The sequence below is a fragment of the Salvelinus fontinalis genome, chromosome 10 (genome assembly GCF_029448725.1).
Source record: "Salvelinus fontinalis isolate EN_2023a chromosome 10, ASM2944872v1, whole genome shotgun sequence".
Classification (NCBI taxonomy): domain Eukaryota; kingdom Metazoa; phylum Chordata; class Actinopteri; order Salmoniformes; family Salmonidae; genus Salvelinus; species Salvelinus fontinalis.
Window position 1 is genome coordinate 19,473,170 of NC_074674.1, and position 144,179 is coordinate 19,617,348.

At 43.3% G+C, this 144,179-nt stretch overlaps 2 protein-coding genes and 1 pseudogene across 3 annotated transcripts; 2 read left to right on the forward strand and 1 right to left on the reverse strand.

Annotated features, from left to right (window-relative positions):
• The first annotated feature begins 4,491 nt into the window (after window positions 1-4,491).
• Window positions 4,492-8,896, forward strand: LOC129863219 (GTPase IMAP family member 8-like; annotated as a pseudogene).
• Window positions 8,897-24,037: 15,141 nt separating this feature from the next.
• Window positions 24,038-74,271, forward strand: LOC129863764 (multiple C2 and transmembrane domain-containing protein 1-like). Of its 2 annotated transcripts, XM_055936005.1 has the most exons (21): window positions 24,038-24,804; window positions 53,267-53,387; window positions 53,576-53,718; window positions 53,918-53,997; window positions 54,429-54,555; window positions 58,441-58,479; window positions 60,494-60,658; window positions 60,725-60,855; window positions 62,723-62,909; window positions 63,216-63,309; window positions 63,392-63,494; window positions 63,866-63,968; window positions 64,085-64,186; window positions 64,291-64,365; window positions 64,437-64,556; window positions 64,645-64,755; window positions 67,701-67,754; window positions 67,896-68,005; window positions 68,198-68,307; window positions 68,494-68,591; window positions 69,567-74,271. In XM_055936005.1, exons 1-21 carry the CDS (start codon window positions 24,289-24,291, stop codon window positions 69,636-69,638), a joined length of 2,661 nt encoding a protein of 886 aa, XP_055791980.1. In that variant the 5' UTR covers window positions 24,038-24,288; the 3' UTR covers window positions 69,639-74,271. The 2 variants fall into 2 exon arrangements, with proteins under 2 accessions (XP_055791980.1, XP_055791981.1); XM_055936006.1 differs by lacking the exon at window positions 58,441-58,479.
• Window positions 74,272-81,900: 7,629 nt separating this feature from the next.
• LOC129863766 (toll-like receptor 8) lies at window positions 81,901-93,241 on the reverse strand. The gene is made up of 2 exons (XM_055936007.1): window positions 93,213-93,241; window positions 81,901-85,330 (listed from the first exon to the last, which is right to left on the reverse strand). Exons 1-2 carry the CDS (start codon window positions 93,227-93,229, stop codon window positions 82,237-82,239), a joined length of 3,111 nt encoding a protein of 1,036 aa, XP_055791982.1. The 5' UTR covers window positions 93,230-93,241; the 3' UTR covers window positions 81,901-82,236.
• Between the last annotated feature and the right edge of the window lie 50,938 nt (window positions 93,242-144,179).

Genomic DNA, 144,179 nt, shown 5'->3' on the forward strand with positions numbered 1-144,179 from the left:
AGTCGAGGGACTGGAGGGAAGCATAGGCTGAGATGAGCTCTGCCTTGTTGGTCGCAGATCGGCAGTTCCAGAGGCTACCGGAGACCTGGAACTCCACGTGGGTCGTGCGGGCTGGGACCACCAGGTTGGGGTGGCCGCGGCCACGCGGTGTGAAGCGTTTGTATGGTCTGTGCAGAGAGGAGAGAACAGGGATAGACAGACACATAGTTGACAGGCTACAGAAGAGGCTACGCTAATGCAAAGGAGATTAGAATGACAAGTGGACTACACGTCTCGAATGTTCAGAAAGTTAAGATTACGTTGCAAAAAAAATAAAATAAAAGATCTTATTGACTAAAATTATATAGTACTGCTGGCTTGTGAAGTAGGCTGGCTAGCAGTGGCTGCGTTGTTGAAAGTGAAGCTGGCTAGGTAACCTCGACAATTTCTCTAAATTTCTCTAAACTACACAATTATCTTGGATACAAGGACAGCAAAGACAACTATGTAGCTAGCTAACACTACGCTAATCAAGTCGTTCCGTTGTAATGTAAGTTTCTACAGTGCTGCTATTCGGTAGAAGTTGGTTAGCTAGCAGTGTTAGCTAGCAGTGTTGGCTAGGTAGGAGGACGGCAGCGTGGCAGGCGAAAATAGCTGGCTAGCTAACCGATAATGACTCCAAACTACACAATTATCTTAGATACAAAGATAGCAAAGACAACTATGTAGCTAGCTAACAATACACTAATCAAGTCGTTCCGTTGTAATGTAATCGTTTCTATAGTGCTGCTATTCGGTGGCTAGCTGGCTAGCTAGCAGGGTTGACTACGTTACGTTACGTTACGTTAGGACGAGAATACCTGGCTAGCGAACCTCAGCGAACCTCAATAACTACACAATTATCTTTGATACAAAGACGGCTATGTAGCTAGCTAAGTAGCTAGCTAAGATCAAACAAATCAAAGATAGCAAAGACAACTGTGTAGCCAGCCAACACTACACTAATCAAGTCGTTCCGTTGTAATGCACTCGTTTCTACAATGCTGCTATTCGGTGGCTAGTTGGCTAGCTAGCAGTGTTGGCTACGTTACGTTACGTTAGGACGAAAATAGCTGGCTAGCGAACCTCAATAACTACACAATTATGTTTGATACAAAGACGGCTATGTAGCTAGCTAAGATCAAACAAATCAAACCGTTGTACTGTAATGAAAATGAAAATGAAAATGAAATGGTAATACTACCTGTGGAGCGAAGCGGAATGCGACTACTCCCTCCAACCCGAAAGTACAGCAGGTACATCTTCTTGTGTTCTCTCATGCTGGTTCAGGTTTCCTAACTGGGAACATTGGAAAGGCTTTTTTCCTGTGTGTGTCTCTTATGTGTTTTCAGGCTCCCTAACTGAGTATAACTCTTTCCACACTGGGAGCAGTGATGTCGTCCTGCTGGTTTGGACGTCTCTGAGTCTGGTTCCCCTGAAGGACTCTTCCTGCTGTCAGAAGGAGAGTCTGGTCTCTCTCTGGTGGTAATCAGATCTCCTGACTCCTCTGTCAATATGACCGTTCTCTCTCCCTCTTTCTCCTTCTTCACTCCCAAAACTGCATCCTCCTCTTTCTCTTCCTCCTCCTCTTATTTCACAGTAACATCCTCCTCCTCTTTCACTCTGAACGTGTCTTCCTCTTCTTTCACTGTAACGTCTTTCTCTTCTTCTTTCACCGTAACAGCCTCACCCTCTACTTCTTGTTGTACTGTGACAGCCTCTTCTTCCTTCTCCTCTTTCACGACAATGTTCAGCCCCGGAGCTTCTTTCTCCGTCTCTTCTTTAACAGGGGAGGAATACATCAGTGAGCTCATGGTCGGGGATGTTAGCTAGCTAGCTAGTTAGCATGAGCGACTAGTTTAGTGCTAGGCTAACTTATAAAGCCAGCTAGTTGACTAACAATGTACCTATAACATTTAAATGGGGGCAATTAACTAGATGTCAGACGTATATTTAAAACACAGAGGCAAATATGCACAGAAAACAGCCTAAATGTTTCGGCTATGTTGGCTACCGAGGTGGCTGCCTCGTTTTTGTTGATCCGTTCCTTCAAGTAGGTTTGGGTTTTGCTAGGGCGTGGTGGACGAGGATGGCAGATGGGCATAAGCCTCGGCCTCTGATTCCAAAAGGTGCAAGTTCAAATCATTTTGATTTTTAAAATCAAGCCTATTCCAAACATTCCAAACATTACCCCACATCTCAACCATATGGAGTAAATGCCTAAACTTTCAACTTTAACATTAAACACATCTAAATTTGACATTTGGAACAACTTCGAAATGTGACGTTTCAGAAACATCGATGAACGAACTTCTAATTCTGAAGCGAGACTGAGAGCTGGTAGCGTATCACACAGTGGAGATCACACAGTGGAGATCACACAGTGGAGATCACACAGTGGAGATCACATAGTGGACGTGTCAAAAAATGTCAAAACAATTGTCACCATATATACTTCTTACACTCTCCCTCGCATCCCTCACTCTATCTCTCTCTATCTCTTCTCTGTCTCTGTCTTTCTCTCATTCCAGAGTGCATCAGTCATACAGCGGAGATCACTAAGCACACGGTTGACATTGAGGAAAACGGAATTCAACTGAAACTGACCATCGTAGACACACCAGGGTTTGTCGATGCGGTCAAGAACACTGAGTGGTGAGTGTGTGTTGTCGGGGTGTATGTATGTGTGTGTGTGTTGTAACTTGAGGCCTATCACATACATCGAGCAGCAGCATTGACATTTCGCTGTGTGTGTGTGTGTGTGTGTGTGTGTGTGTGTGTGTGTGTGTGTGTGTGTGTATCAGAGATAACCTTGCTGTTTCTCTCTACTCCAGTAAAATTAATACAGATAACCGTGTGGAGAGCCCGATCCCCATCCTGACCTTGTCACCCCCGACATGGAGACTGAGAAATTCATCAAGATGAAGGACGAGGAGGTAGTGAATTGTTAATTACAGTTAATTGATGACATTCAAATGATAATTAAATGTATGTGCTAATTATATAATAGCAGGGATGGGGAGTAACTGATTGCATGTAATCAGTTACATGTAATCTGATAAAAAAACAAAAATGAACTGTACGTTACCAGCTAATCAGATTGCAGTTGATGTCCAAGCCCCTTTTTGTGTATTCAAGGGAAGCTATTTGGTACTTAATAAGCCTGTTTATGATTATGGTCGATATGCATTTTGCACTCTACTTGATCACACAGAATGTTGCTCAGATGAATGTATTATGTTTCTAACATTGTAAGAATGTGTCTCTATGCCAGAAACATAGACCACAGTGCCATTTCCTGTCCGACAGAAGTTATGAAACCAACCAAAGTTTTAAGCGATACTAAATATTTCATTTCCCTTTACTCCATTGACAGACTGAGGCTTTGTAAAGCACCACGTCTGTCTACGAGGGCTCTCTTACGGAACAGGGGCAAAGTGTTACAGCCCGATCAATACTCCGACAGTCTTCTTTAGATTACATTAGATAAAGAATCATTAGATCAAAGTCAAATGAAAAACTTTATAGAACCAGAACCCATCCACTTGACAAGATTGCATTACACCCTTTAAGTGTGTGTGTGTGTGTGTGTGTGTGTGTGTGTGTGTGTGTGTGTGTGTGTGTGTGTGTGTGTGTGTGTGTGTGTGTGTGTGTGTGTGTGTGTGTGTGTGTAAGTGTGTGTGTGTGTGCCTGTGTGTGCGTGTGTGTGTGCGTGTGTGTGCCTGTGTGTGCGTGCGCACCTGTGTGTCAATGTGGTGATGTTACGCCTGTATGTTGGTCCATCCCATTGTTGTACGTAACATAGATGAGTAGATATGTCAGCATGATCAAGGTTGTGTCAACACAGACACAGTGATGTCTCACACTGGTGCTCGTCACTCAATAAAAACCCACCGTTGTGCCTTTGATGCTCAGTAATATTAATGTGTGTGTTTGGGTGTGTGGCTTAGCATCGGACAGTGTTTTACTCCTGATACACCCCTGTGCCGTGTGAAACCTCGACAAATAGTCTCATCGTAGGTTACTGTACACTGTGAAAATGCAGTCCGGTCAGTTTTGTTCTGTGCTGGTTAATCTACTACGTCATCATAACACATACTTTGGGACGTGCCACAGTTATTCCTACGCAGCCACACCTCCCCTGGATGAACTTTCTCATAGACACTCATCTAAGGTCAGCTTTATGTTTTCCCCCTCTAATGGGGTTAGGATTTGGTGACGGTAGACTGACCCTAGATCTGTGCCTAAGGGCAACTGCTTTGCCTGCCTGTGAGGATGAGACAAGGCCTGTCGTCCCCTATGACAGGTAAAAACATGATTCACGTATGGTTGATTATGAGCCAAAACAGTAAGGAGAAATGCAACCAGTCTAGTTATTCTAGGGTTGACATTCAGGGAGAAAATGTCCTTGTTTACTCTTATGTTATAGGTCCTGTTTATGGAAAATATTTTTTCCCCTGTTCTTTCAGGCTAACACAGACAAAGACACTGGGACCTACACAGATTTACTGAAACCAAATCTTTTGGGTTTTTATAACAAAATTCTGAGAAAAATGGAGGAAAAGTCTGAATCCAACTATGAAAGAGGTGAGTCCTTCAGTTACTTTCTCATTTAGTATACATGTACAACCAATTTAGTGCACCAGTACAGCACCTTCTCCTATTGAGATATATAAGTACAATAAGTTCTGCAATATATAAATTGTTTCTTTGTGTTCTTGAACGTAGCCCTGTCCTTCATTTTTGATCATTGATTTCACCTGTGTTAGTTGAACTCACCTGGTCTCATCAGCTCCTTATTTAGTTCAGTTCATTCTGTTTGTGCCTTTGTGAGGTATTGTTCATTTTGACTCTACTAAGCCTGTTCCTGGCTCGTTTGTAAGAACCAGCTATAGCCTTCAGTCCTAGTTTTGATTCACCTGCCTGTTTGCCTACCTGAGTATGACCATTGCCTGCCTTTGACCACGATACCTGCCTTCTGCTAAGGCAAAATAAACACCTGCCGCACTCTGCGTGTGAATCTACACCTCATTCTCCCTGAGTATTCATTACAGGGCAGTTACTGTTTTACAGTGTGTTAATCAGATTGAACTCCATGGAAGGCATTGGTTTTAAAGGAGAATACAATGTTTTGAAGTTTAGTTAGTTGCCATGTTTCCTAATGACATTAGAAAGTAATTGAAAACAACAACAAAAATAATTTTCTCCCTTGTATACCCTTCTCCTCTCTCATTCCCTCATTATTTTTCTCTCGCCCTCATCCTCCTTCGCCTTCTTTCTCCCCCTCTACCTCTCCATCACCCTCCCTCTCTTATCTTTCTCTATCCTTTTCCTCCTCCACTCACTTTCTATCTCTCAGAGCGGAGAGTACTGATTGTGGGGCCACAAATGTCTGTGAGGCACTCTGTTGGAAACACAATCCTAGGTAGAGAGGCTTTTCAATCTGGGGGAATCACTGCCCAGTGTGAGAAGAGAGGTGGGGGAGTGAGAGGGAAGAAGGTCACTCTGGTCAAAGCTCCTGGCTGGTGGAGGAAATATTGTTTAGGTGACACACCAGAGTTGGTTAAGAGAGAACTTATGAGCAGTACATCTCTGTGCCACCCTGGACCCCATGCTTTCATACTTGTGGTTGAGGCTGTCGGTTCACAGAAGCAAGCAGGAAATCAGTAGAGGGACATCTGGAGCTTCTCAGTGAGAGAGTCTGGGGTTACACTATTGCGCTGTTCACCCATGGGGACGGTCTGGGAGACACAACAACAATTGAGCAGCACATTGAGAATGAAGGGGAGGCACTCCAGTGGCTCATTGAGAAATGTAGGAGCAGGTACTACGTCTTTGACAGTAAGGGTAATGCCACTGACACTGAGGTCACAGAGCTGCTGGAGAAGATAGAGGAGATGGTGGCAGGGAACAATGGGAGCCACTTTGAAGTTGAGGGTGCAGTGTTGCAGAACATTGAGGAGAAGAGAAGGGGAGTGGTGAAGAGATCGGAAGAAAGACGTCTGAAAACACAGAAGGAAAGGAAGAAACTACATGCACTTCTGAAAGGTTGGTATATCTACTCAGGAGTGAATCACACATCTTAATAAATAAATGGTCAGGAGAGACAATATGAACCACATGATTAAATATGCTCTAAGCAACAATTCCACCTGCACATACCCATTTATTATACCTCCACAAAATTACACTGATCTCCACTATAATACCTTAATAATCATAATTCTACAGCTCCAATGATCATGTAACATCTCTATTAGGATGTCCGCGAGTAATAGTTTTGTGAAGGTTAAATGGTTGTATGTTCTATGTTTTTATGAACTTGAATTGATATTTTATGAATTTCTTTTATACAGAGGAGACCCACATCCTAACCAAACTGAGATTCCTAATGCTGGGGTGGGTCTTTGTTGGGAAAAGTGCTGTTGGAAACGTCATCTTGGACACTTCTAAGTTTGAGGCTGGAAGGAGAAGCGTAAAATCTACACAACAGTCGGGTAAGGTTGGGGGGAGGCAAGTCACTGTCGTGGACACACCCGGATGGTGGAAATTCTTTCTGGCCGAGTTCACTTCTCCCTCGGTGAAGTCAGAAATCCTAAAGGGTGTTTCTGTTTGTTGTCCGTTTCCCAATGCTGTCCTCCTGATGATACCTGTAGACACAGCGTTTGCTGAGGAACAGAGGAAGGTGACACAGGACAACATGAAGCTGCTAGGAGAGGGAGTCTGGAGACACACTATAGTGGTCTTTACCCGGGGGGCATGTCTGGGAGACACAACTATCGAGCAGCACATTGAGAGTGAAGGGAAGGCCCTGCATTGGCTTATAGAGAAATGTGGGAACAGGTATCATGTCTTTGACAGTAAGGGTAAAGACACAGACGCTCAGGTCACAGAGCTGCTGGAGAAGATCGAGGAGACGATGGCAGGGAAAAATGTATTTTGCCTGAGCACTGAGATCTATAAACCAGTGGAGACAGGGATCATTCCATGGGCAGATGATGAAGCCACTGAGAAGATTTCACAACTTCTCAATCAGGAATGGGATCGGAGAAACTGGGAGAATTTGGAAATAGCAAAGACATCAACCCCACCAGTTCTAAAGGCAAATAGGAGTATGTCTGATGGACCTAACTGTGAGTAATCACTTTTCTCTCTCTCTTTACCCCAGCATGCTTTGTTCGAAGTTCTTCATTGTTATTGTTTTTCCTGAACAGTCAGTGGAGACAAGCCACCCCTGGAGAGCTCTGGACTGGGAGAGGGAGAAATCACAATGGAAGATCCAAGGGAGGATCAAGGTGTTAGCAGTAAGCAAACAGTCTTCTCATACCAGAATATACATCCTTTCCTCAATTCCACCCTCCTCATACTGTCTCCATTCAATGTAACCTTGTGCATATGTACCATAGAGATAGATAGAGGACTCATCTTTGTATCTGTGCCATTATAATGTCTGTGACAGCATGGGCAGCTTCATTGAGGCTATATCCATTTTAAAGTAGTCCATTTTCTTCTTCACGATTGGCTGATCCCTACTGATGACCTGGTTGGGCTCGCTCCAATCGAGTCATCAGGGGGGGGATCAGCCAATGAAGTAGGAAGTCCCACCCAGTTGACTACCTTAAAATGGTGGAAACCCTCAATGGTGCTTGGCGTGCTGCCCATGCTAATACAGACTTTTGGCCACTAGAGGCCTCTATCTTTCTCTATGATCTGTTCTTATGTCTTTTTTTGCTTTCCATAGCAGGCGGTCAACAATTAGAAAGATTGCAGTCAATAGATCCGGAGGTGAGAGAACAGTGGAAGGAACTGCTGGAGAAGGAGTGGAGTTGGAGAGAGATAGCTAGTCAGTTGAATCTGCCATCTCATGGTGAGTGGCTGGTAACTTTGGATAATCTGCATCGGTTTTAAATTCACCGAAATGTTTCTGTCACAGAAATCTGTTCTCTAGCTACAGCCTCGCTATGGGTCTCTGATGCCTAAATAATAGCTTAGTAATGCCGATACAGAGTAGAAGTATTCAATCAACGATTTACTGACATTTTGATATAAATGCATTTTTATTGGGCAAAACAAATCTCAGACGCAATATTCGGACATGATCAGCAAGGATTTCCCTGTTGTTGAAGTTATATTGTGCCACAGATAACATCTCCGAGCCAGACGCTGAAGAGCTGAAGAGATCCCGTCACAAAGTCTTAGCGTGGCTGAAGAGCTCTGGATATGGCACAGCCTCTACCCCAAGTATGGACAGTATACACAGCAGTAAGACAGAGGACTTCGTGACAGATGTGGGCAACTAGTTCAGATGAAGAGAAACATCAGGTTACAATCGTATCTAGTTTAGGAGTGAATCTGACTGGTATCTGCAGACGTAAACCAGGCTACAGAGGTGTGAGAGATTGCTAGGCGTTGAGAGCTCTGGTTTAACTACGGGGTGGCAGTTAGCCTAGCGGTTTGAATGGTTCGAATCCCCAAGCCGAATAGGTGAAAAATATGTTGATGTTTCCTTGAGCAAGGCATTTAACCCTAGTTGCTCGGGATAAGAGTGTCTGATAAATGACGAAAATGTAACTAACACTGTGATGCTATATTGTTTTGCAATCACGATAGAACATCAGAATGTGTGCTGCCATTTTTTCACCACGTTGAAAGATGTTCCTTATCTCCACTTTGTAAACAAAACAAAAACAATAACTACGGTGGGGCAGACAGTGGCGCTGTTTCCCTTTAAAGCTTTAACTTAGTTTATGTTTTACCTTCTCTTACTTTTTGATTTGTAAATAGATTATTTACAGTAGATTATTTTCAAACTGAGTACATATATTACGGGAAACATTACGGGAAATTATTAAGTCTAAAATGTTTCTCTGTAATTGGTCAAAACATGTATTTAACTATTAAATAAAGAATTTGATTAAAACAATGGAGTCACGCAATATGTGAACAGTGTAGTCTACTGTAATTCACTCTGGATAGTGTCTACTAGCAAATCACTAAATGTAGGTCTAAATATGAAATGTACAGCCTCTGCAGTCCCGGAGCACCGCCGTCCCGGAGCACCGCCGTCCCGGAGTACCGCCGTCCCGGAGCACCGCCGTCCCAGAGCAGTCCTGGAACACCGCCGTCCCGGAGCACCGCCGTCCCAGAGCAGTCCCGGAACACCGCCGTCCCGGAGCACCGCCGTCCCGGAGCACCGCCGTCCCGGAGCAGTCCCGGAACACCGCCGTCCCGGAGCAGTCCCGGAGCACCGCCGTCCCGGAGCAGTCCCGGAACACCGCCGTCCCGGAGTACCGCCGTCCCGGAGCACCGCCGTCCCAGAGCAGTCCTGGAACACCGCCGTCCCGGAGCACCGCCGTCCCGGAGCACCGCCGTCCCGGAGCAGTCCCGGAACACCGCCACAACTAGTTATATTTTACAGCGAAGGCTGCAGCAGAAGCTAACTACTAATGTCGGCGCACACGCCCGTGTGCGATTGGCTGGGGAAGAATGCGTGTGGGAGTTTGGCTTGGAATCCTGCAGTCCTGGCTCACACACAACCCCTCTGCCCATAGATAACCACATATCTGGAGGACAGCCTATATGGGGAAACATCAGAGACCTCTAAAAGGTGGTCAGGGGCAACGATTGGATATTAACTGGGCCCATTCAACCAGCTTGGTGTAAAATAGGCGAACACCAGTCGAGTTTGGTGGTAGGCTGCACGTCTCACATTATGCAGTATTTATTTTATCATTTTTTATGGATAGGCCTATTGGTTCATAACCTAGCCTACCTGATGGTGGACAGTAAGGTATTGGCTTCCTGATGGCTGTTGAATGGGCTGGTTTTGGAACATCTGGGCAAAATGTAAACACCCCCGTTGCTGAGTATCATACACTACACTGGAGCCTAGGTTACTTTTGAGTAAAGCAATAGGCTATACTATAACTCACTCCAATGGTCTACAGAAAGTATCTAACCAACGTTGTGGAGTCGGACTTGAAAGGAGAAACCACTAATGCACAACTAGCTGATGGTCTCCAGAGCGTCTTGTCAGTCCTTCAGGCTGTGACTTGACATGTTTAGATTACACCGTTTAAAAAATAGAATGTGTGTGTGCCTGTTTGCGGACGTGTGGAGATGTGTGTGTGCACGCCGCACCTGTTTGTCAATGTGGTGATGTTACGCCTGTTTGTTGGGTCCATCCCATTGTTGTACGTAACAAAGATGAGTAGATATGTCAGCATGATCAAGGTTGTGTCCACACAGACACAGTGATGTCTCACACTGGTGCTCGTCACTCAATAAAAGCCCACTGTTGTACCTTTGATGCTCAGTAATATTAATGTGTGTGTTTGGGTGTGTGGCTTAGCATCGGACAGTGTTTTACTCCTGATACATGGTTGTGCCGTGTGCAACCACAACAAATAGTCTCGTCATAGGTTACTGTACACTGTATGCTCTTAGAGTAAAAATGGAGTCCCAGACATGTTTTCTTACCTTATCAGGACCACAATGTTCTGACAAGTCACCAGAATGTCCTGACAAGGTAGGAAAACATGAACAATTTGGGCTTTTTTTTTGTTCTCAATTTGTTTAAATGTTATTTTAGACTTAGGTTTAGGGGATAAGGTTTAAAGGGAGACTTCAACCCTAGACACTATTTAGGGTGTGTTTCCAGTCTCCCTACATAATTATGAGTGACAAGAGGTGTTTCAGACATAATTATGCACATGTTTGCGCCGGGAGAGTTCAACCAATGACTTCATTCATAATGATTTACTTTTTTGCAATTATTGTGGCCTTTGTGTTTCGTCGATTGCGCAATATTGCTACCAGCGAGTAGATATGGTTGTCCTTGTTCAATAGAGCCATTAGACTTGTCTCAACGATGTTCTTATCTGCCACGACATTGCATGATTTTTAGGTTGATACATTTTCCCTGGCTTTGTAAAGACTACAGCGTGACGGGAGCCATACTTCCTTGTCCAATTGTGTGCCCACCCTCAAAGGATGGCTTTTCAAAACGAGGGCGGTACTAGTTTGTACAGTTTCACAAGAGCTATGTTACCATGCACTGTCTATCCGAGATGGTTAAATAATTACATTATTCCTCTTTCCAGGAAACAGTTTTTGATGTTCTTTTACATACTAACATAGGGACATACTGCCCTATTCATTTGAGCCGGAGTACACGCAGACAGCGAGAACTAGAATTGCGAGACCAGCAAGCAATGATGGGGAGCCATGGTCAGACTCCGACTGGTGTTGCCTATGCGGGTGCTGTCCAGCCATGCCGACAGAACAGGAATGTCTGTGATGCTACTAATTAGGTCGCAGACAGCTTTTACTGGAGAGGGTTACTGCAGACCCCATGGATCGTGTGTCTGTGACAGACCATCAAAGTTTCAACGGACATATGGATAGAGGTGTGCTAGAGACATTCTTCAGAACCTCAAAGTTAAACTGGCGACAGCAGCCCAGACCAGCCGGACCAGAAGGGAACAATGACAAAGGAATAAGTTGTTTTGCTGTTGCTAGCTAGCAACATAAGCTCTCGTATAACTTTATGATCGATTCGGCCATAACGGGGCTTGCTAGTACCACTACAAGCAAAGCTAGCCAAGTTGGGCCAGCCGTCTTTGTTTGCTATACACAAAATGTAATGTAGTCTGATGCTATAGCTAGCAAGCCTAGCTAGCCTCAGTGCATCTTATTAGGAGCTAAACTGGAGAAGTGTTTTGATGATGATGATGAAGAGTAAAGGAATTACTTTATGACTTATTTTAGTCTTTGAGTAACTATACCTGCATGTTGTAGCTAGCTAACGTCTATGAGATGTGTACCTTTCTGCATCGTGCTGCTACAGAAGGAATACAAACAGCACACAACAAAATGAAAGTTTAATATCATTTTGGTCATTCTCTTAAAGACAATATCGCTTGGTGGCCTACAGACTCTTTCACAGTTTGTTTTACGTGGGGAGAAGCTAGGCACAGGACACCGAATCCCCTTGCTTGCGTATGTTGTTGGGGCCTTTCATGCAATTTATCCCTCACACGATGGACAGTATGTTGGATACAAAGAAGTTGATGACTCAAGAGGAGATGTGAAAGGTCCATCACAACAATCTCCCCTTGTATCAAAGTGACTCCGAACACCTCGCTGCACCCACCCAACACATATGAAAATATTCCCTTTGTCGAACTGCAGTATTTATTATTACTGTATATAGTGTATGACATAAATTGCCATAACTGTTCCTGCATACTGCTGTGTAAACTCACCTTGGTCTCCAGACCAAATAAACCTGAAAACAAGCTAAGTCTACTTATTTGTTTCATTGACAGACTAATCTCCTGTTTTATTGAAACATGTTTACCTGCCAACAAATGAAAGTTGAAATGATGCATCAACTCCCTGCATCATTTATTTTTAGCAGTAAGATTGTAGCTAGTTACATTTAATGTACTCGGCCTTAAATGGGATTTGAACTAATAACCCCTTGTTGGCTACAACCTGTAATGTCTTGTTACAGTGCAGCTACAGCACCAGATCTGTAAGCATAAAAGAGACATGGCCACAGATTTATTGTCAAGAATGCATTTCTGCACTTTGCTAAAACCTACCCAGAATCACGTAAATAATTGAACAATTATCACCACCAATGCTCAAGGACACTTGATGTAGAGTAAACAATAATTATTTGGGGATTTGAAACTGCAACCTCTTGGTTGAGAGCGGATCAATGTTTCTGCAGTGCCACCAGGTTCATACCTTCTGTTTGAAACATATATTAACACACTCAAAAAAGAAGGTATTGTTAGGGTACAGTGTTGATCCCCTGTGTACAAAAAGGTAAAAGGTACACTTCCCAGGTACACATATAAACTCACATGGTACAGTTCGGTACCTTGTAGGTATGAGAGATTGTTCTACCCAATACTTTGAATATAAGGTACGATCATCACTCCACTTTAAAATATAGGTGTGAACAATGTACTGGTTAGAGTGCATTAGCATATTTGGGGGCATGGTTAAATATATGTATATTTGTGCCAACCATCAGAGGAAGTGTTGGAGCAGTTTAAGTGTTTGATGGTTATGCCAATGTTAGTTGAGAAATTCCTTTAACACGGCTCTGCAAATGTTGTAAGTGATGAGCTGCACTGAAAAGAGGTTAATTTGCATTTCCAGTAACTTAATGGAAACTTGTTGCTGTGAGTTTGTCAATTTTCAACTCCAAACTACTTATCTGTAAGTTATTGTAAAAGTCAAAACTACATTGCCAGTAACTTACAAGACACTTGCTGTCACTAGCAATCCTTGCCGGTAGCCCACTTTGCATTCACTGACATTTCTGTTGACAATATGTGACCCGATTCAGGAAACTAGGCGTATGTCGCAAGTCACGACTTCACAGGAGATCCGTTTGAATGTAAAAAATGTTTTTTTTTGCAGAAATACCTTCTCGAACATGTGAACTTTCATGTGCCTTAATAACAAACGTGTATGCCATCTGTAAATACGAATAAAATTGTTAAATTACGAGCCTTGTTGGTTTGTTGGTTAAGCCACAGAAAGTGAGCAACCTTCCCACTAGCCATGATTGGCTGATATAATGTGTGGGCTGGATATGCCGAGAGAGGAGTTCGGATTGGTCTGCCATATTGAAGGCGCCTGTCTATTTGAGCTTGTCAGCTGTGTTGGTAATCATGTCGAACGCAGATTTAAAAAAAATATATTGTGTAGTGGAGCTGCATAAGTGTTGCTCTCCATTTTCTGGAGGATCGAGTTTGGAAATCAGTGGAATTAGAGTATGATAGCTAAAGAGATGGAGAAAACACCATTCTCCGGATTACATCTTCAAACTAAGGGCAACCGTGGTATGGCATTCCTGAAAGGAATTTTCATTTTCAGATATGACACATTTCTAATTTTGACAGAAAGTTAATTAATTTCAAGCTAAAGTGTACCGTTAGCTAGCTAGCTAAAGTTAGCTGGCTGGTTCCCTAGCGGACGTTATTATTCGTATCCCAGAGCAGTTTGCTTTTCTAGTTAGAGCCTAATGTTAGGCATTGTTGGCACTTTGTTTATTGTTGTTTAACTAGCTAACATTAGCTGGCTGGCTCGTTAGCTAACGTTACGTGGCGTGTGTAAAACACCCGTTGAATATGGCCGGTGTCAGTAAACGTCTGCAGAAAAGCGTATTGAAATTGTTGCCAGCAGAGCTGGTTAGGCTGTTTTTATGTTATCCTGAGGTAAACAAATAATTGGCCAGAGCTTCATGGGTGACCTCTGAGAGCGAAACGAGATGGGTAGGGCTAAAGCTTAAGAGGGTGTGAACGATGCTGAATGGGTGTAGACAAAGAAGAGCTCTTCACTAGATACCAAAACATTCAAATGCGATTTTCTCAAAAGTGAGTTTACAAGTTGATCAACTTTCAATGCAGACTTACTTTCCCATTGTTCCTCAAATGCAGTGTATGATATACCATTTTCTAGCTCTGAGTCTCTACTTTTATCCAATGTAAAAAAAACACCATTTCACATTTTGCTACATAAGACCGAATCCAGGTGGTGAGTCACATATGCACATCACTTGCAGCATACTGTAGCAGCGGCAGCCTATCAGAAGATTGCAGGAGTGGCTTATTTGTGGTGCGGCTTTCAGCAAGTTCTTTTTGGTAGTGATGGGGAAACAAAACTTCCTGAAGCATTGATCATTTCCAGCCAATTAGGTCGAAAATAGGTTCATTGCTCGAGGCTTTGATTAACACGCTAGTGGCACCTGCTGATCAGAAGAATTTAGAACAGACAAATTATTAGAGACGACACCGCACACACCGTGTCCTTTTTGTCTTCTACCAAACCAATACCAAACCAATGAGGTGGTTGTTCGACAAAATGAAGCTTCGGACGCCATTGATCACGTGCTTCTGATGCAAGCATCGGCACACTGCTTCGAAAGTAAACCGCTTAGCGATTTTGGCGCATGCCTCGGAGCTCCAGTATCAAACGTAACATCACTACTTTTTGGTCTCCCATGAGCGGGAATGTCATCTCAGTTAATATGCTCTGTTGAATTCTGTTCATAAACATTAACCTTGTATATTGTCAGTTAACAAGGCTGAAATAATGTAAGTGCATGTGATGACAAAGAGCCATGCAATGTTTAATTCATAGCTAGTCACCATGTTACTGTAATACTCATTTACCTATGTAGCAGACCGTCAGGTCAGTGAGTGTGACAGATTAGCTACAGTAAGTTACTGTGAATGTTTTAATAAACTACTTGCAACTAGTTGATAGTAAATTATTAATTGTATTATAATTCAGTCTTCTGTGATGTATATAAAGGTTAACAGTGGGATGCAAACTCAAAATTGAATACATTTCAACTCTATATCCAACATGGTACAGGCGTCTTCTTTTTTTAAGCCCATAACTATGTGTGTGAGGTGAAGACTTTTGCTTCAAAGTAGATTTGTTTAAGACTGCCAAGAGTCACTCTGTGTGACCCTGATTTAGCCCACTGCAATAAAAGGTTAACAGTGCCGCTCTTGAGTGTCACAAGTTCTTATAAAGATTGCAAAACTGACAGTGTCAAAAGAGGTGCTCAACCTTCATCAACATAACGATGAAACCACTTAAACTGGTACAACATTTCCACTGACGGTTGGCACAAATACAACATATTTTAGACAATTCCCCCAAATACACAGCACATTGCTCCCAACTAAATTTAAAAGTGCAGTAATGACTGTACCTAATCCTGTGTTCGTAACCAAGTGGGAAGTGGGAATTTACCACATACGACTGGGAAAAATCCACTTGAACGGCCCTCTAACTGGTAATTACTAGTAGAAAATGTGTCTATCATTCCTGAGCTCTGACTTCTCCCACATGGTGATCACCAGCATTGTTGGCAGTTACAGTGCCTTCACAAAGTATTCACATACGTTATATTTTTCCACATTTTGTTGTGTTACAGCCTGAATTTAGAATATATTAAATTGAGATTATTGGTCATTGACCTACACACAATATCCCAGAGTCTAAATATGTTTTTAGAAATGTTTACAAATTTAGAAAAAATGAAAAGCTGAAATGTCTTAATTCAATAAGTATTCAACCCCTTTGCTATTGGAAGCCTGAATAAGTTTATGAGTAAATTTGTTTTTAACAAGTCGCATAATAAGTTGCATGAACCCACTCTGTGTACAATAATAGTGTTTAACATGATTGTTTTACGACTACCTCATATACAATTATCTGTAAGGTCCCTTAGTCACGCAGTAAAATTCAAACACAGATTCAACCACAAAGACCAGGTTGGTTTTCCAATGCCTCGCAAAAAAGGGCACCTATTGGTAAATGTGTAAAAAAACTAATTGGCAGACATTGAATATCCCTTTGAGCATGGTGACGTTATTAATTACACTTTGGATGGTGTATCAATACACCCAGTCACTACAAAGAACTCAGTTGCCATAGAGGAAGGAAACAGCTCAGGGGTTTCACCATAAGGCCAATGGTGACTGTAAAACAGTTACAGAGTTTAATGGCTGTAAAAGGAGAAAATCTAGGATGGATCAACAACGTTGTAGTTACTCAACAATGCTAACCTGACAGAGTGAAAAGCAGGAAACCTGTACAGAATTTAAAAAAATCCAAAACATGCATCATGTTTTCAACAAGGCTAAAGTAAAGTATTAAAATAGTAATACTGCAAAAAAATGTGTCAAAGAAAAGAACCTTCTGTCCTGAATACAAAGTGATGTTTGGGGCAAATCTAATACAAAACAATACTGAGTACCACTCTCCATGTATTCAAGCATAGTGGTGGCTGCATCATGTTATGGGTATGTTTGTAATCGTTAAGGACTGGGGAGTTCTTCAGGATAAAAAAGAAACAGAACGGCGCTAAGCACAGGCAAAACCCTAGAGGGCAACCTGGTTCAGTCTGCTTTCCACCAGACACTGGGAGAGGAATTCCCCTTTCAGCAGGACAATAACCTAAAAGACAAAGCCAAATCTACACTGAAATTGCTTAGCAAGAAGACAGTGAATTTTTCTGAGTGGCCGGTCTGACAAAAATTCGCTTGAAAATCTATTGCAAGACTTGAAAATGGTTGTCTAGCAATGATCAACAACCAATTTGACAGAGCTTGAATTATTTTTTAAAGTATAGTGGTACCTGGTCTTCTCGAGGATATAACAATAGAAGTAGCCGATGCCAATTATCTACATGGATACTGAAAAGACTATACAAAAGAGGAATTGTAGCATGTATTTCAATAACTGTTCTATGGTTGTGTGTGTGTGTGTGTGTGTGTGTGTGTGTGTGTGTGTGTGTGTGTGTGTGTGTGTGTGTGTGTGTGTGTGTGTGTGTGTGTGTGTGTGTGTGTGTGTGTGTGTGTGTGTGTGTGTGTGTGTGTGTGTGTGCATATGAATGAGAGTGTGAACAATGGTGAATATGAATATGTGTAGAACAGAGGAAGAAAATTTGTGCGTAGAGGCATCGGGTATATGTTGAATGAGAATGGATGAGTAAGTCGATGTATGGATAGGTGTAAATGTGTCTGAGGAAAAAGGGAGGGTGCATGGGAAAAGATGTGAGACAAACTTCACTTGGGTGACTAAGGGTTGGCAAGGATAGGAGGTTGTGAGAACCTTAGCTTCGGTGGGAAAAGGGTGGTTAAGGATGGCAGGGTGTGACAAGCTTGGCTTGGGGGGGAGGTAAAGGGGGGAGGAAAACTGGGAGCGTGTCAATGATGTGCGTACAAGGAGCGGAGTCAGGTGCAGGAGAGCAGAGACTTGTGAAGAGGCGCACACTTTATTAAGGCAGGAGAAACCAGATGGACGCCACTGCGTCAAAACCTCCAGCCAAATGGCAAAAGTGATAAACACAGAATAAACGAACACCAGTCTAGCGTGTCAAAACTGACACGTAACACAAAACAATTTCACACAAAGACGCTACATAAATACATGTAGATTGATTGGGGAATGAAAACCAGGTGTGCAGGGAACAAGACAAAACAAATGGATAAATGAAAAATGGAGCGACGATGGCTAGAAAGCCGATGACGTCTAACGCCGAACGCTGTCCGAACAAGGAGAGGAGCCGACTTCGGCGGAAGTCGTGACAGAGCGGGAGGTGGAGCTGGACAAACTTTTTGCTTGGGAAAGAGGGAAGGAAGTAAGGATTTATCTATACAACAATGTAATTATATTTATTTTTGTGACTTGCAAACCAGCTGTAAAATAAATAATAGTTCTGGAAAAATTAGGAGGTCAAATCATTATTATTCCTTGTTTGTGATTATATTTAAGATCCAATGGTGGTTATTAGCGAGAGTGGAGATGGGCTTATTAAAGGGATCAGGATGGGGGAGCTTGGAGGGCATCAGACACTCCCTTGAAGTGAGTGTGGTGCCTCCACTCATCTCACTTTGGTCTCTCGGTGGACCCACTCTCCCCAGATTAGAGCCCCATCAGCCATTATACTTTATTTTAATTCACAAGGTATTACAAACTGACCACAGTATTTAAGTGGCAGTCTTTCTCCAATGTGTTTACAATGACATCATCCACAGATTTCTGGTACATTAGGAGAGGAGTTGGAGCTTAAAAGCCCTAAAAGGGAACAGCACCTCAAAGTACAAAGAAGTACTTGCTATATGTTTTATGTTCATATATGTTTACACATTTTAAATACTCTATGTAATGTATACAATACATTTGTATTCATACTCTGACTCCCATATCCATGAGATGTCCACAGCCTTCATTTGACATGACTGCTGTAATGTTTTATCTGGTTCTTCAATGACAGACGGAACAGACAAGGCAAACTTTGATTGTATACAAGTAGAGGCCAGCAACATCCAACTTATTACATGGAATGTGCACAGGTTCTTGAACATTTAAATAGATTGTCAGCAGATGGTTTTTTTTCTGCAAGAGTTACAAAAAAATATTTTTAATGAAAAATGCAATATTTAAAGAGAAGTGGGTTGTAGAGATCTATGCTGCCACCTAACAGTAGTAACGGCAGAGGTGTAGGCATCCTGATGAATAAGAATAAACACTTTTCCCTTGTATCTGAACATACGGACCAAATGTTTTATTGTACATTACACGGGGGAAAATTACACATTGATTTCAATGTGTATCCCCCAGGGGCAAACCTGGTGTTTTAGATATAATTCAAGCTATTTTAGATCAAACCCAGACAGGAACTATTATTTTAGCAGGTGACCCGAATCAATAATTCAGCAAGTTAGACAGACATCGCAATAAAAATGGGAAATTCAAGGAACCTTCAAAGAGGCTGAAAAAAGTACGCTTTACAAATATTTTACAGGACACCTGGAGATGATTATTTCCAACTACAAATGACTACTCCATTTTTTCTCAAAGTAAGAAAAGCTATTGAAGAATTGACTCCATTTTATTTCCAAAAATGCACTCAACAATATACTGTTCTGGGTTCTAAAATCCATGATGTAGTGATATCGGATCATTCTCCTGTATCATGCTTAATTACACCAACAGGAAATACACTTAGTGACAGAATATGGAGAATGAACAGAGATCATTTTCAACATCCGAAATGTATTAAAATATGTCAATGAAAAAATAAAGACCGTTAACATTGCAAATGTAGACATAGAGGACAGAGAAAAGCCAACCACCGAACATAAGTTGGGATGCTCTAAAGGCATACATTATGGGAAGGATAATCTCATACTCTGAAAGAGTTAGACATTTTAATTAAATAAAAATAGATCACTATCTTAGAAAAAGACCCCCATTTTTATTTGTATGTGCTCGAGAGAACAATACATACTTAGTTTTACCTGCATTCAATACTCATTTCAGGTCAACAATGTTTTATCTGTAAAATAATGAAGGCAGTCTGTAGTTGAGATAGAGCCTGGTCAACCGTGGGGGCAATAGCATATACAACAATATCATCGGCATTCAAGTTCAGGTCTTTTCTTGTTGTTGTCAATATTGTTAATGTAAACAGGAAAAAACTACAGGACAAGGAATTGTCCCCTGCGGGACACCTTTCGTTATGTCCATAAAACCTGATTTATTACCATCAGTAGATACATATTGAGTTCTATCTTTCAAGTGATTTCTAAGCCAGCTACGTACAGCCTGGTCTAAACCAATACCTATCACGCTAATTCAGAGACAATTATTGAGGAAAGACTGAATTAGCAGTGAGCGATCAACAGTATCAAAGGCCTTTGACAGGGATTTGAAAAGGGCAGCACAACGGTGTCTTTTATCCATACAGTTAACCACATCATTTATAACTAGAGACGCAGCGGAGATAGAGGCTGGGAGTAGGAAGAGCAGTCGCCTGACTGACCAGGGTCAATTAAACAACTGTTTCTCTCAAATAAAAAATCTGCCGAAATAATAAAATGCTGGTTAAAAGCGTCACTTCTCCCATTCTTCTCAGTAATGATGCCAGAGTCAGACAGAACTTGCTTAGAGGTATGGAATAAGAAGAATTTGTATGATTCAGTGCATTAATATTCATTAACTGTTTTACAAAATGAGGCTTTCTTAATCGAGATAGTACATCTGTTTCTCAGTTGTCTGAAAGACTTCCAATCGACTACCGAGTCAGTTTACCTTGCTTTGGCCTAGGCTTTGTGTCTCATCTGATTGAGCTCAGATGCTGTAGCTCAGAAGAAAATCAAGGATTAGATCCAGGGACAATCGGTGCCAACAAAATCATTTTTTTATGACCATGGCCTTATTTCTATTACAGCATATTGAATGACTGTCATTCATATTCCATTCACCCAGCTTAATGTAAAATTGAAATGTATTGGCTACTACATGATACAACATTTTTCACGATACCCATCATGAGGTTGCTACAACCTAGCCTACGAATGAAAGTGCACAACATATGTGTATAGGTCGAAGGAAATTTGAGTATTCAAGGTGACAGACAGTGACACATTCAATGGCATCTTGCACACTCTTGCCTGCATCTAGCTGATCTAGGTTGTAATCATTAGTCCAACAGATGCAAACAATAAGAAACGTTTTTCAACAGAATTGGCAGAATGAATACACCCCTGATCACACACAAATACAGAACTACAGTAGCAGCCACAGATAAACTGCATGATCACTTTGCTCGCTGTATATATAATTCCTTCTCGCATCTCCTCTCACCTTTTCCCTTCACTTGTGGACTTCAGTGCACAATACATCAGCTGCCTGTGACCAGGCGAAAAAACCTTTCCAAGCCAAACTTTCATACCATAACAGCTAAGCGCTACATCGTTTTCACCATATTAATGTCATAGTCCACATAGCTACTAGAACTAACGCGTTAGTAAATCTGCTACAATCGTGCAGTACAGTGTACCGCAAGCAATTTAGCAATTACACCAGTTGGCCCAGGTGGCAATAAATTAATAAAAGCTTACCTTGACTTTGAAGAGTTCCAGTGTAGGATAGCCATAGCCAGCTAGCTAACATAGCATCCCTCTCTTTGAACCGGGTGTTTAGCCTACTCAAACTAGCTAGCTGCATTTGCTACAGTAGCTAAGTAAGTGAAAGTAAAAAATATATATATATATATATACAGTTGAAGTCGGAAGTTTACATACACCTTAGCCAAATACATTTAAACTCAGTTTTTCACAATTCCTGACATTTAATCCTAGATACAGTGAGTTAGAAGTAAAAAAATTTTTTGGGGTCTGTAAACAATTGTTGGAAAAATTACTTGTGTCATGCACAAAGTAAATGTCCTAACCGACTAGCCAAAACTATAGTTTGTTAACATGCAATTTGTGGAGTGGCAGAAAAATAAGTTTTAATGACTCCAAGCTAAGTGTATGTAAACTTCCAACTTCAACTGTATATATACAGTATATACTACGAAATATAGCTTTATCTCGCTCTTTTGCTTTCTCCTTAATTAAACGAGGATTAGCATTTTGCAACCAGGAGCAAACATTTATTGGGAACAGAAATATTAATATAAGTGGATGCTATGAAATTCAATTTGACATACATACGGTATGGCCACTCCTCCCCCTTTCTGTAATCTCACATTTAAAATACATTAGATATAATTATATAGCCTGATATACCGGACCCCCTTTTGCCTTCAGAACAGCCTCACAAGGTGTCAAAAGCGTTCGACAGGGATGCTGGCCCATGTTGACTCCAATGCGTCTCACAGTGTAAAGTTGGCTGGAAGTGCTTTGGGTGGTGGACCATTTTTGATACACACGGGAAACTGTTTAGCGTAAAAAACAGCGCAATAGTTGTTGACACTCAACCCAGTGCACCTGGCACCTACTACCATACGCTGTTCAAAGGCACTTAAAAATGTTGTCTTGCCCATTCATACTCTGAATGGCACACATACACAATCCATGTCTTATTGTTTCAAGGCAAAACATTATTCCCTGTCTCATCCCCTTCATCTACACTGATTGAAGTGGATTTATAAAGTGATATCATTAAGGGATCATAGCTTTCATCTGGATTCACCTGGTCAGTCGATTTCATGAAAGAGCAGGTGTTCCTAATGTTTTGTACACTCAGTGTACATTATATGGAGGGACTTCAGATAAGGCCGATCTGTAAAAGGTGCTCAGGGGAAATGGTTGGATAAATCAGTGGCATAGCCAAGAATTCGTTGGTGGTGGGCCTGCAGAAACTTGGAAGGGGGAAAGAGACTAACTTCCAGATATTTTAGAGATTTTGTCGGGGGGCAAAGAGAAAAATTAGCAGTTTTATAGCTAATCTCATGCTATTTTTACACTTTTTGCCATGATGCTGAGAGAAAATGTTACTGTTTTAAAGCAAATTTCCTGCAATTCTACATATTTTGCATTGGGCAGAGAGATAAATGTGCTGTTTTATAGCTCATCGCATGCTATACTACTGTCACGCCCTGACATGTTTCACCTGTCCTTGTGCTTGTCTCCATCCCCCTCCAGGTGTCACTCATCTTCCCCATTATCCCCTGGGTACTTATACCTGTGTTCTCTGTTTGTCTGTTGCCAGTTCGTCTTGTTTGTTAAGTCAATCAACGTTTTGTCTCAGCTTCTGCTTTTCCCCAATCTCTCGTTTTCTCGCCCTCCTGGTTTTGACCCTTGCCTTTGACCCTTTTGACCCTTTGCCCCTACTCTGGATTACCGACCTCTGCCTGACCTGACCCTGAGTCTGCCTGCCGTCCTGTACCCTTTGCCCCACTACTCTGGATTATCGACCTCTGCCTGTCTTGACCTGTTGTTTGCCTGCCCCTGTGGCTGTGATAAACATTGTTACTTCAATACAGTCTGCATTTTGGTCTTACCTGAAACGTGATATCTGAGAGAAAATGCTGCATTTTTTAAGTTAATTAAAGCTCAAATATAGGTGTGTTGACTGTGATAAAGGCACTGTACTATGAACTCTCTTATTTGCTAAATGAGCAAATGAAATAGGCAGAGGCATGGTGCATTTAGCTACAGAAGCACAGTGGCATATGCCTCAATGCAGTCATGTTCATGGATTACTGGTGGTGTGGCTTTCAGTTAGTTCTTTTTGGCAAACCATCCAGTGAGAGTGAATGTCATGCCATGTCATCTGTTCTGTTATATTTAATCAAATCTGACTAACCCAGTGCACTGCTTAACTACTATTTATATCTGAGGGTTTTTGCATGTGTAGGTAAAAAGACAAATAATGTACCATTTGGAACATTGATAATTAAAGAGCATTTTATTTTTGGTGGGTGGGCCTGGGCCCAACCAGCCCCACCGATGCCTACACCCCTGGCTTAAATAGGTCTATTTAACCAGCTTGGTATAAAATAACAGCATGTCTAGTTTGATGGTAGGCTACTCACATTATGTAATATTAATTTGATCATTTATTATGCACATGCCTATTTGTTTGTAGTCTACCTGATGTACAGACAGGAATCTTTTGGCACCCTGCGGGCTGTTGAATAGGCTTGTTTTGAAACATCTGGTCAAAATGCAAACACCCCCTTTGCAGAGTAGCCTACCATTCACGGAAAATCAGCATACTTCCGCGTAAAGCAATTAGGCTACTATCGCTCACTCCATTGGTCTACCCTACAGAGAGCATCGAAGCAACGTTGCGGTGTCTTCAAAGGAGAAACTGCGTAATGCGCAATAGCTGCTGGTCTCCAGTGCGCCTTGTCAGTCCATCAGGCTGTGACACTTATCGTTTCGAAAGCAGCAGCGCACCACACAGAGAGAGAACGAGCAGGAGAGAATGGAGAAAAGTGAAGAGAACGACGATGAAGCCTCCTCGTCCCACCAAAACACAATGTGGAAACAATTTCAAGCGAGAGCCAAACCCATCCTTAGCCCCAAACTCAGCGCCAGAAACCCAGATGAGAAAAAGGAAAAGGGATCATTGTGGATGTTTCGGAAAAAGAAAAAACACGCTGTTTTGGATCGGGTGATCTCCTCCTCACAGCCCGACCTATTCTCCGAACCGGTGGGTTTGGACTTGCAGGAGTCGCCCCTCTGCGGCAAAGTGGACCCGAGCACCAGCCACAGCTCCAGACAGGCGGGCGAAGAGACGATGCAGCAGCCCGACACACAGGGAGTCGTTAGCGGCTCGGGAATCCCGAAGCCCACGCTAGTACAGCTGGTGCAGTCCCACCACAAGAGCTCTTCGCTGGGGTCCTCGTGCCTGGAGAGGCTGGTTGCGGACCCTTCAGCGAGTGGTAGTGACAGCGATGTAGGAGAAAAGGAGGCACAGCTGGATAAAGCTGACCTGCAGGTAAGGATCAATGAAACAAAGAGACCGCTGTAGCCTATCTCTATTAGCCCTACATGAGTAATTTCTTTGCAGCATGTACATGGAGCCTATATATAATGTGGGCTATAGTAGCAATATTAGAGCTACAGGCAATTCCGATGTGTACTGTACCACCCCGTTACAATATATTATAGCTCTAACACTCCCCTGGATAATCTTTTGTAGCCATTATTTAGGGTTCTAGGCTAACCATCATTTCCATTGAAGCTGCTAAAATGAACTACTATGCTGGTGTAAAACAGCACCCGCATCATCAAAGGAAGTTACCTTTAGCTAACAACCAAAGACAACAGTACCTTGGGATGCTCGACCAAACAAATATGCACAGTTTCATTTGTTTAACAGTTCATTTGGGTAAGTAAACATTCATTGCATAACAATACCTGCAGGACAGGTTGACCTGATGGTCGTATGGTTCACCTTTTAGTTTTGTGTGTGAGCGTGCATGCATGATGTGTGTTTTCCAGCTAAGACAACAGCTGTAGACTATACCTGTAGCCTGACCAGACCTGTTGACTACAGGTTACTGTTGTGTGTCTTTACACAATGACAAGACAGATCATATTTCATCAAATAAGAAAAACACAATCCCTGGGTTTTGGGAAGGGAGGTGGTAATAGAAGTGTATATACAGTTAGTTAAATATCTGCTTTCCTCTGAGAGACAACAAATTGGTGTCCAAGTGGGTCTGAGATAAGACAATGTAAGACCATAGTGTTTCTGAAAAGGAGAATGTGTGTGTGTTTGTTGTGTGGGGAAGGGAGTAGTAGAAATGCATGATCTAAGAGTATGGAGCCAGATAGCTGCCAAAAGGTTGAACGTGCTTATCGTTAGGATCGTAAGAACAGCCATGCGTGAAACATGAAACGTAAACGTGAAGTTCCATCTGTGAACGTACAAACACCATGTTACGATTATGGTTAAAACAGTTAGGCTTGAACTAGTCTCGTGTTGCAATTCTGACGTACAATAATACCTTTCAGATTTTTAGCCGTTTCATCTTACCAACAAAAACAACCTTGGCTATTTCGCTCAGGACAGGTTATAGCCAAGACTTAATCAATGTTTTGTTTTTTTCTCATTTATTGATATGGATATAGCCTCTGCGTGATGGGGTTGTGCAACGCAAATGGCTATAACAAGCCTACACACAGAGTGGACTTAGCAAATACAACAGTCAAAATGCCTAATATATGGCCTACAGTCCGTGCTCCCAAATACTGGAAGGAGTGTGATTCATTAGGTTACATGATCACCACAGTAGCCCCACGCGGCTATAAAATATATGGCCATTAAATAACACAACAGCATGGCATATTTAGATAGTGGAATAGTTTTGCTGCTCAGGCGGTTATTCTAGACAAGGCTCTTCTGTGTCTTTATAGTATCATTCGCTGTGCAGAATATCAGATCTCTACAACGACTGTTTAACATCACATGCCACCACAGGCGTTCCCAAACGTTTTTGGCCAGCGACCCATTTTTGACATCAAACATTTTTTGCAAACCCCACCAGGTAATCATGTAATTAACGGCCAATGTTAACTTTTTTAATTTGGGCTATGACATTCTATTACCAATCAGTCTGACAGTATTTTTGACAGTATTTCAATCTGAAGACAGTATGGTTTGTGGTTGAAATGACTGAAATGCATCAGAACGGTATTGGGAAGTTCAGAAGATCATGAGGCAATCATTTTGTATGATACTTCTGTGTAGAAAAGATCCATCATTGATGATGATCTTTTCCCCCAGTCTGATTTAGTGCCTGGTCTTGTCCACCCGTTGTCAACCCTGGCTTGTGGGCATAGTAGAGTGAAACAGTACATACAGTTGAAGTCAGAAGTTTACATACACCTTAGCCAAATACATCTAAACTCAGACATTTAATCCTAGTAAAATTCCCTGTCTTAGGTCAGTTAGGATCACCACTTTATTTTAAGAATGTGAAATGTCAGAATAATAGTAGAGAGAATGATTTATTTCAGCTTTTATTTCTTTCATCACATTCCCAGTAGGACAGAAGTGTACATACCCTCAGTTAGTATTTGGTAGCATTGTCTTTAAATTGTTTAAATGGGTCAAATGTTTTGGGAAGCCTTCCACAAGCTTCCCACAATAAGTTGGGTGAATTTCGGCCCATTTATCCTGACAGAGCTGGTGTAACTGAGTCAGGTTTGTAGGCCTCCTTTGCTCGCACACGCTTTTTCAGTTCTGCCCACACATTTTCTATGGGATTTAGGTCAGGGCTTTGTGATGGCTACTCCAATACCTTAACTTTGTTGTCCTTAAGCCATTTTGCCACAACTTTGGAAGTATGCTTGTGGTCATTGTCCATTTGGAAGACCCATTTCTGACCAACCTTTAACTTCCTGACTGATATCTTGAGATGTTGCTTCAATATATCCACATCATTTTCCTCCCTCATGATGCCATTTATTTTGAAGTGCACCAGTCCCTCCTGCAGCAAAGCACCCCCACAACATGATCCTGCCACCCTCGTGCTTCACGGTTGGGATGGTGTTCTTCGGCTTGCAAGCATCCCCCTTTTTCCTCCAAACACAATGATGGTCATGATTTTACAGAAATGTTTGGTGATCGACTAGGAATGCCTTGGAGATCGACCATTCGATCGCAAATGTGGATGAAATAGTGACCACTGCTGTAGTTGGAAACGTGAATCCAAAACATCATGTTACCTTGTCAACAAGTTAATAAGCTATTTATTGTATTTCTAAAGTGACATTGAATTGTGTTTGGTTGTCAACTCAAACACATATCAACATTTAAAGGAGATTTATTTTCTGTTTGGATGGTTCCATCTGTGCCATCGACTTAGTCTGGTTTTAATTCCAGTATCCAGTTTGTCTACAAATTAGTAATTGATATGTTGGATTCACGTCTCCATCTCAACCAAAAATCAAATTTAAGAGAATTGGACTAAATCAAATCAAACATTAAATGCACTTTAAGTAATGTCCTATTCTTTAACGTAGATTTTAGGTTGAGACAGAGGCGTAACATATAAAGGATTCATTTGTAGACAAACTGGAATTAAAGCCAGACTAAGTCAGTGGCACAGATGGAACTATCCAAGCAGATGATACATCTCCTTCAAATGTTGATATTTGGTTGCGTTGACTACCAAACACAATTCAATATCAGTACATTTTTAAATCCTCCAGAGCTTGAAGCCCTAGGCCTACGTGTTGTCTTATTTGGTTAATTCCTGGGTTGAATTGAAACGATAGCTGTTGATTTGCAAACGCTATATAGGCCTTAATAGCATCATTGATGATATATGAGTGGAATAACTTTGATAGCAACAGTGAATCTATTTCGTTTTTAAGTAGAGATCTCTCAACAATCATTCTCACGATAGCACAATGGTAGTCAGCGACAAATGTCATCGCTAAGCAGGGCTTGGTAAATAAAACCCTGGAACTGAAAGGGTAGTTGTAGATAGATCAATTCTCCAGTAGGAGGTGCTGCCCATCCTATTTTTTTTTTTCAGAAAGTGGATATAACATTGAAGATCTGACATTGTTCTATGTGCAAATTCAACATCTTTATACAAGGTTTGTCTTTGGTAACTAATCCTATGGTTGGAATTTCACCCTCAAAACAACAGTTTACGTTGATAACTTTTTTTCAAATCTAATGTATTTTCCTCATAGATTTCACATCACAAAACATTGACAAATTACCTTGAAACAATGTTGAGTCAACCAGTTTGTGCCCAGTGGCTTACTTCCATTTCCTTTGCTTTGTGCAGAACAACCAGCTTGATTGCCCAAGTATGATTGTGTTTTAGTATCCATTACAGAAATGCACGACTGTTTGCCAGAAAGTACTGCGATCGAAGGGAGAGACAGAGAGCAGCAGGAGGAGAGAGTTTATGGATAGAGGAACAGAGTGAGAAAGGGAGAGAGAGAGTTAGGAGAGAGAGAGAGACATTTTATGATGAGAGAGGGACAAAGAGAGTCTAATTTGACCAAATGTGTTTTTGCAGACTGAGCCATATCCATTACATCCAAACACTACAGGGTGGCGGAATTCCTGATCTAGATATATAATCCTAAGTTTTTATTCTATTCTAGAGAAGTTTTGCATCGTACCGGAGAGAGGGAGGAAAGGAGAGAGGAATTATGGAGAGAGAGAGATCATGTCGAGAAAGACAGAACGAGTAATAGAGAGAGGGGGAGTATTTATGGAGAAAAGGAGTGAGTAAGAGAGGTGTGTGTGTTTCGGAGTGAGGATGACAGAGAGCGTTATAAATTCCTGTACCACAGGGACATTTTCCAGCAGATTGCCTGTCTGAGCCTGCACTGGGGACAACCTTTCACAATACTTGGAAAAGGAAAAATAGGGAAATAGGGGTGGAGTCTTCAGCAGGTATCATCACGTTACAACAGGGAGCCTTTGGCTGCCAATAGTGCTCTGGTCAAAAGTAGTGCACTATGTAGGGATGATGGTTAAGATTAGGATTTAGAGAGGGAAAGCTGATCCTAGATCTATGGCTAAGGGGCACTTCTACCGAGAACCTTTTTTCTGTTTTAGAGAGAGACTTTTTGTTGTTGTAGAGAATTCTCTCCCCACACTTCCTGCAGTCTCTGCCCTGCATGCCAATACATGATAAATGCATGTGTTTGTGTGTTGGTTTGTATGTGTGTATGTGTGTGTATGCGTGCGTGTGTGCGTGCGTGTGTCGCCTAGTGATGCGTGGGTTGACCCATAACCCGCGGTCCCTGAGGTTATAGCCACGGAGCGGGTGGGTTTGGGGTCATTACATATTGTGTGGATGAAGGGTTGGTGGGTGGCAGGCGGGTTGAATAAAGAGAAAGTGGGAAAAGAGGATGATAGCAGTGCCGGCTATGTTATGTGTGATGATTGTGAGGTGCTATACAAATTCAACAGTCACTTGACGGGAACTTCAAATAGGCCTATGGCACGTCAAGGGGACTGTAGCCTACTGTTCAGATGAGTTAAATGGAAACTGAAATCTGGACACTGACTGTAGGTCTATAACCTCTCGCAGAGCCTTAATATTTACTCCTTTCAGAATTAAGCATTTTTTTGCAGTAAAATGACACACCAAATGTAGGGTACATTTTTATTTGGGAACAGGAGTGGAGAAATATGATTTCTTTCTTTCAGCGTCTTGAGAGAATGTGAATGAGCAGTTACTGTCTGTAGAGGTGCTATCTTTATCAGAATCATAAACGCTGATAGTTGAGGATGGGTTATTAGCAATTGCAGGTGAACAAGCAGCTGACCTGTGCTCCACACATATGTTTGTACATAAACTCAGCAAAAAAAGAAACGTCTTCTCACTGTCAACCACGTTTATTTTAAGCAAACTTAACGTGTCAATATTTGTATGAACATAAGATTCAACTGAGACATAAACTGAACAAGTTCCACAGACATGTGATTAACAGAAGTGGAATAATGTGTCCCTGAACAAAGGGAGGGTCAAAATCAAAAGTAACAGTCAGTATCTGGTGTGGCCACCAGCTGCATTAAGTACTGCAGTGCATCTCCTCCTCATGGACTGCACCAGATTTGCCAGTTCTTGCTGTGAGATGTTACCCCACTCTTCCACCAAGGCACCTGCAAGTTCCCGGACATTTCTGGGGGGAATGGCCCGAGCCCTCACCCTCCGATCCAACAGGTCCCAGACGTGCTCAATGGGATTGAGATCCAGGCTCTTCGCTGGCCATAGCAGAACACTGACATTCCTGTCTTGCAGGAAATCACGCACAGAACGAGCCGTATGGCTGGTGGCATTATCATGCTACAGGGTAATGTCCGGATGAGCTTGCCGGAAGGGTACCACATGAGGGAGGAGGATTTCTTCCCTGTAACGCACAGCGTTGAGATTGCCTGCAATGACAACAAGCTCAGTCCGATGATGCTGTGACTCACCGCCCCAGACCATGACGGACCCTCCACCTCCAAATCGATCCCACTCCAGAGTACAGGCCTCGGTGTAACGCTCATTCATTCGACGATAAACACGAATCCAACCATCACCCCTGGTGAGACAAAACCGCGACTCGTCAGAGAAGAGCCCTTTTTGCCAGTCCTGTCTGGACCAGCGACGGTGGGTTTGTGCCCATAGAATCATAAACGCTATTCTTGTTCTGAGAAATGAAGGCTATTCCATGCGAGAAATTGACAAGAAACTGAAGACCTCGTACAACGCTGTGTACTACTCCCATCACAGAACAGCTCAAACTGGCTCAAACCAAGTATATTAGTGTCTAGTTTTAGAAACAGATGCCTCACAAGTCCTCAACTGGCAGCTTCATTAAATAGTACGTTGTTGCCTGTGATGTCTGGTGAGGACCTGCCTGACAACAGGCCTACAGGCCCTCAGTCCAGTCTCTCTCAGCCTATTGCGGACAGTCTGAGCACTGATGGAGGGATTGTACGTTCCTGGTGTAACTCGGCCAGTTGTTGTTGCCATCCTGTACCTGTCCCACAGGTGTGATGTTCGGATGTACCGATCCTGTGCAGGTGTTGTTACACGTGATATGCCACTGCAAGGATGATCAGCTGTCCATCCTGTCTCCCTGTAACGCTGTCTTAGGCATCTCACAGTACGGACATTGCAATTTATTGCGCTGGCCACATCTGCAGTCCTCATGCCTTCTTGCAGCATGCCTAAGGCACATTCATGCAGATGAGCAGGGACCCTGGGCATCTTTCTTTTGGTGTTTTTCAGAGTCAGTAAAAAGGCCTCTTTAGTGTCCTAAGTTTTCATAACTGTGACCTTAATTGCCTACCGTCTGTAAGCTGTTAGTGTCTTAACGACCGTTCCACAGATGCATGTTCATTAATTGTTTATGGTTCATTGAACAAGCATGGGAAACAGTGTTTAAACCCTTTACAATGAAGATCTGTGAAGTTATTTGGATTATTCAAATTATCTTTGAAGGACAGGGTCCTGAAAAGGGGACGTTTAATTTTATGTGTGTGTGTGTGTTTGCATGCGTCTGCATAGTGTGTGTGTGTGTTTGCACGCATGTGTGTAAGAGGCCTGTCATGCCAAATAATGTCCCCCAGCCAAATAGTGTCCACCTCTGCGTCACAATGGAATTCGATAAACCTTAAGCGTCCATAGCTATATCAACGGTGTGATGACCTAATTATTAGAATTTTGGAGATCATTACAGCCTTAATTACGTTCTTGTCATCATCTCTATGCAAACAAGGCTGATTTCCGCTGCAATTTTGCTGTTTAAACAAGTTTTGTTTAGCTAATGGAATTAAAACATTACTTCAAACTACTTTTGGGTACCTTGTTAACATTACAACATGAGATCCATGTCTTAAACATTGCTGCGTTTCGTAAATGTAAAAGAAAACGTGTAATCTGCTTGACACATTAAAGTTACTTATATTACAGATCAGGAAGTCAGCTAATTTCCACTCCATTCATATGCAAATCCGTTTGATTCATACACTGGCTTGTCTGACTGTCATGTTTTTATTTGAACCTGCCCTTCTCTTGTGGTTGAATATATATGTATCTATTGTAGGTCCTAGGATACAACAATGAATAATGTTGTCACGTTCTGACCTTAGTTCCTTTTTTATGTCGTTATTTTAGTTTGGTCAGAGCGTGAGTTGGGGTGGGCATTCTATGTTGTTTGTCTATGTTTTGTTCTATGGTTATATTTCTATGTGTTTGGCCTAGTATGGTTCCCAATCAGAGGCAGGTGTCAGTCGTTGTCTCTGATTGGGAGCCATATTTAGGTAGCCTGGTTTCCTTTGTGTTTTGTGGGTGGTTGTTTCCTGTGTCTGTGTTTTCACCATACGGGATTGTTTCGTTTTCTTTTTGTATCATTCACGTTGTTATTTTTGTATTCTTAGTGTTCAGTTATTAAATTGAATATGGACACTTACCACGCTGCGCTTTGGTCCTCACCTCATTTCAACGACAAGCGTTACAAATGTGGAACAAATAAATAACATCAAAGGATACTTCACAACTTACAATAATGAACACCTTGCGAAACAAATGTGAAAACCAACCTGGCAATATTTCAGAATTGAATACATAAACGTTGATAGTTTTTGGAATAGTTGTGTCATTCATTTATTTACACAGATTTTTTGTGCACTCATAGACTAAAATACTGAATTCCGGTGTGTGGACTATAGAGGAGATGGTTGATGTGTGGGTGGGAGGTTCTGCCTGTCACTTGTTCTCAATAGCCAGCCAGTCTCGGAAGGGGGACTTGACGAGGGAGAATATCCAGGCACTGCTGCTCGCCTTGTTCTGAGTGTTTGCAGTGCTCGTGCTTTTAGTTCATCTGTGTATTTCACATATTATGTGCCCAGTATGATAGAGCAAAACACTTTCTTAGCAGATATTGACAACATGACAACAACAGTAGCTGTAGAGGATGTAACATCTGGGTGTTGGGCAGAACCCCTAGGTCCTGGAGAACAGGAGCAGAGGTAAAGGGAACAGGGTAGGAGACAGAGACGTAAACAAGCAAACACACAGGTTACACTTTACAGTGAAAAAATGTGATGGATTAGTGCAGTGTTAGAAATGGTAGATATGTACTTTTCAACATATTTGGAAGGTATAGCCTACCTCATGCTGGTCCCCCTTCAACTCAGAGCACAGAGAATCAGACTGATTCGAACTCACTGGTTCTGGTGGATGGGATACCTCCTGGGGGGCTCGGACAGTCAATGGTCCTAAAGTAATTTGGAGAAATTGAAGAGGTACATTTTTATAAGCATTACTACAATTTCTTGCTTTCTCAAATGTCAACCAAAGCTGAACATACTTTGTCTATAGGGCTTCACTGAAGTGTAGGGTGTCAGGGCTTTCAGTGGTCGACTGTCCAACTGCTCCAACTGTAGAAGATTGTTGGCTTCCACCGAGGTAACCTTAGGAAGACAAAGAGAAAAATATCAGCGTTAGGGAAACTTAAACTAGCTTCAGGTTATTTTATTCTCTGAGATTTTTTAGATTCACTTTAACAGATGGTGACCCCAGCTAGGAGCTGCGAGGTTTTCCCAGGTCTCGCCTTCCTTTCGTCCTTCTTCCAAACCAAGTACTTCTCCCAGATGTCATAGCACTTGGTCCCCTTCTTGATTCTGCTCCCGTAGCGCTCCTTCTGATTCTCCTGTTCAGTCTCACCTTGATTGATGACAGGAGTACATGCAATTATATTTCATGGAGGAGGGGGTAGGAAAGCGATATCTATTGACAATGTAAGATATTGAAATATGTCTGAGTATGTACCATGGAAAACCAAAAACAACTTGTAAAAAATAAAACAAACCATTGGTGACAGAATATAAGCTATAAAATCCGTACCTTGTTCCAGCGTTCATGACCTCAGTCACTCAAGATGACCTCAGGAGAACCGTGGGTGTTGAAGATGTCCACCATCGCCTTGGAGGTAGCCTCGCTTGTCTCGTCCTTGATGGGTATCATACAAAAAGAGAATCAATTTTTGGTTCCAAGCACCCTTTTTAATGGGTTACAGAAGGGAATTTAGAGTTAAGCATGTACTCTTCCTTTACTGACCTTAATGGGTATTGCCTCCATCCACTTGGTAAAGAGATCGGTTGCCGTCAGACACCAGCTGTTGCCACTCCTGGATTTCGTGACGGGTCCGATGAGGTCCACCCCTATCATGTAAAGTGTTAGATAGAATATTACATCATTCTTACCTGTATCTGTGTTGTACAGTATGCAGATGTTCATATTTGTAAGGATAATGACACACACACACACACACACACACACACACACACACACACACACACACACACACACACACACACACACACACACACACACACACACACACACACACACACACACACACATTCTACAATATTGAACTCTGCTGTGGTCAAATAAAGCAACCATTACAAAACAACTTATTAGTGCAAATTTGAATTGGGACACTTACTGATCACTTACCAGCATCACTACTCTGGCTGGTTCTGACTTAGAATATGTGGACAACTACAAAAACCTAGGTGTCTGGTTAGACTGTAAACTCTCCTTCCAGACTCACATTAAACATCATCAATCCAAAATTAAATCTAGAATCGGCTTCCTATTTCGCAACAAAGCATCCTTCACTCATGCTGCCAAACATACCCTCGTAAAACTGACCATCCTACCGATTCTCAACTTAAGAGATGTCATTTACAAAATAGCCTCCAACACTCTACTCAACAAATTGGATGCAGTCTATCACAGTGCCATCCGTTTTGTCACCAAAGCCCCATATACTACCCACTACTGCGACCTGTACACTCTCGTTGGCTGGCCCTTGCTTCATACTCGACGCCAAACTCACTGGCTACAGGTCATCTACAAGTCTCTGCTAGGTAAAGCCCCACCTTATCTCAGCTCACTGGTCACCATAGCAGCACCCACCTGTAGCACGCGCTCCAGCAGGTATATCTCACAGGTCACCCCCAAAGCCAATTATTCCTTTGACCACCTTTCCTTCCAGTTCTCTGCTGCCAATGACTGGAACGAAACTCATCCCCATACTGTATTTATTTATTTATCTTGCTCCTTTGCACCCCAGTATCTCTACTTGCACATTCATCTTCTGCACATTCTACCATTCCAGTGTTGAATTGCTATTTTGTAATTACTTTGCCACCATGGCCTATTTCTTGCCTTACCTCCCTTATCCGACCTCATTTGCACATGCTGTATATTGACTTTTCTACTGTATTATTGATTGTATGTTTGTTTATTCCATGTGTAACTCTGTGTTGTTGTATGTGTCGAACTGCTTTGCTTTATTTTGGCCAGGTCGCAGTTGCAAATAAGAACTTGTTCTCAACTAGCATACCTGGTTAAATATAGGTGAAATAAAATGTTTAAAAAAAATCATGTGCCTTGATGAATGTCACGATCGTCGTAACGTGGAAGAGAGGAGGACCAATGCGCAGCGTGGTTAGAATACATTCTAAGTTTAATGACACGAAGACAAAACGAAGAACACTTTACAAACTAAACAAAACAACAAACGTGAAGCTATATATACAATGTGCTGACATGCAACATAGACATAGACAATCACCCACGAACTACTTAATGAATATGGCTGCCTAAATATGGTTCCCAATCAGAGACAACGATAGACAGCTGTCTCTAATTGAGAACCAATCTAGGCAACCATAAACATACATACACCTAGACTAGACACTTCAACCAACTAAGCCACAGCACCCATAAACATACAAAAAACCTTAGACAATACAAAACACATACATCCCCCATGTCACACCCTGACCTAACTAAAATAATAAAGAAAACAAAGATAACTAAGGCCAGGACGTGACAATGAAACAACTTTGATGGGCTTCAACTCTGGCGCCACAGTCTTTGCCCTCTCAAACTTCTGGCTGGCTAGATAGGTTACTGAGCGGCAAAAAGTGACAAATTGGAAATTTGTGTGCTCTCTGATATGACATTCATTGAAATCATAATAATTTCAGATATAATAGAATGGGACTGATAAACAAAAGGTCATTTCACTTGCCCAGCTGTCCACCTCCTTGATAATTCCCATCAGAAGAAGCGTAGGTTGATTTTGGCAATCATGCGCTTCACTCTGAAATGGCCAGCATGCATTTCGGTCAACACGGCCTCCTTCTCCTCCTAAGTGAAAATCACCCTCCTGCCTGGCTGGCTATCCTTCCCTGTAGGTACATGTGATTGTCTGGAATTACCGTAACTGCTTACACCTATCGATTTGATTGATCTGGTTTAACTTATACTGTAGCTAGACACCTCAATATGACAGACATATGACTATATCAGTGGAGGCTGCTGAGGGGAGGACGGCTCATAATAATGGCTGGAATGGAATCAATTGAATGGTATCAACCACATGGAAACCACCTGTTTGATACCATTCCATTTACTCCATTCCAGACATTATTATGAGCCGTCCTCCCCTCAGCAGCCTCCACTGAACTATATGTATAGATAGCAACTAGCTAACTTTAGATGGAAAATGGTTGTTGAAAAATGGTTGTATGTAGCTAAATCCGTACAGTTATCTAATAGAAGTTAACGGCTTAACGTTACCCTGAATTGTGAATTTCTCTGAATGTTGTGCTTCTTTTCAAGATCAGTGGTGTTTTCATAGTACTTCGCCTGGTTGGAAAGATAAAAGAAAATATCCTCGAGGGATGCCACAGAAGTGCAAGCTACATACAAACAGAAAGCTACAATAACAGTTAGCGTTAGCGTTAGCTAAATAAAACTGTCTGGCAGCTACTGTAGCTGGCTAGCTGACTAGGCAGGCTGAGGTATATAAGTACAGTAGCTAGCAATGTCAATCTAAAAACAGCTTCAAATATTTATTCCTATTGAACAATATTTACTTATATAAAGACAAACACATGGTAAAGAAAGTGTTCTCTTTCCAGTCTTTTCGGTCCTCTGAAGCAGCAGGTAGTCAGCAGGTTGTCATCATCAAAAGCATCGTCCTTGGAGAGAAATTCGGAGGTCATAATTTTGCAGACTGATCGAGCATTTATGCTGTGAACTAGAACTGCCCGCATCCTCTTTCCTTCGCGACCCCTACGAGGTAAAATAGAGCCAAGCAACCAGCATAGCAACGAACGCTTTGGTTCATTACATAATCCAGTCAGAATGTTGCAAGTGCTAGCAACAGCCCTATCAACAGCCCTAGCAACAGCTCTAGGAACAGCCCTAGCTACAGCCCTAGCGACAGAAGCTAGAACTCACCGAATCCCATTGTGACGTAGAGGGGGACACTATTTGACATGACAGGCCCTTGAACCAAACTACTCCCTATTGACGTGCGGAGTAAGCAAGTGAGGCAGGTACACGGACCAAAACAACTCACATGGCTGTTCGGTGTTCTGCTTGTAATTATGAAAACCTGCTAACTTGTAGAAGAAATCATGGCACGCGATTTGTGACCAAAATCAAGCATCATGTATCTGCATTGTTGTTCTACTACACACATATTAAATAAATTATATCTCCTCTGTCAAAGTACAATGCATTTGGAAAATAATCAGACCCCTTTACTTTTCCCACATTGATACGTTACAGGTTTACTCTAAAATAGATTCAACTGCACATTTTCCTCATCAATCTACACACAATAGCCCATAATGATAAAGCGAAAACAAGTTTTATGTAATTTTAGCAAATTTATTTAATTTAAAAAAAAACTGAAATGCCTTATTTACATAAGTATTCAGACCCTTTGCTATGAGAGTCAGGATTGTGTCAAGGCACATATTTGGGGAAGGGTAACACAAAATGTTGGCAGCATTGAACGTCCCCAAGAACACAGTGGCCTCCATCATTCTTAAATGGAAGAAGTTTGGAACCACCAAGACTCTTCCTAGAGCTGGCCGCTGGGCCAAACTGAGCAATCGAGGAGAAGAGCCATGGTCAGGGAGGTGACCAAGAATCCGATGGTCACTCTGACAGAGCTCCAGAGTTTCTCTATGGAGATGGGAGAACCTTCCAGAAGGACAACCATCTCTGCAGCACTCCATCAATCAGGCCTTTATGTTAGAGTGGCCAGACAGAAGCCACTCCTCAGTAGAAGGCACATGGGATCCCGCTTGGAGTTTGCCAAAAGACACCAAAACTCTCACATCATGAAAAACAAGTTTCTCTGGTCTGATAAAATCAATATTTAACTCTTTGGTCTGAATGCCTGGCGCCATCCCTACTGTGAAGCATGGTGGAGGCAGCATCATGCTGTGGGGATGTTTTTCAGTGGCAGGGACTGGGAGACTAGTCAGGATTGAGGGAAAGATGAACGGAGCAAAGTATAGAGAGATCCTTGATGAAAAACTGCTCCAGAGCACTCAGGACTTCAGACTGGGGTGAAGGTTCATCTTCCACCGGGACAATGACCCTAAGCAGACAGCCAAGATAACGCAGGAGTGGCTTCGGGACAAGTCTCTGAATGTCCTTGAATGGCCCAACCAGAGCCCAGATTTGAACCCGATCGAACATCTCTGGAGAGACCTGACAATAGCTGTGCAGCGACCCTCCCCATCCAACATGACAGACCTTGAGAGGATCTGCAGAGAAGAATGGGAGAAACTCCCCAAACACATGTGTGCCAAACTTGTAGCGTCATACCCAAGAAGACTCGAGGCTATAATCGCTGCCAAAGGTGCTTCAACAAAGTACTGAGTAAAGGGTCTGAATACTTATGTAAATGTGATATTTCAGTTGTCTATTTTTTATAAATTGCTAAAAATTCTAAAAACCTGTTTTTGCTTTTGTCATTATGGGGTATTGCGTGTAGATTGATGAGAGAAAAATAATCATGAATCCATTTTAGATTAAGACTGTAATTGGAAAAAGTCAATCGGTCTGAATACATTCCGAATGCACTGTATTTCCATAGCAGTGGAGGGATAATTTATTGCAGATGTGTCATTGAACAGTTTAGACAAGAATACTATTGATCTCAGTTGACATAAGTGTTGCTTTTTTCAGTTCTTCCTGCAGAAAACTGAGGACAGAAGATTAGGTCTACTATGTAAGATTAGGTCTGCTATGTAAAAAGCCTCATGTGAGGTTCATAGGAGGTTCATAGGAGCACATAAGATTTGGTGTAAAATGAAGGCTAAGAGTTTGTATTTTTTGCTGTTGAAATGAAGGCATAGTCCTATATACATTTTTCTAAAATGTTCCATCCTATAAATAAGGAATCAACAAACGCTTTGATTTCTGGTCAAACAGATAGAAAAGGGGACTTAGAAAACATATTGCGGAACAAGTCTTAAAAGGTAACTTCGGCGATGTCATTTACAAAATAAGCTCCAATACCCTACTCAATAAATTGGATGCAGTCTATCACAGTGCCATCCGTTTTGTCACCAAAGCCCCATATACTACCCACCACTGAGACCTGTACACTCTCGTTGGCTGATGCTCACTTCATACTCGTCGCCAAACCCACTGGCTCCAGGTCATCTACAAGACCCTGCTAGGTAAAGTCCACCCTTATCTCAGCTCGCTGGTCACCATAGCAGCACCCACCTGTAGCACGCGCTCCAGCAGGTATATCTCTCTGGTCACCCCCAAAACCAATTCTTCCTTTGGCCGCCTCTCCTTCCAGTTCTCAGCTGCCAATGACTGGAATGAACTACAAAAATCTCTGAAACTGGAAACACTTATCTCCCTCACTACCTTTAAGCACCAGCTGTCAGAGCAGCTCACAGATTACTGCACCTGTACATAGCCCATCTATAATTTAGCCCAAAAAACTACCTCTCCCCCTACTGTATTTATTTATTTTTCTCCTTTGCACCCCATTATTTCTATCTCTACTTTGCACATTCTTCCACTGCAAATCTACCATTCCAGTGTTTTACTTGCTATATTGTATTTACTTTGCCACCATGGCCTTTTTTTTGCCTTTACCTCCCTTATCTCACCTCACTTGCTCACATTGTATATTGACTTATTTTTCTACTGTATTATTGACTGTATGTTTGTTTTACTCCATGTGTAACTCTGTGTTGTTGTATGTGTCAAACTGATTTGCTTTATCTTGGCCAGGTCGCAATTGTAAATGAAAACTTGTTTTCAACTTGCCTACCTGGTTAAATAAAGGTGAAATAAAATAAATAAATAAATAAATAAAAATTAGTATAAAAATCCTTCACTTCATCTACATTGATTGAAGTGGATTTAACAGGTGACATCAATAAGGGATCATCGCTTTCACCTGGATTCACCTGGTCAGTCTGTTTCATGGAAAAAGCAGGTGTTCCCATTGTGTATATAACATTACACATTTAGGAATGATGGAATGCATTTTAAACTTCACACAATGTAACACTTTTGTATGACTTAATGAACATATATCGATACGAGTGGGTAAAGCGGTGCTTGTGCATTGATAAGCAAAGCACACCAAAGACTGCATTACCGATAAGCATTCAAATAAAGACAAGACCTCTAAAAGCATATTTGACATCATAGCGTGATGAATTTACAAGATGACTTTTCTTTCATTTTTATTTCTGCACAAATTAAAATGTGCCACTGACGTACCAGCATTGTCTCAATGAAGAGTTTGACGTTCGACTAGCCTCTGGCATACTTTTAAAGTGAACAATCTGAGTCTCTGCCTCATTCTGTTACCATGGAATTGCCCTAATGTCACCTAACACAGTATAAAAGCACTGAAAAAAACACTGCTGTCTAATCATTTAAAACGGAGCCTGTTTGTTGAAGCGTAAATCCATCTTAGAGCTGTAGTTTACTTTATTGTGAATAATGTGAAGTAAATAATATGGTTTACTGCATTGGTATTCTGTAGGACCCTCTTACCATCTTATTGATCTGTGTGAGACTTTAATAATTGTGTGTGTGCGCGAGCATGCACGTGCATGTGTGTGTGTGTGTTTTAAGGCCACAGTCTAATCAATGCTTATCTTGGAATTCAGATCGACATGCACGGTAAACAAGAGTGCACTTAAGAATGTCCACCAAAAGTGCAGTAGATGGAGAGGTAGCCTTTTCAAAGATGAAAACGGTTAGTGTGTTTACACACATTGGGTGTTAACGCTGACACAGTTACAGCCAGCACTTCCTGCTGTTGCTGTATGAGCTCAATCCGTTTCCGTGTGTGCGTGTGTGCGTATGTGTGTGTGTTAGTACTATTTGCATAATGAGTGTAGGCTACATGGTTTTCTGTTCCTGTGTGGGCAGTGGGTTGGTAGACAAATAGCATGGTTGTCTGTTTGTAGGTAGAAGGAGGGTTGGTAGACAAATAGCATAGTTTTCTGTTTGTAGGTAGAGGGAGGGTTGGTCAATAAAAATAAAATAAAAATGTGCATAGTTTAGTGGAATTAAATTGGTGCATGTGTACAGTATATTTGTTATGTAGCGTATTTATCACACGCGTACTGCATACAGATACAGAGCCTTTGAGCGGGAAATCTGTCAGACAGCGCGAGAGCTGCGGCTACAGCATCTCAAACAGCAAATGCATATTGCGCGTTCACGTGCTAGTCGGAACTATGAAACTCTGACATTTTCGACTTGCTAACTGGTTGAACGTGGCATGTGTATAACTACAGCCAGGTAGCTAGCAAGTCGAACATTTCAGAGTTTACTAGCGCCAACTAGCACATAAACGCGCCAATAGGCAACATAAGGCAGGTTTCATCAGCGGATCACACGCCACTTTGCAATGAGCTGGAGGCAGAATGCATTTTGAAAACATATACTTCATTGTTTGAAACCGGAATGTTTTAATACATATTATGAGGCATGTCTTACCTTGCCTTAAAGTAGCCTAGCCAAAATTCAGACCATATTCTTTTAGGCAATTACAGTATTTTCTATCAACTTTCGGTTACACTTTACTTGACATCCAGTGTAATAGCACATTATGACACGGTCATAACCATGTCATGATATGTCATAGCAGCTGACATAACTTGTCATAACCTGTTTATAATATGGTAATAACACTGTCATGACACATATATTTACACCTGTTGTGACGTATATTGAGTTATTTTATGGTTGGTTATGACACCTACATAAGAGTGTCAAAACCTACCACGGTAGTTATTTTATTTAATGACACCTACATAAGAGTGTCAAAACCTACCACGGTAGTTATTTTATTTAGTGACACCTACATAAGAGTGTCAAAACCTACCACGGTAGTTATTTTATTTAATGACACCTACATAAGAGTGTCAAAACCTACCACGGTAGTTATTTTATTTAATGACACCTACATAAGAGTGTCAAAACCTACCACGGTAGTTATTTTATTTAGTGACACCTACATAAGAGTGTCAAAACCTACCACGGTAGTTATTTTATTTAATGACACCTACATAAGAGTGTCAAAACCTACCACGGTTAGTTATTTTATTTAATGACACCTACATAAGAGTGTCAAAACCTACCACGGTAGTTATTTTATTTAATGACACCTACATAAGAGTGTCAAAACCTACCACACAAGGCAAAACATTCCATTACACCAAAGCCTACCTGTCAAGAGTACGTTTATGTTATAGAAAATTGTTATATAACATGTTAAATTATCATTGTAATTGTACACACATTGATCTCAGACATGCAACTACCCCAATGCTCTGTTGCTGACGACTGGGATGAATGTAGGAGCAGATTTCAGGAGCAGGACAAGACACCCTCTTTTTGACTGATGACTGACATAAGGGCATGTACGTGATAGGCCTATCTGGCCTATATGATTATGATGGTCATAATGCTTCATGACAGTGTCATAAAGTGTATTTGATCACGCTCTTCGCAGCTGATGTGAGTAAGATCTTTCAACAGGTCAACATTCAGAAGGCAGCAAGGCCAGACATATTACCAGGACGTGTACTCTGAGCATGGGCTGACCAACTGGCAAGTGTCTTCACTGACATTTTCAACCTCTCCCTGTCTGAGTCTGTAATACCAACATGTTTCAAGCACCATAGTCCCTGTGCCCAAGAACACTAAGGTAACCTGCCTAAATGACTACCGACCCGTAGCACTCACGTCTGTATCCATGAAGTGCTTTGAAAGGCTGATCGTGGCTCACATCAACACCATTATCCCAGAAACCCTAGACCCACTCCAATGTGCATACCATCCCAACAGATCCACAGATGATGCAATCTCTATTGCACTCAACACTGTCCTTTCCCACCTGGACAAAAGGAACACCTATGTGAGAGTGCTATTCATTGACTACAGCTTAGCATTCAACACCATAGTGCCCACAAAGCTCATCACTAAGCTAAGGACCCTGGGACCAAACACCTCCCTCTGCAACTGGATCCTGGACTTCCTGACAGGCCGTACATGTACATATTACTTCAGTTACCTCGACATGGGTGCCCCCGCGCATTGACTCTGTACCGGTACCCCCTGTATATAGCCTTGCTATTGTTATTTTACTGCTGCTCTTTAATTATTTGTTACTTTTATCTCTTACTTATTTTAGGTATTTTCTTAACTGCATTGTTGGTTAAGGGCTTGTAAGTAAGCATTTCACTGTATGGTCTACACCTGTTGTATTCGGCGCATGTTATTAAAAATATGATGAAAAAACATGTAAAGAATTACAAGAATTACTGTAAATAATTAATTACATAAAAAACAAAGGATTTAAGAAACAAACTTTCAAATGAAAGTAAACTTCTTGTCAGGGGAAAAACTAATTTGAATAAATGTGGGTTTTGACACTCTTATGTAGGTGTCATAACCAGCCATAAAATAACGCTACTTAGGTAGCCCTTTTTCCCACCTGTCTTTGTGGGAAGTTGACTTTGTTTAGGGCACATAGCCTTTGAGCTTCACGGTTTGTTTTTGTAGTGTTGATTGTTTTTGTTCGGCGTCATTTTGATTAAAATAAAGAAAATGTACGCTCACCACGCTGCACCTTGGTCCTCTCCTTTCAACCGCCGTGACAGAAACGAATATTCATGCGTAGCCTACTGGTTGTATGAATTTGGGGTCTATCGTCCCACAACTGTCCCTAAGACAGTTTGGAAAAGGCTATTTCTTTCTCAACAAGATGACAAATAGGTCAACTTCTCTACTATTGGGAATAGTAGATTGACATAGGTTAGGGATTGAGCTGTTCATTACTCGTCTTGTTGGCCGAGGAAAAGTATATGTGGAGAGTTATTCCAAAATCTTCAAAGTGCCCAGCAGAATTCGGTAAGAAGAACAGCACATTGTCGCGTCCTCGACTTGCATGTTCCGTTAATATGAACTGCCATAATCTAAATGTGACTTCTGTCATTCTGAGTACCCAATGCATAGGGGTCCGGTAAATTCCTCAAATGTCCGTTAATTTAAAATGCTGCCGGTTTTCTTAACAGAAACCCTGGTTGGTCAGCAAACTCAGACCAGGATCTATCCATGACACTGACACTGAAGTGAGAATGTTCTATGTGGGATAGTGAATGGGTGGGCCTTTAAGAGACATCCTCAGTAAGATCAGTCTGTATTGATCATTTATTTGAAAAGATTATTGATTGGAATATTAAAAGGTTTGCTCTTGCATATTCAATTCGGCAACAGGTGTCCAAGATATCGATCAGTCAACCAATCAGCCGGCCATCAATTAAGTTTGATTTGTAGATGTTGTTTCCCATTGGTTTATTTGTCCCTTTTAATATCATCTGTTGTTGTTTGATTGGTTCCTGGCTTGACTCCTGTCGTTGGTTGGTTCCGACTGTAGCGTACACAGACACGTGACCGAACAACTGAGAGCTGTCGGACTGCCTCAGCGGTTACATAACTGGCTTAGCACCTGTCAATCAAGAGGTATCCGCTCCAGGGATTATAGCCAGGAGCTAAGACTTCACTTCTCCTCTCCCTCCCACTCTTCCTCCTCCTTCTACTCCTACCTCTTTGTCATCCCTTCGTTCAGCTTAGTATCTTTCCCCCTCGACCTCTGAGCTCTTCTGTCTTTCCTGTTATTAAATGTCTTTCTATCGCCCTCCATCTATCTTGGTTTTCTCTCAGAGGACACAGGCTATGATAGTGCAGAGAGTGAGTCTGGCCTTGTCTGTCTGAGGGGGCAGTATGTGTGACTCTGTGTGTGTGTGTGTGTGTCTCAGATGAGGTTAGGGACTGAGCGGATGTGAGGATGAATGGAGGAGAGGAGGTGGCTGTTTTCTGGATGAGTGGAGCTTGTCGTCCCTAAGTAGTGCCTTTGGCATTCCCCTCCTTTTCTCTCTCTTTCCCTCTTTCCTTCTATGCCCGTTTCTCCCACTCTCCCCTCCGTTCTCCTTTTATCTCTCATTCCCTCCCATTCTCCACAACCATCTCTATCTCCTCTCTCTCTCACTTCATGAATTGGCGTTTCAAGGGTTACGGGATGAGTCACATGATCTGACCTCAATATGCGGATGACTGCTACCGGTGAGCTTAAGCTGCTGTCCCATGCCTCCTACACCCTGTTTCCCCATGCCTCCTACACCCTGTTTCCCCATGCCTCCTACACCCTGTTTCCCCATGCCACCTAACCCTTGCTTCCCCATGCTATGGTTTTCAAGGGTTTCATTGTTTGAATGTGTTACTGTTGGTGTCTGTACTAAATTGTGGCTTGCAGTATTTCTCTATCTTGCACACAGTCCTTCTGCTGGCTGGATAGGTTCTCTAGTGGATACCTGTCTTGTCATCATGAGACCAGTGTGAAATGTTTTCTGTGTGTGTGTGTGTGTGTCTCTGTTCCTCTGACAGGTTCCCCGACAAGTTTGAATAGTGTGTCTTACATGTGGGAAATCCAGATGCAGTGTGTGTGTGTGTGTGTGTGTGTGTGTGTGTGTGTGTGTGTGTGTGTGTGTGTGTGTGTGTGTGTGTGTGTGTGTGTGACTCAGTGGGTGACTCAGTGGGTGACTCAGTGGGTGACTCAGTGGGTGACTCAGTGGGTGACTCACACTCTCAGGAGATGACTTGATCTGGCAGCTGTCTAGGTCAGGGAGAAATCACAGTAACATCAAAGTGAATGAATCATGTTGGTACACATGTCTCCCTCGGTTCCCTAACTGGTTTCATCACACATGTCTGTGCTGGGATGAAGGAGATATGTAATTCTTCTCATGTATGCAAGCATGGTTTGTGTGTCACTAGACACTCTAACATATGTTTAATTGAAAGGTATACTGCACTTCAAAGTGATTATATCTTCTGTGACTGTGCTCTCTAACATATGATTAATATGGTAATTTACATCATTAGCATATGCTTTTAATCAATGTACAGTAATATGTGGCCCGTACAGAAATCAAACCCTCAATTCTGGAGATGGAAATCGCAAGCAACATGCTCCAACCAACCCGTCTGAACCAAATGTGTTTTACTGTCGTTTGTTTGAAGTGCAACACAACAACGCTAATCAAATGGAGCTCGCTAGAATTCATTCTTCCTTCAAGGCTGTGCTCTGTTGTTACAAAAACAGGTTGCTATATGACCTAGTTTGTGTTCAGAACTGCTATGTTGCCGTTTCCCATTTTAAATATTTGGGAGTCAATATATTTGCTTCCTTAGATAAAACCATCGGCGGAAACTTTAACAGAAAGCTCAAATTGTAAGATTGCAAGATGGCGCCGGAGGGTAGGGCTGCCGTCTTATCGACTCTTAACCAATCATGCTATTTTGTTTGTTTTTTCGCGTTGTTCGTAACTTGGTTTTTACATAATGTTGCTGCTACTGTCTCCTATGACTCAATAGAACTGCGAGCGCCCACCTCAGATTAGACAAAGAGTTTTTCTTCAATGAGTCCGATGGGAGGGAGATACTGCAGATATCCGACCAGACCCAGATCCCCATCATTGGGCACCATAGTCCCTGTGCCCAAGGACACTAAGGTAACCTGCCTAAATGACCCGTAGCACTCACGTCTGTAGCCATGAAATGCTTTGAAAGGCTGGTCATGGCTCACCACAACACAGAAACCCTAGACCCACTCCAATTTGCATACCTCACCAACAGAGCCACAGATGATGCAATCTCTGTTGCACTCCACACTGCCCTTTCCCACCTGGACAAAAGGAACACCTATGTGAGAGTGCTATTCATTGACTACAGCTCAGCGTTCAACACCATAGTGCCCTCCAAGCTCATCACTAAGCTAAGGAACCTGGGACTAAACACCTCCCTCTGTAACTGGATTCTGGACTTCCTGATGGGCCGCCCCCAGGTGGTAAGGGTAGGTAACAACACGTATGCCACACTGATCCTCAACACGGGTGCCCCTCAGGGGTGCGTGCTCAATCCCCTCCTGTACTCCCTGTTCACTCATGACTGCATGGCCAGGCACGACTCCAACACCATCATTAAGTTTGCAGATGACACAACAGTGGTAGGCCTGATCACCGACAACGACGAGACAGCCTATAGGAAGGAGGTCAGAGACCTGGCCGGGTGGTACCAGAATAACAACCTATCCCTCAACGTAACCAAGACTAAGGAGATGATTGTGGACTACAGGAAAAGGAGGACCGAGCACACCCCCATTCTCATCGACGGAGCTATAGTGGAGCAGTTTGAGATCTTCAGATTCCTTGGTGTCCACATCAACAACAAACTAGAATGGTCCAAACACACCAAGACAGTCGTGAAGAGGGCACGACAAAACCTATTCCCCCTCAGGAGACTGAAAAGATTTGGCATGGGTCCTCAGATCCTCAAAAGGTTCTACAGCTGCACCATCGAGAGCATCCTGACTGGTTGCATCACTGCCTGGTATGGCAACTGCTCAGCCTCCGACCGCAAGGCACTACAGACGGTAGTGCGTACGGCCCAGTACATCACCATGGCCAAGCTTCCTGCCGTCCAGGACCTCTGTATCAAGGAAGGCCCGAAGAATTGTCAAAGACTCCAGCCACCCGAGTCATAGACTATTCTCTCTGCTACCGCACGGAAAGCGGTACCGGAGCGCCAAATCTAGGTCCAAGAGGCTTCTAAACAGATTCGACCCCAAGAAATAAGACTCCTGAACATCTAATCAAATGGCTACCTAGGCTATTTGCATACAAGGTAATATGTACATGCGTACCTACATGTACATATTACCTCGACACCGGTGCCCCCGCACATTGACTCTGTACCAGTACCCCCTGTATATAGCCCTGCTATTGTTATTTACTCTTAAATGATTTGTTATTGTTATCTCTTACATTTTTTAGGTTGTTTCTTAAAACTGCATTGTTGGTTAAGAGCTTGTAAGTAAGCGTTTCACTGTAATTTCACCTGTTGTATTCGGGCGCGTGTGACAAATAAAATTTGATTTGATTTGAGATCAATTCAATCTAACCTCAGTAGATACAATAATATCCCAGTTGCTTTAACCGGCAGAATATCAATGGTCAAAATGGCTGAATTTCTGTAATTCAATGCTTCCCTTGTCTCCCCCTTCTGGTTATTGGGATACATTTCATAGTGTGGTTTCAAAAATGTATATGGCAAGGTATATGATCACGGATAAATGTAACAAATGTTCAAAGAGGGAAAGAATTAGGACTATCCGTACCAAAGTTTTTAAATTGTATTTTCAGGCACTAGCATTCTTCTGTCCCCTAGCTGAGTATAGAGAGAAATATGGTGTCTCCAATTGCCCTGGGTGGTCTTCGCTGATATGTCCCTTAAACAATGTCAACTACGCTTTGGTCCTATTATTGCTCACACTATTTCTATTTGATACAATTATTTTTTTACTATATAATTGGGAATCAAAATGTTATGCCCATACTCCAAAATTTCACAATAATACCTTGCTATCTGGAGGGTGGCCTTTTGCATCCCCCCCAATGGTCCAAATGTGGAATCCGGTACCCTTACCGATAATCATGGACAGTAATGGTTTGAGAACATTCCAAGAATTGAAAAATACATACACGTTATCAGGAAACTTATTTTTTCCCCTATAATTTACAATTTAGGTCAGCTACTTGGGAAACCCAACTACCGAACCATCCAATGATGGGATTTAAAAAATCAATTATGTTGGCTCCTGAAAGGACTGATCTCTACAACACTGTATATAAACAACTTTTGATAAATTCATATCCTGAGCTAGCCATTAAAAAGTACGGTTCACATATCTAATTGAATCTGAACAACCCTTTAACTGGAACAGAATATGGCAAAAATATTACCTTGGCATCCTGTAATCTGAACCATCAATTCATTTTATGTTTGTTCACAGACTGTATTTAACACCAAGGAAGGTTTTACGATGAAAACTGTTCACTGTGTCCTCTAAATCAGATAGGCACATTCCTTCATATGATGTGGGAGTACCCTGCTTTTAAATGCTTCAGGGGCAAAGTTTTTTTTTAAATTGGGGGGGAGTGCATGATTTTAAATGCTTTGCATCTATTATGTTACTTAATTATGATAGTGCCCTTAACTCTCAATCAATCAGAGAAGATTACTGCTCTGAAAACATTAACCAGTGGATAGCTGCATGGTTTCTGGGGGGGAGGGAGCATGTGGGAGGGTGGATGGTGACTGAAGGGGGGAATGGGTTGTGTTGAGAGAGAGAGAATTACTATGGTAATCACAGTCTAATTCTTTGATTGCTTTTGTACATTTAAACCCCCCTCTGAATTTTCTTCTCTCGATTTGGTCACAAAGTTGAGCTCACGGTATATTTAACCAGTTGAAACATGTCTGTTGTCATGTCACAGAACTCACGGAGATCGCCTATACTGGCTGCTTGTCTCAGTAAATAACCAACACACACACACACACACACACACACACACACACACACACACACACACACACACACACACACACACACACACACACACACACACACACACACACACACACACACACACACACACACACACACACACACACACACAGTCTCTCTCCTGAAATACCCTGTACTGCATGTAAATCAGTGCCTGCTGAAAGGATTGTACCTGATCAGTGTGTATTATAAGCCCAGCGGCTCTCATCTCCTGATTTAGTACCACGGGCCTATGGAGATCAGCTGCAAGCAGCTTGTTGTTCACACACGCACAGCCTGGTTGGTTAGACATATGGCTTAGTCCAGGATCAAACCTTATTCATTCACTGTACATAATGCACTACTCAGGGCCACAGCCTAATAGGCAGACATACAGTCACATTGGTTTTGGTTTTTGACATTTTCTCCATTGGCTCAATTGTACCAGGCCAGTCAAGTGTCGTTGTCGTTGTTTGACCAATATCTCTCTCCTGTTCGTAGTCTATCGACTACCCATCCCTCCCCTCCTCCCAGCCATAGCAAGACTAATCACATCACTATGATTGATTGTTAGTACAGATCACTATTATTGATCACCTATTGATTGTGTACACAGAGAGGTTGTGTCTCTGTGATGGTCTATGGTTGATGTCATGAGATAGCAGATATCTGATGACTACACTGTAAAAATGTAAAGACTCAAAACACCATGATTGTGTAATGAAACCATGAAAGGTAATGCACCTAACCGGAGATCTGGTGTTTGGATGTAAACACCAATGTTAGTGTTATGAGACAAAGAACGTTTTAAAACAGAATAGAAGTACTCTGAAACGCCCGAAGTGGTTCTTCAATCTGAATATTGTTTTTAGGAGAGCGTTGTGGGGGTGGGGGGTCAGTGCATGTAAAAGGCAGCATAAAAATTATTCTCTATTTTGGTAAAAAAAAATTGGGGCAGACTGTCTCTCATACAATCAAATGGTTAATAATAGATGCAAATGAGTTATAGCCTAAATGTTGATTAATGATAACAACTTGTAGAGAATATTTTTGTGGAGTTCCACCTTTTTCAATGCTTTATTTAGACAGAATAGAAACAGGAGGAGACAGAGAAGGAGTGAAAGTGGGACAGACGGAAGCAGCAATTGAACCCCTGGGGCAGTAAGATGGTGCATTTCTTTGGAATTGATTTGAATTTTCACACACTCAACCACACAGCCACACTGTAAAACATTATTCCGGGGTGAATTTAAATTGACAACAACAAACCAAAAAAACATATACTTAATAGAAAATGAATGCAAGTCGTTTCAATGATTTTACCCGAAAAATGTAAGAATAAATCCAACGTAGTATGTTGCTAAAAATGTAAGTAACTTTTATGAGGATAACTAACCAAAGAGAGAACATTTTGTGATTGAACTGATTTGGTTTGAATCATATCTTGTCACGTGGCTCGTTTTTTTTAGAGGATTACGGGTAATTCAAATGTTTTAGACTTTATGATTATTTTACAGAATGTTGTATGCATGTTTGAAGAACGAAAAGTCAACTTCTATATGAGTATTAAGCAGCTTGTTGTGCCATGAGGTGGAATGGATCGTGATGAATGGATATCAAAACCATCAATCAAAATGACGTTCAATGGTGAGACTACCCGTTCACACATGTCTACCTTTTGACGGAAGAAGCAAATATAGTGCTTGTTGAAAAACCTTTAGATACTGCTGGTGGATTGAGCACTGTGCTCAACAAGCCTACCAAAATGGGTTAAACGGGCAAACGATCAGATACTGAACATGAATCCATTTTTAACATCCTGCAGAAGAACTGTTCTCACGCTGAAGCACTGTGATCGTGTTCAGAAGATTTAGAGAGGGGAAACAACACCAAAAGAGAAGGTATCCAATTCTGCACTAAACAGAACTCGAAACACCAAAATGATGCTTTCAACCTCTTCCGGTAGGGCTCCCAGTCCCTGGGAAGGTGTTACACAACACTTGATTAAGTGGTGTTACAACACATCATGTCATCTTTCAAAACTCTCAGAAGGATGTGTTTGTTTAGGTGTTACAGAACACTTAAATTGAAGTGTATGTGCTGAATAGCTCACCTGTCTGTCGACTGGATTAAAGTTGCTGACCGCCATTGATTTAAGTGTGTCTGTGCGTCTGGAGGGAGAAAGAGAGAGCGAGAGAGAATTACTATGGTAACCACAATGTAATTATGAGGTACAGCTATGTATATCCACGGAAACAAACTCAGGAGACAAAGCGGGCACTGCCAGTGTGTGTACACTGTAATAACTATGTGATCAGGGATGCACTACTGTAGAGTTGGTGTTTATCCCTGGGCTTGGTCTATGTCCTGATCACAAAATGTGTTTTTTTGGTGTAAGTGGGGACAATATATCAGCTGACCTTCCCTTCACCAGAAGTGTAATTCCTGTAGCAGGAACCAGTAGCAGGAAATCGTTGAATACAGTAGATGCACACACTGACCGGCCTCGGTAATGCATGGTGATGACAGTGGACCTGGGTATGGAAGTGGAGCAACACCGGAATGGATATGTATTGTAGATAAGAAGCTCACACTCAACTCAGGAAGTCTTTCTCATGCAACATCCTGTTAGTGGTGTCCCTGTAGATGTGCTGTTTCATTGGTTTTCTCTTGGTACACTGATAGCCGTCTGCTCACTGGAAACGTGTGTGCCCTGCCTACACACACCCACAGCAGAGGAACGGGACTAAGCTCACGGTCGCTTTTATGGTGAATATTATGCTCTTGACTGTGTTTGCTGGTGAAGGCATCGCTCCTGTAGGAGCTGTGATGCTGAAAGCATCTCTGGTGCAGGAGGTTCCAGGAAGTTGGTTTTGTGAAGCTGTGTCACACCCCTTTCCTCGTTCCAACGCTGTGTTTTAGCCAACATATTTTTCAGGATGACAGTTTTATTAGGCTTTGTGTGCTTTGTGTTTTTCTGTCTCTCTCTCTCTCTTTCTCTCTCGCTCTCTCTGTTTGTTTGTCCGTGTGTGTATGCCTGTGAAACTGTGTGTGTGCATGCATGTTTGTGTGTGTGATGCTGTGTGTGTTCTGTGTGTGTTAGGTTGTGTGTTTAACACTGTATTTTTAAACGTCTGTCTCCCCTCTCTCCCCAGGTTATGGGTGCCACTGATGCCTCGGGGGTTAACTCAGACAGAGCTCTGCCCAGCTCAGAGATGTACCAGCTGGACATAGTGCTGAAGAGAGGACACAACCTGGCCATACGGGACAGAGGAGGTATATACAGTATATCTGTCCATCTATCTTTAGGGGGGTTGGGAGGGACAGGGATGGACTGGAATAATGGGTTTGTAAAAAAAACTAAATCATGAAAAGTCTGTCTCACTTTCTTCTCTCTCTCACACTTTTTATTCTCTCCCTCTCTCTCTCTCTCTTTTTCTCACTCTCTTTCTCCACCCTCTTAGGTACCAGTGATCCGTATGTGAAGTTTAAGCTGTGCGGGAAAGAGGTGTTTCGCAGTAAGACCATCCACAAGAACCTTAACCCTGTCTGGGACGAGGGGACTAAAATACTGGTGGACAGTCTGCAGGATCCTCTCTATGTCAAGGTAACGAACACACACACACACACACACACACACACACACACACACACACACACACACACACACACACACACACACACACACACACACACACACACACACACACACACACACACACACACACACACACATGCACGCGCACACACATACACTCACTCTAACACACACACTCTAACACAGATGGTGTGTGTTTTCCGTGCAGGTGTTTGACTATGACTTCGGCCTTCAGGATGACTTCATGGGTTCAGCTTACCTCTACCTGGAGGCCCTGGAGCAACAGCGGTACTGTAGGCCTATGGCATCTGTATATCACCTGTTTGTAAACTGCATTGGCACATACTGTACATACAGTATGCAGATCACCTGTCTGACAGAAGTATAATATGTACACCACTTAGCAGAAGCTTTTCTCCAAAGCGACTTACAGTACAGCGAGTGCATGCATTTTCAGTCTGTGTATATGACCATCCCTGCACAAATTGAACTCACGACACTTACCACCTTAGCCACACGAAACCACTTGACCGCATTACGTCATCAGCTATTGTGGCTCCCGGGTTTTGCAACCTGTTTTCCTCTGATTTCCTCTGTTCTGCTCCTCCAGTTGAACCGGACCCTGCCTGAGACCTGGTGTCACACAGACACCCACACACTCAGACACACACACACTCAGACACACACACACGAGTTGAATGTGATCTATTCCTGTGCAGGGCGATACCAGTTACTCTGACACTGCAGGACCCTCACTACCCTGATGTAGACCTGGGAACACTGGAGCTGACCGTCACCTTAAGGCCTAAAGACGGCTCCATAGATGAGCCGCACAGAGATGCCACTGTAAGTGTTAAACCACCACTTACCCACTGACAACAGTTATCACAATAGAAGAACTATAGGGCGTGCAGGGTTTTGCTCCAGCCCAGCACTAACACGTTTCATTTTTGATGAGATGCACGGTAAGGGAACCAGATCACTGCAGTCCCGGAAAAACTACAGGGTGGTGCAGGTTTCTGTTCCAGCCCAGCGCTAAACACGTTTAGCTCTGAGGAAATGTAAGGCAGCCAGTAGCTATAGTCTATTGAGGGTCTAGTGGTGCTGAGTCTGTGAACTGTTTGCGTCCAACAGACAAATGAGGTGGTAAAGGAGCATCGTTGGAAGCCTTATGTGAGCAAAGTGAGTCTATTGGTAGTTAGCCCGTTAGCCTCCTGTAGCATATTCCATACCTGCCAACTCCAATTAGTCTCTTTAGCCTGATGTAGCCAGGCTTAATATTCCTACATGCCCTCTCTCCATCTCCCTGACACTCTTTCACACAGATTTAATATCCATCAGGGGAATTTATTTGGTTCTTACCCCTTGATTAGTTTTAATTAAAGCCTTAATTACAGCAGCATCTTAGACTGTATTTTCTTTGCGTCTGTATCTGGAGCCGGGTGGAACTGGAAGCGGGAATTTGGAACACTCTGTTATTTTGTGTTCTCCATCGGAAGGGGGATGAGGCATCTGCGGTGCCAGGATGTAAAATGAATCCTGTGAATGTATTATTCATGATCTGCTGGGTTAATTAGACATGGACCCAATGGCTACACTAAAAAAGAGAAAATGAAGAAAACAAAGTTCCTTCAACGTACAAGGCAACCAGCTGCAATAGGATTGTGATTTTTCTCAACAAAATGTTTGTGTGTGAAATTTCTGTTGAACAAATTCACAATCCTATCGCAACTGGTTACCTCACAATTGTATGTGGAAACATCTCTCTTCTTTCTTTTTTTTACAGTGTACACAACCTGGCCTTTCAAGTAGGACCCTCTTCCACTCTGGGAGACATTGTGGGGCAGGGAAAGAGACAAAGGGGATGGAGATAGAGAGAGGGGGGGTTACTGATCAGAACCAGTGTGAAGTGTCTCTTATCCATACTTTGATTCTCTACACACCCCTTGCAGTCTTCACATTTTGCTACCTTGAAATAAAATCTAAAAAGGGTATTAATAAATCAATTTTTCCCCAAACCAATCTACACTATCTACTGAAAGAAAAATCATAGAACATTTTCCAAATGAATAAAAAAATGTAGATGTCTTGATTGCGTATGTCTTCGCTCCCCAGAGTTGATCGTTGGTGGACGCCCCGTTGGCAGCCAGTACGGCTGTGAATCATTTTGATTAAGATTCTACCAAACTTGCGCAACATTTAGGGCAACACATATCCATTGATTTTGACAAAATTGCTCAAGCTCAGTAAAATAGTTTGGGAATCATTGATGGACAGCAATATTCCAACCTTGTCTCTGATTTTCAAGCAGATTTAAGTCAGGACTGAGACACCACCTCTTGGAAAGCCATTCTGGTGGGTCTTTGGTTATACAATTTGTGTATTTGTCCCGCTGAAAAATAAAACTCTTTCCCAGGGTTAGGTTTTCAGAAGACTACGGCAGGTTTTCCACAAAATTTTTACCTGGGCTTTGGCTCCTTTCATGTTTATTTTCATCCTGACAAACTCCCCACTCCCTGCCAGTGACAAGCATACCCATAACATGATGCTGCCACAGCAATACAGAGGATCAACAACATCACATTCACTCCTCATTACTGGCCTGTTTGCCACAAGGCCATTAGGTAATACTGCAATACAAAATGGCAAATACATCTTATTTGACCAGTTTCTCACAGCAGGAAAATAATCCTGCAGCAACAGGAACTGTGAATAATTATGTGGATTATAATTATTGGACAATTTTTATGAGTGTATACATTTTTAGTTAGGGTAAATCAAGTCTGACATTTTAAAGTGGAAATTACCAACTTTAAAAGCCCTTTTGAACCTTCGAATACACTGCAATTTGCAATCAGGACATCTTTGTTTATCACAGGTTTTTATACATTTGGACATTTAAAAAAAATTGTATTTCACTTTGAAGATGTGGAATAAGTTGCATAGATTTGTTGGTTAAAAAATCGAATTGAATCCCATTTTAGAAAACAGTGCAAGGGGTCTGTAGACTTGATGGGTTGGCCCTGTAGTTGATGGGTTGGCCCTGTAGTTGATGGGTTGGCCCTGTAGTTGATGGGTTGGCCCTTTAGTTGATGGGTTGGCCCTGTAGTTGATGGGTTGGCCCTGTAGTTGATGGGTTGGCCCTGTAGTTGAAGGTTTGGCCCTGTAGTTGATGGTTTGGCCCTGTAGTTGATTGTTAGGCCCTGTAGTTGATGGGTTGGCCCTTTAGTTGATGGGTTGGCCCTTTAGTTGATGGGTTGGCCCTGTAGTTGATGGTTTGGCCCTGTAGTTGATGGGTTGGCCCTGTAGTTGATGGGTTAGCCCTGTAGTTGATGGTTTGGCCCTGTAGTTGATGGGTTGGCCCTGTAGTTGATGGGTTGGCCCTGTAGTTGATGGGTTGGCCCTGTAGTTGATGGGTTGGCCCTGTAGTTGATGGTTTGGCCCTGTAGTTGATGGTTTGACCCTGTAGTTGATTGTTAGGCCCTGTAGTTGATGGGTTGGCCCTTTAGTTGATGGGTTGGCCCTGTAGTTGATGGTTTGGCCCTGTAGTTGATGGGTTGGCCCTGTAGTTGATGGTTTAGCCCTGTAGTTGATGGTTTGGCCCTGTAGTTGATGGGTTGGCCCTGTAGTTGACGGTTTGGCCCTGTAGTTGATGGTTTGGCCCTGTAGTTGATGGTTTGGCCCTGTAGTTGATGGGTTGGCCCTGTAGTTGATGGGTTGGCCCTGTAGTTGACGGTTTGGCCCTGTAGTTGATGGGTTGGCCCTGTAGTTAACGGGTTGGCCCTGTAGTTGACGGTTTGGCCCTGTAGTTGACGGTTTGGCCCTGTAGTTGATGGGTTGGTCCTGTAGTTGATGGTTTGGCCCTGTAGTTGACGGTTTGGCCCTGTAGTTGATGGTTTGGCCCTGTAGTTGATGGGTTGGCACTGTAGTTGACGGTTTGGCCCTGTAGTTGATGGGTTGGCCCTGTAGTTGATGGGTTGGCCCTGTAGTTGATGGTTTGGCCCTGTAGTTGACGGTTTGGCCCTGTAGTTGATGGGTTGGCCCTGTAGTTGATGGTTTGGCCCTGTAGTTGACGGTTTGGCCCTGTAGTTGACGGTTTGGCCCTGTAGTTGATGGTTTGGCCCTGTAGTTGATGGTTTGGCCCTGTAGTTGATGGTTTGGCCCTGTAGTTGACGGTTTGGCCCTGTAGTTGACGGTTTGGCCCTGTAGTTGATGGTTTGGCCCTGTAGTTGATGGTTTGGCCCTGTAGTTGATGGTTTGGCCCTGTAGTTGACGGTTTGGCCCTGTAGTTGATGGTTTGGCCCTGTAGTTGATGGTTTGGCCCTGTAGTTGATGGTTTGGCCCTGTAGTTGATGGTTTGGCCCTGTAGTTGATGGTTTGCATATAAAGTATATCCACTTATTCCAACTACTCTACATACAGTGCCCTCTGAAAGTGTTCAGACCCCTTGACTTTTTCCACGTTTTGTTACATTACATTACAGCCTTAACTCTTTGGCATTCATGCCAAATAGTTCAATCTTGGTTTCATCAGACCAGATAATCTTGTTTCTCATGGTCTGAGTCCTTTAGGTGCCTTTTGGTAAACTCTAAGCTGGTTGTTATGTGCCTTTTACTTAGGAGTGGCTTCTGTCTGGCCACTCTACCATAAAGGCCTGATTGGTGGAGTGCTGCGGAGATGGGAGTCTATCTTGAATGGAGTGCTCTTTGAAATAATGTGTCTTATTTCTAGACCATGCTGCTCAAACGGGCCTGGAGGCGATCCAGTAAGGTAAAACTATGAAGAATAGCATCAGCTTCTATCCCTAACCATACCCTGTGTGTGTGTGTGTGTGTGTGTGTGTGTGTGTGTGTGTGTGTGTGTGTGTGTGTGTGTGTGTGTGTGTGTGTGTGTGTGTGTGTGTGTGTGTGTGTGTGTGTGTGTGTGTGTGTGTGTGTGTGTGTGGCAGCCGCATCCATCCCAGTGCTGTGTTGTGTTGCTGTTGCTGTGCTCTATCCCCTCATCCCCCTCCACTGAACTCATCATGAGGGGCCGCAGTGGCTGGCAGGTCTGCGTACCCACATAATACAGTCAGATCCGGCCCTAGCCTTTTGTAATTTGTTGGCCCTCTACTCAAAATGTGCCGTTTTACAGCTAATCCTTGTAATTCTACACATTTTGCCATAGGTTGAAGAGAAAAGTTAGCAGTTTTGAATATGATATCTGAGTGAGAGTGACTAACAAAATCAATGGGGGCCCCATGATTACTACAAGTTTGATAGCTGACTAGACTAATTTATAAATCAAAAAATGATAGCTGACATGGGCTAATTGAATGACTGTCAGTGACTGACATAGTAAGATTTAAAAAATTGCCGACGCACAACCAAATTTCAAAATTGCACCTTGTGTGTTTTACCATTATAACTCTCGACGGTAAGTTGAGACGCCGACTGAGTTCCAAAAAAAGACAAATATTTGCCCATCGCTGGTCTACAGTAGCTGGTCAAACAGGTCTGACCAGCATGGTCTAATTGGTTATGCTGATTTACCAGCATGGTCACCAGCATACTGCCCCTGAACAAGGCAGTTAACCCACTGTTCATAGGCCGTCATTGAAAATAAGAATTTGTTCTTAACTGACTTGCCTAGTTAAATAAAGGTAAAAGTAAAATCAATAAAAAATACCAGCATAAGACTAGCACTAGCACACCAGCGTGAAAGTGTCCAAAACACAACAAAGAATGGAACCAGACACAACAAAGAACCAGCTCTAGTCACCAGCATATGCTGGTCTATGCAGTTTTTTTCCCCAGAAGGGTCAGTCTCACTGCCACACCAGAAAGAACACTATCCCATTTTAAACACAGAGATAAGCTCTGGATCTTAGAGATGATAAAAATAAACTATTCTAAACACCATAGTCCAGCAAGGAAACACCATCTTGAAATATGTTTCACCATTTATTAAAGAACGAATAATGCAAGTCTTGGCGATATGGGCTCCGGTCCTTCAGGGTAGCTCACTGCCCAAACAAGCATCAATATAGACAATGAACTACAAGCAGTGAGCGTGGTCAGCTATACCAATCCCCCAGCAGGAAAGCAGAACAGCTGGAGGCTGGGGTTGGGAGCAAAATAAGAAAATGCATACTGGAGAAGCAAAAGCTCTCACCTTAAATAGACCGCCAAATAAGGTAGGCGTGATTGTTACTAGCATCTAATTGGTGCAATCCTAGCTGATGCGTCAGCTGAGGCGGGCACTCGGGTTCCCTTTCAGAACTGACTTGGCTTTATTAAGCGTGCCACATTGAGTTATAGTATAATCGATAATGTGTCTCTGAACAGACAGTCTGTCTAACAGCTGGTTCAGGTGATAAACTGTGGCTGTACTGTAGCGCTGTTTGTTGTGGTTGTCATCCTCTCCCATATTTTAGCACCGGGGTCGACATTATTTTGGTCCTCCTGCTTTTAGCACCAGAAGTGATTCAAAATGTAACATCTATGTAACTGACTTTCTCTCTTTCTCTCCCTCACTCCATCTCTCTTTCTCTCCCTCACTCCATCTCTTATTCTCTCCCTCTCTCCATCTCTCTTTCTCTCCCTCTCTCCATCTCTCCTTCTCTCCCTCTCTCCATCTCTCTTTCTCTCCCTCTCTCCATCTCTCTTTCTCTCCCTCTCTCCATCTCTCTTTCTCTCCCTCTCTCCATCTCTCTTTCTCTCCCTCTCTCTTTCTCTCCCTCTCTCTTTCCCTCTCTTTTTCTCTCCATCTCCCTTTCTCTACCTCTCCGGGTTTGTCTCTGCAGCAGCAGTCAGTGCGTCTGGCAGAGCTGCACCGTAAGCACCAGCTGTGGAGAGGCATCGTCAGCATCTCTCTGATCGAAGGTCGCGACCTTTGCCCCATGGACCCTAATGGCCTCAGTGACCCCTATGCGAAGTTCAGACTGGGAAACCAGAAGTACAGGAGCAAGGTACAGACGGCATGTACACATGCACACGCACGCACAGGTAATCAGCGTCTCTCTTTCTCTCTGTAGACCATGCCTAAGACGCTGTGTCCCCAGTGGAGAGAGCAGTTTGATCTGCACATGTATGAAGAGACAGGAGGAGTGCTTGAAATTGCAGTCTGGGACAAAGATACAGGACGCAGGGATGACTTCATAGGACGGTGTGTGTGTGTGTGTGTGTGTTTTCTAGCTGCATGTCGTCCCCACTGAGTATGTGTGTGTGTGTGTATTTAACTCTGTGTATTTAACTCTGTGTGTGTGTGTGTGTGTGTGTGTGTGTGTGTGTGTGTGTGTGTGTGTGTGTGTGTGTGTGTGTGTATTTAACTCTCTGTGTGTGTGTGTGTGTGTGTGTGTGTGTGTGTGTGTGTGTGTGTGTGTATTTAACTCTGTGTGTGTGTGTGTGTGTGTGTGTATTTAACTCTGGGTGTGTGTGTGTGTGTGTGTGTGTGTGTGTGTGTGTGTGTGTGTGTGTATTTAACCCTGAGTGTGTGTGTGTGTGTGTGTGTGTGTGTGTGTGTGTGTGTGTGTGTGTGTGTGTGTGTGTGTGTGTATTACACCCTGAGTGTGTGTGTGTGTGTGTGTGTGTGTGTGTGTGTGTGTGTGTGTGTGTGTGTGTGTGTGTTTTCTAGCTGCATGTCGTCCCCACTGAGTATGTGTGTGTGTGTGTGTGTATTTAACTCTGTGTGTGTGTGTGTATTTAACTCTGTGTGTGTGTGTGTGTATTTAACTCTGTGTGTGTGTGTATTTAACTTTGTGTGTGTGTGTGTGTGTGTATTTAACTCTGTGTGTGTGTGTATTTAACTCTGTGTGTGTGTGTGTATTTAACTTTGTGTGTGTGTGTGTATTTAACTCTGTGTGTGTGTGTGTTTAACTCTGTGTGTGTGTGTGTTTAACTCTGTGTGTGTGTGTGTGTGTGTGTATTTAACTCTGTGTGTGTGTGTGTGTGTGTGTGTGTGTGTGTGTGTGTGTGTGTGTGTGTGTGTGTGTGTGTGTGTGTGTGTGTGTGTGTATTTAACTCTGTGTGTGTATTTAACTCTGTGTGTGTGTGTATTTAACTATGTGTGTGTGTTTGTGTGTGTGTGTGTGTATTTAACTCTGTGTGTGTGTGTGTGTGTGTATTTAACTCTCTGTGTGTGTGTGTGTGTGTGTGTGTGTGTGTGTGTGTGTGTGTGTGTGTGTGTGTGTGTGTGTGTGTGTGTGTGTGTGTGTGTGTGTGTGTTTTCTAGCTGCATGTCGTCCCCACTGAGTGTGTGTGTATTTAACTCTCTGTGTGTGTGTGTGTGTGTGTATTTAACTCTCTGTGTGTGTGTGTGTATTTAACTCTGTGTGTGTGTGTGTGTGTGTATTTAACTCTGTGTGTGTGTGTGTGTGTATTTAACCCTGAGTGTGTGTGTGTGTGTGTGTGTGTGTGTGTGTGTGTGTGTGTGTGTGTGTGTGTGTGTGTGTGTGTGTGTGTTTTCTAGCTGCATGTCGTCCCCACTGAGTATGTGTGTGTGTGTGTGTGTGTATTTAACTCTGTGTGTGTGTGTGTATTTAACTCTGTGTGTGTGTGTGTGTGTATTTATCTCTGTGTGTGTGTGTATTTAACTTTGTGTGTGTGTGTGTTTAACTCTGTGTGTGTGTGTGTGTGTGTGTGTGTGTGTGTGTGTGTGTGTGTGTGTGTGTGTGTGTGTGTGTGTGTGTGTGTGTGTGTGTGTGTGTGTGTGTGTGTGTGTGTATTTAACTCTGTGTGTGTATTTAACTCTGTGTGTGTGTGTGTATTTAACTCTGTGTGTGTGTGTGTCTGTATGTGTGTCTGTGTGTGTATTTAACTCTGTGTGTGTGTGTGTATTTAACTCTCTGTGTGTGTGTGTATTTCACTCTGTGTGTGTGTGTGTATTTAACTCTGTGTGTGTGTGTGTATTTAACTCTGTGTGTGTGTGTGTGTATTTAACTCTGTGTGTGTGTGTGTATTTAACTCTCTGTGTGTGTGTGTATTTCACTCTGTGTGTGTGTATTTAACTCTCTGTGTGTGTGTGACTCTTTCAGCTGTACATTAGACTTGTCCACCCTCGCTAAGGAACACACCCATCGGTTAGAGCTGACGTTGGAGGAGTCCCGGGGCTCTGTGGTGCTGCTGGTCACTCTGACAGCATCCTCACACGTCTCCATCGCCGACCTGTCGCTCACCCCGCTCGACGACCCCATCGAACGCAGGGAGATCATGGGCCGATATGTGAGTAACATTGTAGTAAAAGGGAGTACAACTTAGTCTATCCACCATTATGTTTGCCAACCTGAAAACTCAGGGCAGACATCCGTTCAAAAAAGAGGATTTGGTTTACAGGTCGCTAAGGGATATGGTGGTGTAGTGGTTGTAACCTAAAGTCTCTTTCTCTGACCCCCGGATCCGTGTAGTACCTCTTTTTGACCAGAGGGTAGAGCAGTAGGACAGATCTCACACACAATGCTCATACACACACCACTCTCTCTCCAAAATGCTGGTTAGAATTAATATTCTGTCTCTCGCTTTCTCTCCCAGGGCATGTTCCGGCCCCTGTCTAACCTGAAAGATGTGGGGATAGTTCAGGTCAAGGTGATGAGAGCTGAGGGCCTCATGGCTGCCGATGTCACAGGTAAGGTGTGTGTGTGTGTGTGCGTGTGTGGAAGTGCGTGTGTGCATGTGTTTACAGTATAACTGCCTGCGTCTCTGTGTAGGTAAGAGTGATCCTTTCTGTGTTTTGGAGCTGAATAACGATCGGTTACAAACACACACCATCTACAAGAACCTCAACCCGGAATGGAACAAAGTCTTCACCTTGTAAGTGTCGACTTTTTTCTATCCCTCTATCTCTCCCTTTTTCCATCCATCTATTTACACTGTATCCATCTATCTCTTCCTCTTTCTTTCCATCTTTAAATACCTGCCTCTCCTCTCTTTCATCAATATACCCATCCCTCTTTTTATCCCTTTCTCTATTCCTTTCATCTTTGCCCCTCAGTCTCCAACCCAATACAGACATTTGTCAGTAACTCCTCTCTGTTTCTATCCCCCCTCCCTGCCTTCCTATCCCTCTCCTTCCCCCTCCTCTGCTCCCTCCTTCCCTCCCCCCTCCTTCCCCCGTCCTCCTCTCGCTCTAATCCCCTCCTATTACTCCCTCTCTCTCTCTCTCCTCCCCTCCTCCCTCTCAGTAATGTGAAGGACATCCACTCTGTGTTGGAGGTGACAGTGTTTGATGAAGACCGAGACAGGAGCGCTGACTTCTTGGGGAAAGTGGCCATCCCACTGTTACATGTGAGTATGTGAGCCAGGCAACTCCAGCGCACATCTTTCTTAGGAATGCAAAGAAACACACACAGCCTGCTCTTACCCTCTTTCACACTCCTTCCCTTCCTTCCTCTCTCGCACAGATCCAGAATGGAGAACAGAAGGGTTATGTATTGAAGAATAAGGAGATGACTGGACCAACTAAAGGACTCATCTACCTAGAGTCTGTCGTCATCTATAGCACTGTGAGTTAACTCTACTCACCTTCTCTTTTCTAAACCATCCTTTGCTTCCTCTCACCTGACATGTTCCTTCCACTCCTTTGGGTTGTGATTCCTGTTGTCCTCAGGTGAAGGCAGGCTTGAGGACGATAGTTCCACCAGAGCAGAAGTACATTGAGGAAGAACCCAAAGTGTCTAAACATGTAAGTGTGCGAGTGTGTGTTTCACGGCCGGTGATGATGATGATGATGAAGACCCTGTGTTTTTTGTCTAGTTGCTCCAGCAGAACTTTAACCGAGTGAAGAGGTGCATCATGTTCGTGATAAACATTGGAACCTTCATTAACAGCTGCTTTGAGTGGGAGTCACCTCAGAGGAGCATCAGTGCCTTCCTGGTGGGAAACACACACACACACTTTGATATTAAGGTCTACGGGCCTCGTCCAACTAAAGTAATAAACTGTCTCTCTCTCCCCCTTTCAGTTCTTTGTGGTAGTAGTGTGGAACTTTGAGCTCTATATGGTGCCTGGGGCTCTGCTGCTGCTGTTGACGTGGAACTACTTCATCACTGCAGGCAGGGAGTCAGGAGACACGGTGAGTGCTGTGGTTCTGTGTAGTGTGTTTCTATAATGTTACCGTTTCTCTCAACAATGCCTTCAGAAAGTACTCAGACCCCTTGACTTTTTCCACATTTTGTTACATTACAGTCTTTTTCTTAAATGGTAAAAAAAGAAAAATCCTCGTCAATCTACGCACAATATCCCATAATGACAAAGCGAAAACAGGTTTTTAGAAATGTTTGCAAATGTATTAAAAATATAAAACAGAAATACCATATTTACATACATTTTCAGACCCTTTGCTGTGAGACTCGAAATTGAGCTCAGGTGCATCCTGTTTCCATTGATCATCCTTGAGATGTTTCTACAACTTGATTGGAGTCCACCTGTGGTAAATTCAATTGTTTGGACATGATTTGGAAAGGCACACACCTGTCTATATAAGGTCCCACAGCTGACAGTGCATGTCTGAGCAAAAACCAAGCCATGAGGTCGAAGGAATTTCTGCAGCATTGAAGGTCCCCAAGAACACAGTTGCCTCATTCTTAAATGGAAGAAGTTTAGAACCAGGGAGGTGACCAAGAACCCGATGGTCACTCTAACAGAGCTCCGGAGTTCCTCTGTGGAGATGGGAGAACCTTCCAGAAGGACAACCATCTCTGCCGCAATCAACCAATTAGGCCTTAACTTCTTGAGAATACAGGGGGTGCTGTTTTCGCATTAGCATAATTTCCTCTACAGATTAAACTGCCTCTTATTCAATTATTGCTCTTACTATATGCATATAATTAATACCATTGGATAGAAAACAATCTATAGTTTCTAAAACCGTTTCAATTTTGTCTCTGAGTGAAACAGAAGTCATTTGACAGCACTTTCACTGACCAAGAAGAAGAATGCAAGATGTGTATGCTCGCTTCAACGCTCTGCCTATATATGGTCACGCCACCTATGACCCGAAACACACTTCATTCGTCTTCCTCTGGGTGTCAAGAGGACGTCAGAGGAGAAATTTTTTGTTTATCTTGTACTGACGTGAAATAAGACCTATTTCTTTGGCGTGACCGACAACTTCCGGTTCTCTGAATCGCGCGATTTGTAGGTGTGATTGTCTTCTGTTTTGCTGCCGTTACGGATGAAAACTATCTCCGTCTCGAAGTTTGTTTGATACATGTGACCATATCATCTTAATGTATGTTTTTTCAATATAGTTTAATCAGATTATTTGAATTTTTTCGGGAGTTTTGCCGTGTTCCGTTCTGTGACTTTTTTTACTTTGGCCAGTCGACCAGTACATATGCTAAATGAAGAGGGAAAGTTGCCATTATGAATGGATTGAACGACTCATCAGGACTAAGGACACCTTGATCAACATTCTGATGAAAGATCAGCAATAGTAAGACCCAATTTACGATGTTATTTCATATATCTGTCGTGCATGTGAACTGGTCGTGGGCGCCCAGCTGGTTCTGGCTGGCGTGGCTATGCTAATTTAGCGCTACATTTTGTTTTCGCTATAAAACATTTAATAAATCAGAAATATTGTTTGGATTCACCAGATGTTGGGCTTTCAATATCTGTACGCTGTGTATTTTTTCTGAAATGTTTTAAGACAAGTAATTAGTTATATGACGTTGGTCTCTGTAATTGTTCTGGCTGCGTCGGCACTATTTCAGATTGCAGCTGCAATGTAGAACTGTGATTTATACCTGAAAAATTCACATTTTTCAAAAAAAAACTATGCTATACCTTAAATATGTTATCAGACTGTCATCTTATGAAGTTGTTTCTTGGTTAGTGGCTATATATATTTTTATTTAGTCGAATTAGTGATAGCTACTGACGCAGGAAAAAACTGTTGGAGTAAAAAAATTGTGTCTTTTGCTAACGTGTTTAGCTAATAGATTTACATATTGTGTCTTCCCTGTAAAACATTATAAAAATCTGAAATGGTGGCTTTATTCACAGGATCTGTATCTTTCATTAGGTGTCTTGGACTTGTGATTTAATGATATTTAGATGCTACTATTTAATTGTGACGCTATGCTAGCGATGCTAATCAGTGTGGGGGGGGGGGGGTGGGGGGTGCTCCCGGACCCGGGGTAGGTGCTCGGTAGAGGTTAATGGTAGAGTGGCCAGACGGAAGCCACTCCTCCGTAAAAGGCAAATGACATCCCGCTTGGAGTTTGCCAAAAGGCACCTAAAAAATTCTCTGATGAAACCAAGATTGAACTCCTTTGCCTGAATTCCAAGCGTCACGTCTGGAGGAAACCTGGCACCATCCCTACTGTGAAGCATGGTGGTGGCAGGGACTGGGAGACTAGTCAGGATCAAGGAAAAGATGAACGGAGCAAAGTACAGAGAGATCCTTGATGAAAACCTGCTCCAGAGCGCTCAGGACCTCAGACTGTGGCGAAGGTTTACCTTCCAACAGGACAACGAACCTAAGCATACAGCCAAGACAACGTATGTGTGGCTTTGGGACAAGTCTCTAAATGTCCTTGAGTGACCCAGCCAGAGCCTGGACATAAACCCGATCTAACATCTCTGGAGAGACTTGAAAAAAGGCTGTGCAACAATGCTCCCAATCCAACCTGACAGATCTTGAGAGGATCTGCAGAGAAGAATGGGAGAAACTCTCCAAATACAGGTGTGCCAAGCTTGTAGCGTCATACCCAAGAAGACTCGATGATGTAATCGCTGACAAAGGTGCTTCAACAAAGTACTTAGTAAAGGCTCTGAATACTGTGATATTTTATTTATATTTTATAAATTAGCAAAAACTTCTAAAAATCTGTTTTTGCTTTGTCATAATGGGGTATTGTGTGTAGATTGATGAGGAAAAATATATATTTAATACATTTTAGAATAAGGCTGTAACGTAAGAAAATGTGGAAAAAGGGGGTCTGAATACTTTCCGAAGGCACTGTATGTATAATGTCTCTCTCCTCCTTGTCCTGGCAATGTGGCCTACAACAGGCAGGAGAAGCCACGTTTGAGTGGGAGGAGGAGGAAGAGGAGAAAGATGACAAGGTAACACTCGACCTTCTCTTTAACCTTGTGTGCAACTGATGGAAAAACATTATTGTAAAAAATAACTGCATGATTTTGTATTTTGTTGTTAGAAGCAACCTTTTCTGTCCCTGTAACATTTGCGTGTGTGTATCCTGGTAGGATTCAGAGCGTAAGGGCTTCATGGATAAGCTGTATGCCCTCCAGGATGTGTGTGTCAGTGTACAGAGTGCCTTGGATGACGTGGCCTCCCATGGAGAGAGGATAAAGAAGTAAGTGAATGTATATGTGTGTGTGTGTGTGTGTGTGTGTGTGTGTGTGTGTGTGTGTGTGTGTGTGTGTGTGTGTGTGTGTGTGTGTGTGTGTGTGTGTGTGTGTGTGTGTGTCTGTGTCTGTGTGTATCGCCTTTCGACAGCTACTGTTTGTGTGTGTGTTAACTAACATCTCTGTCTCTCTCTCCACAGTACATTTAACTGGACAGTGCCTTTCCTGAGTTGGCTGGCCATATCTGTTCTGTGTGTGGCTACAGTCCTCCTCTACCTCATCCCTCTGCGATACCTCGTGCTCGCCTGGGGTGAGTGTGTGTGTATGTGTGTGTCCCTTGCTCTTTGTGTGTCTCCTGTCTACAGACCCCAAACTGAACATGCAGGCTAGCCTCAAGAAGGGGTGTAGCTAGTCAGCTCCTGGGGTTCTGACCATTACATCCCTATCATTGTCTCTAACCTGTTCTGACCGGTTTCTTCCCCGCCACTCTTCTCAGGTGTGAATAAGTTTACTAAGAAGCTCAGGAATCCGTACCTGATCGAAAACAATGAGGTGCTAGACTTCCTCTCTAGAGTCCCCTCAGACGTACAAGTGGTAGGTGCTGCGTGTGCGTGTGTGTGTGTGTGTGTGTGTGTGTGTGTGTGTGTGTGTGTGTGTGTGTGTGTGTGTGTGTGTGTGTGTGTGTGTGTGTGTGTGTGTGTGTGGACATGTTTAACTATACTTGTGGGGACCAAAAGTCCCCAAAAGAATAGTAAATGAACAACAATTTGACCAACTGGGGACATTTTGTTTGTTCCCACAAGGTCAAATGCTATTTCTAGGGGGTTTAGAGTTAAGGTTAGAATTAGTGTTAGGGCTAGAATTTGAATTAGGGTTAGGTTTATTTATTTATTTACCGTTATTTTACCAGGTAAGTTGACTGAGAACACGTTCTCATTTGCAGCAACGACCTGGGGAATAGTTACAGGGGAGAGGAGGGGGATGAATGAGCCAATTGTAAACTGGGGATTATTAGGTGACCATGATGGTTTGAGGGCCAGATTGGGAAATTAGCCAGGACACCGGGGTTAACACCCCTACTCTTACGATAAGTGCCATGGGATCTTTAATGACCTCAGAGAGTCAGGACACCCGTTTAACGTCCCATCCGAAAGACAGCACCCTACACAGGGCAGTGTCCCCAATCACTGCTCTGGGGCATTGGGATATTTTTTAGACGAGAGGAAAGAGTGCCTCCTACTGGCCCTCCAACACCACTTCCAGCAGCATCTGGTCTCCCATCCAGGGACTGACCAGGACCAACCCTGCTTAGCTTCAGAAGCAAGCCAGTAGTGGTATGCAGGGTGGTATGCTGGTATGTTTGCAGGGTGGTATGCTGGTATGTTTAGGGACTAGGGTTAGTTTTAAGGTTAGGGTTAGGAGCTACGGTTAAGGTTATGTTTTAGGGTTAGGGGTTAGGGAAAATAGGATTTTGAATGGGACTGAATTGTGTATCCCCACAAGGTTAGCTGTACAAGACTGTGCGTGTGCATGCGCGTATGCGCTTAACTCCGACTGTGTATCTGACAGATGCAGTATCGGGAGCTGAAGTTCGATCCAGGACAGAGCCCCAGCAAACGAAAGAAGACCAACCTTGGCTAGACACACACACACAATGGACTCTGTCTCGGAGGGATATTCAACTCTCCCATACTTTGTAAATAGGGTACGCAACTGTAAACATTGTAAAACAAATAGTATAGAATTTTTTTATATTATGAATATTTCATCATTATGATTAAGACTAGTGCTAGTTTTATTTTGTATGTTTTAGTTATTGTGGAAGTCACAGCCCAAAGAGAACACAGTGTATGTTTTTTTACTCCTTTTCTTTGTTTGGTCACAATATCATTTTATAAAACGGGTTCAAACATTTCAGAATTTTTTTAATTGAAAGATTCCCTTCTGGAGACGTGTGTGCTTTCCCCCGACTAGATACCTGCATACCTGCATACCTGTACAAGATCAGCACAGGGACACACACTAGCCTCCAGGACTAAGTTGCCAGTTATAAAAACTTTGTTTTTAATAAAGATTTATAAAGAGATATATACAAATATATGTACTGTATGTGTATAACAAAGACTATGTATTTATATCAAAGAGCATATACGACGTATGTACTGTGTATGTTTGTCAAATCAAAAAAATATTGATCACATACACATATTTAGCAGATGTTTTTGCGAGTGTATCGAAATGCTTGTATAACACAAAAAAATACTGCAAAGTTGCTTAGGAGTTATAAGCAGAGCTGCCATGTCTATTGGCGCCATCTTTACCCTAGTCTGAATTTCTGCAGGTTTCTTTTAACGTACAGAGAACAGTGAGTCTTCTTGCAAAAGTCTTCTGTTTCTTTGGTCCAGACACATTTTTTATATGAGCATCTGCCATTGAATACCTCGAAGAACATGGCTGACGTTTGGCGTTTTGTGTAACCTATTTTTTAAACGTATTGTGAACATAATGTTACTGCTACCGTCTCTTATGACTGAAAAGAACTTCTGGACATCAGAAAAGCGATTGCTCACCGCAGACTGGAAGAAACTTTTTCCTTTAACGAGTCCGACGAGAAGGATATCCTGCTTTCACTGGAACAGGCCCAGAACCACGTCTTTTGCTGAAAAAAAGACACCCGAAAAGGGGCCGCAGATCGGGCATTCTTCTGAAAATCCTGAGGTGAGCGAGTAAACTCCCACTGCCTTCCATTCTTCTCGCTAACGTGCAATCATTGGACAATAAAATTGACGACCTACGATAAAGATTATCATACCAACGGGACATTAAAAACTGTAAAATCTTATGTTTCACAGAAAAGTGGCTGAACGAAGATACGGACAATATAGAGCTAGCAGGATTTTCCATGCACCGGCAGAACAGAGACGCTACCTCTGGTAAAACGAGGGGTGGGGTTGTGTGTCTTTTTGTCAATAACAGCTGGTGCGCGATGTCTAAAATTAAAGAAGTCTTGAGGTATTGCTTGCCTGAGGTAGAGTACCTTATGATAAGCTGTAGACCGCACTATCTACCAAGAGAGTTCTCATCTGTATTATCCATAGCCGTCTATTTACCACCACAAAATGAACCTGGCACTAAGACCGCTCTCAACCAACTCTACAAGGCCATAAGCAATGAAGAAAATGCTCACCCAGAAGTGCCACTCCTAGTGGCACGGGGACTTTAATGCAGGCAAACTTAAATCAGTTTTACCAAATTTCTATCAGCATGTCACATGTGCAACAAGGGGGGGAAAAAATCCTAAACCATCTTTACTCCACACACAGAGATGCATACAAAGCTCTCCCCTGCCCTCCATTTGGCAAATCTGACCATAATTCTATCCTGATTCCTGCTTTCAATCAAAAACTAAAGCAGGAAGTACCAGTGACTCGCTCAATACGGAAGTGGTCAGATGACGCGGATGCTACACTACAGGACTGTTTTGCTAGCACAGACTGGAATATGTTCCAGGATTCATCCAATGGAATTGAGGAGTACACCACCTCAGTCACCGGCTTCATCAATAAGTGCATCGATGACTACGTACATATCCCAACCAGTAGCCATGGCAACATCCGCATACGTACAGGCAACATCCGCATCGAGCTAAAGGCTAGAGCTGCCGCTTTCAAGGAGCGGGAGACTAATCCGGGCGCTTATAAGAAATCCTGCTATGCCCTCAGACGAACCATCAAACAAGCAAAGCGTCAATACAGGATTAAGATTGAATCCTACTACTCCGGCTCAGACGCTCGTCAGATGTGGCAGGGCTTGAAAATTATTACGGACCACAAAGGGAAACCCAGATGCTAGCTGCCTGGTGACACAAGCCTACCAGATGAGCTACATGCCTTTTATGCTTGCCTCGAGGCAAGCAACACTGAAGCATGTACGAGTGCACCAGCTGTTCGGTAGCCGATGTGAACAAAACCTTTAAACAGGTCAACATTCACAAATCCGTTGGGCCAGACGGATTACCAGGATGTGTACTCAAAGCATGCGTGGACCAACTGTCAAGTGTCTTCACTGACATTTTCAACCTCTCCCTGACCGAGCCTGTAATACCTACATGTTTCAAGCAGACCACCATAGTCCCTGTGCCCAAAGAAGCGAAGGTAACCTGCCTAAATGATTACCGCTCCGTGGCACGTCGGTAGCCATGAAGTGCTTTGAAAGGCTGGTCATAGCTCACATCAACAGCATCCTCCTGGACACCATAGATCCATAGTGCCCACAAAGCTCATCAATAAGCTAAGGACTCTGGGACTAAACACGTCCCTCTGCAACTGGATCCTGGACTTCCTGGCAGGCCGCCCCCAGGTGGTAAGAGTAGGCAACAACACGCCTGCCACACTGATCTTTAACACTGGGGCCTCTCAGGGGTGTGTACTTAGTCCCCCCCTGTATTACCTGTTCTCCCACGACTGCGTGGCCAAATACGACTCCAACACTATCATTAAGTTTGCTGACGACACAACAGTGGTTGGGCTGATCACCGACAATGATGAGACGGCCTATAGGGAGGAAGTCAGAGAACTGGCAGTGTGGTGCCAGGACAACAACGTCTCTCTCAATGTGAGCAAGACAAAGGAGCTGATCGTGGACTACAGGAAAAGGTGGGCCGAACAGGCCCCCGTTAACATCAACGGGGCTGTAGTGGAGCGGGTCGAGAGTTTCAAGTTCCTTGGAGTCCACATCACCAACAACCTATCATGGTCCAACCATACCAAGACAGTCGTGAAGAGGGCAGGACAAAACCTTTTCCCCCTCAGAAGACTGAAAAGATTTGGCATGGGTCCCCAGATCCTCAAAAGGTTCTACGGCTGCACCATCGAGAGCATCCTGCTCGGCATCTGACCATAAGGCGCTACAGAGGATAGTGCGAACCGCCCAATAGATCACTGGGGCCAAGCTTCCTGCCATCCAGGACCTATATATAATAGGCGGTGTCAGAGGAAAGCCCATAAAATTGTCAGAGACTCCAGCCACCCAAGTTATAGACTCGTTTTCTCTGCTGCCGCACGGCAAGCGGTACTGGAGCACCAAATTTAGGACTAAAAGGCTCCTCAACAGCTTCTACCCCCAAGCCATAAGACTGCTGAACAATTCATAAAATCGCCACTGGAAAATGTACATTTACCCCCCCCTTTTGTACACTCGCTGTTTGTTTGTTACCTATGCATAGCCACTTCGCCCCCACCTACATGTACAGATTACCTCAACTAGCTTGTACCCCTGCACACTGACTCGGTACCGGTGCCCCTTGTATATAGTCTCGTTATTCTTATTGTGTTACTTTTATTATGACTTTTTATTTTAGTCTACTTGGTAAATATTTTCTTCTTCTTGAACTGCACTGTTGGTTAAGGGCTTGTAAGTAAGCATTTCACGGTAAAGTCTACACTTGTTGTATTAGGCGCATGTGACAAATACCATTTGATTTGATTTGACTGAACTTGGACTGATAGCAGAATCATCTAGGAAGTCAGTGCATTCTAGCTTAGAATGCTAAAGATGATTTTACAATGTCAGGGTCTCGCATGAATCTGAACCTGTGAGAAAGTGCATTTATATATGTGATATGTGGAGTGCATATTCGTTGTGTGTGTTGCATGAGTGTGTGTCGCATCCTGAAGTCAGCAAAAAGACTTGTTGATAGTGTATTTGCATTTATCCCAAGAATAGTGTTTTTCTTTAACATCAGCTCCATCAAAGGATTCTTCCTGGTTCTCATGTGATTCACCTGATCAGGATTTGACCTGTGATGTGTGTGTTTATAAACATTCATTGGCTGATCTGGGGTTGAATGTCAACTGACAGTGTACTCTTATCTGAGAACACGCTCGTCAAAGGTTTATGACCACAGGTTTACCATAGAGTGAGGTCACTGCACGTTGATGGGGTCCACAAAAAGTACCTGATGAAAGGAAGAGGACAGAGACGCACACCTGGAAAAGTATATTCTTTGTTTGAATAAAAAATCATTAGAGGAATAACAGCCGCAGGTTTACAACATGAGCTCTGGGTCGGCTGAAGCCAAAATCATGAGATCATCCTCTGATAATGTTGGTTAATATAAAATACATTTGTAATGTTTTATTTTCTGTCTCTGTCTGCATAGACCATGTTCATAAATTATTGTTGTACCGCTGTGACTGTTAATGCTTGATGCTGAAGGAATTCTGTATGGTCTGCCTGATACAGTATATAAAGACCATGTAACTGGAGCAAAAATCATTTGTATAGAGAGTCTTAATGTGGGTGTGCTCAGAGGCGGAAGGATCGTGGGAAGATTTCCCGCTATGGGGTGGCGCTACGTGCGCAGAGCCATAATCTAAATATATGGCTCTGGGTGTGCTGTTCTCTCTGCTTCATAAACCACGTTTACATCTACAGTTTTTATGCGAGTAAAGTCATATCGTATAAAAAAAACTGCTTTGACAGCTGTGATCGAAACAGGTTGTTTCGGTACAATTTTATAAATGCAGAGAGATCATGTGTTCTTTCGACATGGTGGGATCTTTTTGTGTCGGTAAAGTTAATTATTGAAGAAATGGCGATGGAAACGCTTTTATGCGCAAATATTGCAAGATGGCGACCGACAGAGATGGTCACCTCGCTTCGAGTCCTTAGGAATCTGTGCAGTATTTCGTTTTTTTATGTATTATTTCTTACATTGTTTCTTAAGTGTTAAATTTTAAGTGTTATTACATACAGCAGGGAATAAATATTGGATATAAGAGGGAAGTCAACTTACCAACATAACGACCAGGAATACAACTTTCCCGAAGCGGATCCTTTGTTCTGACCACCACTCAGGACATTGAATCTAATCCCAGAGGCCGACCCAAAAAATGTCACCGCAGAAGAGGTAGACGGAGTGGCCTCCTGGTCAGACTTCGAAGACGTGCACACCACCCACCGCTTACGAGTATATTAATATTACTCGCCAATGTCCAGTCTCTAGACAACAAGGCGGACAAAATTAGGGTTGCCTTCCAGAGAGACATCAGAGATTGACATCAGAACATTCTCTGTTTCACAGAAACATGGCTCTCTCGGGATATGTTGTCGGAGTCGGTACAGCCACCGGGTTTCTTCATGCGTCACGCCTGTTCACCTGACCTAGAATTCCTTACAATCAAATGCAGACCATATTATCTCCCAAAATAATTCTCGTCAGTTATTGTCACAGCTGTGTATATACCCCCTCAAGCAGATACCATGACGGCCATCAAGGAACTTCACTGGACTCTATGTAAAATGTAAACCATATATCCTGAGGCTGCATTTATTGTAGTTGGGGATTTTAACAAAACAAATTTGAGAACAAGGCTACCTAAATTCTATCAGCATATTGATTGCAGCACTCGTGCGGGCAATACACTGGACCACTGCTACTCTAACTTCCACTATGCATAAAGGCCCTTTCCTGCTCTCCCTTCAGCAAATCTGACCATGACTCCATTTTGCTCCTACCGTCATATCGCCAGAAACTCAAACAAGATGTACCCATGACTAGAACCATTCAACGCTGGTCTGACCAATTGGAATCCGCGCTTCAAGATTGTTTTGATCACGCGGACTCGGAAATGTTCCGGCACCCTCAGAGAATAACATTGATGTATACGCTGACTCTGTGAGTGAGTTTATAAGGAAGTGCATTGGAGATAATGTACCCACTGTGACTATTAAAACCTACCCTAACCAGAAACCGCAGATAGATGGCGGCATTCGCGCAAAACTGAAAGCGCGAACCACCGCATTTAACCATGGAAAGATGACTGGGAATATGGCCGAATATAAACAGTGTAGTTATTCCCTCCGCAAGGCAATCAAACAAACGAAATGTTGGTATAGGGACAAAGTGGAGTTGCAATTCAACATCACAGACATCGACGTCTTGCTTCCAGACAAACTAAACACCTTATTTGCTCGCTTTGAGGATAATACATGTCACTGACGCGGCCCGCTACCAAGAACTGCGGGCCCCCCTCACCTTTTCTGTGGCTGACATGAGTAACACATTTAAACGGGTTAACCCTCGCAAGGCATCCCTAGCCGCGTCCTCAGATCATGTGCAGACCAGCTGGTGTGTTTACGGATATATTTAATCACTCTCTATCCCAGTCTGCTGTCCCTACATGCTTCAAGATGGCCACCATTGTTCCTGTACCCAAGAAGGCAAAGATAACTGAACTAAATTACTATCGCCCCGTAGCACTCACTTATGTCATTATGAAGTGCTTTGAGAGAAGGATCATATCACCTCCGCCTTACCTGCCACCCTAGACCCACTTCAGTTTGCATATCGTCCCAACAGGTCCACAGACGATGCAATCGCCACCACACTGCACACTGTCCTATCCCATCTGGACAAGAGGAATACCTATGTAAGAATGCTGTTCATTGACTACAGCTCAGCATTCAACACCATAGTACCCTCCAAGCTCATCATTAAGCTTAAGGCCCTGGGTCTCAACCCCACCCTGTGCAATTGGGTCTTGGACTTTCTGACGGGCCACGCCCAGGTGGTGAATGTAGGAAACAACATCTCCAGGTCGCTGATTCTCAACACTGGGGCCCCACAAGGGTGCGTGCTCAGCCCCCTCCTGTACTCCCTGTTCACCCATGACTGCGTGACCATGCATGCCTCCAACTCAATCATCAAGTTTGCAGAAGACACAACGGTAGTGTGCTTGATTACCAACAATGACGAGAGCCTACAGGGAGGAGGTGAGAGCACTTGGAGTGTGGTGTCAAGAAAACAACCTCTCCCCCAATGTCAACAAAACAAAGGAGATGATCGTGGACTGCAGGAAACAGCAGAGGGAGTGCCCCCCTATCCACATCGACGGAACAGTAGTGGAGGTGGAAAGTTTTAAGTTCCTCGGCATACACATCACAGAGAAACTGAAATGGTCCACCCACACAGACCGTGTGGTGAAGAAGGTGCAACAGCGCCTCTTCAACCTCAGGAGGCTGAAGAAATGTGGGTTGTCACCTAAAACCCTGACAAACTTTCACAGATGCACAATTGAGAGAATCCTGTCGGGCTGTATCACCGCCTGGTACGGCAACTGCACCGCCCTCAAACGCAAGGCTCTTCAGAGGGTGGTGCGGTCTGCACAACGCATCACCGAGGGCACACTACCTGCCCTCCAAGACATCGACAGCAATCGATGTCACAGGAAGGCCAAAAAGATAATCAAGGACAACAACCACCCGAGCCATTGCCTGTTCACCCCGCTACCATCCAGAAGGCGAGGTCAGTACAGGTGCATCAAAGCTGGGACAGAGAAACTGAAAAACAGCTTCTATCTCAAGGCCATCAGACTGTTAACCTCTCTGGTACAAGTGGGACGGTAGCATCCCACCTCGACAACAGCCAGTGAAATTGCAGGGCGCCAAATTCAAAACAACAGAAATCCCATAATTAAAATTCCTCAAACATACAAGTATTAAACACCATTTTAAAGATAAACTTCTTGTAAATCCAACCACAGTGTCTGATTTCAAAAAGGCTTTACTGCAAAAGCACACCATACGATTATGTTAGGTCAGCGCCTAGTCACAGAAAACCATATAGCCATTTTTCAGCCAAGGAGAGGGCTCACAAAAGTCAGAAATAGCGATTAAATTAATCACTTACCTTTGATGGTCTTCATCAGATGGCACTCACAGGACTTCATGTTACACAATAAATGTGTGTTTTGTCCGATAAAGTTCATCTTTATGTCCAAAGACGTCATTTGAAATTTGCGCGTTATGTTCAGAAATGCATTGTCTCAAACAAACATTCGGTGAAAGTGCAGAGAGCCACATCAAATTACAGAAATACTCAGCATAAACATTGATCTAAGATACAAGTGTTTACCATACGATTACAGATAAACTTCTGCTTAATGCAACCGCTGTGTCAGATTTCAAAAAGGCTTTTCGGCAAAAGCACACCATGCGATTATGTTAGGTCAGCGCCTAGCCACAGAAAACCATACAGCCATTTTCCAGCCAAGGAGAGGTGTCATAAAAGTCAGCAATAGTGTTAAAAATTAATCACTTACCTATGATGATCTTCATCTGATGGCACTCCCAGGTCTCCATGTTAGACAACAAATGTTTGTCTTGTTTGATAAAGTTCATCTTCATCTTTATGTCCAAAATACCTCCTTTTTGTTCATGCGTTTAGTCCAGTAATCCAAATGCACAAGGTGCGGGCACTAAGTCCAGACGGAAAGTCAAAAAAGTTCCATTACAGTTTGTAGAAACATGTCAAACGATATATAGAATCAATCTTTAGGATGTTTTTATCATAAATCTTCAATAATATTCCAACCGGACAATTCCTTTGTCTTTAGAAATTAACCTTTTACGGGGGCAGCCCGACACCGGTACACTTATGACAACATCCAGCTCAAAGTGCAGGGCGCGAAATTCAAAATCTATTTTTTTTTAATATTTAACTTTCACACATTAACAAGTCCAAGACACCAGATGAAAGGTGCACATCTTGTGAATCAAGCCAACATGTCCGATTTTTAAAATGTTTTACAGGGAAGACAAAATATGTAAATCTATTAGCTAACCACGTTAGCAAAAGACACAACTTTTCTAACTCCATCAGTTTCTTACTCCATCAGGTGCTATCACAAATTCGACCAAATAAAGATATAAATAGCCACTAACCAAGAAACAAATTCATCAGATGACAGTCTGATAACATATTTATTGTATAGCATATGTTTTGTTTGAAAAATTTGTATAAACCATAGTTTACATTTCAGCTACAATCCGAAATTGCACCGAAAGCAGCCATAATATTTACAGACACCAACGTCAAATAGCTAATTACTCATCATAAAACATTTCTGAAAAATACATAGTCTGCAGCAATTGAAAGACAGGCATCTTGTGATTCCAAACAATATTTCCGATTTATTAAATGTTTTACAGCGAAAACAAAATGTATCGCTATATTAGCGTAGCTAAAATAGACAGACACAATTGGGCGCCCACGGCCAGTTCACATGCACGACAGATATATGAAATAACATCATAAAATGGGTCTTACTTTTGCTGATCTTTCATCAGAATGTTGAAGAAGGTGTCCTCTGTCCAGATGAGTCGTTGTTTCGATTCAGAATGGCAAATTTCCCTCTTCAATTAGCATTGGCACTAGCCGAGTGGCATAAATTTCTCCAACGTAAACAGAGTCAGAGGACGGAACACGGCAAAACTCACGAATAAAGTTTCAATAATCTATATTGAAAAAACATACATTACGATGATATGGTCACATGTATCAAAAAAAAATCGATCCGGAGATGTTAGCCGTTCGTTACGAAGGCAAAACAGAAGTTAATCCCACTTCCTTCAGAGTACCGGAAGTGGACGGTCACGTCAAAGAAATAGGTTTTTTTCCACCACAGAACAAGATGAGCACAAAAATGTATTCTCTGACATCCTCTTTACACCAATAGGAAGGCGTATAGAGTGTAAGTAGACTCCTAAGTGTCAAGACCATGTATAGGCATCAAGTTGAAAAGAGCATCGATTTCTGACATTTCACTTCCTGGTCAGGAAAAGTGCTGCAGAAGGACTTCTGTTTCACTCAGAGAAATAATTCCAACTGTTTTAGAAACTAGAAAGTGTTTTCTATCCAAAAAGAATAATAATATTCTTCATATTGTACGAGCAAGATTTGAGTAGGAGGCCGTTTGAAATGGGCACGATTTCACTGGCTACTCAACACTTTGCCTTGCAGCCATAAGAAGTTAAACGGAACGGAGCTCGTGCTCACGGCTGCGCACGTGACTAAACTAAAGGCTTTCAGCATGACCACTGGATCAAACAGCTCTTATTCGCTCCCCTTTCATAGTAGAAGCCTAAAACAACGTTCTGAAGACTGTTGACATCTAGTGGAAGCCTTAGGAAGTGCAATCTGACCCCATAGACACAGTATATTGGATAGGCAATCACTTGAAAAACTACAAACCTCAGATTTCCCACTTCCTGGTTGGATTTTTCTCAGGTTTTCGCCTGCCATATGAGTTCTGTTATACTCACAGACATTATTCAAACAGTTTTCAAAACTTCAGAGTGTTTTCCATCCAAATCTACTAATAATATGCATGTATATACATTAATGTATACATTAAAAAAGGTTCTATATAGTACCAAAAATGGTTCCGCTATGGTTACAACCTTTTTTTATGGTTCTTTATAGAACCTTTATGGAGAATGGTTCTATAAAGAACATTTTTCAATCTGAAAGGTTTTTTGTAGATCCTTTTGAAGAAGCACCGTTTTTTTTATTTTATTCTTGTCAGCCATATTATACTGTTAAAATTCCACAGGTGTTATTTTGATGATTGGCAAATTGAATCAAGTGAATTACCACTGGAACAGCTGGGGGTCCCTGAGGAGAGCATTGGGAACCACTGACTGATTTAGTCAACCGTTCTAAATTGACACAAGGCACTGCCAGTGGCCATAGACATATACTAGGTAATGGTATAACATAACACAGTCTGGATTTTTAAAATAGAAAGACTCCCTTCTGGAGACTTGTGTGCTTTCCTCCGACTAGATGCCTGGATACCTGTACACGATCAGCACAGGGACACACTAGCCTCCAGGAATAAGTTGCCAGTTATAATAACAACGTTTTTAATAAAGATTTCTACAGAGATATATACAAATGTATGTACTGTATGTGTATAACGAAGAGTATGTATTTATATCAAAGAGCATGTACGTATGTACTGTGTATGCTTGTCAAATTAAATCCCCAAAATATTGGCCGCATATACATATTTAGGAGATGTTATTGCGGGTGTATCGAAATGCTTGTATAACACAAAAAAGAAATAAAAGAAATACTGCAAAGTTGCTTAGGTGCTAGAAGCAGAGCTGCCATGTCTACCGGCGCAATCTTGGCCCTAGTCTGCATTTCTGCAGGTTTGTTTTAACGTACAGAGAGCAGTGAGTCTTCTTGTAGAACTTCTGTTTCTTTGGTCCAGACACATTTTTTATCCTTCATACAAGGAGGTGACAGAAAATGTTGTTGTGTTGTTTGATGCAAGAAACCAATTTACAAAATAAATTGTATTATTATTCCCATATCATTATTACAGAGAATCAGACAAATTATGCTACCCTCTGCCTATTGGCTACTTAGGTTATTCAAGCCTGTCGTTAAGACAAAAAAAAGCTCTTTACCCAACTCGCTTTTTAAAGATGTCTAGAAATGTACACGTTTTGTGATCTTGTAGGAAATAATCACTCCCCCATTGCTGACAACAAATGATCTGTAACTGGGCTAATAACTCACTAACTAGCAAAGGATATGAACAAATGAGCACACGTGGCTACATGCAACTCTCAAAACAAGCGGATCTACTCAGTACCGCAATTGTAAACACAGTCCAGTTCAAAGTGAATGGCACAGATCTTTTCTTTTGGTGATAATAAATAGTTATGATATTAATACAATTTGTAAAGTATGACTCCCTAAAGCCTGCACACCCTGTGGGTCTCTAGGACCAGGGATGGAGAACACTGCCTTCCAGTGTCAGATGTATGTATCAACTGTAGGAGAAGCCACTGATATGGAACTAGTAGTGTATACATCATGCCAGCCCTGAACACATGAATCAGTAGTTACTCTGCCACCCAGTGGTTGAGATCAGTAAGATTATCCTCCCATAGGAAACCATTGTAGCTAAGTTTATTAAAGTATCGGTAGACTGGTTTACACCTGGTCAAAAACATCTGAATGTAGCCAAAATATGATCATAATACTGTTTTCTTACCAGGTATAGATGAGGTCACGTACATCAACAGAAAACATGATTTACTATATTGTACTGTAGATGAGGCAGGCATTTTCACAGAGAAGCTAATGTGACCATTGATAATATAATCCTTCACAGGAAAAACAGAAATGAAGGCCTAAAATTCTATTATGAATTGTACAGAAAACCATGCAGCCGCTATAATAGGCTACATTGTGTGGGCGTGCGTGCGTGCGTGCGTGTGTGTGTGTGTGTGTGAGGGGGAACTACACAGTCATGTCTAGGAACTGATTCTAGAACACTGCAGAGTAGGAATTGGAGACCTTTAAGCTGAGGGTAAGTAAACTTAGCCATGTTTTTGGTCGGTTTCCTGTTTTTGGTCAGTTCCTTTCATGCCCTTGAGTTCACCGCCCAGTGAAGTATGTGCCGTGTAGTGATGCGTGTGTCGCTCGCTGATCTTTCCGTATGGCTCTCTTCAGGTGGTGCCAGAACCAGCGCTGGGCAGCCGGACCGGCAGTTGCTGGCCACTCCAGAACACTGCGCCTGCAGAGCCGTCTGCGTAGGTGGAGGATGCGTGAGCGTCGCAGAACCTGGGGCTGCAGCAGCACCAACACCATGGCATCCACACCCTCCTCCACCAGCCGCTGCTGCACCAGCAGAGCGGCCATTTTAACCACACCACGCAACAGGAAGCCCTCTGTCAGCACGAACACAGTTTTCCTGCTCTGCCGCACACTATTGGAAAGGTTATCCATGATAGGCATCCCTGGCATCCAATCACGCTCTTCCAGGCAGAGTGGGCGAACCCTCTCTCCGCGCTCCTCTAGTTCCACCCTAAGGTGGTTCAACACCCAATCAGAGGCCAGCGGGTCTGTAGTGTCATACATGACGAAGGCATCGTAGACACAGTCTGTGTGCTGTAAGAGACATTGGTGCTTTATCTTGGCCCCACAGTAGTCAAGAATATAGGACAGGTCCCAGTAAAAGAGGTGTGCTGTGAGAGATACCAACAGAACGTGAACGATGAGTAACAACGTGAGGATGCAGAAGGCCATTGCGTTGTCATCCTTCACGCATTCCTCTATGTCATAACTCAGCACAGACCTGCCCCTCCTCTCCATGGGCATGTCGCACGTCACCCCGATGGCCAGCAGAGGGAGCTCCACCTCATTGCTCCTCATCCACAGGTGGAACTCCAACAAGTCACAGGTGCAGTGGAGCGGGTTCCCCTGTAGTGACAGCTGCTGGAGGTGGTTCTCAGCTCCAGATTCAAACGTTGTCTGGTTGATAAGCTCCAGCAGGTTGAAGCTGAGGTTCAGCACATACAGGCTCCTGGCGCCCCTGAGGAAACCAGGCGCCAGCTGGGAAATCCTGTTATGGCTCAGGTCCAGCAGCCTCAGTGAACTGTTAAGAGTGGAGAAGATTAAGGCCACCTGCTCCAGTTTGTTCTTACTCAAGTCCAGCTCCTCCAGATGTGGCAGTTGTGTGAGCGTCGTCCAGTTAAAGTACTCAAGTCTGTTTTTACTCAGAGTCAAGTGTCTCAGGGTCTTGGGGAAGTTGTCGTATACCTCAGATGGGATGTGGTGGAGCCGGTTGTATGACAGATCCAGGGACGTCAGGTTATTAAGTTCTCTGAAAAGATTATTAAAATCCAGATCCTCGTTCCACATGATGTCCAGGCGGTTGCCCTGGAAGTTCAATTCTTGCAGGGAGCTGCTTGACATGGTTTTATCAGTGAGGGTGCTGATCTCATTCCAGCTCAAGTTCAGAACCTTCAGAGAACCCAGGTTTTCTAGGAACGCTAAACTGTGGTTTAGCCCTGCCACCAGAAAGTAATGCTTATTATAACTCAAGTCCAACACCTCCAGTGCTGCCAGTTCACTGAATGCATGCTCATAGCGCAGGTAGACTTTATTCTGGGATAGATCCAAGTACTTCAGCTTGGAGAAATGTACAAACTCACTGCCGTTGAACATGTCTCCAATGAAGTTAGATGACAGGTTGAGACAAGCTGTGTTGTTCAGGCCCTGCAGCATATCAGGGTTTATGTGGAAGATGTTGTTTTTGCTGAGGTCAAGCACTGGACCGTACGCAAGACACTCTGGTTTAATGTTAGGCAAATGGCGACGGTAGAATATATCCATGTGTATCAAAGGCCCATACCTGTCTATATCTGGCTCATAGCCCCAGCCATACCCATTCACAGACAAGACATCTGCCCTCTTGGATAGGAAAGTCAGACTGTTCTCTGAGAGGCCAACACTGGATAAATTGTGGAACTTTTCAAAAAGTGAAAGGTCTGTCCAATAGATGAAGTTGGTTCCCAAATTGAGGACGGACAGATTGGCTAAACTGTAAAGTGGTTGCAAGTGATTTTCGTGAAGAGCTGAAAAAACATAGTTTTCTAGGTGTAATGTCTTCAGAGATGCCAGTTTGGAAAAATTCTTTGAGAGTTTCAAGTTGTGGGAATTTTGACCAGCATTATTGTAAGACAAGTCCATCACTTCTACGAAAGGTAGCACAGAGAGGAAGTCCCCATTGGCTATCTCCCCAACCAGACGATTAAATGAGAGGTACAGGTAGCGTAAGTTGGTGAGGTTATCAAACCAGGATGTTTGTAGGTGCTTCAGCGAGTTTCCTGATAGCCTCAGCTCCTGCAGCTGGGAGAGCTTCCTGAAGGCATCTGGGTGGATCTGTAGTGCCCCGTTGGGTGTATTACAGGGAAAGCAGAGGAACGGGGTGTTAGAACACACAGGACAGTTACCCGAAAAGTCTAGAGCGTTCAGATTAGTGAGTGCACTCAGGTCATGCTGGTGAATGTGGGTAATTAGGTTCCGTTCGAGTTTGAGCAGCTGGAGGGATGGGGGGAGGAAATGAGGGATGGCTTTCAGTCTGTTAAAAGACAGTGTCAGGTTTGTTAGGTTAGTGAGGCTGGAGAAAGTGTGGTTTGCAATATCCAGGGTCCCATTACAGACACTCCCTTGGCAGTTGTCACTTAAACGGATTACTTTAATTCGTGGAATATCCCTGAAGTTTTCCGGTGTTACAGTCCTGATGTCATTGTACCTCAGAAACAGAATCTGCAACCCAGACGGAAGGCCCCTCGGCACTGTGCAAAGGCCATTACCGTCAAGGAGCAGTGCTTCCAGCTGATCCAGCATGGAGAATGTTTGGTCCTCTATCTTCAATGGATGTTCCTGGGGGTTGAAGTTATAGCTAAGGTCGAGCAGAGTCAGATTCTGGAGGTTCCAGAAGGAGGAGCTGGAGAGTATCTTGATTTGGTTGGAGGACAGGTCGAGCTCTGTGGCATTCCAGCTGATATCGTGGGGTACCTGGAGTAGCTTCCTGTACGAGCAGTCGTAGGCCAGTGAATGGTTGAGAGAGATGACATCACAGGGTAGTTTCCTCTGAGCCCAGGTCCTCCCAGAGCAGGAGGGGGAGAGACACAGCAACACCAGGAGTAACAGCAGCCTCTGAAAGGAAGTGTAAAGGGGACACCTGTGGGAACAGGATATGAGTATTTTTAAGGGCTGAAAACAATCTCAGTTCCCTAAAATAAGGGACCAGCGTAACACATAGCTACAGACTACTTAAGATGCAGTATTATGCATTTCAAAGACTGTTGAGAATGTGGAAGAATCCGAACCAAAAAAAAGCGCAGACGGCGTCCCATTATTTATATTTTAAAAAACGAAAATCTGTCTTGACTCCATTTACTGTGTGGTACATTCAATACTATGCTGGGCATTCCTGAGCTACAACAAATCCTACAATCCTGCTTCCCTAACTCTTTTCTAAAAAAAATTAAGTTACCAAAAGTGTTACGAAATGTAGTAGGTGTACTGTAGTACTTTGGTTGCCAGAAAATTCACCAGTTCACATTTTCCAAGACTGAACTGTTCCTATGCATCACATCAAAATCACACTGTAGGCAAATAAAACACAATTCAGATTAAGTTTAAGCAGACCGGTTTAAGTTTAAGCAGACCGGTCATGAACCTGCCATTGACCTGTCAAGGGTTAGTCGTGGTGCAGTCAGGGCCCGGAATCCACAAAGCATTGACCAGTGAGTCAATCTAAGTAACATAATTAAAATATCCCCTTCAAAATCTGTCAGTTTAAACTATCTGTTTTTTTGCATTGGCTGTGTCTCAATTCACCACATCCGCCTATGTCGACCTTCCGCATCTACAGGGGAAAGAGCTACAGTGCTGTTTGTCAGACCAGGAAACATCCCGAAAATCGGTCTTCTCGCTAAACTTCTGCAGCATCTGAAAGGTTGAAGTCATGCCAACTTTTGTCTGTAGCGTCCGAACCGTTTGGGCTACAAACTAATATGCTCTACTTACAGTACCCCACAAGTGTTACGGGACTCAGCTAAAGGTAACCTATACAAATTAATGGAAGTATAGAGGTAGTTTTGTGGCAACAAAAAATAATTGCGTTAAATATGAGATTTTATCTCTTAGTTAAAGGACAGACACTTTTATGAGTTGATTTTACTCCTGGCTCATGAGTTTGTCTGGGCAGTATCTTAACGTCATGCTTAAATCTACTCTGAGCTGGAAGTTTTTTTAAATCTTAAAACAGGTTTTAACAGGATTCCATTTTTTACTATATTTTTTGCCATTTATCAATGTGTTATTCAATACACCCAATGGCTTACACTTGCAATGACCAAGTGCAATGAGGCAGCGCAAGCTGTAAACTCTATAGCTTGTGTCACCTCAGTCGACCATGGTGAATGTGAGTGTACATCAAATGCTGTCAAAATCATTTTCAACTGACCCGATCACTTTGCCTACTCTTAATTATTGCCTAATATGTCGGAATGCAAAACTTTCTTTTCTTTTTCTACCAATTCTGATTGTTGTTATAAGCAGAATTTTGACAATTACCATTATATCAACACACTTGTCACTCCCATTTAACAACTCTAAATGGCTTTGACAGAGTAGGCATCAAGTCACTTGCCAATAATGTTGCATACAACATTTGAAAGTGAACATAAGCCCTACACTCAAAAAATTAGGGGTTCAATAAGGGTTCTTCTAAGATCTTCAAAGTTCTTGGCACTGGAGGTGGAGGAACCTCTTCAGCTGGTGGGGGTTCTTGCAGTAACCTAACAGCCCAACTGAAACGTTTGAATTTGAAAGGACAGCAGGTGCAGGCACTTAAATGAAAAATGTAAAGATCTCCTTCATTTAAGGTATGTATGATCTAAATTGATAGCCAGGCGATAGCCAGGTGTAGCAGTGGTAAGGGGTTGGGACTGCTGTTGGGACTCTGCTGGGACAGCTTTATGTAGGCCCTAACAGTTTGTGGGCACCGTTTGTCATCGTTATAGTGCAATTAATGTATTGTTTAATATTGTTGTGTAGTGGCTTTGCTGGCATGCGTCCCACTTTTTTTGCCCCACCAAGATTTACAGGCTAAAATCGCCACTGCAAATCATATACTTAATCGTGATGTACGATCGCCAGGTAAGCCTACTTTAACATTTCATTGTGAATGTTTTGCGGTAAGTATTTCTGTCAACCCACAAGACGGTTATCACATCAATTACACAAGGAGTGATGAACTAACACGCGCACCACACAGACAGACAGACGGGCAAAATTGCTGGAAATTAATTGGCAGATATTTTGTGTTAGTGGCTAACCAGGGTTGGGATAATGTGAGTGTTGTGTTGATTAAATAGTAGCTGGGGGCTTGCGGTGTCTGATAGGCTACTTGTGAGATTTGTTTATGACAGTTTGCGGTGAAAATCGCATGTACTTTCGGAATTGTTTGAGGAGCTACTCATAGCTCGTCAATGCATTAAAATAGCTGTATGCATTAAAATAGGCCTACCTGTGATTCATGAGTTCAATGGCATTTGGGATGACAATTTATGCTCTCCAACTTGAACAATGACCACGAGTTACCAGTCGCTCGCAGCCCATCGGCTGCGAGCAACTGGTAACTCGTGATCGACCTGACATCGAACAATAGCCTACTGTGGTCATTGTTCAAGTTGGAGAGCATAAATTGTCATCCCAAATGCCATTGAACTCATGAATCACAGGTAGGCCTATTTTAATGCATACAGATTTTAAGTGTAAAGCATAAGGAAGACACACATTCAGCGATAACCTGTATAAACATAAGTATGTGGACACCCCTTCAAATTAGTGAATTTGACTTTCAGCCACACCCATTGCTGACAGGTGTATAAAATCGAGCACACAGCCATGCAATCTCAATAGACAAACATTGGCAGTTAAATGGCCTTACTGAAGAGCTCAGTGACTTTCAACATGGCACCGTCATAGGATGCCAACATTCCAACAAGTCAGTTTGTCTAATTTCTGCCCTGCTAGAGCTGCCCCGGTCAACTATAAGTGCTGTTATTGTGAGGTGGAAACATCTAGGAGCAACAATAGCGAAGTGGTAGGCCTCACAAGCTCACAGAACGGAACCGCCGAGTGCTGAAACTAAAAATCTGTCCTCGGTTGCAACACTCACTACCGAGTCCCAAACTGCCTCTGGAAGCAACGTCAGTACAATAACTGTTTGTCGGGAGCTTCCTGAAATTGGTTTCCATGGCCGAGCAGCCGCACACAAGCCTATGATCACAATGTGTAATGCCAAGCGTCGGCTGGAGTGGTGTAAAGCTCGCCGCAGGTTAACTCTGGAGCAGTGGAAACGCATTCTCTGGAGTGATGAATCACGCTTCACCATCTGGCAGTCCGTCTGGGGCTGTTTTTCATGGTTCTGGCTAGGCCCCTTAAGTTCCAGTGAAGGGAAATCTTAACGTTACAGCCTACAATGACATTCTAGACGATGCTGTGCTTCCAACTTTGTAGGCCTTTCCTGTTCCTGTTTCAGCGTGACAATGCCCCCGTGCACAAAGCGAGGTCCATACAAAAATGGTTTGTCGAGATCGGTGTGGAAGAACTAGACTGGCCTGCACAGAGCCCTGACCTCAACTCCATCAAACACCTTTGGGATGAATTGGAACGTTGCCCAATATCAGTGCCCAACTTCACTAATGCTCTTGTGGCTGAATGGAAGCAAGTCCTCGCAGAAATGTTCCAACATCTAGTGGAAAGCCTTCCCTGAAGAGTAGAGGCTATTATACTAGCAAAGGGGGGGTCAACTCCATATTAATGCCCCTGATTTTTGTAATGAGATGTTCGACGAGCAGTGGTCCGCATACTTCTGGTGTTGTAGTGTATCTATTTTAATGTCTGATTATTTTATCTAAGTGTCATTTTCAAGTGTTGTTCTTTCATAATGCTGTCAGAGAGTTGTCAGAGAGAAGTAGTGGTTGGAGGAGCCTCTGCTGGGTAATAGGAAGTTGTCTAACTGCCTGTGATGAACTTCCACATTCAGAAAAAACACTTTCTATCTGTCTTGAACATTTTTATCTTATGGGGAATGTAAAAAAATGCTAATGTTGTTGCCAGGATTCTTCTTTTCACAACCTGATGGCATATTGTACTGAATCATACCGTTTGGTTGTTAAAAGCTTTTGATTACCCTTATCAACACTCCATCAATCCCATTCAACAACTGTCTAAATCGCTTTTGGCACAGTAGGCCTAGGCATCAAGTCACTAGCCGATAATGTTGCATAAAATGATTGAAAGGTCTATTAATCATCGAACACTTAGGCCCCAGATGCTTTCAATTGCCCAACTTATACCTTTACTTGTAGGCATGCCCAATTTATGCATATTTTTTAACGACATGATATTGTGCTCCAAAGGGATAACTTGAAATAACATGATGTAGGTTAATGATGAAATCAAAAGAAGCATTAGTGATTATTTATTAGCCTAGTGGTTATAAGTATTTAGGTAAATTCAGCAACAACAAAAAAACGTCCCTTTTTCAGGACCCTGTCTTTCAAAGATAATTTGAAAAATCCAAATAACTTCACAGATCTTCATTGTAAAGGCTTTAAACACTGTTTCCCATGCTTATACAATGAACCATAAACAATTAATGAACATGCACCTGTGGAACGGTCGTTAAGACGCAAACAGCTTACAGACGGTAGGCAATTAAGGTCACAGTTATGAAAACTTAGGACACTAAAGTGGCATTTCTACAGACTCTGAAAAACAAAAGAAAGATGCCCAGGGTCCCTGTTCATCTGCGTGAACGTGCCTTAGGCATGCTGCAAGGAGGCATGAGGACTGCAGATGTGGCAAAAAGGGCAATAAATTGCAATGTCTGTACTGTGAGGCGCCTAAGTCAGCGCTACATGGAGACAGGACAGACAGCTGATCGTCCTCGCAGTGGCAGACCACGTGTAACAACACCTGCACAGGATTGGTACATCCGAACATCACACCTGCGGGACAGGTACAGGATGGCAACAACAACTGCCCGAGTTACACCAGGAATGCACAATCCCTCCATCAGTGCTCAGACTGTCCGCAATAGGGTGTGAGGGGCTGGACTGAGGGCTTGTAGGGCCTGTTGTCTGGTGAGGACCTGCCTTACATCACCATCAACATCGCCTATGGTCACAAACCCATCGTCGCTGGACCAGACAGGACTGGCAAAAAGTGCTCTTCAATGATGAGTCGCAGTTTTGTTTCACCAGGGGTGATGGTCGGATTTGCATTTATTGTCGAAGGAATGAGCGTTACACCGAGGCCTGTACTCTGGAGCGGGATCGATTTGGAGGTGGAGGGTCCATCATGGTCTGGGGCAGTGTGTCACAGTATCATTGGACTGAGCTTGTTGTCATTGCAGGCAATCTCAACGCTGTGCGTTACAGGGAAGACATCCTCTTCCCTCACGTGGTACCCTTCCTGCAGGTTCATCCTGACATGACCCTGTAGCATGATAATGCCACCAGCCATACGGCTCGTTCTGTGCGTGATTTCCTGCAAGACAGGAATGTCAGTGTTCTGCTATGGCCAGCGAAGAGCCTGGATCTCAATCCCATTGAGCACGTCTGGGACCTGTTGGATCGGAGGGTGAGGGCAAGGGCCATTCCCCCCCAGAAATGTACGGGAACTTGCAGGTGCCTTGGTGGAAGAGTGGGGTAACATCTCACAGCAACAACTGGCAAATCTGGTGCAGTCCATGAGGAGGAGATGCACTGCAGTACTTAATGCAGCTGGTGGCCACACCAGATACTGACTGTTACTTTTGATTTTGACCCCCCCCTTTGTTCAGGGACACATTATTCCATTTCTGTTAGTCACGTGTCTGTGGAACTTGTTCAGTTTATGTCTCAGTTGTTGAATCTTGTTATGTTCATACAAATATTTACACATGTTAAGTTTGCTGAAAATAAACGAGGTTGACAGTGAGAGGACGTTTCTTTTTTTGAGTATATAATGAGTATATATCATGTGAATTAGGCCTCATGTAAAATCATTGTCAAATGTGCAAGAGATAGGCTACTGTTAGGTCTAGATTATTTATGGGTTTATCATATAGCAATATCAAAACATTCTTTCAACTCCAAAGAAATTGCCTATCTATGTCACAGGAACCACTGACTTGCTGCCTTTTTATAATCAAGACACCTGCTGGTAACTCTTAACTGGTTATTTTATCGGTCCGCCTGTCAAAATTCTACTCATCTGGGGCCTCATTTACAACGGTTGCGTAAATTGCACATTTAATATCTGCGTTCGCCATTTCTGAAAAGATTGCACATGTACAAAAATATTGAGATGTATAAACTTGGCGCACGCCATACATACGCTTGTTTCCCGTTATAAATTAGACCTATCCTGAAACTGTGCGTGTGTGAATGATAATTAAAACTCCGCCTGAAAAACAACCATCATTCACCTTTTATGGTTATAATAACGGTCTTATTCGCTGTATACTTTGGAAGTATTTGAATTAGGGCGAGTCCGTTTTCTAAATGATAACATTAGCGAACTTGATTAAATGTCTTTGTAGGTGATGGCAGAATGTTACACTTTTGCAGTGGCATTTGCTGTAAGGCTATCTGGCAGACAACAATTGCACATCGCTGTGGACCTGTAAACAGACCGTTTGAATTGAATAGGACCTAATGTTTTGCATTTACTTTTTGTTGAACCTATGCTGCATTGCCCGAATTCTGAAACATTGTCTTTGTCTACTTACAGTGGTAGCCATACACACTTAAATGCAAAAGATAAACTGTCTATTCACCTGTTAAAATCTACTGTATGTTATGAACCACTCGTCCTTTCTGATGCAGAGAGCAAAATACTTGAAATAATACCAATAGGTCCAATTAAATGACAAATGTGCATGGTCATTTGTTATAGGCTATAGCTACTTCGGGAATATGAATCCATCATCCATGGCCAGAAAAAGTGAAGAATATATTCTGCAATGGTTATGAAAATATGTGTTATGTGTATAAATGCAATATTGTCTACTTGAGAAATGTGAAATTACAGTATTCAGACGTAAGCTATAGAAGTAACCTCCAACCGTCTGTTCCACTGTTAATAAACTGCGCTCCAGATCGGATGGTATAGAGCAAAATACTTGAAATAGCTTAACATTTACTACAGTGAAGTGGGTCAAATTAAACGAGTGATGGGACCTCATGAGTATGAAACCATCACAGAAAAGGTGAGGAATTTATTATGCAATGATCATGGAAATGAAATAAATAATAGCCTAGCAAATAGATGCCTATTTATAATTATTTTTAAATGCTAAGATAAACGAAATAAATGTTCTCTCTTCTCACTAACGGGCAAACGATTGCATCTTGTTATTGAATAAGCGTGTCCATCACAAATTTGCACAAAATACTAATCTACTTGCCTGCTAGCGATGCAATACTGAGTTCAACCACTAGAAACTGTGTCTACACATGGTTTAATTCTTCTGGAAGGTGAGAACAGTTTTGCTAAATGCCCACTTTTGTGTGAAAACTGTTTTGGGGTCTATTTTGCATGTACGCACGGTTTATAAATGAGGCCCATTAACTTGTTGTCTGTGAAAACTGATGGAAATTCTATGGTTATAGATGTATAATTTCTGCTGACCGTAGGACTCCCTTTGAGAAAGCATTGGAAATCACGGATACGGATCAAATCACTGATACGGATCAAATTATCACGAAACAGGCTTCATGCAGAGCTTTTATTTTTATGCATACCAGCAGGAGTGTAAAATGTCTATATTCTCCGTACTTTTCTAGTCTGAGATGCTTTGTGGATATGGCCCCAGTTCTCAATATACCACGGTCATTGGTCAAGTCAGAGAGCATAAATTGTAATCGAAATGCCATTCAACTCATGAATTAAAAGTTTTTTAAGGCATACAGATGTAAGTGTAAAGCATAAAACATACACACATTCAGAAATATCTATTTTCATGTCTGATTCTTTTATCTAAGTGTAATTTTCCTTACCAGTGTTGTTCCTTCATAATGCTGTCAGAGAGATGTCAGAAACTAGTAATGGATAGATGAGGATCCTCTGCTTAATATAGCACAGTAAGAGGAAGCTGTCTAACTGTGATGAACTTCCACATTGAGAAAATACTTTGTCTTGGAAATGATTTCTTATGGGGAATGTGTCCAAAATACTAAACGTTACAAATTGTTCCCCTGTTCGGGTCAACTAAGACCAGGAAAAACTCTTCACCCTATTAGATGCCCTCATCATGACAAACTCCGGTTTACAGTATAGTAGTTTATATCAGGGGTCGCCTACCTTTCGTAGCATGAGAGCGACTTAAAGAAAATAATGAAACCCAGATCCTTAGTGTACAATAGAAAGTAGTGCATTATGTTTTCTGTAAATATACCTGGTAAAATAATGGTTAACAAACAACTCCAAGGGGGGCCCTATAAAATCTTTGACCCCCCCCAAAAAATTATGTTTTATATTTCCCCAAATTATGTTCTCAGTTTTACTTTTCACAATTGTTCATATAGAAACAACGAAATAGGATATTCTGAGTTAATGTCAATGCTTAAATCACATCAGAATTATTTTTTGGGGGGTCTGGAAGAATGTCGATTTTGGAGTGTAATTGTACATCTGTCACTTTTAATTTGGCATCTAGCTAGTGAGGAATGTGCCTTCTAATGTGCCGGTGTAACAATGGTTCTGTACTGCTGCTGCTCATTTCATGGCAAAGTTTGCAAATAACAAACAAATAATAACAAACAAATACTTATATACTTCTGCCACATAAGCCTACTTTGCAGTTAACATTTAACTGAGAAGGTTTTGGGGAATGTATTTCTGTCAACCCACAAGATGGTTATGACATCACAAGGTAATTAACAAATGCACGCACCACACAGACAGACAGGGGCAATATTGCTGGAAATTAAATGGCAGATATTTTGTGTTAGGATTGGCTTTTTAAGCCAACAGTGGCTAACCAGCGGTGGGATAATGTCAATGTTGTGTTGATTAGATAGTAGCTGGGAGCTTGCGGTGTCTGATAAATGTGAGATTTGTTTATGACAGTTTGGGGTGGAACATATGAAAACATCAGAATTGTTTGGCGAGCTACTCATAGGAGGGTTGTCGCGATCCACCTGTTAGAGACCCCTGGTTTATATCATTGGACTAGTTCATATAACTACGATGAAATGTTGTTGGGAGGATGTTCTTCTTTTCACAAGCAGATGGCACTAAGGGACCATGGGGTCGTCATATTCGGTTGGAAGGTTCATATAGCCAGCAGGCCTTTTATCAAAACCAGTTTTTGGACCAAATGTCAAAGGGTAATGTGGAAAGAACTTCATTATGGTATGAACACAGCAGGAGACCTGGAAGGTAGCCTGGTCCCAGATCTGTTCGCAACGAGGGCGCTGAGAGTCGGGAAGCCAGTACAGGGAGTGAGTGTTAATAATAATAACATTTAAAAAACCACAAAACACACCGACATGAAACACAGTCAATAACACCGGAGGAAAGACCCAAGGGAAGTGACAGATATAGGGAAGATAATCAAGGAGGTGTTAATAAAACGTTTACTGTTGACAGGAGAACAAGAGGAGACAATAGGACGAGGTGGATAATTTTATAATAAGGCAGTTTAATTACATGTAAAGATATCTTAGTAAAATCTTGCAGCAAGGCTCTTTCAGTCTGACTCCTAGTGAATCGTCCGGAAAAGAGGGAGTTTCCAGAATTGTTCAGTACTATATAGACAACAAGCAAAGTAGGTAGATCTGCGAGTCCGGCCTTCCGATTGGTCGATCTGGGTCTTGGGTAGTCCTGATCAGGCCTGGTGTCCACGTTCCATTGGTTCCTGAGAGTTCTTTGTCCTGAGGTCCAACCATGGGTTGGGTGTGTCTGTGTGATTGTCATGGGGGAGGGGAATTGTGGGTGCCGTGTATATGTCCTATGTGTCCAGCATATGTCCAAGAGAAAGAGGGGGTGTGTATGTTGTGTCAACTTATAGGTAATGTTGAGAAGTTGTTAAAACAAGTTACCAATATCTAATACAATTTCTTACAAATCCCCATCTTCACGTCTCACAAGAGACGTGACATAAAAGTATATAAAAGACAAAACTAAAGGATAAAATTTGTCAGAAGACAAATTTTTAATTCCCTCTCTTCACGTCTCACAAGAGACGTGACATAAAAGTATGGAAAGACAAAGCTAAGGGATAAAATTTGTCAGAAGACAAATTTTTGATTCCCTCTCTTCACGTCTCACAAGAGACGTGACATAAAAGTATAAAAAGACAAAGCTAAGGGATAAAATTTGTCAGAAGACAAATTTTTGATTCCCTCTCTTCACGTCTCACAAGAGACGTGACATAAAAGTATAAAAAGACAAAGCTAAGGGATAAAATTTGTCAGAAGACAAATTTTGATTCCCTCTCTTCACGTCTCACAAGAGACGTGACATAAAAGTATAAAAAGACAAAGCTAAGGGATAAAATTTGTCAGAAGACAAATTTTTGATTCCCTCTCTTCACGTCTCACAAGAGACGTGACATAAAAGTATAAAAAGACAAAGCTAAGGGATAAAATTTGTCAGAAGACAAATTTTGATTCCCTCTCTTCACGTCTCACAAGAGACGTGACATAATAGTATCTTAGTCCTCAAATAGATAGACAGGTCCAGCTTCCCCATCCTCAAGCAATGGGAACATTTGGGCCCTTTCCTGATTAGGGTCTATGGCTGCAGTTATTACAAGAATGGCCGCAAAAACAGAAATTGATACTAGGATAGAGGAAACCAGCGTCTTATATTTACCAAAGGCATCCATCCATGAGTCCCACATAGTAGTGTCCACTCCAGAATGCTGTTTCATCTTACCATTAAGGGTACGAAGTCCCTCCAATGCTACAGTCAGACTCCTATCCGTAGCTGTGTTATTGGGAATGAAGGTACAACACTGTGCACCAAACATTGCACAGACCCCCCCCCCCGTTCAGCCAATAACATATCAACCGCGATTCTATTTTGAAATGCCATCAAGGACGTAGCTGCCAATTGTCCATGGACCGCCTCGAAGCCTTGTTGAGTCCAATTGCCCAGTTTCTGGACATTAAAATGAATGTAGTTAATTCTGTCCACATTTTTATTAACTGTACACCACCAACAAAATGATGATTCAAACCCAGCTGTCACTTGGTCCGCCAGTTTATATTCATCTGGCACCCCCTAGGGAGACCAATAGCATCAATGTAAGTTGAGTCGTAAATGAGCAAGGACCAAAAAGGAGACCACTCCAATAACTACCCCTGGAGTGGCCAACCACACATTAGTAAACCAAAAAACGAGAATATGTTAAACCCTCAGGTCCATCCCTCTATGCAACCTGTACCAGGTGGGCTCGTCGCCACCCGGGAACTTCAAACCTTCACAACAGGGAGGACAAACATCACTTTTTATTCATTCAACATCAACTACAGCAAACCAAGGGTCCTCCTCTGTCAGCCCACTCTCCTGCGGAAGCTCGTTTTCGTATCAGCCTCTCCAACTGGAGCATCAAGCAACGGCATCATACTAGAGGCTCCTTACACATCTGTAACAAACTTCTTCAAACAAGGTATGATACAGGCAACACAGAAATGAAAAACCACAACTAGTGTCAGAAATCCAGTAATCATCATTGCAGTGTACTTACCAAAACAACCACCCAGCCAGGGGAACAGTCCACTCTCCTCCACACCTGCAAGACCCTTCATCTCCACTGTTAACCTTGCCAACCCACTCAGAGCTTTTGAAATGCTCCCATCCGGACTAGTATTGTTAGGAACAAACGTGCAACACTGTTACACCTCCCTTGTTGGCCAGACTTATGTCCAGTGTTAGTCTATTGTGTCTACTGGTTTGTGAGGCAGCATCCAATTGTTCAGCCATCCCTGTAAGTCCTGTGTGGGTGTGTTTATAATTGATCCAGACCTTTTGTTTTAACATCAACAATAGCTGGGCCAATGATGGGCATCAGATGCCACAGGCCATCATTCCTGGTTAATGTCTGGAATTCGTGGGGGACCCCTATTGGGACCCCCAACAGGTTGGTGTGCATGTTATCTGTACCCTCGGACCAAGGAGCGTCACGTTTCTGCCGTCTCCTGGGTTGGTCCCAAGCCTCTGTGTCCTGTGTAGCTCCCAGAAGTTGATTAGCTATAATAATAGGCAACGGTGGTATCAGACTGGCCAAAACACATGAGCAACGACAATTTCCTTTCAAAAATGGGGTTAACCGCCTGGCAGGTCCACACATCCACCATACATCAGCAACACCTCCAGTTCCTAGTGGTATTAGTGATGCAGGTAGTAGCAGGGAGCCCTCCATAGTCCATACCGCTACCTGTGCCAGGGATACAGCTGTTATATCCCCCATATGCCTTAACTCCCCACGGTACCTTCTGGGGAGGGACCACTGGGAACACAAGACTCAGAGTTTTACACAGGGTTGAATTTGGCTCGAACTTTTCCAATATGCACATCCAACCTTCCCCATTACTTAGGACAAATGGGTGAGCAGCCAGAATAGGTCTGGCATGTCCACATACGACACAGTCCTTTCTATTAAGTGTTTTGTAGGCCAACCACATATTCTCCCTTTCCTCATACTCAGTTTCAGTCCCCAAATGTTCACTATCTGAGATGTCTTTTATATTTATTATCTGTACCAGATTGGAGAGCTTAGGTGATGGCGTGGGACTTGGTCTTGAAGTGGTGGAGGAGGCCGGCTGAACCCTGGTCCGTTGGAACTGGTGGTGGTTCCGGCAGCACTGCGATGGTATCATCCCCATCGTATCCTGATCAGACAGCTCAGGACTACAAGCAGTCCTGTAAAACCCCACCCTCTCCCAGAGAACACATCATCAGCCAGAGATCAAGCAACACTTTCACTTCTATGAACGAACACAGTGAGGAAAGGTCGGGGTCAGGGAATTCTTCATTAAGGAGTTGACCCCTGAGCTTTATTAGCAACAGTTCTTCTCCTTAACTCTGTGATCATTCGGCAGTGTCAGTGTGTCTCACCCTCCCAATGCGATATGCCCCCAGGTCGAGTGATTCACCTTCTCCCTTAATTCACCTGCAATGTATAAACTCTTGGACATACAGGTCTGGTTAGCAAACAGTTCCTCATTTGTTCTTTCTGATTATATATTTAACTTCTATGCCTAATTTTTAGCTATAAATGTTTAATTTTAAATAAGTTTATTATCCAATAGGCCCCATCCTTTCCTAGTCCACAATGTACCCTCTTTCGTTTGATACCTGGCTCTGGCCAGGTATCAACCTTACCTACTCTAAATAATAACTTAGTACATCATATTCTAGGAACGTCCCTTTTATTCCCCGCATATCCAATTCTCCCTTGGGCGTACATTCATATCTATTCTTTTCCAATTCTCTGTCAAGTGACTTATCTACTTTGAAATGTATCTGTGCTGCTTATATATGTTAACCCCTTTCTCTCCTATCTTATTTCACAGCCTACCTTGCTCATTTCCTGGTCCACCCTCCCCACTCTGCTCTCAAACCTTCAAGGTCTCAACAGTGCGGGGTAGACCCATCTGTCTGCCTTTTTCTATGTGTTCCTTTACAATATTAACTAAGTGTTTCACTGTTTTGACTTTATCTGCATGGATTTAAAAATAACAACAGGTCTTATAGTGTCAATCTTTAAAGTCCTAACATAACCTTAATTAACCTATCTCTATCTTCTAATGGCCAATACAAATGCTTACCTTATGGTCAAGAGTTATAAACTCTATTATAATCAATTTACCTCAAAACTAGTATCCCAAATGACACAATCTCATTATTCTCACCACATTTCCCCGCGAGTGATCAAGTCGCCGGAAAATGCAATGGAAACAGAAAACAGGTCAAAATGTTACACCTACATTCGTGTTCCATATCTAAACATACCAAAAGAACCCTTTATCTTCTCAAAGTCCCTTGCCTAAATAAAACTCAGAAAGTAAAACTCCTATTCCCATATGAGTGTATTCTTTTAAGATATCTTATCTCTGGGTACACGGAAACCCTTAACCTTAATGTTTACTCCAAAAAACAAAATTATGTCACCAGCATTCAACCAGTCGGCTGGGAGACCATTTGGGTGCTACAATACTGCCATCTTCTGTCCATTCTCTGCATAGCTCTCCACCCACTCTCATTCAACCTTCTCAATTTGAGCCATATTAGTTTCTTATTTTAACTATTGTTTTCTAAATTTTTGATTTTTTTAATTTTTTAATCTATTATTACCTAGTTAGACTAGAGTGTCCGTGACATACATCCATGGGGATCCGGTTATAGTTTATTCTATTAACCATGTGAAAGTGCCCAGGGACACCCCAAATGTCAAATAAGGGGCCAGATATCCCTAGCCTTGCCCAGGGAGGGAGAAATATCCCTCTAACTGGGCGAGGTTCCTTTATCAGGGGAGGCGGAGTTTGATACCGCATCACCTGTGTCAGGAATGTCTTCATTTGGAATCGAATTTAAGCTGTTTAAATCAGCTCTGACTTCTGTCCGTGTTCTAGAAGGGATTGGGGCTGGAGTGCAATGTGTGAGGTGGTGCCAAGGTGCGCCTGATTTACCTTTGACCTGGACTGAGTGTGAAGTAACCTCCCCCACTTCGTACAGTCCAGTCCACCTGGGTTCTAGCCACTTTCTCTTGTGGACATTAACCCCACCCAGTCACCAATTTTTACCTTCCGTGTACCAGATCTCCCTTCTGCTTCCCCGTTAGACCTTGTGAATCTGTGTGGAGAGAGCTGCAGAAAGTTCCGTCAATTATCAAACATTACAATTTGTTGTACATCAAGGGCGGGCATATGACCTCCCTTCCTTGGTGAACCCAGCATGACTCCTCCAGCCATTGTCTCATGAGGAGAGAGATGGGTGCCTGCACCTGGAGAGGCTATCATGGCCAGCAACGCCAGGGGCAGGACTTCAACCCAAATCAACTTCAAACCTGCACATACATTTGATTGGCGCGTTCCACGAGACTTATGAGATTGTGACCTGTACACTAACCCCATCATTAAACAACATCCATTAATCAGTTGACATTTACACATCCGACCCTATTGGTACATGGAGCGTTTGTCATTACACAATACACATTAATCAGTTGACATTTACACATCCGACCCTATTGGTACATGGAGCGTTTGTCATTAAACAACACACATGAGTTTGGTTTGCAGCCACTTAATGACCTATTTTGCATCCTCCCCTGCTGTTGGTATTGCCTCAACCCATTTAGAGAACCTGTCTACCATAACTAACAGGTACCTTTTTCCATTAGTCACATTGTCTTTCCCCATATCTGTGTGTGTTGGTGAGTGGTTCATTCCCCAGGTCAGGTCTCCGTTTCAGTTCCTGTGCAGCTCTTTCTGCACAGGAGTGGGGTAGACCTTCAGCATTGAGTGCGTCTGCCATGTTTTTGTCAGTGTTGACAAATGTGATGTGTGATTGTGTGCATTTATTCTGGATTTTCGTTTTCCTTTCAGCGCTGAACGTGAATTCTTTGCTCATCAGATATGCTGCAACCCCATGGTGGGTGTGGATTTCCAATGGATGGCACATTATCATGTGGGCTGTTTTTCCAATAGCTTTTGCCACTGCAGCCACATACCTGGAACATGTGGTTTGTCCTTCTTCAATGTAGTCCAGTTTGGAGGAGTGATACCTCAACACTCTTCTCTCCCCCTCTAGGTTCTGGAAAAGGATGGATGATGTAAATCCCTCCTTTTCAGAAACATCCAGATGGAACTTGTTTTTTTTTAGTCAGGTGCTGTTAAGGCTACTGCCACTTAGAGATCTGTTTTCAAGAGTGCAAAAGCCTTTGATGCTTCAGTAGTCCAGGTCAATGATGAGTGTAGGTTAGTGGTGAGCAGCTTCAGGGCCATGGAGCATATTCGTCAGACATGCCCTGGAAGGGGGGAGGTGATTGCTGAGTGAATGGATTTTGAAAATAGGGAGGTGGTGCTTTTTTCTCTCCCTGTGGCAGTTCTGGGTATAGATGGGTGGGGGCCGATGGGGTTGCTGTGGTGGTAGGTGGGCCATCATTATTATTGGGCCTGCCCTCTTTGGTGTCAGTTGGTGCTCCAGTGACCACTCCCATCGTATCAGGTTTCCGGTAAGGGAGAGCTTTCCTAATTTCCTCAATTGCCCATAAACCTATTCTCATCTCAGCCTGTGCCTTTTCCCTTTGCTTTGTCCCTTCTTTTTTTAAATAAGTGACTCTTATTCTTATCAACTTCACATTCTATCCCTTGCTTCACTGCTTCCTCCAATTCTTTCTCCATAATGAGGAGTTGCCCTTTTGATGGGGCGACTCCACTAAGAAAACCTGTTTGAGTCCATTTCAGCCTCACTTCCTCCCAAATCTTTTTAACGGGTTTGTAGTGTAATTTCCCGCCTGCTCTGTCTTTCATTCTCTGATCTAAATATTCGTTGAATTTGTGTTTGGGGACGATAGTCGTGGTCATTTTGTCGTTAAGCTATGTCTGGGTCTATTATTGTCTTTGTATACTTTAGCCCGTTACTGATCGAAACCAGCGATGTATTTTTCTTCCCCTCTCTTCCCCCAGTCCCGTGTCCGACTCGCGTGGACAAAGGATTTTATTGGCGTGTATTCGATGAATTATTTTCGTTTTCCAACAATATATCAGCTATATCTCTTTGAAACAATATACGAATATATTCACGCGCTCCTGTTATAATTGGAATGACAGTTTTAGGTACTTTTAATAAAAAACATTATTGCTTTTCGCTAATTTAATTAATTAAATACTTTGGCAAAATATTTCAGAAGTTTCCTTTGGGGACAATATACTAGTAATTCAGGCGCCCCTGATATAATTGGAATGGCAATTATATGATATATAATTCGAAAGATATTATTTCTATTAACTTTTCCGATTTAATTTGAACTTTTTCCGATTAATTAAATACTTTGCCAAAACATTTCAGAAATTTCCTTTGGGGACAGTATACTAGTAATTCACGCGCTTCTATAATAATTTTCAAATTGATTCTCACCCTTAGGGATTTATCAACAGCAGGAGAGGGAAAAATCCGGTCAACTCATCAGCAGAAAATAGTTGCTTCACAGCAATATATACACATCGACACGGCGGTCACTTTATCACAGCCTCAACTAGCATATGGCTAGTTAGTAGCAATTGGTCTCGTGGAACGTTCAATCCCCCACATTGCGACAACACAACTTACACATATAATTACAACACAACTTACACATGCAATATTACATTAGAATTCTCACGTAACACCTAGCTAAGTATAGCTACTGCACGACTATTTGAATTCACATTAGATTTCTCACGTAACACCTAGCTAAGTATAGCTACTGCACGACTATTTGAAACCACATTAGATTTCTCACGTAACACCTAGCTAAGTATAGCTACTGCACGACTATTTGAAACCACATTAGATTAATTATGGATTCTTCACGGTACCCCTATCTGATCGACTGCCAGATATGGCCCGACTGTGTGAATCGTTATATTTTTTTAATTTTTTTTTTATGGGTCTTCACGGTAACACCTAGCTGATTTGCCAAATCTAACTACTGCCCGGCTATTTGGATCCCATCTTTTAATTATGGATTCTTCACGGTAACCCCTACCTGATCGACTGTCAAATATGGCCCGACTATGTGAATCGTTATAAAGCTTATTCTTCACTGTACACCTACTCGATCAGCATACCGCGTAGTGCCAGACTATGTGAATAAGTCTTTGACCTATTAATACTTAGATATCTGTACACAATGCCTTAAATTCTAAACAATTCCACATAAATTTAGCAACAATTCACTCACCACAGTACTCCTGATCATTGAATTTAGATATTGGCTATAATACAATATACAGATTTTGGTCAAACGGGCATCTGCTCACCTCTTTAGTTTCGAGCTCTTTGATCAGTTTCCTGTGTGTGTTGAATCGCGATTCTCCCTCGAAAAGGTCACCTCTCCTCTGGATAAATTTCTCCCTCACGTCTCCTGTCCGATGGATTTTCTATTGGGCCGTATACAAATATGTTTTGACCATCCTCTGCTTCCAAGTCTGTTAATAAAACGTTTACTGTTGACAGGAGAACAAGAGGAGACAATAGGACGAGGTGGATAATTTTATAATAAGGCAGTTTAATTACATGTAAAGATATCTTAGTAAAATCTTGCAGCAAGGCTCTTTCAGTCTGACTCCTAGTGAATCGTCCGGAAAAGAGGGAGTTTCCAGAATTGTTCAGTACTATATAGACAACAAGCAAAGTAGGTAGATCTGCGAGTCCGGCCTTCCGATTGGTCGATCTGGGTCTTGGGTAGTCCTGATCAGGCCTGGTGTCCACGTTCCATTGGTTCCTGAGAGTTCTTTGTCCTGAGGTCCAACCATGGGTTGGGTGTGTCTGTGTGATTGTCATGGGGGAGGGGAATTGTGGGTGCCGTGTATATGTCCTATGTGTCCAGCATATGTCCAAGAGAAAGAGGGGGTGTGTATGTTGTGTCAACTTATAGGTAATGTTGAGAAGTTGTTAAAACAAGTTACCAATATCTAATACAATTTCTTACAGAGGTGATGGTGTCCAGGTGAGTGTCATGAGGCGCAGGTGCGCAAGACGATGGTGACAGGTGTGCGGGATAATCAGCAGCCTGATGACCTAGAGGCCGGAGAGGGAGTATACGTGACACTGTTTGTGTTGTTGCCTACTCCATTGTCATTTTCAATGTTGGGCATTCCATAAGGAGTATTTGGTTGAGATGTTGATCAGTGACATTGCAACCTATATTGACTCACTGAGAAAGCCAAAAGTTTGTTGAATTTCCAATTGTGTTATCACTATGCTTTCAACCATCTAAAAGCACAACCAAATTCCAATGGAAAAACAATGTCTAATTTTGGTTTAGTTGTCACCCAAATGTCTATCACTGTGCTTTCAACCATTTAAAAGCACCGAAAAGTTCAAATGGGAGTACAATTACAGATATTTAGTTTATTTATACAACAGAATGTGTCATCACTGTGCTTCATCTAATAGCAGAACCAAATGACCTGTATTGCCTTTTAGATGACATTAAATAGACAAGTGCAAGTGATCAATACCGTTTGAGATGTTGCACAGGTTATTACAGCATTAGTGAAGATCTCCACAGACCTGTGACAACCTACACACGCTACCTTGAACATGCACACGTTATGATTACATAAGACATTTATAATTTCAGTAACCTCAAAATGTGGCCATGGATGTTTTACACATTTTAAGGTTGAATGTTACATTCGTTTGTAAGATACACTAAATAGACAAAAGTTAAGGCTATTACAAAAGCAATATTGAATTGACCTCAGACAGCATTTTACCTGGGAAGTGTTAGTAAAACGTTTACTGTTGACAGGAGAACAAGAGGAGACAATAGGACGAGGTGGATAATTTTATAATAAGGCCGTTTAATTACATGTAAAGATATCTTAGTAAAATCTTGCAGCAAGGCTCTTTCAGTTTGACTCCTAGTGAATCGTCCGGAAAAGAGGCAGTTTCCAGAAATGTTCAGTACTATATAGACAACAAGCAAAGTAGGTAGATCTGCGAGTCCGGCCTTCCAGTTGGTCGATCTGGGTCTTGGGTAGTCCTGATCAGGCCTGGTGTCCACGTTCCATTGGTTCCTGAGAGTTCTTTGTCCTGAGGTCCAACCATGGGTTGGGTGTGTCTGTGTGATTGTCATGGGGGAGGGGAATTGTGGGTGCCGTGTATATGTCCTATGTGTCCAGCATATGTCCAAGAGAAAGAGGGGGTGTGTATGTTGTGTCAACTTATAGGTAATGTTGAGAAGTTGTTAAAACAAGTTACCAATATCTAATACAATTTCTTACAGAAGCCCAATTCCCCATTCAAACTGTTTCTAAATACACAATTAAATTAAAACAGACTACCCCTTGCTAATCAGGACACTCTTGGGAATGTGGTGGTGGACTCAACACAATTGATTCACGGGAACCTGACAAAATTATGTTTGTAGTGTAGCTAGCCTCTGAATGGCTCGGAATTCACTGTCTGCATGCAGTCAAAGCTATAACCACTTTTTGCAGCTAACTAGTGCTCTCAAATCGTATCCTGATGTCGACAGCAGATGGGAGCTGTATTCATAATATTACTATTGTAACTTAGTTGGCGAACATATATTTTGAGAAAATAAGTAATATTAAGTGGCTAGCATTAGCAACGTTTTGTTGTCAAGACTGAGACCAAGCTAAAGAGCTGAGCTAGCTAACAATGTAACAAAGTATAATATCAGATTCGAAAAATACTCCAACAAGCTCTGCATTTCAGGAATCACAGTAGCAAGTACTCCTGTCGAACTTTTAAATTATTTAGCCATTTTAAAAAAAAGTTTATAAAAACTTGTTTTTGCCATAGCCCTCACAGGCTTTTATGCGATTTAAATGTGAGCATGGTTGAGGTTAAAGACACGACAGTTGCTATCCATTGGAGTGCTGCGATTGGTTGCCCAAAATTCGGGGTCGGGGCTTAGCGAAGGATTAATTTTTTTGGTTGACAACACAAATAAATATCAACATTTGAAGGAGATGTATCTGGAAAATGAATTCAATTAGTTAAAAATACAAATGTAAGGTCTTTCTACATTCATTAGAGTGTTGTGTATATTAAAACAAGTTTAATTCACCAAGAATGTCATTCATGCATTTTAATTATGAATCATTATTGCATCACAATATCACAACTTTTGTATTTGCTACTGACATGGGCTCATTTGTTATCACCCAAAGCGTCATGATGAAAAGTGAAAAAGCTGGAAAATGTTTTTTAAAATGCTGTAAAGGAGTTAAGATTATTGTTGTATCCTTAACTCCACATGACTGTGACATCGTAACACCGAATAACATACTGTGAGATTCCACATTGGATGATCATAAAAGATTATCTCAGCAACAAAGATGTACTTTAAACGCAACGGAAGGCAATAAACAACTTGTCTGATAGAAAACGGCCCATGTGGCATCAATATTAGTCAGAAACAAATATTCTTGTGTCAAAATTGACAACAAAGAGTAAATAGGATAATTTTGGTCATTATGTCAGTCTCGTCCGAAACAGAGTTTTGTAAGTGAGTTCGTCAAGTGAGTTCGTTACTAGAGGACTGGGGCTCCCGAGTGGCGCAGCGGTCTAAGGCACTGCATCCCACTGCTAGAGGTGTCACTACAGACCCTGGTTCAATTCCAGACTGTGTCACAACCAGCTGTGTTTGGGAGTGCCGTAGGGTGGCGTACAATTGGCCCAGTGTTGACTGGGCGTGGTAAGCCATCATTGTAAATAATTTGTTTTTAACTTGCTCGCCTAGTTAAAAACAAATACATTTGGTTTTGATTGTGACAATGCTCACTTGGCCACTAGCTAGCGGGGATCTATCCAATCCTACTGCAGAACACACAAACAGTGAGACAAACCTACCCGGCACTGCAGCAGATCGGACTTTGTTTACATAAGACGTCACACATTTTTTATTTACTTGGGGAAAAAACTCAACCAAACGCATTAGCTAGATGTAAAATTGCAGGACTAAAATCTCCTCTGTAAAAGCATCAACATTGATGGCAGATTTATTGAGTTCTCAGATTCATTCTGATTATTTTGAGGAAGTGACACTTGCATCATATGATGCAAACTCATCATACTGGCTGTATTTCTGCCTGCTTGAAAGGTGAATAGGTCATACACATAAAAACATGAAATGACCCCGTGAATCGATAGAACATTGCTCAGAGATGCACAAAAACGTAATAACATTATATCCTTTAATACCTTGCTCTCCTGCTTGCAAGCCACTCTTCCCTGTGCCCTGAACTGTGCCCTGCCCTGCCCTGAACCGTGTTGGATAGAGGCATCTAGGACAGAATTTCCCTTAAAACATCAAAACTATACTTATAAATCCTTGATTAAATCCTTATGATTTGAATTGATAACCTCACAAAAATGTGCCGAATGACACAATCGTTAGTCCAAATCACACAAAAAACAGTTTGAACTCATTCAACAGGCAATTGCTTGGTCACCTATTGAAAACGACATCCTTGACCTACAGCTTTTTAATGTCATATTTCACATCAAATATGATATCAAATAAAAAAAAATAAAACATTATAAATGTTTTTAAGCGTTCTACTGCATGACACAAGATTTTATATCATAGTGCAACAGTGACCGAATACCCTTACCGAAAAAAAACAGGCTTCTGGCAAACAGTTGTGGCAAACCTTTGGCAAATTTGCATCAAGTTTTGTGGCAAATTGCTGAGCTAAAATTGCGGCAACTTGTGAACTTCTGGCAAACTTGTGGCGAACATTCTGTTTGCTGCAAACTCAGTATGAATATGCAAATTAGATCAGGTTTTTGGTTACTGTGTGTTAAACATTGAAATGTATTCACATAAACAAAATCACAACTTTAAATGAACTTACTTCACAGAGAAAAAAACTAAACATGCTAAATGTAGTAAATATACTAAACATGTATTCAACATCTTTAACAGTTAAAAATAAGTCCAATACAACTTCAAATAAATCAGTATGCTAATGAAGAAAAGAGAAGACTGCATATTTCCCAAATAAATTGTTTATTTAATATTTTTATGCATCTACATTTATATGAGAGAAATGGGAACACTATGGGGATGATGACCTTAGGATGTTTAAAGGGACAACTACATAATTATTTACATGAGCCAAGTGATAACTGAGCAATAGATTTCAACCAATGGAAGTTTAAAAAAAATAAAAATAATGTTTTATTAATTAAAACAACAAAAACGAAATCAAAACACAGTTCAGAACTATTGCCCTTTTGAGTGAACTTTGGAGATGATGGCCCTGTGGAAGTCCTTCGTCCAAAGCTTGTTGAGTGCATGCACTGAAACAGTCAGAAAACCAAATTAGCACACTGAAAACAATTATTGAACTCATGTGGCATTTAAAAAAGGTAGAAATTGAGCTATGCCTAATATGACGAATCATATTATTTTTTCAAAATTAATTATTTTTACTCAAAAAAAAAATTGGTTAATTGGTTAAAAATAGCCACATTTTGGTCGTTTTGACAAACCAGCGCTTGGTCAATATTGACCAAAACACAGCATTGGGTTAATTCAAACCAGCAGGTTTGGGTTGTGCTTCTAACCCAGTGCCTTGGGTTGAGTGCTTGACCCAACTGCTGGGTAAATTAGACTACAGGACATTCGTAAAGTACTCAGACCCCTTCACTTTTTCCACATTTTATTATGTTACAGCCTTATTTTAAAATTGATTAAATCGTTTTTTCCCCATCATCAATCTACACACAATACCCCATAATGAAAAAGCAAAAATAGTTTTTGGGAAATCTTTGCAAATGTATCAAATAAACTGTAATATCCCATTTACATAAGTATTCAGACCCTTTACTCAGTACTATGTTGAAGCACTTTTGGCAGCGATTACAGCCTAGACTTCTTGGGTATGACACTACAAGTGTCAAAGGTGGGTGTAGCTGGTGCATGGAAGTCAGGCGCAGGAGAGCAGAGATGATAGGACAAAGCACTTTACTTAGGCAATCATAATACAGAACGCAACCGCGTCAACAAAACAAATGCCCAAAGAACAAGTGAGGCAGCACAAAGTACAAAACCAAAGTACCGGCTGCCACAAAGCACGGGTATAAAAAAAACCCGGCGCAAACCAGCCGGAAGCGTGCCAACCTTGACAAAAAACAATACCCCACACAGACATGAAGGAAACAGAGGACTAAATACACATGTTAATTAGTAGGAGATGTAAACCAGGTGTGCAGGAAGACAAGACAAAAAAAATGGAAAATGAAAGGTGGATCGGCGATGGCTAGAAGACCAGTGACGTCGACCGCTGCCCGAACAAGGAGAGGAACCGACTTCGGCGGAAGTCGTGACAACAAGCTGTATTTGTGGAGTTTCTCTCATTCTTCTCTGCAGATCCTTTCAAGCTCTGTCAGGTTGGATGGGGAGCATCGCTGCAGAGCTATTCTCAGGTCTCTCCAGAGATGTTCGATTAGGTTCAAGTCTGGGCTCTGGCTGGGCCACTCAAGGACATTCAGAGACTTGTCCCAAAGCCACTCCTGCGTTGCCTTGGCTGTGTGCTTAGGGTTGTTGCCTTGTTGGAAAGTGAACCTTCGCCCAAGTCTGAGGTCCTGAGCACTCTGGAGCAGGTTTACATCAAGGATCTCTCTGTACTTCACTCTGTTAATCTTTCCCTCGATCCTGACTGGTCTTCCAGTCCCTGCCACTGAAAAACATCCCCACAGCATGATGCTGCCACCACCATGCTTCACCGATGCGGGCTATCATGTGTATTTTACTGAGGAGTGGCTTCAATCTGGCCACTCTACCATAAAGGCCTGATGGGTGGAGTGCTGCAGAGATGGTTGTCCTTCTGGACCATTGGTTTCTTGGTCACCTCCCTGACCCAAGACCCTTCTCCCCCAATTGCTCAGTTTGGCCGGGCGACCAGTTCTAGGAAGAGTCTTGGTGGTTCCAAACTTATGTTTAAGAATGTTCTTTGGGACCTTCTATGCTGCAGACATTTTTTGGTACCCTTCCCCAGATCTGTGCATCCACACAACCCTGTGAGCTCTACGTACAATTCCTTTGACCTCATGGCTTAGTTTTTGCTCTGATGGCGCCGGAGAAGATGACTGACGTTTTACGTGCGCCTAACCGATTGTGTTTTTCTGTTAGCTTTTTTGGGTTGTTTGTAACTTTTTTGTCTTTTTTACTAATTTTGTACATAATTTTGCTGCTACCGTCTCTTACGACCGAAAATACCTTCTGGACATCAGAACAGCGATTACTCTGGCAGATGCTTTTTAATCTTCCTTTAACGAGTCTGACGAGCCCAACATGAACGACATACTGCTTTCCGGGAACAGGTCCAAATCACGTCATTTGCGTGAAGAGACGACGGACAAAAAGAGGACAGAGTTCGGGCTGCCTTCTGAGAATTTATAGGCGATCGAATAAACCCCACTTGCCTTCTGTTACTTCTAGCTAACGTGCAATCTTTGGAAAATAAAATCGACGACCTACGATGAAGATTAAACTACCAACGGGACATTTAAAAACTATTATCTTATGCTTCACGGAGTCGTGGCTGAACAACGACATTATCAGCTGGCTGGTTATACACTGTATCGGCAGGATAGAACAGCGGCGTCTGGTAAGACAAGGGGTGGCGGATTATGCATATATGTAAACAACAGCTGGTGTATGACATCTAAGGAAGTCTCAAGGTTTTGCTCACCTGAGGTAGAGTACCTCATGATAAGCTGTAGACCACACTATCTACCTAGAGAGTTTTCATCTGTATTTTTCGTAGCTGTCTACATACCACCACAGACCGATGCTGGCACTAAGACCGCACTCAATGAGCTGTATTCCGCCATAAGCAAACAGTAAAACGCTCATCCAGAGGCTGCGCTCCTAGTGGCCGGGGACTTACATGCAGGGAAACTTAAATCTGATTTACCTAATTTCTATCAGCATGTTAAATGTGCAACCAGATGAACAAAAAACTCTGGACCATCTTTACTCCACACACAGAGACGCGTACAAAGCTCTCCCTCACCTTCCATTTGGCAAATCTGACCATAATTCTATCCTCCTGATTCCTGCTTACAAGCAAAAATGAAAGCAGGAAGCACCAGTGACTCGGTCAATAAAAAAAAGTGGTCAGATGAAGCAGATGCTAAACTACAGGACTGTTTTGCTAGCACAGACTGGAATATGTTCCGGGATTCTTCCGATGGCATTGAGGAGTACACCACATCAGTCACTGGCTTCATCAATAAGTGCATCGAGGACGCCGTCCCCACAGTGATCGTACGTACATACCCCAACCAGAAGCCATGGATTACAGGCAACATCCTCACTGAGCTAAAGGCTGGAGCTGCCGCTTTCAAGGAGCGAGACTCTAACCCGGAAGCTTATAAGAAATCCCGCTAAGCCCTCCGACGAACCATCAAACAGGCAAAGTGTCAATACAGGACTAAGATTGAATTGTACTACACCGTCAGATGTGGCAGGGCCTGCAAACCATTACAGACTACAAAGGGAAGCACAGCCGAGAGTTGCCCAGTGACACGAGCCTACCAGACGAGCTAAACTACTATTATGCTCGCTTCGAGGCAAATAACACTGAAACATGCATGCGAGCACCAGCTGTTCCGGATGACTGTGTGATCACGCTTAGGGTTGCAAAGGGCTGGAAACTTTCCGCTAAATTTCTGGAAAATAAGCCCAGGAATGTTGCTTAAATTCATCAAAAAATTGCTTATAATAGTGAGTCTTTTTTGTGGGATACACAACGCAATTCTAGGTCTTGTGGCATATATTGGTTAAACTATCCCCGATTCAATGGAATTGCAACCCTCTGCATGCACAGTGTATTCTTCCATCACATGTGCAGTGCACTCTTAAATCACATGTACAGCTGACTCAAGATCTTGCACACTAATGAGATGCTATTGAGCCCACAGGACTACATGTTTTCTGGTAAGTTTTGATTACAATACTGGGTGGGGAGAATATATTTTATGACATACATATTTTTTTGTTAACTAGTAAATAGTAGCCTACAGCAAAGTGTGTTTTAAATAATTTCTAACCTGTTAATTAACAATTTCTGCTAGTTAGTTCTTGCTACCATGTGGGTTTTAAGCTAGTTGAGCCTGCTAACTGAGGAATGCTAATTCACCTGTTTCCATACATGTTTCATTTTAGAACATTTATCTTACAAAGCAGTTGTTTAATCTTACTGCTATTTATCTGAACATGGAGTTCTATGTTTTTTAAAAATATAAAAAAATCTAATCTTTACAGGAAAATGCTACGGGCACTATCTGACGTGTGGAGACATTTCACTGCAGCTAATGTAGATGGAAAAGCTGTGTACATTTGCAAATACTGTGCCAAATCATATGTGAAGAATGCAACAAAGATGCAAATCATAGAGAAAGCAGACTGTATTGCAATCATCTCTGATGGGTGGTCGAATGTTCTTGGGAATAATTAACTATATCATCTCCACCCATCAACCAGTATTCTACAAGAGCACAGACACAAGGAATAACAGACACACCAGTCTCTACATTGCAGATGAGCTGAAGGCAGTCATAAATGGCATTGGACCACAGAAGGTATTTACACTGGTGACAGACAATGCTGTGAACATGAAGGATGATTGGTTGAAATACATCAAAAAGCGTGAAGACGTCTGCCTGAAGCCCATACACGCCGCAGCGTACATGTTGAGCCCCAAGTATGCTAGCAAGAGCATCCTGTCTGGTGCAAGGATCAATAAGGCCTATGGTGTCATCACTATCGTGTCTCGCCACCTTGGCCTGGATGAGAGCAAGATTCTTGGCGGTCTGACGAAGTACAATTCCAAGCAAGGGCTTTGGGATGGAGATGCAATATGGCAGTCGTGCCAACATATCTCATCAGCCACCTGGTGGAAGATGCTTTGTGGATCTGAGTCTCTTTTCCCTGTTGCCTCCATCCTCCTCCAAATCCCACCAACATCAGCCGCCTCAGAGCGCAACTGGTCCTTGTTTGGGAACACACACCCCAAAGCACGCAACAGGCTGACCAATACAAGGGTTGAAAAATTGGTGGCCATCCAGGCAAATTGGAGGCTTTTTGAGCCTGATAACGAGCCATCTACAACAAGGTTGGAAAGTGACAGGGAAGATGAGGCCTCAGAGTCTGATGTTCAAGAGGTGGACATTGAGGAGGTCCAGGGAGAGGACATGGAAGCCTGAGAGGAAGACAACCAAAGCTCTAGTTTCTAGACTATCATTTTACAGATGTATATTGAAAACGTTTTTGGGAGATGCGATGGATCATTCAATATTCCTTTTCTTTTGTTGTTCAGTGAAATCATCCCATGTGAAGAATCAACTCAATTAAAGTTCCATTCGTAACTAAATTGTTTTTTAATTTCTATTGGAAGGATTTGATAATTTGCAGTTATGTCTACTTATGATAAGGTAAAAGGTTTATGTTTCTGTCTCCATATTATATGGTAAAAATATCCAATTCAAAAAACATCTACATTTAAGTGGTATTAATATTAATTCCCATATATTCCCGTTAATTCCCACAAAGTTTCCACCTCTGAATCTTCCCCAAAATGTGCAACCCTATACTGAACTAAATGAAAAATCTACCTGGATCCTGGCTCATTGAGAAGCTACAAAGCACACGGTCTTGTAATTTACTCCTGAAGGCAACATCTATGGTTAGAGTAAACCTTATCACGCTCTCCGCAGCCGATTTGAGTAAGACCTTTAAACAGGTCAACATTCACAAGGCCGCAGGGCCAGACGGATTACCAGCACGTGTACTTCGAGCACGCGCTGACCAACTGGCAAGTGTCTTCACTGACATTTTCAACCTCTCCCTGTCAGAGTCTGTAATACCAACATGTTTCAAGCAGACGACCATAGTCCATATGCCCAAGAACACTAAGGTAACCTGCCTAAATGACTACCGACCCATAGCACTCACGTCTGTAGCCATGAAGTGCTTTGAAAGGCTGGTCATGGCACACATCAACACCATTATCCCAGAAACCCTAGACCCACTCCAATTTGCATACTGCCCTAACAGATCCACAGATGATGTAATCTCTATTGCTCTCAACACTGCCCTTTCCCACCTGGATAAAAAGAACACCTATGTGAGAATGCTATTCATTGACTACAGCTCAGCGTTCAACATCATAGTGCCCTCAAAGCTCATCAATAAGCTAAGGACCCTGGGACTAAACACCTCCCTCTACAACTGGACTTCCTGACGGGCCGCCCCCAGGTGGTATGGGTAGGTAAAAACACATCCGCAACGCTGAACCCCAACACAGGGGCCCCTCAGGGGTGCGTGCCCAGTCCCCTCCTGTACTCCCTGTTCACTCATGACTGCACAGCCAGGCACGACTCCAACACCATCATTAAGTTTGCAGATGACACAAGTGGTAGGCCTGATCACCGACAACGACGAGACAGCCTATAGGGAGGAGGTCAGAGACCTGGCCGTGTGGTGCCAAGACAACAACCTCTCCCTCAACGTGATCAAGACAAAGGAGGTGATTGTGGACTACAGGAAAAGGAGGACCGAGTACACCCCCATTCTCATCGATGGGGCTATAGTGGAGCAGGTTGAGAGCTTCAAGTTCCTTGGTGTCCACATCACCAACAAACTAACATGGTCCAAGCACACCAAGACAGTCGTGAAGAGGGCACGACAAAACCTATTCCCCCTCAGGAGACTGAAAAGAATTGGCATGGGTCCTCAGATCCTCAAAAGGTTCTACAGTTGCACCATCGAGAGCATCCTGACTGGTTGCATCACTGCCTGGTATGGCAACTGCTCGGCCTCCGACCGCAAGGCACTACAGAGGGCTACGCACTGCCCAGTACATCACTGGGGCCAAGGTCTTGCCATCCAAGACCTCTATACCAGGCGGTGTCAGAGGAAGGGCCTAAAAATTGTCAAAGGCGCCCTAGTCATAGACTGTTCACTCTGCTACCACACGGAAAGCGGTACCGGAGCACCATGTCTAGGTCCAAAAGGCTTATAAACAGCTTCTACCCCCAAGCCATAAGACTCCTGAACATCTAATCAAATGGCTACCCAGACTTTTTGCATTGCACCCCCCCCCCCTTCTTTTACACCGCTGCTACTCTGTTATTATCTATTATCTGTTATTATCTATGCACAGTCACTTTAATAACTCCACATGTACAAATTACCTCAATTACCTTGACTAATTGGTGCCCCCGCACATTGACTCTGTACCGGTCCCCTGTATATATTCTCGCTATTGTTATTTTACTGCTGCTCTTTAACTACTTGTTACTTTTATTTCTTATTCTTATTCGTATTTTTTAAACTGCATTGTTGGTTAAACTGCGCCGAACACTGTTGTATTCGGCGCATGTGACTAATCAAATTTGATTTGATCTGTGGGACCTTATATAGACATGTGTGCCTTTCCAAATCATGTCCAATAGACTCCAATCAAGTTGTAAAAACATCGCAAGGATGATCAATGGAATCAGGATGCACCAGAGGTCAATTTCGAGTCTCATTTAAAAAGGGTCTGAATACTTATGTAAATAAGGTATTTCTGTTTTTTATTTGTAATACATTTGCCAAAATATCTAAAAACATGTTTTCACTTCGTCATTATGGGGTATTGTGTGTAGATTGATAAGGGTGAAAAAAATGTTTTATCCATTTATGAATAAGGCTGTAACATAACAAAATGTGTAAAAAGTGAAGGGGTTCGAATACTTTCCGAATGCACTGTATATTACTGGATTATAACAACCTAGTGTGTTGAGTTGTGACATAAATGTGACATAAATCCAGCACATTGGGTTGGGGGCTTGACCCAGCAGCTCGGTCATTTACGTAATCCTTGGGTTATTTTCAGTCATCCTAATTTCAATTTTGCTAGCATATTTTTGCCTTCTCGACCATCTCTTTCCTACATACACAATCAAGATACAATGATGCATTTCAAATAATGAATTTCTATTGCATGCATTTTAGAACATACTGCACATCACGTCAGAGAATGTACAAGAATACATACAAATGTTAAATAGCACATTGAAACAAAGCCATATTATCTAAATATCTATTATTTCACAAGATTTCATAAACTAGGATTGATTATTATAATTGATTTATGTTATATTATTATTATTTCATGAACAGTCCAAACATCAGACACATCAGCTGAACCTGATGTGCACACTCAGATTGCAATTGTAGAGAAACAAAGCCCAAGTGCCTGTGACACTGTCGGTCTTCAGTGGTTATTAACACATGTCTATCAGACAGTTTCAGAGCTACTCAATAGATTTTCACATTCACGGAGACACTTCGGCTATCTTAGGTGACAGCACACACACACACAATTCTATTTTGTCATATAATAATGGTCTACATTTGGGTCGAGTTAAAGCACTTTTCACAGAACAAGCGTAAATTATTACATTTGAAGGTCTCTTTAGTAATGACTCATTACTTAATAACTGTATATCTTTCACAAAGCACTTTTCACAATCCCCAAAACGTAATTATTTGCATTTAAAATAAATTGTGATAAAATGAAAGCGTACCAGAATGTGCATCAGTAGTTGAACTAAAGGCACATGAGCCACATACCGTACCTTAGGCAAAAACCAGCCACAAATGCATAAAAAAACAAACTAAAAGTAAATTTAACAGAGCTATAAATAGTGCCTTAAGAGCATATTAGCATTGGAATGAGACATTCATGGCTCAGCCATCCATTGATCTATTAATTCACAGGAACACGGAGGGCTGTGGTTCCTGCTGTCCTTTCTCACACTACATACAAGAGCAGATACTTATCCACTATTGTACAGCGGGGAAAAAATAATTCTGCAGGTATTCTGTTCCTTCCTGCTGATCCACTGTGGTCTATAGGAATTCCCATGCTGGGGCACAGTGGGAAAGTTGACATCAAACACATAATAGGACTTGAAGCCCACATCCAGTGCCCCATGCAGTGTACTTTGCTCCAATGTCGGTCCGCTAATGACTGTAAACCCCTGTGAGCAGTCCCCAAGAGCCAACACAAATGGGTAGGGTCTGGTCACCTCTGCCTGGTGGAGGTACTCAACCATGTTGGACCCAACCTGTTAGATTTTAGAATATGAGAACTTGTGCAAAGCATGGCACACTGACAATGCCATCACACACACTGTATTTTGTATATTTTATAGTCATTTACATCAATCAACACCCAATCCCTACATCTTCCATTCATTTGGGGCTGGGGCTCATAGGTTCATTTTCACAACACTAACCACATTTCCATCCAACCATTTTATGCTGATGAATTACCTGACGCATGGAAAAAGTCACGATCAGGCTGATGGAAACATGAAGTGCCGGAACAATTTTATATATTGCCTACAGACAATTTGTTCCTTCGACACAGTGGGATCTTTTTGTGTCGTTAAAATTAATTGTGAGAAATGGCGGTGAAAAGTCCTTTATGGGAAAATATTGATATAATAACCATCATATCGAAGTAAAGTTGGAGTCACGCGATGACATGGTGTGTGGTCCTCCCACTACGACTCAGGAAAGCATGCAGTTTATTAAGCTACAGATTAAATAAATTATAAACTTCACAGGGTGGTGAATGTACAAGATGAAGAGCTTGATGCTCCTTTCCAATAAATATTGAGGGTCTTATTCTGGTGACATGATGATCGATGCTTGGCTCCTGTTTGACAAATAAAAAATAATATTGCTCTTATCCATAATAATCTTATAGGTAGGTAGCCTATCCCCACCGTGTGTGTGAGCTGTTGGCTAGAGGGCATGTGCCAAGACCAGAGTGGGCACATTTGGTATATATATTTACTTTTTTTAAATTTAACCTTTATTTAACCAGGTAGGCTAGTTGAGAACAAGTTCTCATTTACAACTGCGGCCTGGCCAAGATAAAGCAAAGCAGCCCGAGAATTGAACCCTGTGGCACCCCCATAGAGACTGCCAGAGGTCCGGACAACAGGCCATCCGATTTGACACACTGAACTCTATCAGAGAAGTAGTTGGTGAACCAGGCGAAGCAATCATTTGAGAAACCAAGGCTGTTGAGTCTGCCGATAAGAATGTGGTGATTGACAGAGTCAAAGTCTTGGCCAGGTCGATGAATACAGCTGCACAGTAATGTCTCTTATCGATGGCAGTTATGATATCGTTTAGGACCTTGAGCATGGCTGAGGTGCACCCATGACCAGCTCTGAAACCAGACTGCATAGCGGAGAAGGTACGGTGGGATTCGAAATGGTCGGTAATCTGTTTTTTAACCTGGCTTTCGAAGACCTTAGAAAAGGCAGGGTAGGATAGATATAGGTCTGTAACAGTTTGGGTCTAGAGTGTCTCCCCCTTTGAAGAGGAGGATGACCGCGGCAGCTTTCCAATCTTTGGGAATCTCAGACGATACGAAAGAGAGGTTGAACAGGCTAGTAATAGGGGTTGCAACAATTTCGGAAGATCATTTTAGAAAGAGAGGGACCAGATTGTGTAGCCCGGCTGATTTGTAGGGATCCATATTTTGCAGCTCTTTCAGAACATCAGCTATCTAGATTTGGGTGAAGGAGAAATGGGGGAGGCTTGGGCAAGTTGCTGTGGGGGGTGCAGGGCTGTTAACCGGGGTAGGGGTAGCCAGGTGGAAAGCATGGCCAGCCGTAGAAAAATGCTTATAGAAATTCTCAATTATAGTGGATTTATTGGTGGTGACAGTGTTTCCTAGCCTCAGTGCAGTGGGCAGCTGGGAGGAGGTGCTCTAATTCTCCATGGACTTTACAGTGTCCCAGAACTATTTTGAGTTTGTGCTACAGGATGCAAATTTCTGTTTGTTAAAGCTAGCCTTAGCTTTCCTAACTGCCTGTGTATATTGGTTCCTAACTTCCCTGAAAAGTTGCATATCACGGGGGCTATTCGATGCTAATGCAGAACGCCACAGGATGTTTTTGTGCTGGTCAAGGGCAGTCAGATCTGGAGAGAACCAAGGACTATATCTTTTCCTGGTTTTACATTTTTTGGATGGGGCATGCTTATTTAAGATGGTGAGGAAGGCACTTTTAAAGAATAACCAGGCATCCTCTACTGACGGGATGAGGTCAATATCCTTCCAGGATACCCGGGCCAGGTCGATTAGAAAGGCCTGCTCGCTGAAGTGTTTTAGGGAGCGTTTGACAGTGATGAGGGGTGGTCGTTTGACTGCAGACCCATTACGGATGCAGGCAATGATCGCTGAGATCTTGGTTGAAAACAGCAGAGGTGTATTTGGAGGGCAAAATGGTTAGGATGATATCTATGAGGGTGTCCGTGTTTACGGATTTGGGGTTGTACCTGGTGGGTTCCTTGATCATTTGTGTGAGATTGAGGGCATCTAGCTTAGATTGTAGGATGGCTGGGGTGTTAAGCATGTCCCAGTTTACGTCCCTTAGCAACACGAGCTCTGAAGATAGATGGGGGCAATCAATTCACATATGGTGTCCAGGGCACAGCTGGGGGCAGAGGGTGGTCTATAGCAAGCGGCAACGGTGAGAGACTTGTTTCTGTAAAGGTGGATTTTTAAAAGTAGAAGCTCGAATTGTTGGGGTACAGACCTGGATAGTAAGACAGAACTCTGCAGGCTATCTCTGCAGTAGATTGCAAAACCGCCCCCTTTGGCAGTTCTATCTTGTCAGAAAATGTTATAGTTAGGGATGGAAATTTCAGGGTTTGTACGCAACAGTTTGTCACAATACCATCAGTACAGTTGAAAATGTGATGGAAATCCATTTCACTTGCATCTTTTAATTCGGTACATTTAATGGCAAAAGTAATTTATGTGCACTATGTCATCACACACAGCCTTTTATCCACAAAAAGTCTGTTTGCTGGAAACATCTCCGGTGAGAAAATGTGCATATTGTTTAATGCAGATTTGAGAATATTCGCATGAAAATCTGTCGCAAATGGGATGGAAACCTTCCTAATGTCTTGGAGTGTGCAGTTGTGCGTTACAGATTTTGGAATGGTGTTCCTTTCATTCAAGGTTTACAAAATGCCATCATCTAATTTACTCATCAATCTCCCTTTGCCTATGCACTATTTAAACTTGCATGTCAATGAAGGACTTTCTGGTCTCATTGAAGCTGGGTCGGAATGTCTTCCTGCCTATCTTGTAGACTGGTGTTGGGAGGACCACTGGTAGTCTTAAAGTGACGTCACCTTGTGTATCTGGAGAGATGAATGTTTAGTGAATAACTTGATTATAAATGATCATCTGAAACAATAAAAAAGTATTAAGAAATCTGTCGTTGTGAATATGGTGGTCTCCATTTTTTTTTTCCCTACTTTGAATAATAGTTAAGATAAATTGGGCTCAACATTTCTTAAAGAATCCAACTTCAATTTGGAATTTCATCCCTCATATCTTTTCCCGTTTTGGTGGCTTCTTCAATTTTATGTTACTTTGCAACTAAACTCAGCAAAAACAGAAACGTCCCTTTTTCAGGACCCTGTCTTTCAAAGATAATTCGTAAAAATCCAGATAACTTCACAGATCTTCATTGTAAAGGGTTTAAACACTGTTTGCCATGCTTGTTCAATGAACTATAAACAATTAATGAACATGCACCTGTGGAACGGTCGTTATTAAGACACTAACACCTTACAGACGGTAGGCAATTAAGGTCACAGTTCTGAAAACTTAGGACACTAAAGTGGCCTTGCTACTGACTCTGAAAAACACCAAAAGAAAGATGACCAGGGTCCCTGCTCATCTGCGTGAACGTGCCTTAGGCATGCTGCAAGGAGGCATGAGTACTGCAGATGTGGCAAAAAGGGCAATAAATTGCAATGTCCGTACTGTGAGATGCCTAAGACAGCGCTACAGGGAGACAGGACGGACAGCTGATCGTCCTCGCAGTGGCAGACCATGTGTAACAACACCTACACAGGATCGGTACATCCGAACATCACACCTGCGGGACAGGTACAGGATGGCAACAACAACTGCCCGAGTTACACCAGGAACGCACAATCCCTCCATCAGTGCTCAGACTGTCCGTAATAGGCTGAGAGGCTGTACTGAGGGCTTGTAGGCCTGTTGTAAGGCAGGTCCTCACCAGACATCACCGGCAACAACGTCACCTATGGGCACAAACCCATCGTCGCTGGACCAGACAATACTGGCAAAAGGTGCTCTTCACTGATGAATCGCGGTTTTGTCTCACCAGTGGTGATGGTCGGATTTGCGTTTATTGCCGAATGAATGAGCGTTACACCGAGGCCTGTACTCTGGAGCGGGATCGATTTGGAGGTGGAGGGTCCATCATGGTCTGGGGCGGTGTGTCACAGCATCATCGGACTGAGCTTGTTGTCATTGCAGGCAATCTTAACGCTGTGCGTTACAGGGAAGACATCCTCCTCCCTCATGTGGTACCCTTCCTGCAGGCTCATCCTGATATGACCCTCCAGCATGACAATGCAACCAGCCATACTGTTCCTTCTGTGTGTGATTTCCTGCAAGACAAGAATATCAGTGTTCTGCCGTGGCCAGCGAAGAGCCCGGATCTCAATCCCATTGAGCACGTCTGGGACCTGTTGGATCGGAGGGTGAGAACTAGGGCCATTCCCTCCAGAAATGTCCGGGAACTTGCAGGTGCCTTGGTGGAAGATTTTTCAATATCTCACCTCATAGCAAGAACTGGCAAATCTGGTGCAGTCCATGAGGAGGAGATGCACTGCAGTACTTAATGCAGCTGGTGGCCACACCAGATACTGACTGATACTTTTGATTTTGACCCCCCCTTGTTCAGGGACACATTATTCCATTTCTGTTAGTCACATGTCTGTGGAATTTGTTCAGTTTATGTCTCAGTTGTTGAATCTTGTTATGTTCATACAAATATTTACAAATGTAAAGTTTGGTGAAAATAAACGTGGTTGTCACGACTTCTGCCGAAGTCGTTGCCTCTCCTTGTCCGGGCGGTGTTCGGCGGTCGACTTCACCGGTCTTCTAGTCATCATCGATCCATTTTTCATTTTCCATTGGTTTTGTCTTGTCTTCCCACACACCTGTTGTCAATCCCATTCATTACCTGTTGTGTATTTAACCCTCTGTTTCCCTTCATGTGTTTGTCAGAGATTGTTCATTGTCATGTGTTGTGTTAATTGTGTATAGGTGTGCGACGGGTCTTCGTACCCAGATTTGTTTTATATTTTTTCCGTGAGTGTTATGGAGCAGATTACTAGGACTTTAATTAAAGTACTCCATTCTATACTCTATTTGACTCTCCTGCGCCTGACTTCCTCTGCCACTTATACACGCCATTGTGACAGAATCTCTGACCCTAAAAAATGAAGTCAGCAGGAGGAGGCACTTCACTAATGGAGGTTGAGGAACGCGTCCTGGAACACACGGCGGAGATTGACAGTCTGTGCGCTGCCATGGATCGCATTGTCCAGAGTATGGATCGCTGGGAGAGACAGGGAGCGTGTCCAGTACCTCCACCACCCCCTGGAATTCCTTCGAACGTTTTTTCCCCTCCGGAACAGAACAGGATCCAGTTATCCCTACCCACGGGATACAATGGAGATACTGCCAGCTGCCAGGGTTTTCTCCTAAAACTGAACTTGTATCTGGCCACGGTCTCTCCAGTACCAACAGACCGTGAGAAAAGCTTCGCCCTCATCTCCTGCCTTACCGGGAAAGCCCTGGAGTGGGCCAACGCTGTGTGTGGAGAGGATAAGGCGTTGGACCATTTTGAGGAGCTCATCTGCCATTTCCGGAAGGTATTCGACCACCCATCCGAAGGCAGAGCAGCAGGTGAGCTCCTCTATCATCTGAGGCAGGGGAAGAGGAGTGCTCAGGAGTTCGCGTTGGAGTTTAGGACTTTGGCTGCCGGCGCTGGATGGAGCGACAGGGCCCTGATCGACCACTACCGTTGTAGTCTACGCGAGGACGTCCGTCGGGAGCTGGCCTGTAGAGACACCACCCTCAACTTCGACCAACTGGTGGATATGTCCATCAGGCTGGACAACATGCTGGCTACTCGGGGACGTCTAGATCGGGGTCTGGTTGTTCCATCCTCCCGCACTCTCTCTCCCGAACCTATGGAATTGGGAGGGATGGTGCGCAGGGAGACCGGAGGGGGTACCCGCTCGAGCACCATCTATGATCGCAGAGATCGCACTGCTGATCGGTGGCGGGTTGGTTCCTCTGGGAATAGAGAAGGCAGGCAGGGCACTCTGGCATCACCCCAGGTGAGTAGGCACCATACTCATCCAGAGCCCTCTGCTGCACTTATGTTTGTCTCTGTCACCTTTCCGGATTTTTCCCTGCATTCCCAGTATAAGGCGCTAGTAGATTCAGGCGCGGCTGGGAATTTCATTAATAAAAATTTAGCTTATAGTTTAGGGATTCCTATTGTTTCTGTGGATATGCCTTTCCCTATTCATGCCTTAGATAGTCGACCAATAGGGTCAGGGTTTATCAGGGAGGTCACCGCACCTTTGTCTATGATAACGCAGGAGGGTCACAAGGAGAAGATTAGTCTTTTCCTTATTGATTCCCCTGCGTATTCTGTGGTGTTAGGCCTACCCTGGTTAACTACTCATAACCCCACTGTTTCTTGGCCACAGAGGGCTCTCACGGGGTGGTCGCGAGAGTGCTCAGGTAGGTGTGTAGGGGTTTCCGTTGGTGCTACTACGGTGGAAAGTCCAGACCAGGTTTCCACCGTGCGCATTCCCCCAGAATATGCCGATTTGGCACTCGCCTTCTGTAAAAAGAAGGCGACTCAATTACCACCCCATCGACAGGGGGATTGTGCGATAGATCTCCTGGTAGACGCTACATATCCCAGGAGTCACGTGTATCCTCTGTCGCAAGCGGAGACAGTGGCTATGGATAATTATATCTCTGAATCCCTGCGTCAGGGGTTCATTCAGCCATCCATTTCACCCGCCTCTTCGAGTTTCTTTTTTGTGAAGAAGAAGGATGGCGGTTTACGCCCGTGCATTGATTATCGAGACCTTAATAAAATCACGGTAAAATATAGTTACCCGCTACCTTTGATCAATACAGTAATGGAGTCAATGCGCGGGGCCCGCTTCTTCACAAAATTGGATCTCAGGAGTGCGTACAATCTGGTGCGTATTAGGAGGGGTGATGAGTGGAAGACGGCATTTAGCACCACCTCAGGTCATTATGAGTACCTGGTCATGCCATATGGGTTGATGAATGCTCCATCAGTCTTCCAATCGTTTGTAGATGAGATCTTCAGGGACCTGAACGGGCAGGGTGTAGTGGTGTATATCGGTGATATTTTGATATACTCTGCTACACGCGCTGAGCATGTGTCCTTGGTGCGCAGGGTGCTTGGTCGCCTGTTGGAGCATGATTTATATGTCAAGGCTGAGAAATGCTTGTTCTTCCAACAATCCATCTCCTTCCTAGGGCATCAGATTTCCACTTCAGGAGTGGAAATGGAGAGCGACCGCATTACAGCCGTGCGTAATTGGCCGACTCCAACCACGGTAAAGGAGGTGCAGCGTTTTTTAGGGTTTGCCAATTACTACCGGAGATTTATCCGGGGTTTTGGTCAGGTTGCAGCTCCAATTACCTCACTGCTAAAGGGGGGACCGGTGCGCTTGCAGTGGTCGGCCGAGGCGAATAGGGCTTTTGGTAAACTGAAGGCTCTGTTTACCTCGGCGCCTGTGTTGGCTCATCCGGATCCCTCTTTGCCATTCATAGTAGAGGTGGACGCATCCGAAGCTGGGATAGGAGCAGTGCTCTCTCAGCGTTCGGGTGTGCCACCGAAGCTTCGCCCCTGTGCTTTCTTTTCGAAGAAGCTCAGCCCGGCGGAGCGTAACTATGATGTGGGGGACCGAGAGCTGTTAGCTGTCGTAAAAGCCTTGAAGGTGTGGAGGCATTGGCTTGAGGGGGCTAATCACCCTTTTCTCATCTGGACTGACCACCGCAATCTGGAGTACATCCGGCAGGCGAAGAGACTAAATCCTCGCCAGGCAAGGTGGGCCATGTTTTTCACTCGTTTTGTGTTTACGCTTACTTACAGACCAGGCTCCCAGAACGTCAAGGCAGACGCATTGTCTCGGCTGTATGACACAGAGGAGCGACCCATGGATCCCACTCCCATACTCCCAGAGTCGTGTTTGGTGGCGCCAGTAGTGTGGGAGCTGGACGCGGACATTGAGCGGGCGTCACGTGCAGAGCCCTCTCCTCCTGAGTGTCCAGCTGGTCGTCTGTACGTTCCGTCTGCTGTCCGCGACCGATTGATCTATTGGGCTCACACATCACCCTCCTCTGGTCATCCTGGGATAGGTCGGACGATGCGCTGTCTTGATGGGAGGTACTGGTGGCCCACTTTAGCTAAGGACGTGAGGATTTATGTTTCCTCCTGTTCGGTGTGCGCCCAGTGCAAGGCTCCTAGACACCTGCCTAGAGGTAAGCTTTTACCTTTACCCGTTCCTCAACGGCCGTGGTCGCACCTGTCAGTGGATTTTGTGACTGATCTTCCACCTTCACAGGGTTACACCATGATCCTGGTCGTTGTGGATCGGTTCTCTAAGTCCTGTCGTCTTCTCCCTTTGCCCGGTCTCCCTACGGCCTTACAAACTGCGGAGGCTCTGTTTACACATGTTTTCCGGCATTATGGGGTGCCTGAGGATATAGTGTCTGATCGGGGTCCCCAGTTCACGTCAAGGGTCTGGAAGGCGTTCATGGAACGTCTGGGGATCTCGGTTAGTCTTACCTCAGGTTTTCACCCCGAGAGTAATGGGCAGGTGGAGAGAGTTAACCAGGATGTGGGCAGGTTTCTGCGGTCCTATTGCCAGGACCGGCCAGGGGAGTGGGCGAAGTTCGTGCCCTGGGCAGAGATAGCCCAGAACTCGCTACGTCACTCCTCCACTAACCTTACCCCTTTTCAATGTGTATTAGGGTATCAGCCGGTTCTGGCTCCTTGGCATCAGAGTCAGACCGAAGCTCCTGCGGTGGACAATTGGTTTCGGCACGCTGAGGAAACTTGGGAGGCAGCCCACGTCCACCTTCAGCGTGCCATAAGGCGCCAGAAAATTGGCGCAGACCGTCGCCGCAGTGAGGCCCCGGTGTTCGTACCAGGGGACAGGGTCTGGCTCTCGACCCGAAACCTGCCCCTCCGCCTGCTCTGCCGGAAGCTGTGTCCGCGGTTTGTGGGGCCGTTTAAAGTCCTAAGGAGAGTGAACGAGGTATGTTATAGATTACAACTGCCCATTAATTACCGTATTAACCCCTCGTTCCATGTGTCTCTCCTCAGGCCGGTGGTGGCTGGCCCGCTCCAGGAGGCTGAAGTGCGTGAAGTTCCTCCGCCTCCTCTAGACATCGAGGGGGTCCCGGCGTACGCTATTCGATCCATTTTGGATTCGAGACGTCGGGCGAGGGGCCTTCAGTACCTCGTGGACTGGGAGGGGTACGGGCCGGAGGAGAGATGCTGGGTTCCGGTGGAGGACGTTTTAGATCCTTCTATGTTAAAAGAATTCCACCGCCTCCATCCGGATCGCCCTGCACCTCGCCCTCCGGGTCGTCCCCGAGGCCGGTGTCGACGCGCTGCTGGAGCCGCGCGTCAGGGGGGGGGGTAATGTCACGACTTCTGCCGAAGTCGTTGCCTCTCCTTGTCCGGGCGGTGTTCGGCGGTCGACTTCACCGGTCTTCTAGTCATCATCGATCCATTTTTCATTTTCCATTGGTTTTGTCTTGTCTTCCCACACACCTGTTGTCAATCCCATTCATTACCTGTTGTGTATTTAACCCTCTGTTTCCCTTCATGTGTTTGTCAGAGATTGTTCATTGTCATGTGTTGTGTTAATTGTGTATAGGTGTGCGACGGGTCTTCGTACCCAGATTTGTTTTATATTTTTTCCGTGAGTGTTATGGAGCAGATTACTAGGACTTTAATTAAAGTACTCCATTCTACACTCTATTTGACTCTCCTGCGCCTGACTTCCTCTGCCACTTATACACATATACATTGTGACAGTGGTTGACAGTGAGAGGACGTTTCTTGTTGCTGAGTTTATAACATTGATAAGATTCCTACAAAATGATCTGCTTTTCATAGACAGGTATTCTTAGGTCGTTGATATAAATGTTCTAAATCCCCGCATAGCTATTTCATTTGGAACAATAAGGATCTTTTGTATAGAAACAATTCATTTTTTAAGAGCTGGTTCAGTAATCATATCCTGCTGGTGAGTCAACTTTTTAATGCAGAAGGATTGTTACTCAATTATGAGGAATTTTTATCTCGTTATAATATCTGTTACACCTAGGGAGTTCGCCATAGTCTTTGATGCCATTCCATCTGGAACTCTCATGTTGTTTAGAGGTGTAACCATACCTCACCTTCTTCACCTACCCTTGCTTAATCCAGTTGACTCACCAATAGGAAAAATGTGTTTCTCCTTGCTCCCTCAGAACAACAGCTCTATACGTGCTTTATTTCAAAGGGATATTGTATCCATTCCTTATGTCACAACTTACTGGAATACATTTGTCAATAATATCTGTTGGAAAAAATCCTGGTTATTACCACACAAATACATGCTTGTTAACAAGGTCAAAGAGGTCTCTTTCAGAATGATCCATAAGTATTACCCTGCGAATCATTACCTAAAGAAGCAAAAAAAATACATTAACATTAACTGTACAATTTGTTCCCACCTGGACAAAAGGAACACCTATGTGAGAATGCTATTCATTGACTACAGCTCAGCATTCAACACCATAGTGCCCTCAAAGCTCATCAATAAGCTAAGGACCCTGGGACTAAACACCTCCCTCTACAACTGGATCCTGGACTTCCTGACGGGCCACTCCCAGGTGGTAAGGGTAGGTAAAATCACATCCCCAACACAGGGGCCCCTCAGGGGTGCGTGCTCAGTCCCCTCCTGTACTCCCTGTTCACTCATGACTGCACGGCCAGGCACGACTCCAACACCATCATTAAGTTTGCAGATGACACAACAGTGGTAGGCCTGATCACCAACAATGACGAGACAGCCTATAGGGAGGAGGTCAGAGACCTTGCCCTGTGGTGCCAGGACAACAACCTTTCCCTCAACGTAATCAAGACAAAGGAGATGATTTTTGGACTACAGGAATAGGAGGACCGAGCACACCCCATTCTCATTGACGGGGCTATAGTGGAGCAGGTTGAGAGCTTCAAGTTCCTTGGTGTTCACATCACCAACAAACTGACATGGTCCAAGTGTGACAGGTTAAAGGAAATACTAATAGCCTGTTATACATTAAACAGTATTAGTAAATTCATAGTATGTGAGGATTTTAAAACATCTAAGGTTAAGAAGATCATGCATTCAGTATTAGTTGATAGATTGATAACATTTATATAATTGTGTTAAAATCCGTCAAGCATACAAAGGGTACGAATTGTGAGAGGAATGTGTAAACGTTATGTTGATTACTTTATGTTGTCGTGGGTAAAAGTGTTAATCTGTGATCTACTAAATGCTCTTAATCTATGAGCCTGAGATCGATTGCTCTGGTCTCCACTCAAGTTCACGGAGAATTCGCGGTCTTTTTCTCATTGCACTAAAAGTTCTCATAAGTAAACATTCCGTATCACAATTGTGATTCTTTCCCCCCCTTTTTCAGGGGTGTAACATTTTTGGAGGCTCCGCTGAGATAGCTGCTCAGATGTCCAGTTTCCACATCCTGGTCGCTGAATTCCGAGCCAGCTAAATCCCCACATAATAACTCAGGCAGGCTGCAGTGAGGAAAGTGTTGCTGTTCGAGGAGAGCTGGAAGTTGGTGGTTAAGTACGTGTCACCTGAGGCCATTGATCGACCATCAGAGACAGTAAGGACCATCTAATTCAGAGTCAACTCCTGCACAGTAAAAGTTCCTCCTGTTCTGTCAACATGACAACCGCCTTGGAAGAACTACAGGAGGAGGTAGTAGGGGAATTGCGCACCCTGACTAAAGACAAGTTACTAGAGATATGTGATTTCCTTGACATATCAGGCGAACAGAGAAGAGATGTTAAAGACAAATCCCGCATATCATTGATGACTAACATTATGATGTTCCTTGAAAGAGAGGAAGTTTCAGAGTTAGAAGATGGCGGCATGTCGGAATTGTTGCTACTTAAAGACAAAATGACAGAGATGATCAGTGGCATAGATAACAAAACATGGCAAACTGACCATGATATTGAAACAGCCGGAATACATCACAGAATAGAGGAACTGAGAACTGTAATTCCACAACAAAGGGTGGGAACTGAGCAGATTACTGCAGCCAAAGCCAGTGATTCTCTGCGTCAGCCCCAACCCCATGCCAATCTTCAGGGGAGCGTGCCGCTCTCACCCAATGCACAGCCCAGCTCATATTGGCGCAAAGAGTTTAAAATTTCTGGTCAGATAGGTGAACCGGGCCAGAAAGATAAACTGATTTTTTCCAGCCTTGCCCATCAGATCGAGAGTGGACTTAACAGAGGCTATCCTGAGGTAGAAATAGTAGACGCAGTAGTCAGGGCTATTTCTCCAGGCTCACAGCTACGCAGTTACTTGGAAGGTAAACCCCAGCTAACTCTTCCCACACTTCGATGTATCCTGCGTTCCCACTTCCAAGAGAAGAGTGCAACAGAGCTTTACAAACAGCTAGCTTCAGAAGCACAGCATAGCAAAGAGACCCCTCAAAGCTTCCTGATGCGTGTCTTAGATTTGAGGCAGAAAGTACTGTTTGCATCCGAGGAGTCAGAATCAGAGCTTAAGTATGACCCTGCTCTAGTCCAGCGCATGTGTTTACACACAGTCCTTACAGGTCTCCAGAGTGACAGTATCAGGATAGACATGCAGCCTCTCCTGCTAGATAGCGAAACATCAGATGAGGTTTTGCTAGAGAAGCTTAACATTGCTTGTGCTAATGAGATAGAAAGACAAAACAAAAAGCGGTTTCATGCCCCACAGCCTGCTACAACTGTAAGTGTAGTCCAGTTAGAAGATACGCCATCCGCAAAGTGTCCTGTGAAGGAAGCCAAAGTTAAGATACCCGCAGAATTATTAACAGAGTTAGCTGAACTTAAGACAGGTGTAGCTTCTCTAAAAGGTCTCAGTGCAGAGATTGCTCAGATTAAGGAGACATTACAGCAGCCTATGTTTCAGTCACCGCCTTGTGCCTATGCCCCACCTCCAGGTAGGAGGCCAGATTGGGGCCCCCAGCCACCTGTTTCCCAGCAGCAGTATTACAGCAACTACAGTCAGTCCCAAGCACCTGACCCTGCGCAGCATCAATATGCACCTAACCGGTATGCCAACAGCTCTGCTCAAGCTCCAAGGAGGTGTTTTGTCTGCCAGCAGGCCAGAACAGATGCACGCTGCACACACTGCTTCCGATGTGGGAGTGGAGAACATTTTCAAGCTGGATGTAAAATCCGGGGAGTCAGACCATCAAGGGAGGCCCATTTAAACGGGGAAAGGTTACCGCTGAGGGACGAGTGTTAACCGTAGCTACCAAAAAGTCCCAGAAATGTGCAAATTGTGCCACAGAAGATTCATTTGAGAACCTGAAACAATGTTCATCATGTAAAGAGACACTGTACTGTTCCAAAGTATGTCAAAACCAACATTGGATTAAACATAAGAAAAAATGCACTCACCTGAAAATTAACTCTACCAGTGAAAGGTTTTCCTGCACAGAGGAAAATACCACTCCTTACCATCCCTGGCTCAAGGTCGCCACCCCCGTAAGGTCACCTCGCTAGTCGGCAGACAGTGCCTTATTGAGTGTCACCTGAATCGCCACCACCTCCAAGCTCTATGGGACACAGGCTCTCAGGTATCGGTCATTGATGAACGATGGAAAGCGGAATCTCTCCCAAACGCAAGGCTGAGAGATGTTTCAGAAATCCTGGACTCACCTGCTGATCTCAGGTTGACTGCAGCAAATGGGACTGAAATGCCGTACCTGGGATGGATTGAAACAACTTTTCGGCTGGCCTCAAACTGACGAAACAAAGGAACTGATCATCCCAGTGCTGGTAATGAAAGGCTGTCACCTATCTCATCCCATCATAGGTTTCAATGTTATCGAGCACATCCTGACAATGACCGAAAAGACTAAACGATACAGTACAATAACAACAGCTTTCCCAAGCCTCAAAAGAAACAAGGTGAGTGCTTTTATACAGGCTGTTAGCGCAGAACAGACAGATGAATACGCAGTGAAAACCAAGAAAGAGAAGGTTGCTATCCCAAAACACAGTAGCATTCAGATTGAGTGCCGCGTAGCTTCCCAGCCTTTCAAAGAGGACATGACAATGCTTTTCCAGCCAGACCTGAACCCGCAGTGGCCAGACAACCTTGAGTTCTTTGACACACTAGTCAAAGTCAGAAAAGGTGTTTTTCCAGTTATCAGGCTTGATGTCTCTAACCCCACTGACCACAACATTGCCCTGCTAGGACGCACAATAATCGGTACAGTACAAACCATTATGACTGTGTTACCTGCCCAAGTCTTTGAAAAAACTGTCACCCCAGCCACAGTGAATCACACCAGCGTTCGAACCCCATGTACTGCTACTGAACAGTGGGATCCACCAGTAGGTTTAACTCACCTAACCGAAGAGCAGAGAGAGGTTGTTAGGCAAATGCTTAGAGAAGAGTGTCACTCCTTCTCCAGATCAGACAATGACATTGGCTGCATTGAACGATTGAAAATGACTATTTCTCTAAAGACTCTGAACCAGTCAAGCGCACATACATGTCAGTGCCCAGGCCACTGTATCAGGAGATGAAGGGTCACCTTTATGACCTCATAGTCCAGGGCTGGGTTAGGAAGTAAAACTCTTCATATTCTTCATCTGTCGTGTGCGTTCGTAAGAAGGATGGGACCCTCCGGTTGTGTATAGATTACAGAGACCTGAACAGAAAGACACATCCTGACCGCCAGCCCATCCCTCGGGTCCAAGACATCATGGACAGTTTAGGTGGTAATTCCTGGTTCTCCCTCTTAGATCAGGGAAAAGCTTATCACCAGGGGTTCATCTCTGAAGAAAGCAGACCACTGACAGCATTTGTGACCCCATGGGGACTCTATGAGTGGATACGGATGCCATTCGGCCTCATGAACGCTCCTGCAGCTTTTCAGCGGTGTATGGAGGAGTTTTTGGAAGGGCTCCGGGATGACATCTGCATTCCTTATCTGGACGACACGCTTGTTTTCAGTAAAACCATGTGAATGATGTGCGAAAAGTTGAATCGTCTCAGAGAGTATGGCATTAAACTCAAACCAAGTAAGTGTGATCTCTTTAAACCCCAGGTCCGTTATTTGGGCAGAGTAGTGTCTGCAGAGGGCAGCCGAGTTGACCCAGCCGATTTTGAAGCAGTAAGAGCATTGAAAGAAATCAGACCAGGGACTGTGGGCCAGCTCAGACAAATGCTTGGTTTACTCACTTACTACAGACAGTACATTAAAGACTTTTCTAGGAGGGCCAGCTGCCTGTATGACCTCCTGAAAGCAGATTCAGAGAAATTACCTGACCACCCACGGAAAACAAAAACAAAGAAACTAAGTCATGTGGTGCCTTCAAACAAGCCAATCCTGTGGACTGACCAGCATTAACAGGCACTTGAACAGCTGATTGAGTGTTTGCTTCACCCACCAGTCTTAGGTTTCCCTGATTTCACTCAGCCATTTGTTGTACACACTGATGCGTCACACCAAGGCTTGGGAGAAGTTCTCTATCAAAAGCAAGATGGGAAGCTTAGGGTCATTGCTTATGGCTCTCGAACCTTAACAGCAGCTGAGAAGAACTATCACTACCACTCGGGCAAGCTAGAATTTCTATCTCTAAAATGGGCAATCACTGATAAGTTCCATGATTATTTGTACTATGCTCCGTCCTTCACTGTATACAGCGATAACAACCCGCTCAGCTACATTCTGTCTACTGCAAAACTGAACGCAACCACTTCCAGGTGGGTTTCAGAATTGGCTGATTTCCACTTTACAATAAAGTACAGGCCAGGCAGAGAGAACGGCGATGCAGATGCGTTGTCAAGGATGCCACTGGATGTAGAGTCACTGATGAGAGAATGTTCTGAGGAGCTTCCACCAGACACCATTGCCGCCACGATACAAGCAGTTGAGGTACAGAAAGAGTCTGTTGTACCTTGGTCACTTTCAGCTGCAGCTATGTCAGTATCAGCTGAAGGTGAGACAACCACTGCAACAACCAGCTCGATCCCAAAAGATGGGATAAGAGAAGCACAAGAATCTGATCCGGTCATCCGTCCTGTGCTCAATTTCAAACTGTCGGGTTTCAAACCGCCAGTTAAAGAGCAAAAGGAATTCAGTCCAAAGACAAAATGCCTATTCAGAGAATGGGACAAATTGACAATAGACAGTGATGGCATTCTGTACAGAATCACTACAGCCCGCAAGCAGTTAGTTCTACCAGAGCAGTACAAAGGTAAAGTGATGGAAGAGTTGCACAATAACATGGGACACCAAGGTACTGACTGCACTGTATCACAGGTACGTGACCGCTTCTTCTGGCCATATATGCAATCTGACATCGAGCACTATGTGACTAAAACTTGTAGCTGTGTCAAGCATAAAAAGCCAGCCCTTGAAACAAGAGCTCCTCTGACAAACATTGTGACAACACAGCCATTTGAACTGGTATGTATAGACTTCCTTCATGTCGACAGATGCAAAGGGGGATATGAGTACATCCTCGTGATTGTTGATCATTTTACACGTTTCACTCAAGCCTACGCCACCACATCAAAGTCAGGTCATTCTTCCAAGACGGCGTAGCAGTGTAGACGTCTTTGTCCTGTCGTGTCCCGTGTCCCTTGTATATATCTTTTTACATCTTTTTCTTCGCATATCTTTTAAAAATACTTTCTTAAACCTCAACTTCTAAATACTCTCCTGCAACCCGCCTCACCCAATGTGGCGTGGATCTGCTTTTTTCTAAAGTATTTCTATTTACTTCTGATCTGGAATCCATCTACTGAAGATAGCCAGCTAACTGCCTACTAGCTATCAGTTAGCAAACCATTGCTAGCGGTCATCAGCTAACCTTTAGCTCGGAAAGCTCTCGCTAGTTCGAACAACGTGACTAAAACCAGAGCATAACGGACCTATTTCTCTCCATATCCCCGGATTCCTACCGCAAACTCTGAACATTTTCATCTGGATCTTCGCAACTAGCTAACCACAATCCCGGGTGACCACTCCTGGCTAGCGTTTCCATCCCGGAGCAGGCACCGGAGCAGGCACCAATTAGCCTGAAGCTAATTGGCTAGGGCTCCTGTGCTACCACTGAAGCCCACTCCTGGGCTACAAGACCCGGACCCATTTACTGCCGGTACGGAGCACGGAACCCCGCCTATCCTCTATGACTGGAATACCGACAATCTGCCCGGGGACTCCAACAGGCCCCTCAGGCGTGACGCCCGCTGAAGGCCCATTCTGCTAACCTACTAGGCCTGTTAGCTACCTAGAGCTACCTGGAACCCTGCTAATTCCACGACTGGTCTATCGACGTCACCGCACGAAGAGGCAAAAACAGACTCCCCCCCCATCGCGACGTCCCCCAAAGGCTAACTTGCCTGCCCCGGTCTGCTAACTGTTGCTTATCTTGCAGCTAGCGCAGCCAGGAAGCTAGCACCAGTTAGCAAACACAATTCTACAATTCACAACCTCTCTTTCGCCATCGCTATCCGGCTTGGATTCTCTGTCGACACGACCACGTCTGGTTTGCAGACGTGCCCTCAACCGGTGCCCTCAACCGGCCTCCGTCTGAGCAGACCCCCTCCGTCTGAGCAGACCACCCCCCCGGGCTACTAACTTTAAACGCGTGCTAGCTTAGTGGAGGCCTCACTACTCCATCTACGGCTGCCCCCTGGACACTATGATCACTTGGCTACATAGCTGATGCCTGCATGACTGTCCATTAACTCACGGTACTCCATTCTGTTTATTTGTGTTTTATCTGTCGGCTCTGTGCCTTAACTCAGGATCTGTGTGTAGTTAATCCGACCCTCTCTGCCCAGTCGTCGCCATTTTTACCTTCTGTTGCTGTGTTAGCTGACTAGCTGCTGTTATCTCACCTGCTGTTTTAGCTAGCTCTCCCAATCATGACCTGCAATCACTTTATGCCTTATTGTATGTCTCTCTCAAATATCAATATGCCTTGCATACTGTTGTTCAGGCTAGTTATCATTGTTTTGGTTTGCAATGGACCCCGTAGTTCCACTCTCCGTACCTCTGATACCTCCTTTGTCCCACCCCCCACACATGCGGTGACCTCACCCATTGAGACCAGCATGTCCAGAGATACAACCTCTCTTATCATCACCCAGTGCCTGGGCTTGCCTCCGCTGTACCCGTGCCCCACCATACCCTGGTCTGCACATTATGCCCAGAATCTATTCTACCACGCCCATAAATCTGCTCCTTTTATTCCTTGTCCCCAACGCTCTAGGTGACCAGTTTTGATAGCCTTTAGCCGCACCCTCATCCTACTACTACTCTGTTCCTCGGGTGATGTGGAGGTAAACCCAGGCCCTGCATGTCCCCAGTCACCCTCATTTGTTGACTTCTGTGATCGAAAAAGCCTTGGCCTCATGCATGTCAACATCAGAAGCCTCCTCCCTAAGTTTGCCTTACTCACCGCTTTAGCACACTCTGCCAACCCTGATGTCCTTGCCTTGTCTGAATCCTGGCTTAGGAAGGCCACCAAAAACTCTGAGATTTCCATACCCAACTATAACACTTTCCGTCAAGATAGAACTGCCAAAGGGGGAGGAGTTGCAATCTACTGCAGAGATAGCCTGCAAAGTTCTGTCATACTTTCCAAGTCTATGCCCAAACAGTTCGAACTTCTAATTTTAAAAATTAATCTCTCCAGAAATAAGTCTCTCACTGTTGCCGCCTGCTACCGACCCCCCTCAGCTCCCAGCTGTGCCCTGGACACCATCTGTGAATTGATCGCTCCCCATCTAGCTTCAGAGTTTGTTCTGTTAGGTGACCTAAACTGGGATATGCTTAACACCCCGGCAGTCCTACAATCTAAGCTTGATGCCCTCAATCTCACACAAATCATCAAGGAACCCACCAGGTACAACCCCAAATCCGTAAACATGGGCACCCTAATAGACATTATCCTGACCAACTTGCCTTCCAAATACACCTCTGCTGTCTTCAATCAAGATCTCAGCGATCACTGCCTCATTGCCTGTATCCGCCACGGGTCCACGGTCAAACGACCACCCCTCATCACTGTCAAACGCTCCCTGAAACACTTCTGCGAGCAGGCCTTTCTAATCGACCTGGCCCGGGTACCCTGGAAGGATATTGACCTCATCCCGTCAGTTGAGGATGCCTGGTCATTCTTTAAAAGTTACTTCCTCACCATATTAGACAAGCATGCTCCGTTCAAAAAATGCAGAACCAAGAACAGATATAGCCCTTGGTTCACTCCAGACCTGACTGCCCTCGACCAGCACAAAAACATCCTGTGGCGAACTGCAATAGCATCGAAGAGCCCCCGTGATATGCAACTGTTCAGGGAAGTCAGGAACCAATACACGCAGTCAGTCAGGAAAGCAAAGGCCAGCTTTTTCAAGCAGAAATTTGCATCCTGTAGCTCTAACTCCAAAAAGTTCTGGGATACTGTAAAGTCCATGGAAAACAAGAGCACCTCCTCCCAGCTGCCCACTGCACTGAGGCTAGATAACACGGTCACCAATGATAAGTCCGTGATAATCGAAAACTTCAACAAACATTTCTCAATGGCTGGCCATGCCTTCCACCTGGCGACTCCAACCTTGGCCAACAGCCCCGCCCCCCCCGCTGCTACTCGCCCAAGCCTCCCCAGCTTCTCCTTTACCCATATCCAGATAGCAGATGTTCTGAAAGAGCTGGAAAACCTGGACCCATACAAATCAGCTGGGCTTGACAATCTGGACCCACTATTTCTGAAACTGTCCGCCGCCATTGTCGCACCCCCTATTACCAGCCTGTTCAACCTCTCCTTCGTATCATCTGAGATCCCCAAGGATTGGAAAGCTGCCGCTGTCATCCCCCTCTTCAAAGGGGGAGACACCCTGGACCCAAACTGTTACAGACCTATATCCATCCTGCCCTGCCTAGCTAAGGTCTTCGAAAGCCAAGTCAACAAACAGATCACTGACCATCTCGAATCCCACCGTACCTTCTCCGCTGTGCAATCCGGTTTCCGAGCCGGTCACGGGTGCACCTCAGCCACGCTCAAGGTACTAAACGATATCATAACCGCCATCGATAAAAGACATTACTGTGCAGCCGTCTTCATCGACCTGGCCAAGGCTTTCGACTCTGTCAATCACCATATTCTTATCGTCAGACTCAATAGCCTCGGTTTTTCTAATGACTGCCTTGCCTGGTTCACCAACTACTTTGCAGACAGAGTTCAGTGTGTCAAATCGGAGGGCATGTTGTCCGGTCCTCTGGCAGTCTCTATGGGGGTGCCACAGGGTTCAATTCTCGGGCCGACTCTTTTCTCTGTATACATCAATGATGTTGCTCTTGCTGCGGGCGATTCCCTGATCCACCTCTACGCAGACGACACCATTCTGTATACTTCCGGCCCTTCCCTGGACACTGTGCTATCTAACCTCCAAACGAGCTTCAATGCCATACAACACTCCTTCCGTGGCCTCCAACTGCTCTTAAACGCTAGTAAAACCAAATGCATGCTTTTCAACCGCTCGCTGCCTGCACCCGCACGCCCGACTAGCATCACCACCCTGGACGGTTCCGACCTAGAATATGTGGACATCTATAAGTACCTAGGTGTGTGGCTAGACTGCAAACTCTCCTTCCAGACTCATATCAAACATCTCCAATCCAAAATCAAATCTAGAGTCGGCTTTCTATTCCGGAACAAAGCCTCCTTCACTCACGCCGCCAAACTTACCCTAGTAAAACTGACTATCCTACCGATCCTCGACTTCGGCGATGTCATCTACAAAATAGCTTCCAATACTCTACTCAGCAAACTGGATGCAGTTTATCACAGTGCCATCCGTTTTGTTACTAAAGCACCTTATACGACCCACCACTGCGACCTGTATGCCCTAGTCGGCTGGCCCTCGCTACATGTTCGTCGTCAGACCCACTGGCTCCAGGTCATCTACAAGGCTATGCTAGGTAAAGTGCCGCCTTATCTCAGTTCACTGGTCACGATGGCTACACCCACCCGTAGCACGCGCTCCAGCAGGTGTATCTCACTGATCATCCCTAAAGCCAAAACCTCATTTGGACGCCTTTCCTTCCAGTTCTCTGCTGCCTGCGACTGGAACGAATTGCAAAAATCTCTGAAGTTGGAGACTTTTATCTCCCTCAACAACTTTAAAAATCTGCTATCCGAGCAGCTAACCGATCGCTGCAGCTGCACATAGTCCATCTGTAAACTACCCACCCAACTTACCTACCTCACCCCCATACTGCTTTTATTTATTTACTTTTCTGCTCTTTTGCACACCAGTATCTCTTCTTGCACATGATCATCTGATGATTTATCACTCCAGTGTTAATCTGCTAAATTGTAATTATTCGATTTATTGCCTACCTCATGCCTTTTGCACACATTGTATATAGATTCTCTTTTTCTACCATGTTATTGACTTGTCTATTGTTTACTCCATGTGTAACTCTGTGTTGTTGTCTGTTCACACTGCTATGCTTTATCTTGGCCAGGTCGCAGTTGCAAATGAGAACTTGTTCTCAACTAGCCTACCTGGTTAAATAAAGGTGAAATAATTTTTTTTTTTAAAAGGTAAAACTGCTGCAAATCTCATCTTCAATGACTTTGCCCTGAAGTTTGGGTTCCCGTCCCGCATCCACCATGACCAAGGGGGAGAATTTGAAAATCAGTTGTTCCATCAGTTAAAGAAACTCAGTGGCATGGCGGGGTCCAGAACAACACCCTACCACCCGATGGGGAATGGTCAAGTGGAACGCATGAACAGAACATTGTTGCAAATGTTAAAGACACTAACTGAGACACAAAAGTCAAATTGGAAGGAGTCTCTGAACAAACTGGTTTATGCCTATAACTGCACCCGTTGCGAAGTGACTGGCTATTCACCATTTTATCTTCTGTTTGGGAGATCACCCAGGCTTCCAGTTGATATGCTCTTTGGATTGTGCACAGAGGCAGGTTCCAGTAACCATCGAGACTACGTGGAGAACTGGAAACGAGGGATGGAAGAAGCATACGCCATTGCAAATGAAAATGCTCAGAAAGCCGCTGAAAGAAGTAAGAAGTACTATGACACTAAAGTTAGGAGTTCAGTGCTACAGCCTGGTGAACGAGTTCTGATTAAAAAACTGACACCAAGAGGAGGACCAGGCAAACTCCGTAACTATTGGGAAGATACAATTCACACACTAGTGAGACAAATGGGTTCAGACCTGCCGATTTATGAATTGAGACCAGAAAAGGGTAGGGGACGCTCCAGGGTCCTGCACAGAAACCTGCTCATGTCCTGTGACCACTTACCTTTTGAGACACAACCAGAAATGACCAAAGATGACAAAAGTCCAAAAAAAAGGAGACATCAGCCTGCATCACATCCTCTAGATTCTGATGACAGCGGGGATGAATATGACCTTCATCATGAGCCGCTACAGGTTCCCACATTTCCTACAGTACCTGAGGAGAGGAATGCTGAACCAGCGAGAGAGTGGGAACACAGTCCCCCACAAGTGAAACAGACAGTTGCGGTGCCAGTCCCTGATACGCTACCAGCACAGTCTCTTGTTGAAAAGCAGCTGGAGGAGACAACAACAGTTCAAGACCTGCCTGCTGAGGAGATGAACTTGCCTGCTGAAAATTTGCCTGATGATCGTCCACCAAGTGCCTTTCCTTCATTAACTGATGCTGCTGAACCTGAGGAACCAGCCTACCAGCTGCCACAAAGAGAGAGACAGCCTCCAAGACGTATCACCTATGATCAGCTTGGTATCCCTTCCTGCTACAGTATCCAGCCACAGTTGTTCCCTGTCTACTCTGCACCAGGACTGGTTCCATGGCTGCCATCACTACAGCAATGTTACTTTCAGCCACCTTACATGTATGGGCTTCAGCAAACATGAGGCTACAGAGTTGACATGTTTGACCATGGACTACTGACTGATTTCACAGACTGTCACAAGAGACAATTTGCAGACTATGCATTTAGATCATTAACATTGATGAACTGTTGATCAATAGTATGAGAAAGGACTGTTTATGTTATACAGCTCGTCAACAGATATGGACTGTGAATAACTTGTTAGTTATATTTGAACTGTGACCCTTGACCTCTGCTCAAGTACTACCTTACAGAAGAGGATTTTCGAGGTCCAGTGCATACAGACTGTTGAAGAAGACAATGTTGGTAATGTTGGGACAACATTTATTTTGTCGGGGAGAGTGTGACAGGTTAAAGGAAATACTAATAGCCTGTTATACATTAAACAGTATTAGTAAATTCATAGTATGTGAGGATTTTAAAACATCTAAGGTTAAGAAGATCATGCATTCAGTATTAGTTGATAGATTGATAACATTTATATAATTGTGTTAAAATCCGTCAAGCATACAAAGGGTACGAATTGTGAGAGGAATGTGTAAACGTTATGTTGATTACTTTATGTTGTCGTGGGTAAAAGTGTTAATCTGTGATCTACTAAATGCTCTTAATCTATGAGCCTGAGATCGATTGCTCTGGTCTCCACTCAAGTTCACGGAGAATTCGCGGTCTTTTTCTCATTGCACTAAAAGTTCTCATGAGTAAACATTCCGTATCACAATTGTGATTCTTTCCCCCCCTTTTTCAGGGGTGTAACACAAGCACACCAAGACAGTTGTGAAGAGGGCACGACAAAACCTATTCCCTCTCAGGAGACTGAAAAGATGTGTTATCCTCAAAAGGTTCTACAGCTGCACCATCGAGAGCATCCTGACTGGTTGCATCACTGCCTGGTATGGCAACTGCTCGGCCTCCGACCGCAAGGCACTAGAGGGTAGGGCGTTCAGCCCAGTACATCACTGGGGCCAATTTTCTTGCCATCCAGGACCTCTATAATAGGTGTCAGATAAAGGCCCTAAAAATTCCAGCCACCCAAGTCATAGACTGTTCTCTCTGATATCGCACGGCAAGCGGTACAGAGTGCCATGTCTAGGTCCAAGAGGCTTCTAAACAGCTTCTAACCCCAAGCCATAAGACTCCTGAACATCTAATCAAATGGCAACACAGACTATTTGCATCCCCCCCCCCCCTCTTTTACGCTGCTGCTACTCTGTTATTATCTATGCATAGTCACTTTAATAACTCTACCTACATGTACATATTACAATTACCTTGACTAACCGGTGCCCCCGCACATTGACACTGTACCAGCTGAGCCTCCCCTTGCTGGTCTTCTCTATGTTGCATGTTTGGCATGCTAACTGGACATCTCTTGAACCACTGCAGCAGGCAATCCTCATAAAGAATGCACTTCCTCATCTTATGAGGTATTATTAACTGGGAAGGCATGTGACAGGGTGATACAATAGACAGCGGTAAATTGCATTTTGTTATAAAGAAAGGACAAAGCTTTTTGTTAATGCACTTCACAGCCAAAATGACTCTCCTATTTGTATCTGCTTGGCTGGGTAATTCATCTACTAGTTGATCAAACTGGGTATTTTTTTATACAACTTTTCACATAACCATTGTTGATGAAGCCATCTGTGTCATCAGTGCAGTAACTCGGGTCAAGCTAATGCTAGCTAGTCACTAGTTACCACAGCAACAATGTCACAAAGGCTGCCAATTTCTACAATCGATCTTCTTAAAATTTTATTTTAAACCCTAACCCTAACCACACTGTAAACCTTATGCCTAAGCCCAACCTTAAATTAAGACCTAAAAGCAAATGTATGTTTTAATTCATTTTTACGATATAGCCAATTCTGACTTTTTGGCTGTGGTAACTAGTGGAAACTCTAATTCTATGCTTTACAGATGTAGACTGACTGTACTGGCAGATTGGGTCAGGGGGAGCAGGCGATCCGAGTTAAACAAAGGGGGATAAGAGATTTTAATTGTTTTGCTCTCAAGAAAAGGGCTCTATTGAAAGGAGTGATTACTGGGGTAGTGGTAAATGTGAAAGCTGACCAACTGAGGGGGAAAGGGAAAGGTAAACGGGGATACATAGTCAATTGTACAACTGAATGCATTCAACTGAAATGTGTCTTCCGCACTTATCGCAACCCCTCCGAATCAGAGAGGTGCGGAGGGCTGCCTTAATCGACATCCACGTCATCGCCGCCCGGGGAACAGTGTTTGTGATGCTTGTCGTTTGGTGTGACGCAGACAGGGTGGCATGAGTGGTGGGACAGAAGAGTTTGATATTGAGTCTTTGCCTGACAAAGTGATGTTAGGATATATATTATCCTGCACTAACTTCTGTGCTGAATACATTAAGTTGTTACAGGTGTCAAGCTTAGGGAATGTGGCAGCAGTGTGTAGGAGGGAGGTTCTTAGGTGTGAAAAGTGTGCAGAAGGGTATGAGACAAATAATGTTTGGCACTGGGGAAAGTAGTGGTATGTGTTAATTGTAGAAGTGCCTATGGGGCTGACATGCTGACCACACCGGTCACGTTATTCAATCATTGCACACAGACTGCTTGCACGCGCCAACGAGCCTCTGCATTGCCAGGCGCTAAAATAGAAGGTGATTCTATTTGTGACGTAGAATGCGCTGCAAGTCTTGCCTCTCCCATCTTCTCATTGGTTTTTAGGAACATATACCCACGTGGGTGATTGAAAGATGAACTGAGGTCGGTTGTGGTAATGCACCTTATTAGTTTCCAATCGCCATATAAAGCCCAAAGAAGAAAAAGAAGCCTGGAAGGAGGAGAGATGACTAGAAACATTTCGGTTGACCGTTTTGTGTGGATTAATTGTCGGAGTAGAGGACCTTGTGCATTTCAGGTAAAATAACAACTCAATGTTTATATCCCTGGACAAATTAGCTAGCAACTGCAAGCTAGCTAAATTGCCATACATGTTTAATGCTTTTTGACCTGCCCCAAATTAATATAATTGGTTCAGAGTTTGTTTTGATATTTCAACCTGCGTGTCGTGATCGCGTTTGGTGTGGGGGGGACAAAATCAATTTGAGCACGATGGCGGTTTGGGCATGGTGTGAGGATTAGAAATGTCAGGTGCAAGAGAGGCAGATTGAGGTTTCCAGGGTTTCAATAGTGCAGAAATTGTCATATGCTGAGGTAGTGAAGAAAGTAGAGGAATATAGGTCAAGGGGGAGGGATCCTGAGAGGAGTGGTGTGAGAAGTGGATCTGTACCAGTACAGAGGGATAGGCCATCAAGTGATATGCTTCAGAAAGACTGTATTTTTAGCATGTATAGCAATGGTTATCAACTGTACTGCAATAAGTTGCAGAAAGTTGAGGTTGTGGTGGCAGCTGCAGAGAGGTATTTGGGTGTACAAGACTTGACATCAGAAGAGTTACAGAGTGTGTTGAGTGGCAGTGTCCCGTCCTTTCAGGTTGTTGGCCTGAGGTAGGACTAGATAGATTTAAACTGCGGAGAGGGTGGTGGGTTTTTAGTGAGTGTAGGGTTAGATGGTAGGGTATTTGTTTATTTTTTTTAATTTGCAAGCAAAGTATAAGGGAGTCTAGTAGGTGGCAGTAATGCAACACTTATTGGATGCCAACTGCCATTAAACCTCATCAAAGAAGAAGCTCCAGATTGGATTAGATTCAGGCAGGTTGACGCAGTTATGGTTTGTTGCATTAGCTACCACTAGTGGAAACTCTCATTCTATGCTTTACAGATGTAGACTGTAATACCATACGAAACATTAGATATTTTACAAATTGGCATGTCCTGGATTTACATTTACTATGTTACATCTACACCTGAGTCCAGGTTGCAGCATGGGAATTCCAAGTTAGCGTCCAAACACATAAAAGACACACCCTCATCCACTTACCCTCGCCTTATGCCTTTGGGGGAATCCCGTCGCCATCTTGGAGGGCGGTCCAAATGATTAGCCAAGCAAGGGAAGTTTGCAACGAAAGCACCTCAGCCCTCGTTTTTAATCGGCTCTGCAGTTGTACAATTATGTTCACTCCGGGGACTGAAACTCCCCATAATTCAATTCGCGACGATTGTACATCTGCTAAGAAAAGTCAG

What these genes read in the sequence shown, in the direction of transcription:
- LOC129863764 (XM_055936005.1), top strand. Translation starts at nt 24,289, where the DNA reads ATGGAGAAAAGTGAAGAGAACGACGATGAAGCCTCCTCGTCCCACCAA. An exon ending in AGGGATGACTTCATAGGACG is followed by an intron (nt 60,856 to 62,722) that starts GTGTGTGTGTGT and finishes TGACTCTTTCAG; the next exon opens with CTGTACATTAGACTTGTCCA. An exon ending in TGGAACAAAGTCTTCACCTT is followed by an intron (nt 63,495 to 63,865) that starts GTAAGTGTCGAC and finishes CCTCCCTCTCAG; the next exon opens with TAATGTGAAGGACATCCACT.